Below are 144,179 nucleotides of genomic sequence, written 5' to 3'. Positions count from 1 at the left end.
ACCAAAAATGTTGACCGAAGTCAACTCAACTGATGTTTTAAGGCAAAAATTCTTATTTTTATCAGTTTTTAACATATAAACCTTCTGGGCCAATACCCGGACTGTGCATGTAAATCGAGGAAAGAAAATGAGATTTTTAAGAGTGCAGTATCGAGTTCAAAAATATAAGATGACCTTTTGGGTCATCACAAGTAGTAATAAAGTTAGGAGTCGTTTGGTATGAGGTATAAGAAGGTATAATGCTGGTATAAAAATTTAATACCACCTTAATACTTTGTTTGGTTAGCAAACCTGGCATAAGTTATTCCGGAATTAAAATTAGTACTGAGATAACTTATACCTTCTTCTTAGAAATTATGCAATTGTCATTTTTAATATAACATACCAAACAGTGGATAAAAAATAATACCAGGATAACTAATCCCAGCATAACTAATCCTAGCATAACTTATCCCAACATAACTTATCCCGGCATAAACCGTATTCAAACCAAACAACCCCTAAGAGTGTCCAATTTTTATCCCTCTAGTATGTTCCAAATGATTAAAAACAGGAACTTTAATCTTATTTATTTTCTACTTTGTTATAAATTTAATGAAACTTACCTTTTATTTTTATGTATTTTTAATTTATTATAAAGAAGAAATAGTAAAATAGCAGTTACCAATGAAAAAAATTAGAAAGAAACAATTATTGCATGGAATTGGTGATATTTGAAACCAACAAAACAGGAAAAAGAAAAACTTAAAAGAAAGGGGAGGTAAATATATTTTAAAAAATAGTGAGGAGGTAAGTGTAATTGCATAAAGTTAGAGTGAAACAACAAGTAAGGAAAAGTTTGTAACTAACTAGTATTGTAGATTACCTTAATCTTCTTCTTTTAAATTTGTTGCGAAAGATTTCCTTAATTTTATTTTAAAAAGAATGAAAATTCAAAATAATATTTTCAATTAATGTCACTTAACCACTTACTAATATTCTATTCCTTGATGCTAATTGCTTTATCAATAAGATCTGAAATTTTGAATGGGCAAATCTTTCATCTGCAACAAATAATGCAGATTTTTCTATCTTATTTCTGATCATGTAATATTTATTATATTTTATGGGAAAAGGTTCAAATATATTCCTAACGTTTTAAATTTGTTTTATATATGCACTTCATTTACCTCCGGCTCGTAGGAGCTCCCACTAACGATTTTACACCATCAAAAAAATTAATCTATGTAGAATATATTTGGACCCTTTTAATTATTCAAAGATATATTTTGACCTTCCCAATTGTTCTGGGGCATGTTTCAAATTATAGTAGAAGTGTCATGACCCTAAATTCTCACCTTCGGGACCGTGATGGCGCCTAATATTTCACTTGCTAGGCAAGCCAATATTAGAATAATTTAACCATTTTTAACAATTCATCTTAATTAAATAATAATGAAATCAATAACTGGAATAATATCCGAATTTAGGTGAACAAACCAAAATAAATACGATGTCTAAATATCATCCCATAACTAGAGTCACAAGTGCACGAGTTTTTAGAATAATACAAACAAGGGTTTGAATAAAAATAAAGTAGTTTGAAAAAAGCACGCAGCTAGGATAAAGTAGAAGGGGACTTTAGAGCTACGAACGATGTGCAGCTATACCTCAAGTATCCTTTGATAGCTGAATCCGAGCAAATCTACAGTACGTCGATGGGACCAACTCCGGTATCTGCACAAGAAGTGTAGAGTGTAGTATGAGTACAACCGATCCCATGTACTCTGTAAGTGCCGAGCCTAACATCGACGAAGTAATGACGAGGCTAAGGCAGGTCGCTTACAATAATAATAATAATAATAATAACAATAATAATAATAATAATAATAATAATAATAATAATAATAATAATAATAATAATAATAATAATAATAATAATAATAATAATAATAATAATAATAATAATAATAATAATAATAATAATAATAGAAGTAAGACAAGTAAATAATATCAATGATTGAAGTCAATTCAGCAGTCATAAACCTTCAATTAATTTTCGTTGCGGCGTGCAACCCGCTCCAACAATATAAACTTAGAATAAAATTTGTTGCGGCGTACAACCCGTTCCAACAATAAAATCTTTCAATTTAATTCCGTTGCGGCGTGCAACCCGCTCGAACAATATAAACTTTTAATAAATTCTGTTGCGGCGTGCAACCCAATCCAACTATATAAACTTAAAATAAATCCATTGCGGTGTGCAACCCGTTCCACCAATATAATTAAACAACTCTTAAATATAAAAATACTCCAATAAATACCACATTTAATAAGAAATTATTAGGCAACAAAGCATACAATAATTATGATTTATTTAGGAAACAAGTAATGACAAGTAGCAATTAATTGCGGAAATCAAGGAGAAAATAGGCAATTTAATATTTAATATGTTAAATGTCAAATAACAGTTAAGATACATAATTCAAATAAACATGTAGCAATTATATCATGAATCCAAGACATAATATTAGACGAGGAATATGATAAAAATAATTAATATAATAATTAATTCATGATTTAAAATAATTTATGATTTTCAGATAAATATGCAAACAATCAATTTGACGACGTATGGGTACTTGTCACCTCGCCTATACGTCATTACACATGAAATTCACTTAACAAATAACTCAAGGGTTCTATTCCCTCAAGTCAAGGTTAACCACGACACTTACCTTGCTTCGCAACCAAATTCAAGATTCCAATAAATATTTGCTTAACGAATTGGTGTCCGAAAACTTTAAATCTAGTCACAAACAATCCAATATACTCAACATGAATCGTAGGAATTAATTTCATATGAAATTATAAATTTTTCGAATTAAAATCCAAAATTCATCTAAAAAATCAACAGTGGATCCCACGTTTCGAATCTCGGAAAAACTCACAAAATTCGAACACCCGTTCCGAGGCGAATCCAAGCATACAAAAATAATCAAATTCCGATGTCAAATGGAAATCATAAATTTTTATTTTTGGAAAGTTTTACAAAAATTATAATTTCTTCCATCTAAATCCGAAATAAACGATGAATATAAATATGGATTTATGAAATATAATCACTTTCGGGTATAGAACACTTACCCAAGTCGAACTCGTGAAAACCCCCTTTGGAATCGCCCAAATTCGAGACTCAAAACTCAAAAATGAATAAATATGGCTAACACCCAATTTTTAAGCATTCTGTTCAGCATTTTTGCATCTGCGGACAAATTTCCACATTTGCGGACTCGAATTGTCTCGCACTTGCGGAACAAGGCATCCAAGAAGAGGACCGCATCTGCGGACCTTCACGTCGCAGAAGCGACTGTGTAGAAGCGCAAAGGAAGCCGCAGAAGCGAGGACGATCGCATCTGCGATCATGGCAACGCAAAAGCAGGCGCGCACCTGCATCCCAAGCTTCGCATCTCCCCTAGACTCAAAGTCACAGAAGCGACACTGCCTCTACAGAAGCGATCATGCAGGTGCAAAACACTAGAACTAAACCTATAAGTTGTAACCAAAATAGTTTGAAACACGTCCGAAACTCACCCAAGCTACTCGGGACCTCGTTCAAATATTTCAACAAGTCCCGTAACATAATACGGACTTAATCGGGGTCTCAAATCATGTCAAATAACGTCGAAATTAAAATTCATACCTCGATTCAGACTTATGAGTTTCAAACTTTTCACTTTACAAAACCCGTGCCGAAACGTATTAAATGAATCCAGAATGAATTCAAATTTGGCGCACAAGTCATAAATGACATAACGGAGCTATTCCAACTCTCAGAATCTCATTCCGAGTCCAATATCGATAAAAGTCAATTTGTGGTCAAACTTTGAAATCTTTAACCTTTCAAACTTCTAATTTTCAATAATTGGCTATAACTCGAACTAGGGACCTCCAAATTAAATTTCGGACATACGCCCAAGTCCCAAATCAAGATCTTATTCCACCATATATATATATATTATGTGTGTGTGTCTGTGTGTGTCTGTGTATGTATTGCGGCGCGCAACCCGATCCCACCATATAATAAGAATCAATATCAAAATTCACCCTTATTTCACCGTATCAATCCACCCTTATTTCACATGTTGTGGCGTGCAACCCGATCCCACCATATCAGTGCAAATTCACCCTTATTTCACCATATCAATCTACCCTTATTTCACCTGTTGCGGTGTGCAACCCGATCCCACCATATCATTATCAATAAATCAATGAGTACAATTAAATTAACAACTCGAATTACAAGAACCTCTACGATTAACGAATATGAAGCTAAATCAGAAAGGAAAACCCGTACCAAATTGAGGATTCACCATATTTACTATTAAACGGTAAGACAAGTCCAGTAAATAGCAATTAAATGGTGCAAGTAAGTCAACTAAAGGTCTAACATTTTTAACACGAGAATAATGATTAACAAGTAGCAAATAAAGGTATGGGAGGCATTTAAAGCACATAATAGTTAAGGCATGGAAGGAAATAAATAAGGAAATGTGAAAAATCAGAGAAACAAGCAATTCGGCGGCGTATAAGCACTCATCACCTCGAATATACGCCGCAACACATGAATTTTACATATCACATAGACCGAGGGTTCCTAATTCCCTCAAATAAAGATTAAACCCAACACTTATCTCACTCTGCAATCAATTCAAAATTCAACCACGGCCTTTTCTTTCGAACAAGCCTCCAAACCAACCAAATCTAATAAATTGCTAACCAAACGATTCAAAATAAGCTTTAGAAACTATTCACAAATGAAAAAGATTCAATTTAGGTGATTATTGAAAAAGTCAACAAAAGTCAATCTCGCGGGCCCGCTTGGTCAAATCCCCAAAATTCGGACCAAAACTTGATTACCCATTCACCCCCGAGCCCGGTTATATAATTTATTTTGAAATTCGACCTCAATTTGAGGTCTAAATTCCAATTTTACAAAAATCCCTAATTCTACCCAAATCCTCAATTTCTACTTTGGAAATCCTAGATTTAATGATGAAAACTTAGGAAATGTAATGGGCAATTGAAAGAAAGTAGATTAAGGTCACTTACCAAATAATTTAAGAAGAAGAGCTCTTGGAAAAATCGCCTCTAAGGTGTTTAGGGTTGAGAATTTGAAAGACTGGGCTAAAATCCCGTCTAACTCAACTTTTGACCAGGCGCAGATGTGATCCCTTGCTGCCCAGATATTCTTCGCAAATGTGAGGAAGTGGTTCGCAAATGCGAACCTGGCGGGAATTTTAACAGTTCACAAATGCAAACATGAACCTCGCAAATGCGAGCTCAGAGGCTGCACCAGAACCAGATCCTCACCAGCTATTTTCTTAAGTCCAAACCATTCTGAAGCATATCTTAAACTCACCCGAGCCCTCGGGGCTCCAAACCAAATATGCACACAAGTTCAAAAATATCATACGAACTCGTTCGCGCGATCAAAATACCAAAATAATACCTAGAACTACGAATCGGATACCAAATCGTATGAAACTTTCAATAAAGCTTAAGAACTTATATTTTAACAACCGGATATCAGAATCACATCAATTCAACTACGTTTTGCACTCAATTTTGCAAATAAGTCATAAATACAGTAATGAATATATACCGAGTTTTGCAATCAAAATCTGGACCCGATAGCAATAAAGTCAAACATCAGTCAAATTTAAAAATTCTTTAAACTTCAAATTTTTAATAAATTGCGATAACTCAAGCTAGGGACCTCCGAATTCGATTACGGACATACACCCAACTCCCAAATCACGATACGGACCCACCGGGACCGTCAAAATATGGATCCGGGTTTGATTGCTCATAATATTGACCAAAGTCGACTCAAATAAATTTTTAAGGCACGAATTCACATTTTAATCAATTTTTCACATAAGAGCCTTCCGGAAAAAGACACTGACTACGCACGCAAATCGAAAAATACTAAAAGGAGCTATTTGAGATTTTGAAATACAGAATTAAGGGTTAAAGCTCTAGATGACCTATCGGGTTATCACAGTAAAAAATAAGTTTTTAAAATAAAATATGAATAATGATATCCTATCCTCGCATATTTTCTAACAAATCTTGTAGGAAGAAAAAATTATGAAAAGAAGGAAAGAGGATAAAAGACAAGAGAATAAATACATAGAACCTACATTTGCAAGTCTAACTCATGAAGTCAAGAATGGAAGCAAAAGAATTATAGATGCACGTGTGGAATCTATATTTGCAAAGGTCACATTCGCATACATGGAACCTACATTTGCAAGACTAACTCATGAAGTTAAGAGTGAAGTACAAGTGACATAGTTGCATATATGGAATCTACGTACACAAAGGTTACTTCGCATACATGGATTTCACATTCGTAAAAGTGGAACATGATAAAATCTACTCATCTTTTCCTATAAATAGCAAGCTCTCTTTGTATAAGGACATCCAATCTTTGTAAGACAAGAACTAGTCTTGGTCTTCTTTTCTTGTAGTAAAAATATTTCCTTAGTCTTTTAAATATTTCTAATCTTCTAAATATCTTTTTTAGCTTTTCTTACTCCATAACGGAGTAGTCTCTTTTCGTTCGGATAGTTGATGAAGCTTGACATATTTTATAATACTATCTCAGTTTTTATATATTCTTGGCTTGAAACGTTTTATTTATATTTCATACTGTGTTGAAATGATAGTTTTTAATTACTTTATTATCACGTCAATATATATTTTATCTCTAAGTTACTCATATATTAATTTTGTAATTCTCGCGGGGCAAAATTAAAATAAAATAACTAATGAATAAAATAGTAGAGTGAAAGTAATTTTTTAGTAAACTATTATTTCAAGTCAGTAATCTTGCTTGCCTAGGTTTTAATTCTCATAAAGGAATTGTTGTAGGCAAGATTATTGATCCTCAGTAAAAATATCCTCACGAAGTTTTTACTTTCTTTTAGCATAATTCAAGCAAGAAAAATATTTCTATTTAAACGTCACTAGTCTTAAGTTGATTAATTAACATAATTCTCATAGAGTGTTATTAATTGGTTATTTCTTAGTGAGCAAAATATAATTGTATTAGAAATAAGTATTTATTATTTAAAGAAATAAATATATAAATTGAGATTTTATTATAGTAGTATTATCAAGTGAATTCAAAGATTCCCAACTCTTTTTTAAAATTATAAGTCATTCAAAAGTTATTTGTTTTGTTTAAGTAATTAACAAGTTTTAAACCTCACTCACTTTTCATCAATTTGATTCTCTCAAATAGTAGCTAAATATTACAAGTCTGTAGCATAGATTATCCAGTCTATATGGGACAATATCTTAAACTATACTAGAATTTGATAGAGTACGAGCAGAAAATTTCAATACATATTGGCCCTGTCAAGGCCGATCTTTAAAACTAAGGTAGCATGTTTTACTATTTTCTCGTTAAAAATCTTGCTGAAAAACCCACTTCGGACAAAATCGATTCAAGGAAAAAAGAGTACAACACGTGCTTTCAGACCTAATAGTCATATTCGTCCCTAGCCGACTATTTACATACGTTAGTCCGTAATGTAACTAAATAAAAAGAGAATTAAGTTTGTACCTTAGCAGTAGTACCGCTTTAAGTGTGCCATGTTCAGTTGTTCGGTAGTTGTACACTATTTCCCGATTCGAGTTGATACGAGCCTTTGTCGGCTATTCCGACGACTCGATACGGTCCTTCCCAATTCGGGCCCAGTTTTCTTTTGTTTTAGCTCTTGGTGTGTAGTATTACCTTTCTCAATACCAAGTCCCCTACTTGAAAATATTGGAGGTTGGCACTTCGGTTATAGTACCTCCCCACTCGTTGCTTTTGGGCGTCCAACCGGACCAGGGCGGCTTCCCACCCTTCGTCCAATAATTCCATGCTCGAGGTCATGGCCTCGCTGTTTCAGCTTCGTAGACTATAGAGAATGGGGTCGCCCCGGTACTTTACTTCGAAGTCGTACGGTATGCCCACAAGACTTCGGACAAGATTTCCTTCCACTTTCTTTTAGAACCGGTCAACCTCTTTTTCAGGTTTCGGAATATAATTTTGTTCGTCGACTCCGCTTGCCCGTTCCCACTATGGTGGTAAGGACTTGATAATAACTTACTTACCTTGCTCTCGACGAATTATTTTTCGTTATCGCAAATGATCTCGGCTGGTATACCAAATCGACATATTATGTGATCCCAGATGAAGTCGATGACTTCTTTCTCTCGGACCTTCTCGAACTCCTGAGCCTCGACCCATTTGGAAATATAATCGGTCATGAATAATATGAATTGAATCTTAAAGGGTGCCCATGGCAGGGGACCGACGATGTCCATTCCCACCTTTATAAACAGCCATAGTGACAGGACCGGGTGGAGCATTGCTTACCTTGCTCTCGACGAATTATTTTCCGTTATCGCAAATGATCTCGGCTGGTATACCAAATCGACATATTATGTGATCCCAGATGAAGTCGATGACTTCTTTCTCTCGGACCTTCTCGAACTCCTGAGCCTCGACCCATTTGGAAATATAATCGGTCATGAATAATATGAATTGAATCTTAACGGGTGCCCATGGCAGGGGACCGACGATGTCCATTCCCACCTTTATAAACAGCCATAGTGACAGGACCGGGTGGAGCATTGCTCCCGGCTGATGAATCATCGAGGCGTGTCAGTGGAACTCGGCGCATTTTCACACGAAGTCTTTCGCATCCTTCTCCATTTCATTCTAGTAGTAGTCGGCTCTGATCATCTTCCGAACTAAGGATTCTCTCCCCGAATGGTTCTCGCAAGTGCCCTTGTGAACTTCTCTCATGGAATATTCGGTCTCTCCCGACCCTAAGCATCTGACTAGTGGACCGAAGAAGGATCTCCTGAACAATGCCCTTCGACTAAGCAAAATCTAGCATCCTTGGTGCGTAGGGCTCTCGATTCCTTGGGATCCGAAGGCAATTTTCCTGTCTTCAGGTAGTCTATGTATTTGTTTCTCCAATCACAAGTCAAACTTGTCGAGTTTACTTTGGCGTGACCTTCTTCTACCACTAAGTTCATCAGTTGTACCACTGCCCCCGAGCTGAATTCATCGGAGTCTAAGGACGATCCCTTGTTGACTAGTGCATCAGCCTAACTATTTTGATCCTAGGGTACATGCTGCAGATTCCATTCCTTGAATTGATGTAGGCTCAACTGTAATTTGTCCAAGTACCTCCGCATCCGTTGTTCTTTTACTTCGAATATTCCGTTGACTTGATTTACTACAAGGAGGGAGTCGTATTTGGCTTCGATTACTTCGGCCCTAAGGTTCTTAGCTAGTTCTAGACCTGCAATCATGCCCTCATACTCGGCTTCATTGTTAGTCAATTTTACAGTTCTAATAGACTGCCTAATTAAACTTCCTACATATGGTTTTAACACGATACCGAGCCTGGACCCCTTCGCGTTGGAGGCACCTTCCGTGAATAGGGTCCAAATTCCCAAGTTAGGCCCCTAGGTGACCATTAATTCTTTTTTGACTTCAGGTATTAAGCCCAGCGTAAAGTCGGTCATGAAATCTGCCAAAATTTGAGATTTTATGGTCGTTTGGGGTCGGTACTTGATATCGTACCCGCTAATCTCCACGACCCATTTGGCTAACTGGCCCGAGAGCTCGGGCTAGTGCATGATACTCCTCAGCGGGTAGGATGTTACAACACATATGGGGTAGCATTGAAAGTATGGTTTTAGCTTCCTGGAAGCGCTTAGCAAGACGAGCGCTAACTTTTCTAGGTGATGATACCTTTATTCGGCATCGCCTAGTGTTCTACTAACACAGTAAATAGGAAATTGCATACAGGTACAACTGTTCGCCTAGCTTCGGAGTGTACAGTAGAGGGGGCTCGATAGGTATCGTTCGAGTTCTTCCAAATCTTGCTGGCATTCTAGAGTCTAAGAAAAATTACTCTTCTTTTTCAATAGTGAGAATAACCGATGGCCCTTGTCCGAAGACCTCGAGATGAACCAGCCAATGCAGTTATACGCCCGGTCAGTCTTTGAACCTCTTTGACATTGTACACTACGGTGATGTCCTCTATGGCCTTTATTTTGTCGGGGTTGATCTATATCACCCGATTAGATACCATGAACCCGAGGAATTTGCCAGAATCGACCCCAAATGCACACTTCTCCGGGTTTAGCTTCATGTTGTATTTCCTTAGTATGTCAAAGGTTTCCTACAAATATTTCAAATGGTCCTTTGCTCGCAAGGACTTGAACAACATATCGTTAATATAAGCTTCCATTGATTTCCCTATTTGTTCTTCAAATATCAGGTTTACTAGGCGTTGGTAGGTGGCATCGACGTTCTTTAATCCAAACACCATTACGTTATAGCAGTAGGTGTCGAATTTAGTTATGAAAGAAGTTTTTTCTTGATTGTCCAGGTCCAACCGAACTTGGTTGTACCTAGAGTAAGCATCGAGAAAACTGAGTATCTCGTTCCCGGTCATCACGTCGATCATTCGATTGATGTTAGGTAAAGGGAAATAATCGTTTGGGCATGCTTTGTTTAAGTCTTTATAATCCACACACATCCTTAGTTTATTTTCTTTTTTAGGTACTACCACTACGTTAGCTAACCAATCCGTGCATTTAACCTCCCGGATGGATCCTATTTTTAGAAGTTTGGATATCTCATCCTTGATGAACGCATGTTTGATCTCGCACTGCGAACTCCTCTTCTACTTAACCAGATGAAACTTCGGGTCCAAACTCAGCATGTGAGTGGTTACCTCCAGTAGGATCCTTGTCATGTCAAGATGGGACCAAGCAAAATAATCAGTGTTAGCTTTAAGAAAATCAATAAGGTTTTTTCTAAGCTCGAGGGTTAACCCCGTGCCCAGGTATACCTTTCGATCCGGTAAATGCTCGATTAATATGACTTGCTCCAACTTTCAACCGTTGATTTGGTGGCGTTGGTATCATCGGGGCCTTTGAATGATCTCGAGACGTCGTAATTATCCTCGTCGTATATTCCACTTTCATTCTATTTCTCTGGTTCGACTAAGGCAGGTATCAGTAATTGCTATTTAATCTCTCCCCTTTTGGTCGGTTCCATGTTCCTTGATGTTGAAACCACGTGCACCGGGATCACTTCGTCGACGACAAACATTTCCCTTGCAGTCGACTGTTATCCGTACACCGTTTTGACTCCCCCCCAGTGTGGGAAGTTTTAGCGCCTGGTGCAAGGTCGAGTGTACCGCCCTTATGTTGTGGAACCATGGCCTTCCAAATAGGGCGTTGTACCTCATGTCCCCTTCGATCACGTAAAATTTTGTTTCTTGGGTTGTCCTGGCGGTGTTTACCTACAAAGTTATCTCTCCTTTTGTGGTTTCATATGCCATGTTGAATCCATTCAATACCAAGACTGACAGTACGATTTGATCCTGTAACCCCAATTGTTCTACGACCTTTGATCTGATGATGTTGGTCGAGGTACCTGGATCAACCAACACACGTTTAACTCGATATTTATTGATAAGTACAGATATTACTAGTACATCCTTGTGAGGTTGTATGATGCCCTCGGCATTTTTGTCGCTGAATGAAATGCCTCCCTCAGGAACGTAATCCCAGGTGCGTTTTTCCCTCGTAATAGACACCTTAGTGCGTTTTATCATTGGCCCTTGGGGGACTTCGACTCCCCCTATGATCATGTTGATCACATGTTGAGGCTCCTCTTGTTCGACCTATTTGTTGGTGTCTCTATTTCTGAAGTGATTTTTGGTTCGTTCACTTAGGAAGTCTCGGAGGTGCCCATTGTTGAATAGTCGAGCAACCTCTTCTCTTAGCTGTCGGAAATCCTCGGTCCTATGACTGTGAGTGTCATGATATTTACACATCAAGTTAGGATCTCTCTGGGCTGGATCGGACTGCAACGGTCGTGGCCACTTGATCTCTTTGATGTGCCCTATGGATGACATGATGCTTGCAGCGTCTAAGTGGAAGTTATATTCCGATAACCTCGGTGCCTCCCTACTCCCGAGTGACCTATCGAATCAATTCTTGCTCGTCAGACCTCAGCCACTAGGACCTCGATTTCTTCTATTCTCGTTCCTTGTAGGGTGATGCCCGAATCCATTTCCCCTTCAGTCTGCGCTGTATAGTTGACACCGATCTCAGGCCGGTCTTGGCTCTTGACCAATGGCTCTCTTAAATCTATCATCGGCCCTGATGGGGTAAAAAGATCCAAAAGAGGCCCCGAGTTGGTCGTCCTCGACCCTGATCTTCGACTGGTACTGGTTGTGGACGTTCGCCCAGGTTACCGCCTAGTACTCCACCAAATTTTGTTTGAGCTGCTAAGAGGCCAGGGAAATTTGGGGGTTGAGCCCCTGAGTGAATGCTTGAACGACCCAATCATCTGCAGCCGGTGGTAGGTCTATCTGTTTCATCTAGAATATCGACACGAACTCCCTGAGCATATCATTATCCCTTTATGAAAGCACGGGCCTTTACGAAAGCATCTACAAGCATAGAAAACGAGTCAATGGAATTTGGGGGCAAGTTGTCCCTTGGACAAAGTCTCCCCAAACCTTTTCAGTAACACTGACTCGATCTCATCGTCTTCCAGATTGTTCCTCTTGATTGCGCATGTATAAGAGGTCACATGCTCATTCGGATTCATGGTCCCGTTATATTTGAGGATTTCGGGCATACGTGGCTTCTTTAGGATCGGCTTTGGTGTCGCGCTCGGAGGAAAGAGCTTCTGGATAAATTTTTTAGAGCTCGATCCCTTCAATATCGGAGGTGCTCCCGGGATCTAATCGACCCTGGAGTTGTATGTTTTCACCTTTTTGTCATTAGCCTCAATCTTTTTCTCGCCTGACTCTACCCGTTTTGTCAATGCTTCGAGCATCTTCATTACCTCGGAGTTTACCCTGGGCTCGGCTTCACCCTGTTTTTCGGTAATTTGTTCGTCTCTTCGAGTGCCTTCCCGGGATTCTTCGGGCTCAACCCTGTTAGGGGCGTGGCTTTGATTTTGCAGATATGTTATTGCCGCTTGTTGAACCTGTAGCATTTCGAAAATCAGTCGTTGTCTCGCCCCATCACCTTCACCTTCGAGTGCTTCTCGGGATGTTGGTCGGGATACTCCATGAACACTGTTTTCGGGATCAGTTGGCAAATTATGTTGATGGCCACATGCGAGTTAGCATCGACCGGATCGGCGGCTGGGACACTGTTGAGATTGGCAGGAAGCACATCATTGCTGGGCACCACATTATAATTTTCGTTGCGGTGGCCTGATTCAGCGTCAACGTTCAAGTGAGCCGACTAACAGTTTGACATTTTTAGGTTGACCTGGAATTAAGATTTCAAAGAACAACCGTAAAATAGGGGTGTGTTATGGAGATTCGTGTCAAATCGCCACTATTATCCTTAGTCCAACGGCGAGCGCCAAACTGTTTATCCCAATTAGATAACAATTAAATTTATACGTGGTTTAAGATATGTGGTTTAATTCAATATAAATAATTAAGAATAATAAATAAATGAATTAATAATGATATAAAGGATCAAACCAATCGCAATGTTAAGACCAAGACTGATCTTAGATTGAATAACGAGCTCGTCCTCGGTTGGATCCTCGATTCAAGCCTAGTCGCGAATAAAAGACATGACAAGTGAATAATGCCTTTAACAATAACTTGAAGACAAAAGTAAATCTTTATTGCTTTGAATTATGTAATACAATGTGTGAGACTAAAGAGAAACTTCCCCTTTATATAGTATGAGAGTTTGAGTCCTAGTATAAGTTTAAAAAAGATAAAAATCTTCTTTTTCCGGTAATTGTTAATCCATAATCGACATCGAGCGAGATTCGTGCCGTGATATCCGGTTGAGGGCGAGTATTACGGCCCTCTATCCGTCATGCATAACCGTTCACCGTGTCTTCCGAGGTCTAGAACTTATACTCGGCCCGGGCGCGTCGCTTTATCATGTTCGATGTTGGATATACCGTTCACTCTTCATGAATCTCGATACGAAGGGTCTCTGACCTCAATTACAATCTCGTAAATCTGTGCTTTCCCTTCGTTCTCTCATTGAAAAATCGGGATAGATATTACTTCTGATTTTACCCGTACACATATTTCATTAATTATTAAAAGTAAATACTACACGACTCATGATTTCCATGAAGTTGTAATATTAATAATTTTATAAAAACAAAATTCTGCATATGGCGCCCTTGGATCGATAAGAATTGGACCATAGTAGGAAATGACGTATTATAATAGTCACATCAACTGCTAGATTCTTATCACAATACAATAAAATACAGTAAAAAGATGGTAGATATAGTACACTAACTTCCGACAGACATGGAAAAATACAATATATTCTTGGAAGTAATAGTTGAGCATCTCAAAGCAATTGACATTTTTTTGGTTTCCATTCGATTTTTTTATCGAATAAATTTGAATTAATGTCGAAAAATCCTATATTGGCGGTAAAGTATTCTAACAAAGGTAGTTTTATATCCAAGACTCGAATTTAAAATTTTTGATTAAGGATGAATGATTATTTATCATTTCTGATTTACATAAAAAAAATATATATAATTCTACCCTTAAAATAGGAATCCATTATTTATTAATCTTGTCAATATGATTTATGAAGTTGAGACTTTGTCGGTAGATCGAATCCACATATATGTGTGGAAGAAAAAATTCCACATATATCTAAGGGGCCGTTTGGTTGCGTTTTAGAAAATTTAATCCTCACACAGTAAACCATAAAGTGAAAATGTTCATATAAACAAGAAAAATGGGAGTATTAAGCAAAGTCGCAAGCAAGTACCTTTTAAATAATGTGATCGTCCCATGCATGCATATAGAGAACCTAACTTCCTTTATTAATTCGGTCATTTGGGTATTGGACCATTATTAGTGGAGAACCGTATCCGCTTTGATTTAAACTTTATAATTGTATACGGTCGAAATAGATGTCGGTCTTCTTATGTTCGATCGAGTTCGAGTGTTAAGAAGTCGGAATAAGATTTTGGGAGTGAGCTCTGAGGTCGGTACTAACGAACCTCGAGCCCGAAGGTCGCTCGAGGAGGCGGCTCGATAATCCTATCGAACCCGTGACCGAATCGATCCGCAAGGCACTGCTTCGAGGTCGGAAATGTGCGACGCCCATTTCGAAGGTCGAACTCGATCCAAGACCGAAGGGCCCGACCCAGTAACGAGTTCAAGCTAGTATCGAGCTCACAGACAAGAGCCGTTGCAACCATACCAAGAAGAGAATCTTGGCGGGAATCAAGGAAGAGACAAGTCATCATGGGTCTTCTACTATATATTTTATTTTATTGTTTTTTGGTAATGACCCTCTTCTATAAAAGGGGGAATCCGTGTAAGCTAGAGAGGGCTGAACATAAAAAAGATCACTTCTTATATTGATAGTAATCCCCTTGTGCTTGTTTTACTTATTCATTCTTTTTTGCTTATTATTTTCGTTCTTACAGTCAACAATATACATATTTCCATTTCTCTATGCGATTTATATCAAATTGTATCGCATATCCTTAGAACCATCCACAAATCTAACGTTATCCGATTTTTTCGGTAAACAATAATTGTATTAAAAATTCATTAAAAATATAAACTTTGTTGTTTTAGAATTCAGTAACTTAAAAGAATTATAATGCCGAACCTTCAAAATTGAAATACTGCAGGCAGTGATGTATCTAATTATTTATATTTTGACACCTCGATGAAAATTCTGGCTCCGCGCATGCTCCACCTCTTACCATTTATAAAAGCAGCTAAATGTACCTTGAACCAATATAATAAACTCCATTTTATTCTTTCCTAAGTTTGATCACAATAATGGCGATTTATTCTTCTCTTTTCGACTTAGTTTCATTGCTTCTCTTCTTCTCCTCCTTGTTTGTTCTAGTTAGACTATGGAGAATATCAAAAACCAGAAACCAAAACAAAAGATTACCTCCAGGTCCATGGCGACTTCCCTTTATTGGAAGTTTACATCACTTAATTGGAGGAGAACTTCCACATCGCACTCTTAAAAATTTAGCACAGAAATATGGACCTCTTATGTATTTGCAACTAGGGCAAGTTCCTACAATAATCATATCATCACCTAGAATTGCAAAAGAAGTTCTTAAAACTCACGATCTTGCTTTTGCTAATAGGCCACAACTTACATCCTCAACCATCATTTTTTACAATAATATAGATATGGTATTTAGCCAATATGGTGACTACTGGAGGCAAATGCGTAAAATTTGTATTGTAGAACTTCTTAGCTCAAAGATGGTAAAGTCGTTTAGTGGAATTCGAGAAAAAGAGCTTTCGAGTCTCATTTCATCAATTCGATCTATGACTGAAGTTAATATAACAGAAAAAATCTTTATGTTTACCAACTCTGTTACTTGTAGATCAGCCTTTGGAAAAATATGCAAAGATCGAGGCGAGTTTAGGACACTTTTGAAAGAAGTACTCTTATTAGCAGGAGGATTTTTTGTAGCTGATTTGTTCCCTTGTTGGAAATTACTTCACAATTTGAGTGGTATGGAATCTAGATTGGTGAATGCACATCGAAAAGTTGATGAAATTATGGAAAATATAATCAATGAGCATATTGCAAATAGAGCAGCTGGGAACAAGAGAAATGGTGAGTTTGGAGATGAAGATTTGGTTGATGTTTTCCTAAGAATTAAGGAGAAGGACCAACTTCATTTCCCAATCACAAATGGCCATATAAAAGCTATGCTTTTTGTAAGTTTGCTTTCTTATTGTTGTTACTATTTCTTTTGCATGGCTTATGCTTTCCTTCTTCCATTTATTTTTTCTCCGGTCCTTACATTGTTGATATCATTTTTTCTGGCTTTGTTGTTGTTATTTCTATTTTTACTTTCGAGTCAAGAGTCTTTCAGAAATAGCCTCTCTATCCTTCAGGGTAGGGGTAAGGTCTGCGTAGATATAACCCTTCCCGGATTCCACTTGTGGGATCCCACTGAGTTGTTGTTGTTGTTGTATGCTTATGCTTTCCTTGAGTTGAGTGTTTATTGAAAACACTGTCCCTACCTCCAAAAGATAAGGGTAAGGTCTGCATATACACTACTCTCCCTATACCCAATTACGTGAAATTGCACTTGGTATGTTATTGATGTTTTATACTCCTTCCTAAAATAAAACACGGTTGTTAATCTCTTTTAATCTTGACCAGCTCCTAATAAATAACTCAGACACTGACACACACACAAAAAAAGTAGTTGCAGCAAAAATTACTTATTGTGTGAGCAAAATATAAACTTGTGAAAATCCACTAGATATGTTGTTATCATTTACCTCAGGTAAGAATCGATCTCTATTAACTTTAGTTATATGTTTGTTGATGTAGGATATCTTTCTAGGTGGAACTGAAACTTCATCTACAGTTTTAATTTGGGCATTGGCAGAATTGATGAAGAACCCAAATGTTATGGCCAAGGCCCAAAGTGAAGTGAGACAAGTCTTTAAAGGAAAGAAAATATATGATGAAGAAGATAATATTGTTGAAAAGTTATCATATTTAAAGTTAGTGATTATGGAAACATTAAGGCTACATACTCCAGCTCCACTTATGGGACCTAGGGAATGTAGGGAGGAAACTAATATTGCAGGATATAATATACCTAATAAGACCAAAGTATTGGTCAATGCATGGGCACTTGCAAGAGATGTTGAAAGTTGGAATGATCCCGAAAGTTTTATACCAGAGAGATTTTACAACTCTTCAATTGATTTTATGGGAAATTACTTTGAGTATATTCCGTTTGGTACAGGAAGAAGGATTTGTCCAGGAATACAATTTGGTTTAGCTAATATTGGAGTCCCTCTAGCTCAATTGCTCTACAACTTTGAATGGAAACTCCCATATGGAATTAATCCACAAGATTTGGATATGACTGAAACACATGGATTAACTGGAGCGAAACAGAATGATCTGTATTTAGTTGCTACGTATCGTGAAATTTTTTGACGTTTCGCTTGAAATGGCAATGGTCAAATGTCAGCACAACCCTAAGCAATTCTCCATCTCCTTTAATTTCGCTTTATTTATGTATGTGTTTTTATTTCCATCTTTAGCTGTTTTGGTTGTGTTTCACCATTTTTTTTTTTTTTTTTATGTATTTCACATTTTGACCTTTCTATTTATTTATTGGTTTTTATGATGTTGATTCTATTTTTCAGGTTTTTGTTGTTGTTATGGGTCTATTATTTTTTAGCCGATAATCTCTCGGAAACAACCTCTTTATCTCTTCGGGGTAGGGATAAGGTCTGCATACATTCTACCCTCACTAACCTCACTTGTAGGATCCTACTGGGTTGTTGTTGTTGTGTTTATATTACCATCTTTGAAGAACACCCTTAAAATGCCCAAAGAATAATATGTTCCTCCATTTACTGAAATTTGTAATCTATATATGTAATTGAGTAAATAATATTCGTATTTTGTATCTATAGGAAAAAATTCCTTTTACCATTCTATGACCTATTAAGTAATTGTCATTTGTTTGAGTACTGGACATTACAGGGGTATATCTAGGTGGAGTAGTGTAGTTTTACTGTGCGCATCAATGTACCTTTTCCTAAATCATGTAAAAGAGTCCAATGGTGTAATGTTATCGGATATACATTTGCGGTAAATTCGGGATAATAAATCATGTTAAAAAGTCGTATAGTGTAATGTTATCGGATATAGAGAGAGAGTTCATTCCTCAAATGGTCATTCAACTATCCCATATTATCTGATAAAGTCATTTTTCTTTCGTTTGTAACAACAAAATCATTTAACTATGCATATAGCACTTATAAGGTTACTCAACTAGATTTTCCAAAAATTTAATTGTCAAATACCTATTTTACCCTTTAAATTATCATTTTTTTAACTTTTTAAATATTATAAGTTTTTTCTCTTTTTAATCTACATTGTAGACTTACCTATAGAAAAATATATTTTATTTATAAAATAAAAATAAAAAATTAGTTTTCAGCTCATATAATGACGGAATAATAATATACTTGAGCATAATTTTCAAGAATATATAATGTATATTATAAAAATACCTTTATTTAAATAATTATTTTTATGTTACGTGCATGGAATATATATTTTACAACCTTTATTTTCTTTCATTCTTAATTGTGTAAATAAATTTTTTATTTTTTGTTGTTAATACTAAAATTATTACGAACAAATTATTCTAATTAATTTTTTTACTATGCTCATTATTTTGTTATTCCAGCATTATATATGCTTAAATACTTTTTATTTTTTTAATTTATAAATATTTTTTATTTATTATATAGGTAAGTCCATAATATAAATTAAAAGGGAAAAATCATAATATTAAAAAGTTAAAAAAAATAAAAAGAAGATAAATGTTTATAATTTAGAGGGTAAAATAGGTATTTGACAATCCAAAATTTGAAAAATCTAGTTGAGCGACCTTTTGAGTGGTATAGGCATAGTTAAGTGACTTTGTTGTTACAAAAGAAAGAAAAATAACTTTAGCAGATAATTTGGGATAGTTGACTGACAATTCAGTAGATTAAACTCTCTCTCTCTCTCTCTCTCTCTCTATATATATATATATATATATATATATATATATATATATATATCTTATGAAAGAAAAATTTTCATTTTCTTTCTCTCCTTTTGTGTTTGGTTTATATTTTAAAATTCTTAAGTCTGTTCTGTAATCGTAAAATTTTATATAATTAAAATAAGTGTATATTAAAAATAAAATAAAAAAACCGCGATGGAAAATATAATATATAGTCATTGGGCTCAACTCATCAAATGTAAATTCTGATCCATCTCGTCGTAAGAATGCACCTATCTTCTTAAAATCTCGAATACGCCTCTACTGGACAACCGATGCTGGTAGTACATCGGTGTAAGTTAGTTAGCTAACTTGCAAACGGAATATCTAAACGAGCTCTCCAACAATAGTTAATAAACAACCAAATAGAATCTAAACTTCAACTGTTATGATATATGTATAACAATCATTCAGTTTATCAGCCAAAAAATATCCAGACAAACATCATTACATAGAAATCTAATCTTACATCACAATCATTCCTCCTTTTTTGCTTTATCAAACAAATTGTCACATAAGTTTGTTAAAGAATTTCTCGAACAGCTGCATAAAAAAAAATAAAAAAAAAAAGTCGCTACTTCAAATCATTGATATGGCTGATTATTTTGAAAGGATGCAGATCACAAAATACTAAAGCACATTAATTAAATATGGAAAAACTAACACGGAATATTTTATGCACCGTGCCCTATGAAGGCTGATTAATATCTAATTTGTTTCAATATGTGTGGCCACCAAAACGTCTTTGTCTTTGTTGAAAGGAAAGTATGGCCTCCTTCAGATTATTTTCTCCAAAGTCAGGGAATAAAGTCTTTGTAAAATACAATTCAGAATAAGCCAACTGCCACAATAAAAAGATACTAATTCTTTGTTCTCCACCAGTTCTTATAAGTAAATCAGGTTTAGCAAACTTGATACACTTCGTAACGAGTTCTCGTTCGAATAAATCGTTGTTAATATCCTCCAACTGCAGAAGACCGTCTTTTACTTTACTAGCAATGCTTTTGGTTGCTTGTAATATGTCATAATACCCTCCATAGTTTAGTGCAATCACAACATGAAGTCCTGTGTTGGCTTTTGTGGCCTCTTCTGTCAACTCTATGCGTTTTTGTAAAAGTGTGGGAAGTTTCGATCTATCTCCAATAATAGAAATTCGCATCTCGAGCCTGTAGCGACAATATTTGATTTGACACAAAGTTTAATGTTTTTCGTTTTTGAATTTTGTATTCTAAAACAAGATATACATATTTGGACTATCGTGAAATTCGCTAAAGAAGTTGATTACCTCATAAATTCTTCAAAGAACTCTTCGAACAGTTGCATCAAGAAATCAACCTCCTCCTACTCAAAATCAAATATATATTTTGTTATTCAGCCTCAACAACGAAAACAGATTTGTTTTCAAAATTAATCATATGGAGCTAAAGAATTAAATTTTCTATATCATGATTCAAGTGACTATGAAAAAAAATACAATAACAACAACAAACTCATTATAATCCCACAAAGTGGGGTCCGGAAAGGGTAATATGTACATAGACACTTGGCTCAAGAAAAGATAAAAAGGAACGAGTAACAACAAGCAGTTGCAACAGGAAGATAAGATGATAAGAAAACGAAGCGAAAGAAATAACATATAGTAATAGTATTCTGGAATAAGAAAATAAGAGACTAATATTAATACTACCGACATGAAAAAGAGACACGCTGGACTACCTACTAAGCTTTTACCATAATTCTTGACCTTCACATCGGCACACCCTCCTATTATTATATAAACTGAAGTTGTGTCATGTCTTGCATAATCACGTCTCTACAATACTTCTTAGGCCTACCTCTACCTCTACCTCTGATCCTCAGACTACGAAAAAGAATGTTGACGCTAAAACCAGATACGTCGTTACTAACATCAGAAAATAATCGAATCAAATAGAAGATCGATCTATATATGCACTAGACGATTTAACTTCAATAGACAATGAAAACGAATGATAACGCTAAAACCAGAAGACGATGCACTAAGCATTATTCACGCATCCTAGGGGTGTAACCCTAATGGAAGCATTAATGGCTACTTCCACGGCTCGAACCCGTGACTTATAGGTCACATGGAGTCAACTTTACCGTACTAACATCAGAAAATAATTATATGTAGGATGCGTACCTACCTTGGAGCGAGTCCAGTTTTCAGTAGAGAAAGCAAAAGCAGTGAGAACTTGTATTCCCAGTTTAGAAGAAACGTTACAGATCTGTTTTAAATTAGGAGCAAGATATTTGTGACCTTCTTGCACTGGTAAGCCTCTAGCCTTAGCCCATCTCCTGTTTCCGTCCATTATTATAGCAACATGTTTAGGGATAAGCTGATCATTAATATTATCAAAATTACAGTTCAGTGAGTTTGAAATCTTCCCTAAACCACGCGCAGATAGTACTAATGATGTATTATTCTGCCGTAGACATGATATTTTCTTGGATGGGAGGGGCTGCCATAGGAACAAAGAGGTCATTATTTTGCGGGGGTGCCGGGGGTGTGTGGGGGGTAAGCAGCGCAGGTACTTATCTCAGTGATATAAAGAAACTAATCTAGTTGTTTAAATAGACATGAGTCGAGAGGCGGAATCAGGATATGAAGTTTATAGGTTCTGAATTGCCACGGAACACATGACTCTTTTAGTAAGTGGGTTCATAGTATACATATTTAATAGACTTTTAATATAAATACAAAGTTGATACCTTCTTCCGGGCATTTATATTTTTTCATTTGCTAAGTATTGTTTGTAATAGCACATAGTGTATCATAAACTCCGTGATGATCATAGAATACCTCGTTTTCACTAGATCTTATTTTCTTCATACCTCATTAGGTTTTGTAAAGTAATTCTTTGCACTCCTTACTTACCCCTACCCCGACCTCGAACCTTGAACACTAATCCCGACCCCAAGCTCGAACCCCTAATCGATCTGGACTTTGATTTATAGCCCCGAACCCCGACCTTAGTTAGGTTTATAATTTTAATGATGATCAAAAAGAGTTAATCGTACATTACTAATGCGGTGCTCCATGTGCAGGACAGTTAAAATAGGATGAAGGAGAACAATGTGGGAAGCCAAATCACTGCTGGATAACGGTTGAAGAGATAACATCAATCAAGACGGCGTGGTGGCGTTGGTCGAGGTGGTTTGGATAAGGTTGGGGTGCAAGCTGGTAGGTCAGGGATCTGGGGGGCGGGGTGGCGAAGGTGTAGATTGGGGGTGAGCAGGGGCGGCCAGAGGGTGAAGTCACTAAAGCGGAGGCTTTAGACCCCAGAATTTTAAGGGCCTTAATTTTTGTTTTTCAATTCCTATTTGATGTCCGGTATTTAATTTGGGGCATTGAATAATTCGAATTTGTACCGTGTAAAGTTCATTAGAGTGGGAATTGTCCCTTAGAAGGGATTGTTTTCATTCTAAATATTCGAACCGAATACTTCCGGTTAAAGAAGGAGAGATGCTATCCATCCATCTCACCACAACTCTTAGGCCCCAAATCTTTTTAAGAAAATATTAAGTATTTCAAAGTAGAAAAGTAAAATATTTTATATAAAAAAAGATTACATTAATCATTAGAAAATATGTAATGCACTTTTAAACTCTATTTTTTCCTCATGTTTTTATCATTGCCATAACTGCAACAAGTATATTGAAATATCAAAAAATTCTTTTAATATAAAGTTATCAACTTCTAGAATCATGTTCTATTACTTAATATCAATACTGTCACATGAGATATTAAATGGTTTATCAAAAAATTATTAAAAATTTTATTTTCAAAAAGCTAGAAAAATCTTCTACTAAAAATATGTAGGATTTTTTTTAAAAGGCCTCCCATTAAAGTTTGGCTTTACCAAACTTATTGAGCCGCCCCTAGGAATGAGGGTGGGATAGGAAAGATTGAAAGTGAGTTTTGAAAAATAATTTTTCCTCTTGATAGAGAAGTCATTTTCTTCCGATTGGAGGAAGACATATTTATGAGGAAACTATTTTTCGAAACATTTATGCCAAACAAGATATATAAAAAAAACTAGAAAATATTCCTTCATACCAAACAGGCAAACTCACCCTAAATGTTAGTAGAATTTGTAGCACTCGGTTTGTGATTTTTTAAATGATTTTCAATACAGATTTCAAATTTTGGAGTCTGCTGCTAACGTTTATGATAATGACAATAAAAAGTGCTTATTTTTTGTATGAATCTTATGCATTATACCAATACATATTTTTCTTATATATATATATATATATATATATATATATATATATGTTAGGAAACAAGGGGCACATGCACCCATCCTCTTGCCAAGTAAAAGCAGATTTTTTGTATAAATTTTTAATCGTTTAGCCATATAGAGTAGATGGTACCATGCTCAAATTTTGGCTTGGTGCCTCCGGTCGAGGCCCTATGGACACACATTAATATAATACCACGTATTTAGTTTGTATTTCGGAGTTCGTTTTTTGTTTTAATTCTATTTTTATTCCCTTCTTATCATTTTTCTTTTTTTTTTTAATCTCCTTCTCCAATTTTTCATGGTAAACAATAACTTAAGGAGTCAGAAATTAAACTACTGATTACTTCCATTGAGATTTGTCTTTATCTTGAACCACTATATATTAGTTTTATTATAAATAATTTATATGACAATAAGATCTAAGTTCATGATGAGACTTGCTTAAATATTTTTATCCCAAATTATAGTTTATCTCTTTGAATAATGTGCAAAATTATTAATATGTCATAAAACACTAAAAGAATTACATCTCTTGATATTATGACAAGTATCGTGGTGCACCCATAATCTTAAATCCTGGATCCGCCTATATATATATATACTGCTACATGTGACATGTGATGTTACAGATAAATTTGTCGTGCCTGCCTGCCATTGTTTATTTATTCTCACTCTTTATTTTATTTAAACTTATGGTTTAAACCTTTAATAGTATGCTTTTTCAACTACCATAACTCCATTCTATGAAGTCACTAACAGTTGGTCGATGTAGGCTACAGGTATTGTTTTTGGTTTCTCACTCAGTATCCGCTATAATATTGGGGCCCGATTAAATACGGATTCATGCCGGAAAGTCCCACATTGAAGGGTAAAGCGTTCCCTAACAAAAATGACTCCATACCCAGGGACTCGAACCCGAAATCTCTGATTAAAGATGAAGGAGTACTAATTACCACTCCACCACAACCCTTATTAGTCAGGTTACAGGCTTGTGGCTCAAGGAAGACTTTTTATCTCTGTTAATTAGTTATGTACTTTGGATTTTACCCAATATTATGACTTACTCTCACCTATTGTTTATACAAAATGGAACTAATTTACCGTGGTTAAATTATAAATCGAACTAAGTTATGTAGTCATTTGGTTTAGTCTAAACACCGGATACAAAAATATTTTGCCATAAAACTAAATGAATGAACTGAAGGGAAAAAATAAAAAATATGTAAAGAAAATTAATGATCATGGCAGAATCTCTGGCAGTGAGGATAAATGTGAAAATGTTCACCCCATTAAAATCTAACTCCTCATTAACCATAGTTAGAATAAAAATAATATCAAGTCTGGTCATTTCGCCAAAACTTGTGAATAAATTAAACAATACAAACAACTCTTGTCAATCCATTGAAACTTGTGAATAACTTAATAAGATTGGTAAAATGAAGATAGCTGCAAGTCTTGTCGGTCCAACAATAAACTTATGACCAATTAAACAACATATATAGGCATATCTTGCCAATCAGTCAAGAAGACTTATGAAGCTATAGCTTTGCAATTATATAATTTATAAACTTACGGAGTATACATAAAAATGTGCGTAATATTTAATTAGGAAACAACAGAATCTTATCTCCTTTCCATTTTTGGATACAGAAGAGCTAGACAACAAAATGTGTATTATAGAGGACATATAACATGGAATATAAGAAATATATAATGTCACGATCATGTCAGGTCATGTGTCTTAAAAACATAATTCATTGCGGGCAAGGGTGGAGGCAGAGAAGTCGAGCTACGGGTATTGAGTGTCGGTCTAATAAAAAAAAGTAAAATCTAGTTGCTTCTCTTGTCGGATCCGAAACTGATATTTTTTTTTTATGGTGTAAGGGTCGGCAACAACTCCCTTTGAAAGGAATCGATCGTCAACGTCTTTGGTTCCATCCACCCGCCGCCTTCGGTCAACTCAAACAATAGGTCAGGAAGGACATTATTGAAGGCTCACTGAGTGCTTCTAGGTTAAAGGAAGCACTAGACTCACTCCACGGGAACTAGCTTTTCGATTTGCTTCAGATTTGGCATTCATTCTCCCATAATTCTTGGATGTTCGGCCGAACACAGTAACTTTTACTCAAACAATATAATTATGTTAAGAAATTATTAATAAGTATTAACTAACTTAATTAGAATCTAATTATTACTAACACTTAAAATCGTTTCTAAAATTCAAAACCCATAAATTAAAATTCTTGCTCCGTCTGTGATTGCGAGGTGTTACTTTTAAAAGAAATCTCGACAGCACGTAGGGTGTGTTTGGTATGACGGAAAATATTTTCCAATTTTCCCATATTTTGTTGGCTTAAATGTTTTGAAACATTTTCCTCATGAACTCTTTTTTCTCCAATTGTAGGAAAATATTTTCCCTATCAATAGAAGGGAAAACATTTTCCAAAACTCCTTCTCAACCTTCCCCACCCTATTCCTCATCCCACCAACCCACCCCCACAAGGTATTTCTACTCTCTAACCAAATACTAGAAAATATTTTTCGAAATAAGTTTTGCACTCACCAACCAAATAAGGAAAAACTTATTTTTCATGAAAACATTTTCAAGGAAAACATTTTCCTTTCCCAGACACACCCGTAATTAGAAATGAACGCATCCCATCTTTAATTGCATATGGTTTCTTATCATAATCGTCCATTATTGCATATGTTTGTTATTACTATTAAATTAAATAATTTGAATAGATAAAGGGCATGGTATAAATATAACTCAAAATAACAATATTGAACAAAAAAAAACAAGTTAAGAGATATAGAGAGAAAGAGAGGAAGAGAGATTCTTATTTCTTCTTCAATTGTGTCTTTTTTTTTTATCTATTACAAGGCCTTTATATAGGCATGAAAAGTGAATAAAAATATGTCATTGAATATGTCATTAAGCATAGAAATATGTCAATGAATATGTCATTAAGCATTTGAGAAGATCATGCAGGAAGAGTAGACATCCAACATAATTTGATTTCTCTTATAACACTCCCCCTTGGATGTCCATAGATAATGTGCCTCGCTAAAATCTTATTAGAAAAAAATCTTATGGAAAACAAAATCATAGTGAAGGAAAAAGAGTACACATATTTAAAAATACGCCTTTTGGTTGCCTCGTTAAAAATCTTGCAAGGAAAACCCAGTGGGACAAAACTTTGTAAGGGAAAAAGAGTATAACGCGTATTAATTCCCCCCGATGAGAGCATCAATTCACATCCTTGAGCTTTCGCACCCCAATCTTGTACACTAGTTTCTTGAAGGTTGACGTCGGTAGAGATTTGGTGAACAAATCAGCCATATTATCATTTGAATGGATCTGTTGCACATTGATATCACCATTCTTTTGAAGATCATGTGTGAAAAATAACTTTGGTGAAATGTGCTTTGTCCTATCCCCTTTTATGAATCCTCCTTTCAATTGGGCTATGCATGATGCATTGTCTTCATACAAAATTGTGGGTAATTTATCACACTTCAAACCACATTTGTCTCGAATAAGGTATATTATAGACCTCAACCATATACATTCTCGACTTGCTTCATGAATAGCAATTATCTCAGCATGATTAGATAAAGTAGCCACTATTGATTGCTTAGTCGATCGCCAAGATATGGCAGTGCCTCCATATGTAAACACATAGCCTGTTTGAGATCGAGCCTTGTGTGGGTTAGATAAATACCCAGCATCGGCATAACCAACAAGATGGGGACTGCAATCATTGCCATAAAATAATCCCATATCGATAGTCCCTTTTAGATACCGCAATATGTGTTTGATTCCATTCCAATGTCTCATTGTAGGAGCAGAGCTATATCTTGCTAAGACATTAACCGAAAAAGTTATGTCAGACCTTGTAGTGTTAGCAAGATACATAAGTGCACCAATTGCACTAAGATATGGTACTTCAGGACCAAGAAGTTCTTCATTCTTTTCTTGAGGTCGGAACGGGTCCTTATTCACATCGAGTGATCGAACAATCATCGGAGTACTTAATGGATGTGCTCCATCCATGTAAAACCATTTCAATACCTTTTCTATGTAGGCAGATTGATGAACAAAAGTCTCGTTTGCCAAATGTTTAATTTGCAAACCAAGACATAATTTTATTTTTTCGAGATCTTTCATCTCAAATTCCTTCTTTAAATAATCAATTGCCTTTTGGAGTTGAGTAGGAGTTCCAATAAGGTTTATGTCATCAACATATACAGCAAGTACAACAAACTCTGATGTTGTTTTCTTTATAAAAATACATGGACAAATGGTATCATTTATATAACCTTCCTTTAATAAATACTCATTAAGGCGGTTATACCACATTCTATCTGATTGCTTTAGACCATATAAAGATTTTTGCAATTTGATTAAAAATATTTTTCGGGACTTCAAATTATGTGCGTCAGGCATTTTAAATCCCTGGGGAATTTTCATGTATATCTCATTATCAAGTGAGTCGTAAAGGTAGGCTGTAACCACATCCATTAAATGCATGTCAAGCTTTTCATGGACAGCAAAACTAATGAGATAACCGAACATTATAGCATCCATAACAGGAGAATACGTCTCTTCATAATCGATACCAGGCCTTTGTGAAAATTCTTGTGCAACAAAGCGTGCCTTATATATTTGTACCTCATTTTTCTCATTCCTTTTACGTACAAAAACCCATTTATAGCCAACAGGCTTAACACCATTTGGTGTTTGGACTACAGATCCAAAAATTTCACGTTTCGCAAGTGAAGTTAATTCTGCCTGGATAGCATCTTCCCATTTTGGCCAATCATTTCTTTATCTACATTCATCAACAGATTTTGGTTCAAGATCCTCATCTTGTTGCATTATTTCAATAGCGACATTATAAGCAAAAATATTATCGATAACAATATTATTCCAGTTCCATCTTTTTCCCGTTAAGACATAACTTATTGAGATCTCTCCATTCTTATCATTTTCAGGTACCTGAACCTCCCTCGAGGTTTTATCATTTGTTATGTGAGTCACTACCTCCGTATTATGATCACTTTGATCATTTGCTCCTTTTCTTTTTCGAGGATTTTTATCCTTGAACCGACAGGTCTACCACGTTTCAAACGTGATTTAAACTCATTTGCTTTAATTAATTATCCTACCGGGATATCCACTCGAATTGGAGTATTAGTAGCTGGAATATGTGACTTAGTCACCCTTGGTAGGTCAGTGAATGCATCTGGCAGTTGATTTGCAATATTTTGCAAATGAATTATCTTTTGAACCTCTTGTTCACATTGATTTGTTCGAAAATCTAAATGAGATAGTGATAATACATTCCAATCTATCTCCTTTCTCAACTGCTTATTTTCTCCCCCTAATATTGGGTATACCGATTCATCAAAATGACAATCAGAAAATCTTACTGTAAATAAATCTCCAGTCGTAGGCTCCAGATATTTTATAATAGAAGGAGATTCATACCCAACATATACTCCCAACCTTCTTTGGGGACCCATCTTTGTGCGTTGTGGTGGAGCAATTGGAACATATATCGCACAACCAAAGATTCTAAGATGAGAAATATTTGGCTCCTGACCAAAAGTCAATTGCAATGGGGAGACTTTATGATTACTTGTGGGCCTTATCCGCACAAGTACTGCTGCATGTAAAATAGGATGACCCCATATTAAAATGGGAAGTTTTGTTCTCATAAGCATTGGTCTAGCAATTAATTGGAGGCGTTTGATCAATGATTCCGCTAGACCATTTTGTGTATGAACATGAGCAACCGGATGCTCAATTGTTATCCCAGTTGATATACAATAATCATTTAAGGCTTGGGATGTAAACTCACCAACATTATCAAGATGAATTGTCTTAATTGCATAATCTGAAAATTGTGCTCTTAGCTTTATTATTTGAGCCAACAATCTCGCAAGTGCCATATTGCGAGTTGATAGTAAGCACACATGTGACCATCTTGTAGATGCATCTATCAAAATCATATAATATCTGAATTGTCCACATGGAGGGTGAATGGGCCCACATATATCACCCTGTATACGTTCCAGAAATGTAGGGAATTCCATCCTAACATTAATAGCTGATGGTCTAATAATTAATTTGCCTTGAGAACATGCAGCACAAGAAAATTCTTTAAATTGAAGAATCTTATGGTTCTTCATTGAATGTCCATGTGAATTCTCAATTATTTTACTCATCATAGTAGAACCAGGATGACCCAATCGGTCATGCCAAATAATAAAATTATCTTGATTAGTAAACTTTTCATTTACTATGGCATGCGTTTCAATCCTGCTAATACTTGTGTAGTATAAGCCGGAGGAAAGAGCAGGTAACATTTCAAGCACATATTTCTTACCAGACATTATTGTAGTAATATAAAGATATTCAATCTTTTCATCATTTGTAGTCTCAATATGGTAGCCAATTTGGCGAATATCTTTGAAACTTAATGAGTTTCTTTGAGATTTACTACAATATAGTGCTTCATCAATAGCCAAATTTGTTCCTCCTGGTAGTAATAAATTGGCTCTTCCAGAACCTTCAATTAATTTTGTACTACCGGATATTGCATTAACATTGGCTTCTTTCATTACCAAATAAGATAAATATCTCTTATCTCTTAAAATAGTGTGTGTTGTAGCACTATCCAGAAGAAATATATTATATTTATTAATCTTGAGTCCAACTGAAGACCGGAAAATTTTTATATTCTTCATAAAAAAAAATCAAAAAGTACATTATAAAAAATATGAAAGACAAACAAAATATATATTAAGAAATACATTAGGAATGTAGAAACTAGCAACACATGATACATTGGGAAAATACACTTAAGAAAAATAAATTAGTTGCAAACATAATAAAATGACAACTTTATTATAGCTTTATTCCCAGTAAGATGATTAGTTCTTCAGTCTATATCCTCAAAGAAGTCTCCAACTTCTAAATGAGTAATATTTGCTAGGCCTCCAAAATCATCATCTTTATATGCAAGATGTGTCTCAGAATCATATTTGTTTGAGGGACCTGTTTCATCATCATTATTTTGAAAGGTCAAGTGTGCCTCCACATTATTTTCTTTCTTTCTAAGGGAGGCTTGATAAAGTTTGACAAAATAATCTGGCGTACGACAAATGCGTGCCCAATGACCTTTCATACCACATCGGTGACACATACTAATTTTACCTTTTGAAGGATTAATTTGAGAACCCTTATTGTTCTCCTGTTTATTTCTACCATAATGACGATAATTATTTTGTCCCCTGCCACGTCCGCGTCTACGACTATGTTCACGACCACGGTAATTATTTTGTTTTCTTTCAGACTTATCATATGCTGCTACAGCATTCACTTTCGGGAATGGTGCTGACCTAGTGGGACGGTTTTCATGATTTTTCATTAATAGAGTATTATTCTGCTCTGCCACAAGTAGGCATGTGATTAACTCAGAATATTTCTTAAAACCCTTTTCACGGTATTGCTGTTGTAGCACCACATTTGAAGCGTGAAAAGTAGAAAATATTTTTTCTATTAAGTCCTCATCTGTGATAGTGTCTTCACATAATTTTAATAGAGAACTTACTTTAAAGATAGCCGAATTATACTCACTTACGATTTTAAAGCCTTGCAACCTTAAAAGTATCCATTCATACCGAGCTTTCGGTAATACCGTAAGTTTTAGGTGCTCATATCGACCCTTCAAATTAATCCACAACTCAAGTGGATCTTTTACAGTTAAATATTCAGTTTTTAACCCTTCATGTAGATGATGACGAAGGAAAATCATGGCCTTCGCTTTATCCTGATTTGATGCTTCATTTTCTTGTATAATAGTATTTCCAAGACCTTTAGCGTCAAGGTGAATTTCAGCATCAAGGACCCATGATAAATAATTCTTCCCGGTAATGTCTAGTGCCACGAATTCAAGCTTTGACAAGTTTGAAATATTGAAACTGAAGGAGAATCGAACACAACTAGGATGTGATTGTAAAAATGAAGGTGACAATCGTGCTGATAACGCGTTATAAATATAACTCAAAATAACAATATCGAATAAAGAAAAACAAGCTAAGAGATATAGAGAGGAAGAAAGATTCTTATTTTTTCTTCAATTGTGTCTTTTTTCTATCTATTACAAGGCCTTTATATAGGCATGAAAAATGAATAAAAATATATCATTGAATATGTTATTAAGCATTTGAAAAAATCATAAAGAAAGAGTAGACATCCAATATAATTTGATTTCTCTTATAATAGGCCTATATTACTTATGAAGCATCATCATAAAAAGACACTGCGTGAAGTTAATAAAATAAAATAAACACTTAGATTTCGTGATCTGGAAACATCTTTGATTCTTTGGGAATTGGGACGTCTTCTGGAAATGCTCAGGAGCGCCTAAAGTGGAAAGTCCTAGTGTCGTTTCTATATATTTTAAAGGGAAACAGACAAATTTTGCCCGTAAATGATTGGAAATAGGATAACAAGGTTATTGTTTGGAATAAGTGATAGAAAACTGAGACACGTATGTCAGTTTCCTAACCTTTTCTGCTAAATTGAGACATAATAGGACCTACAACTATATTCTAAATAACAAATAAGATCTTGGTTAATATTTCTAATGTTTAATATCTAAGCTTTATTACGATCCAATTTATTAATGATACTTAACCCAAATGAAATAAAAAATAATAATAAATGAGATACAAGGCAATATGCAATAATAATAAAGTCGGACGGAATAGCATATATGGGCACATAAAATCATAGTCTCTCCATCAAACTAAGAATTTTTATGTACATATTTTGTAGAATTGGTCTAACATTATTTATTGATCACTATATTCCGAAAAGGCTAAGTGGTGCACTTGGTTGAATGTTAAGTTATTTACCTAGAGGAAAAATGATCAATTTTTACGGACTAACTTATGCAGGTACTCAGCCAAGGGAAAATGTGACTATTAGGTCTGAAAGCATGTGTTGTACTCTTTTTTCCTTGAACTAATTTTGTCCTAAAGTGGGTTTTTCGGCAAGGTTTTTAACGAAGCAACAGTAAAACGTGCTACCTTAGTTTTGAAGACCGGCCTTAAACCGGAATTGTTGATCATTTGCACTAAACCAACAGCATCCTAGCCCTCACAAGTTCGACCTCAAATACCGGAAGCCATTACCCTTAGGATAAGATCTTTAAAAAGGGCATATTTTGTATGTCAAAAGCCAAGACTTGGTGGTTAGGATTCATCGTAAGGGTCAAACGGTCAAATGTGGTTTCATATGCCATGTTGAATCCATTCAATACCAAGACTGACAGTACGATTTGATCCTGTAACTTTGTTTTCTTTGCTTTCTTCATACTTTATTACTACACATTTCGCTTTGTCGATGCTTCTTAATGGATCCCAGATCCTAAAGCTCACAAGCTACCCCGACTCGGGGACTTTCGTCTGATAAAACAATTAGACGGGCCAGACTATCGAATCTCGGAGGCACCAAGCCCATTAGGCAGTGCCCGAATATGAAAGGCTACGACCACCCTAAAATGACTCGGAGACATCCGAAATCCGTACTCAGAAAGTAAGACCCTTACGTATAATCAAAACCTATTAAAGGGTTACCCTCGGCAAAAATATCGTCATATATGACTAAAACACTTAAGCATCTTAAAGGCCTTCGATTTTATCGAAATTTTAAAGCCACGAGTAATCCAGAGTTGCCATCGAAATCGGGCCCCATTGGGATCTCCAAAGAACGGATGCTCAAGATTACGTTCGATTCTATGCTAAGGAATTAGGGATGATATGCAAATAAAACAAAAAATGGCAAACGAATATTGAAAAGTAAAAACACGATGTTGCCAAAGGGAAACTTTTATATACATATCTCAAAAAATATTTACATAGGCATGATAAAATAGTCTCAAAATCAACAAGAAAGAAAATGTACAAAAGGGAAATAAAAAAGAACTAAAGCATCTATGCCTGATCTTCACCGGAGCTCGACTCGGCACTGAAACCTTCGGAGCCTTTGAGAACTTCGGGCTCATAAAGTTCTTTTGCCCTAGCCTCGAGCCTTTTGGCTTCTTCAATCTTGGCCGACAGATCAAATCCTCGGGCGTGAATTTCCTCGAGGGTCTCCCTCTAGGACAACCTCTTTACATACTCGATCTTCGTCCTTAAACGGGCCTCGGCTACCTCCACATCAGCCTTATACTAGGCCAGCATTTCCTCGACTTCGGAGGAATCAATCGAAATATCCTCCAATTTGGACTTCAACGCAGTATATTCCTGGCCAAGGGCATCCCGTTCCGAGGCAACTGAATTTTATTGTGCCCAGAGTTCATCATTTAGCCGTAACCACTTGTCGGCCTTGTCCTTCTCCACCCGGAGCTGGTCCTTGACCGATGCCAGCTCCTCTTTTGTAGCCTCTTTTTCGAAGCCAGCAGGTCCATCCTGCCCCTCAGCCCCTCGGTCGTGGTCTTGACCTCATCCATCTCGGCCCGAAGCTGGTCAGTCAAGTTTATCTTCTCTTGGACCTGCGAAGTTGCGTCGTTAGTCATCACGAGTAGCCTCTCATTTTTAGCCTCAAAGCTCATTACCATCTTGACCAGATCAGCATGCTTCCGTTTCATGGACGAGGCCTTCTTTTGTGCCTTCTCCAACTCGGCTCAGAGAGTTGGGAGGTCCTTGAAAGCCTCGTCTTGTTGTTCACTAAGAGACCTGTACATGTCCTTATTCCGGACCTGCTCCTTGAGCTCAAACTCGAGCTGGATGATTTACATTTGGGACCGAAGGAAGCTTTCATGGTGGAGCACCGAAGCCTGAAAAACAAAACGATAAGGTCGTTAGAACATGCTGAAACTAAGTAAGATTCGCAAAGGGTACAAGGAGTAGACATCTTACCCGGTTCAGTACATGATGTGCCTCATTGAAGATGCTCGATGTGCCTACTTCGTTTATCTTCACCTGGTCCTCCTCGATCACCAAGCAACGAAGATAGTTGGCCACAGCCACCGGAGCAGACAGTACTCGGGCATCTGCCGAGATAGTAAAAATGACCATTCTTTTACAATCGATCCACACTCGGGTAGGGAACTGCCTCACTAGCTTCGGGCTCAAGCTAGGCTTGCCTGATCCTGATGGCACATCCTTTGTTGGGACCTCCAGGTGACCAAGCCTGGAGTAGTCCTCTAATGCGCTCATGTCCATGCCGTCGAAGAACATGTTGCGGGCATCATCTGTGTCTGTTGCCGTCTCATTTGATTTCTCTTTATTGGCTTGAGGCTCTTCTAACATAGATTCTGTGTGGGGCGGCATCTCCGCGATGTCGATGACATAGGCTACTTCTTTCAGGGCAGGAGCAACTTTTCAGGAAACTGTGGCCTCCGATTCTCCTTCTGGTTCCCGAACTAGAAGGGGATCGGACTCTCAGCCACCTTCTCCGGTTGCCGCCTGATCTCCTTCGCCGACCGTCGACCCATGGGCGACAAACTCTAGATCATCATCCTATGGGTAATCTCTGAGCCGGAATAGGGAATCGGGGTCTGATACCCTGGCTTTGGTACTCTTTTTATTGCTTTTTCGGACCCGGACAGCTACCCTCTTCTTCTTCACCTCCGCATCCAGGGAGCCAGATGATTTCCTCTTTTTCTTCTTGTTTTCCTCCTTCGCGGTAACTCCGGGCTGTCCCGAAGCGGAGGGTTCAAAATGCGAGGATGGGGCCTCGTCCTCATCCAATGGCCGAAGCTCGGTGGTCTTTGGAAAACCTATGAAAGGGAAAAAGACTTAGCAAAAGTAAAAACGTTATGCAAATGTAATTATTCGGGAGGAAAACTCACCATGGGAACGGGCCTCCCACTTGCCCTTCTAGAACTTGCGCCATTCGCGCTCGAAGTAAGATATTTGTTTGCAAATCTCCTCGATCCACTCCTTAAAGAGGGGGACTGCATTGGGAACTTGAGCGACCGCTGCACAACGGTAGACACATGCAATTAGAAAAAGAATAAAAAGAAGTACCAAGTACTTCTTTCTTCTACTAAACTTAATAAGTTTTATATTTCTTTGTATGATTTGTTGTTTGGCTACCATATCTATGTGGAGCTAAACTTCACATTCTAGGGTTGTGGTTCTTTCATGACTATTGTTATTTGGATATTGATTTTGATTTATTTATTTATTCAATCTTGCGCTTAATTATTTGATTGCTTGATCGCCAATTAAATACTATCCACGAATCTAGAGTTTAACTCGAAAGTGGAAATTCTAGATTGCACATAGGATTGGGTATAGCATGTTCTTGAACCCCGAGCATCGGGGAATGGATTCGCGCTTAGGATAGACATATGCTAATTGTCTTGCTTGGTTACTATACGGGAATTACGAATGTGTTCTTGTTGATTCTAACTCTATATACATATATGTGTTGGTTTAGCTTGAATAGGCGAGTAAGAGATCGACAAATTCTTATGATCAATATTTACTCTGTCAACCAATAAACCAGATAAATTAATTAGTCAATTTAATTTAAGAATACAATAGGATTGTTAGATAGCCCATGAACCTAGATCGTTTTCATCATATTGATTAACATAAAAATATACTCTTCTTTTGTTCAAAGTTCACTACTTATTTACTTCTTAATTAATTAGATTAAAGTCATATACTTCTAGGTTTAATTCTTACTTATATAATTAGGATAGTCTAATTTAGTTTATAGTTAATCACAAGTCCTCGTGGGTTCTAAATCCAACTTTTAGTCACTTTATTACTTGATGACCGCGTATACCTGTGTGTGCGTGTGATGACCTAAAATGTCATCTTTAAATTTAATAATTAATTATATGTCTCGACTTACGTGTGCAGTCCGTAAAAAAAATCGGAAAGTTTTCAGGTGAAAAATGAATTTAAATGTGAATTAGAGCTTTAAAACTCAACTGAGTTGACTTTGGTCAACATTTTGAGCAAACAGACTCGGATCAGTGTTTTGACAATTTTGGTAGGTCTGTATCGTGATTTGGGACTTAGGTGTATGCCCGAAATCAAATTCCGAGGTACCTAGCCAGAGATATGGAATTTTGATGAAAAATTAAAAGTTTAAGTTCAAATAGTGACCGGATGTCAAATTATGTGCAAACGACCCCGGAATAGAATTATGATGATTCCAACAGCTCCATATGGTGATTATGGACTTATGAGCGTGATTGAAATTTTATTTGGAAGTCCGTAGTAGAATTAGGCTTGAAATACCGAAAGTTGTATTTTTGGGAAGTTTGACCGAGGGGTTGACTTTTTGATATCGGGGTCGAAATCCGATTCTGAATTTTTTTATAAATCCATTATGTCATTTATGACTTGTGTGCAAAATTTGAGGTCAATCGGAATTGATTTGATATGTTTCGGCGCAAAATATAGAAGTTGGAAGATATGAAAACTCATAATTCGATTCGATGCGCGATTCGTAATTTCGGCGTTGTTTGGCATGGTTTGAAGCCTCAACTAAGTTCATATTGTATTTTGGGACATGTTGGTATATTTGGTTAAGGTACCGAGGGCCTCGGGTGGATTTCGGAAGGTTAACGGAATGAATTTCGGACAAAAAGGAGTTGCTGGAATTTTTTTGCTGCAGAAGCTGTTTTGGACAGCAACCGGTGCAATCGCAGAGCTAATTTTTGGAAGCTTATATCTCGAAATCTATAAGGAATTTGAACATTTTCAAAACATGAAAGTTGTAGCCTTTGATTCTAGTTTCCAGAATGATAAACCATTTATCATTCAGACATTTATACAAAATGTTATGATCGATTGACTGAAGCAGCTACTGTAGATTTTTGCTACAGCAGTGTGCATCGCCAGAAATTTCTGCTGCACGGGGCTGACTTTAGGAGCTTATATCTCGCAATCTATAAGGAGTTGGGCGATGAGCAAAACATGAAATTGTAGTACTCTGTATCTAGTTTGCAGAACTTTAAACCGTTTGGCAGTTGGAGTTGAGTACAAGAAGTTATGATTGATATACTACAGGCTGTCGAGGAAGAGTTTGATGTTTTCAACATAAGCATGTAATGATCCAAAAGTTCATTTTTAGTTCTAGACATCGAAATTCGATTTCGAGACTTTTGATATTTTGATAATGAATTATAGGAGTGATCTAGAAAGTTTGGTCTAATTTCATCAAGTCGCGATTGAGTTTTAAGCGCGAAATATGAGTTAATTATTTAACGAGCGAAATTGGTATCACATTGAGCAAATGAGCTCCGAATTGAGTTTCGATTGAACGAATGGGTTCGTATTTTTATTTGTGACTCATAGGAACAAGAATCGTTGAATTCTGAGTTCGTATGATGGAGTTAGAACTTTTTTAGTGAAATAAAACTGTTGGTGTAAATAGTCCTGGTGTGCACCTTTAGCGACCAGATGTGACACTTTTAGCGACGGGATTGGACTTTTAGCGACCGGAATAGTATTTTTGGGGCAGAAACTTAAGGACCAAAAATGGTCATTTCCTTCATTTCGTTTTGGAGTTTTGGAGCACGGTTCTTGGGCGATTTTGAGGATTTCTTCAAGACTTCAACTTGGGTAAGTGTCCTATATCCAAATGTGATTATATTTCATAAATCCATGGTCATATTCATCATTTATTTCGGATTTAAATGGAAGAAATCAAGATTTTTGCAAAATCTTCCAAAAATAAAAATTTAAGATTTGGAGGTCGAGTTGTTATCGGATTTTGGTAAAATTGGTATGGGTGGACTCGTAATTGAATGGGTTATCGGATTTTGAAAGTTTTGCCGGATTCCGAGATGTGGGCCCCACGGGCAAATTTTGAGCTAATTTCGAATTTTAATGAAAATATAATATTTTCTTATGAAACTGATTACTATAATTTTTGTTGACTGTATCGAATTAATTATGACTAGATACGAGTCGATCGGAGTCGAAAATTCGAGGAAAAAGCATAATACTTGGTTAAATTGAAGCAAGTCGAGGTAAGTGACTTGTCTAACCTTGTGTGGGGGAAATTTCCCCTAGGATTAGTATTGATGTAATTATTGAAATGTGTTGAAAGTCATGTGCACGAGGTGATGAGTGTGTACACGGGCTAAATTGCGAAAGATTATATTTTTAAATTATGTAGATCACGGTTGCGCATTTATTAAATTATTTTATCTTGTTATATTCTTCATCATTGATTTGAGATATATACTTCAAATTTGTTTGATCTTTTCTTACTAATTATTTTACCTGTTTAGTTGAAACTTGGTTTCTTTTATTCTGTACATTATTTGAAGGTTGATTTTCTTTAAATTAAATATTATTAATATGAAGTATTTGACATTTTTAAACTTGATATTGAAGCAACGTAGTAAAGATTTTGAAATATTATTTTCCTAAATTATTTACTCCTGAATATTTTTATACTCATTGTGAGGGAGCCGTGAGCTCTTTATTGTGGAAAACTATTATTGATGATTTATTTTGGCATGAGCCGTGAGCTCTTTATTGTAGAAAAATATTGTTGTTGAATTATTTTGGCAAGTTAAATTATTTGAGCACTTGAGGTGCAAATTGTGATATATTGTGATATTGATACGCATGCGGTGGTATAAGGTCTGGGTGTTGAAACGCATGCGGTGAGATAAGGGTGGCTTGATACGCGTGGCTAGTAGGGGAACTACTAGAAGTCATGCGGTGTGATAAGGGTGGCTAAAACGCGGGATGCTATTTCGGGAAAAATATTTTCTTTAAATAAATTGTGAAGGCTCCCGCGGTGATATAAGAAAATGAGATATTGTGAATTTATTTATGATTTGGGACTACGAGGCGGTACCTCGGGAGTGCCCTTGTTGATATTGATTTATGGCCGTAGTTACCTTTGATTATTATTGTGATTTTCATAAAGTTGAAGGAAATTCTGTTTTGATTTCCACGAGATATTATTTGCAATTATTTTGTGTCATTAAATATGACATACTATTTGATTCATTTTCAATGTCATTTTATTTTACTACATTGATAAACATTTTACCATGCCATTATTATATTCCAGTAGGGCCTTACTTGACCTCGTCACTATTCTACCGAGGTTAGGCTTGGCACTTACTGGGTACCGCTGTGGTATACTCATACTACGCTTCTGCACATCTTTTTGTGCAGATCCAGGTACATTTTACCAGCCTAGACGTCATTGAGTTACCTGCGCACGGAGAGTTCGAAGTATATCTGTCAGCGTCCGCATACTCCGGAGTCCCCTTCTATCATTTTATGTTGCTTCCTTATATTTTATCTAGACCTTGACATATAGAGACATTGAGAATAAATTCTTAGAAGCTTGTGACTTATTTCTACCGGGTTTTGGGAGTTGAAATTGTTTTAATTGTAGTTTATTTATTTCAGATATTTATTATTATTCCGCATTAATAGGCTTACCTAGTCTTAGAGACTAGGTGCCATCACGATATCCTACGGAGGGAATTTGGGGTCGTGACAAGTTGGTATCAGAGCACTAGGTTTATAGGTGTTATGAGTCACAAGCAAGTTTAGTAGAGTCTTGCGGATCGGTACGGAGACGTCTGTACTTATCTTCGAGAGGCTATGGAACTGTTACGAATTATTCACTTCTTTGGTTCCTTATCGTGCGCCGTTGTTGATTTCAAAGTTCTTAACAATTGTCTTTCTATTCTCTCACAGATAGTGAGGACACGCACAACTGGATCTGATGATCAGACACCCGCGCCCCCTGTTGGAGCCACAAGAGGCCAGGGTCGGGGCAGAGGCCGAGCCAGAGGCCGAGGAATACCACGTGGTGCAGCCAGAGCATCTGCACGAACTGCTGCACCAGAGCCACCAGTAGCTCCAGTTGGAGAGCAGGCACCTGAGACGCCTGTTACTACTCCTGCACTTCAGGAGACTCTTGCCCAGTTTTTGAGCATGTTTGGTACTTTAGCTCAGGCAGGATTAATTCCACTTGCTCCTGCCACATCTCAGGCTGGGGGAGGAGCACATACTCCTGCCGCCCATACTCCAGAGCCATGTGCCCAAGTTGACCATGCCCTAGAGGTTATACCAGTGCAGCCAGTTGTCCCAGTTCGGCGTGAGATTAGGACAACAGTTTCAGAGGGAGAGCAGCTCAGGCTCGAGAGGTATAAAAAGTACCACTCTCTCACTTTCAGCGGTCTAGCTTCAGAGGATGCTCAGGGTTTCCTGGAGGAATGTCACCATATCCTTCTTACTATAGGTATTGTGGATTCCAGTGGAGTTTCTTTCACGGCATTCCAGTTTAGAGGAGCAGCCTACCAGTGGTGGCGGGCATATGAGTTGGATAGTCCGGCTGAGGCAGCTTCACTTACTTGGACTCAATTTTCAGATATGTTCTTGAGGGAGTATGTTCCTCAGAGTCTTAGGGATGCTTGGCGCGCAGAGTTTGAGCAGCTGCGCCAGGGTTCTATGACCGTGTCAGAATATACGGTCCGATTCAGTGATTTGGCTAGGCATGCACCAGCCTTAGTTACTACTGTTCGAGAGCGGGTTCGTAGGTTTATTGAGGGTCTTCACCCTAGTATCAGATATAGTATGGCCCGAGAGCTAGAGATGGACATCACATACCAATAGGTGGTGTCAATTGCTAGAAGATTGGAAGGTATGCGGACTCGGGAGAGGGAAGAGAGGGAAGCTAAGAGATTCTGGCACATATAATAATTCTCGTGCCCCAGTTGCAGCCCGACATGGTAGAGGTTATGTGGGTCGTCCTATTCATTCAGCACTTCCAGCTTCCAGTGGTATTCCTACTACTCCCAGACCTCAGGTTCCATATTATGCACCACCAGTGTCTTCTGTACCTCCTGTACGGGGTGCTTTCAGCGGACAGTCTAGTCGATCAGGCCCGAGCCAGTCCCAGCAGCCACGTCCTCCGAGAGCTTGTTTTGAATGTGGTGACACTCGCCATATTATGAGAGATTGCCCCAGATTTAGGAGGGGTGAACCTCCACAGATTTCTCAAGCCCCACCTATTCCACAAGGTCCTCCGGCTTCTCAGGCCATGATTTCTGCACCAGTTTCCACTCCACCCGCACAGCCAGCTATAGGTGGAGGTCGGACAGGTAGAGGTTGCCCTAGAGGGGGAGGTCAGGCCAGATATTATGCCTTTCCTGCTATGACAGATGTTGTTGCATCCGATTCTGTTATCACGGGTATTATTCCGGTCTGTCATAGAGATGCATCAGTCTTATTTGATCCAAGCTCCACTTATTCTTATGTATCATCTTATTTTGCCTCATATTTGGGCATACCACGTGATTACTTGAGTTCTTCTATTTATGTATCTACACCCGTGGGTGACTCTATTATTGTGGATCGTGTGTATCGGTCATGTTTAATTATTATCACTGGTTTTGAGACCAGAGCCGATTTATTATTGCTCAGTATGGTGGATTTCGATATTATTTTGGGCATGGACTGGTTGTCGCCCTATCACGCTATTCTTGATTGTTACGCCAAGACGGTGACGTTGGCTATGCCAGGTCTACCGCGGCGAGAGTGCAGAGGTACCTCAGATCATGTTCCTAGCAGGGTTGTTTCATTTCTTAAAGCTCAACGGATGCTTGAGAAGGGGTGTGATGTGTATCTGGCCTATGTGAGAGATGTTAGTATTGATACTCCTAATATGGAGTCAGTTCCTGTAGTAATGGATTTTCCTGATGTATTTCCAGCGGATCTTCCGGGTATGCCGCCCGACAGGGATGTTGATTTTGGCATTGATTTGTTACCAGGCACTCAGCCCATTTCTATTCCACCATATCGTATGGCCCCAGCAGAGTTGAAAGAATTAAAAGAACAGTTACAGGAGTTGCTTGATAAGGGTTTCATTCGGCCCAGTGTACCGCCTTGGGGTGCTCCTGTCTTATTTGTAAAGAATAAGGATGGTTCTATGCGGAAGTGTATTAATTATCGCCAGTTGAACAAGGTTACAGTGAAGAACAGGTATCCATTGCCACGTATTGATGACTTATTTGATCAGCTTCAGGGTGCCAGGGTATTCTCAAAAATTGACTTGTGTTTAGGCTATCATCAGTTGAAGATTCGGGAGCCAGATATTCCGAAGACTGCTTTCAGGACTCGGTACGGTCATTACGAGTTCCTTGTGATGTCTTTTGGGCTGACCAACGCCCCAGCAGCATTTATGCACTTAATGAATAGTGTATTTCAACCCTATCTTGATTCCTTCGTCATTGTATTTATTGATGACATTCTGGTGTACTCCCGAAGTCAGGAAGATCATGAACAACACCTGAGGACTGTGCTTCAGATTTTGAGAGAAGAGAAGTTATATGCAAAATTTTCAAAGTGTGAATTCTGGCTTGATTCAGTGGGATTTTTGGGTCATATAGTTTCGTGCGAGGGGATCAAGGTAGATCCAAAGAAGATTGAAGCAGTGCAGAGTTGGTCCAGACCGTCCTCAGTTACGGAAATCCGGAGTTTCCTTGGTTTGGCTGGGTATTATCGCCGATTTGTAAAGGGTTTCTCTTCTATTGCTGCATCTATGACCAAATTGACCCAGAAGGGTGCTCCGTTCAGGTGGACCGAGGAATGTGAGGAAAGCTTCCAAGAGCTCAAGACAGCTTTGACTACAGCCCCAGTATTGGTATTACCTACAGGTACAGGATCTTATACTGTGTATTGTGACGCGTCGCGTATTGGTCTCGGCACAATATTGATGCAAGACGGTAGGGTGATTGCTTACGCGTCCAGACAGTTAAAGGTGCATGAAAAGAATTATCATGTATATGACCTGGAGTTAGCAGCTATTGTTCATGCCTTAAAAATTTGGCGGCATTATTTATACGGTGTCCATTGTGAAATCTACACCGATCACCGGAGTCTACAGTATTTGTTTAAACAGAAGGATCTTAATTTACGGCAGCGGAGATGGTTGGAGTTGCTTAAGGATTATGATATCACCATTCTCTATTATCCGGGGAAGGCCAATGTGGTGGCCGATGCCTTGAGTCGTAAGGCGGAGAGTTTGGGCAGCTTAGCATATTTACCGATAGCAGAGAGGCCTTTAGCCATGGATGTTCAGGCCTTGGCCAACCAGTTTGTTATATTGGATATTTCCGAGCCAAGTCGGATTACTTCAGAAGTTAGAGATTCCAGAATGGAAATGGGAGCGGATCACTATGGATTTCGTTGTTGGGCTCCCACGGACTCAGCGAAAGTTGGACGCAGTTTGGGTGATTGTGGATAGGCTGACCAAATCAGCTCATTTCATCCCTGTGATTACTACTTACTCCTCAGAGCAGCTGGCTCAAGTATATATTCGCGAGATTGTCAGACTTCACGGTGTACCAGTATCTATCATCTCTGACCGGGGTACACAGTTTACCTCACAGTTTTGGAGGGCAGTTCAATGTGAGTTGGGTACTCGGGTAGAGTTGAGTACAGCATTTCACCCTCAGACGGACGGGCAGTCCGAACGCACTATTCAGATATTGGAGGATATGCTTCGTGCGTGTGTGATAGATTTTGGGGGTGCTTGGGATCAGTTCTTACCACTTGCGGAGTTTGCTTACAACAACAGTTACCAGTCAAGCATCCAGATGGCTCCGTTTGAGGCCTTGTATGGTAGGCGGTGCCGGTCTCCAGTGGGTTGGTTCGAACCAGGCGAGGCTAGACTTTTGGGTACAGACTTGGTTCACGATGCCTTGGAAAAGGTTAATTTGATTCAGGATCGATTTCGTACAGCCCAATCTAGACAGAAGAGTTATGCGGATCGGAAGGTTCGTGATATTGCATTCATGGTTGGTGAGCGGGTATTGCTACGGGTTTCGCCTATGAAGGGTGTGATGAGGTTCGGAAAGAATGGCAAGTTGAGCCCTAGGTATATTGGGCCTTTTGAGATTCTTGAGAGAGTTGGATAGGTGGCTTACAGACTTGCACTACCACCTAGTCTTTCTGCGGTTCATTCGGTATTCCATGTTTCTATGCTTCGGAAATATCACGGCGATCCGTCTCATGTGTTAGACTTCAGTTCGGTTCAGTTGGACAAGGATCTATCTTATGTTGAGGAACCAGTGGCTATTTTAGATAGGCAGGTTCGAAAGCTGAGGTCAAAGAACATTGCTTCCATAAAGGTTCAGTGGAGGGGTCATCCAGTCGAGGAGGCGACTTGGGAGGTCAAGAATGATTTACGCAGCTGTTATCCACACTTATTCACCAGCTCAGGTACTTTTTCTAACTCCGTTCGAGGACAAACGTTTGTTTTAGAGGTGGAGAATGTGATGACCCAAAATGTCATCTTTAAATTTAATGATTAATTATATGATTTAAGCACTATTTACCATTACTCGACTTGCGTGTGCAGTCCGCAAAAAAAAATCGAAAAGTTTTCAGGTGAAAAATGAATTTAAATGTGAATTAGAGCTTTAAAACTCAACTGAGTTGACTTTGGTCAATATTTTGAGCAAATAGACTCGGATCAGTATTTTGACAATTTTGGTAGGTTTGTATCGTGATTTGGGACTTAGGTGTATACCCGGAATCAAATTCCGAGGTCCCTAGCCAGAGATATGGAATTTGATGAAAAATTAAAAGTTTAAGTTCAAATAGTGACTGGATGTCAAATTATGTGCAAACGACCCCGGAATAGAATTTTGATGATTCCAACAGCTCCGTATGGTAATTTTGGACTTAAGAGCATGATCGAAATTTTATTTGGAAGTCCGTAGTAGAATTAGGCTTGAAATGCCGAAAGTTGAATTTTTGGAAAGTTTGACCGAGGAGTTGACTTTTGATATCGGGGTCGAAATCCGATTCTGAAATTTTTTATTAATCCATTATGTTATTTATAACTTGTGTGCAAAATTTAAGGTCAATCGGAATTGATTTGATATGTTTCGGCGCAAAATATAGAAGTTGGAAGATTTGAAAACTCATAATTCGATTCGATGCGCGATTCGTAATTTCGGCGTTGTTTGGCATGGTTTGAAGCCACAACTAAGTTCATATTGTATTTTGGGACATGTTGGTATATTTAGTTAAGGTACCGAGGGCCTCGGGTGAATTTCGGAAGGTTAACGGAATGAATTTCGGACAAAAAGGAGCTGCTGGAATTTTTTTGCTGCAGAAGCTGTTTTTGGACAGCAACTGATGCAATCGCAGAGCTGACTTTGGAAGCTTATATCTCGAAATCTATAAGGAATTTGAACATTTTCAAAACATGAAAGTTGTAGCTCTTTGATTCTAGTTTCCAGAATAATAAACCATTTATCATTCAGATATTTATACAAAATGTTATGATCGATTGACTGAAGCTGCTACTGCAGATTTTTGCTATAGCAGTGTGCATCGCCAGAAATTTCTGCTGCACAGGGCTGACTTTGGAAGCTTATATCTCGCAATCTATAAGGAGTTGGGCAATGAGCAAAACATGAAAGTTGTAGTACTTTGTATCTAGTTTGCAGAACTTTAAACCGTTTGGCAGTTAGAGTTGAGTACAAGAAGTTATGATTGATACACTACAGGCTGTCGAGGAAGAGTTTGATGTTTTCAACATAAGCATGTAATGATCCAAAAGTCCATTTTTAGTTCTAGAGATCGAAATTCAATTTTGAGACTTTCGACATTTTGATAATGAATTATAGGAGTGATCTGGAAAGTTTGGTCTAATTTCATCAAGTCGCGTTGAGTTTTAAGCGCGAAATATGAGTTAATTGTTTAACGAGCAAAATTGGTATCACATTGAGCAAATGAGCTGCGAATTGAGTTTCGATTGAACGAATGGGTTCGTAGTTTTATTTGTGACTCATAGGAATAAGAATCATCGAATTCCGAGTTCGTATGATGGAGTTAGAGCTTTTTTAGTGAAATAAAACTGTTGGTGTAAATAGTCCTGGTGTGCACCTTTAGCGACCAGATGTGACACTTTTAGCGACGGGATTGGACTTTTAGCGACCAGAATAATATTTTTGGGGCAGAAACTTAAGGACCAAAAATGGTCATTTCCTTCATTTCGTTTTGGAGTTTTGGAGCACGGTTCTTGGGCAATTTTGAGGATTTCTTCAAGACTTCAACTTGGGTAAGTGTCCTATATCCAAATGTGATTATATTTCATAAATCCATGGTCATATTCATCATTTATTTCGAATTTAAATGGAAGAAATCAAGATTTTTGCAAAATCTTCCAAAAACGAAAATTTAAGATTTGGAGGTCGAGTTGTTATCGGATTTTGGTAAAATTGGTATGGGTGGACTCGTAATTGAATGGGTTGTCGGATTTTGTAAGTTTTGCCGGATTCCGAGATGTGGGCCCCACGGGCAAATTTTGAGCTAATCTCGGATTTTAATGAAAATGTAATATTTTCTTATGAAACTGATTACTATAATTTTTGTTGACTGTATCGAATTAATTATGACTAGATACGAGTCGATCGGAGTCGAAAATTCGAGAAAAAAGCATAATACTTGGTTAAATTGAAGTAAGTCGAGGTAAGTGACTTGTCTAACCTTGTGTGGAGGAAATTTTCCCTAGGATTGGTATTGATGTAATTATTGAAATGTGTTGAAAGTCGTGTGCACGAGGTGACGAGTGTGTACACGGGCTAAATTGCGAAAGATTATATTTTTAAATTGTGTAGATCACTGTTGCGCATTTATTAAATTATTTTATTTTGTTATATTCTTCATCATTGATCTGAGATATATACTTCAAATTTGTTTGATCTTTTCTTACTAATTATTTTACCTGTTTAGTTGAAACTTGGTTTCTTTTATTCTGTGCATTATTTGAAGGTTGATTTTCTTTAAATTAAATATTATTAATATGAAGTATTTGACATTTTTAAACTTGATATTGAAGTAATGTAGTAAAGATTTTGAAATATTATTTTCCTAAATTATTTACTCCTGAATATTTTTATACTCATTGTGAGGGAGCCGTGAGCTCTTTATTGTGGAAAACTATTATTGATGATTTATTTTGGCATGAGCCGTGAGCTCTTTATTGTAGAAAAATATTGTTGTTGAATTATTTTGGCAAGTTAAATTATTTGAGCACTTGAGGTGCAAATTGTGATATATTGTGATATTGATACGCATGCGGTGGTATAAGGTCTGGGTGTTGAAATGCATGCGGTGAGATAAGGGTGGCTTGATACGCGTGGCTAGTAGGGGAACTACTAGAAGTCATGCGGTGTGATAAGGGTGGCTAAAACGCGGGATGCTATTTCGGAAAAAATATTTTCTTTAAATAAATTGTGAAGGCTCCCGCGGTGATATAAGGAAATGAGATATTGTGAATTTATTTATGATTTGGGACTACGAGGCGGTACCTCGGGAGTGCCCTTGTTGATATTGATTTATGGCCGTAGTTGCCTTTGATTATTATTGTGATTTTCATAAAGTTGAAGGAAATTCTGTTTTGATTTCCACGAGATATTATTTGCAATTATTTTGTGTCATTAAATGTGACATACTATTTGATTCATTTTCAATGTCATTTTATTTTACTACATTGATAAACATTTTACCATGCCATTATTATATTCCAGTAGGGCCTCACCTGACCTCGTCACTACTCTACCGAGGTTAGGCTTGGCACTTACTGGGTACCGCTGTGGTGTACTCATACTACGCTTCTGCACATCTTTTTGTGCAGATCCAGGTATATTTTACTAGCCTAGACGTTATTGAGTTACCTGCGCACGGAGACTTCAAGGTATATCTGCCAGCGTCCGCAGACTCTGGAGTCCCCTTCTATCATTTAATGTTGCTTCCTTATATTTTATCTAGACCTTGACATATAGAGGCATTGAAAATAAATTCTTAGAAGCTTGTGACTTATTTTTACCGGGTTTTGGGAGTTGAAATTGTTTGAATTGTAGTTTATTTATTTCAGATATTTATTATTATTCTGCATTGATAGGCTTACCTAGTCTTAGAGACTAGGTGCCATCATGACATCCTACGGAGGAAATTTGGGGTCGTGACAGTTCATTTGGACCCAACAAGTTTTTGGCGCTATTGTCGGAGATTTAGAAATTAGCTACTTGTCTAAAATAAGCTTTTAGTTGTTTTTGTTCGATATTTAATTTGTTTTGTTGTTTCTGACTCCACAGTTGTTCACATTGAATGTTAAGACGAAGTAACAGTTTGGACGATCTTTCGCCTTTTAATCCTGAACTCGAAAGACTCGTCCATAGTTCAAGGAGGGAGTCGGAAGCAAGAGAAAGAGCAAGAATTGTAGAGTTGGGCATCGTAGTCCAACCACAACCAATCGAGATGGCGAAAAAGGAAGAGCGATGGGTGATTGAGGTAGCGAAGCCTAGTCTCGTGAACATGACTCAGGCAATTGTGAAACCTGACATCACGGGACACTTTGAGCTCAAACAGATGGTGCATTTGATTTAGTCCACAGGGCAATATGTGGGTCTATCTCATGAAGATCCGCAGAGGAACATATAGAATATTTTGGAGATTACGGATACATACATTCGAACATCCCCATGGACTATGTCAGATTGGCCTTGTTTCCTTTTTCTCTGTTAGGGGAAGCAAAGGAGTGGTTGAACAAAGAGCTAGCAAACTCAATCCGAGCATGGGATGATCTAGCACGGAAATTCCTTATCAAATTCTTTCCCATAAATAAAACAAAGTCACTGAGAAGCCAAATTCTGGGGTTTCAACAAAAATATGGTGAGACTCTACGTCAAGCCTGGGAGAGATATAAAAAGCTACTCAGAGGTTCCCCACATCATTGTCAGACTGATGAAGTCCTGGGCCAAACTTTTGTTGATGGGTTAGACAAAGCATCTAGGATAAATCTTGATTTAGCATGTGGAGTAGTTGCATGGCTAGGTTGTACACTGAAATCCAAATCCTTCTTAATAATTTCACGGCTAACAATAACATTTGGCAAGGAGACGGGTAACCATGGAGAGCACTTAAACAGAAGGCAGCAGGTATTATTGAGCTTGATGATTTCTCATCCATGAGAACAGATATAGAAAAGTTAGCCAATCATGTAAATAAGATGACGATGCAACAAGTGAAGCAAATGCATCAGGGGCAACAAATGTCTACATGTTGTGAGATATGTGGAGAAAGCCACATGAGTAACCATTGTCCATTGAATCCTGAATCCGTTTATTATGTGGGGCAACACAACAAGGTTTCGATGAACCAGAATACTCAGTATGGGAACACTTACAATTAAAACTGGAGAAAACATCCCAACTTCGCTTGGGGTAGAAATCAGGATAGTCAAAATCAATATAAACCCCAAGGAAACTACAATCAGCCCGAAAGGCCACCATAACAAGTAAAATAAAGCACTAATGATTTGTTGAAAAAACCATTACTTGATAATCAACAACTTCAAACAGATAATCAGCAATTGAGGAGTGAATTTTAAAATATAGAGAGGCAGATTGGCAAGTTGGCTACACAACAAAATACTCGACCTACAGGGGCCCTTCCTAGTGATACCGATAAGAATCCTCAGGTAAATGCTGTAACTTTGAGGAATGGCAAAGAATTAGAAGAAGTCCCAAAAAGAAAGAAAGAAAAAGTGAGTCCTAAGGGTGACTGATCCCCAAAACTGCGGGAGAAGCTGAGAAAGAAATTGAAGAAAGTGAAAAGACTCCAATTGCAAGACCACCACCTACCCTCCCACAAAGATTAAATATGAAAAGTGATGACAGGATGTTCAACAAATTTCTTGATATGCTGAGCCAAATTCAATTGAATCTTCCATTGGTTGATGTGCTACGTGAAATCCAAAAATATACTAAGTACATCAAAGATATTGTGGCTAACAAAAGGAGGTTGACAGAGTTTGAGACAGTGGCACTTACTGAGGAGTGCAATGTTAGGGTATAGAGTAAGCTCCCGTTTAAGTTGAAGGATCCCGGTTGTTTTACAATCCCCTTGGAGATTGGAAAACACGAGGTTGGTAGATCCTTATGCGATCTGGGAGCGAGCATTAATTTAATGGCATTATCAGTGTTCAGGAAGCTCGATCTTGGAGCCCCCAGACCTACTACACTAGCAAATCGGTCATTAGTAGTGCCTGAAGGAATTATTGAAGATGTGCTGGTGCGAGTAGGGAAGTTCGTCTTTCCCGCAGAGTTTATTATTCTTGACTACATGGCCGATGAGGAAGTTACAATTATTTTGGGGCGACCATTCTTGGAGACCAGAGGGGCACTTATTCATGTAAGGGAGTGCAAGCTAAAGATGAGAGTGTGTGATGAAGAAATCACATTTAATGTGTACAAGGCGCTCAACCTTCCTAAGTATTATGAGGATTTATGCATAATCTCCATGGTAGAATCAAAGTTGATAGAGCAAGGTTCTTATATGGAGCCTACTGGCATGAAAAATAAAATCGAGTTAGAAGAGGTGGTGTTGCGAGCTGAATGTGTAAAGGTAAAAGAGAAAGGGGCTAGAGAGGAAAGAGGAGATCCTCCTAGAGCGCGCAAGGAGGCAAAACTCTATGGAAAGAGGAGGAGGCAAAAGCGCCCATCCTGAGTAGAGTAGCAGAGTCATACCACGACTATAAATAAGGCGCTTGTTGGGAGGCAACCCAACATATATATATATATATATATATTTTTTTTATGTGTTGTATTTTTTTATTTTTTTTTATTTTGCAGATTAAGGGAAGTTTGAGTACCCGAAGTTGAAGCTGAGGAGCATGTTGCGCCTAAGTGTGGGGTCGACCCGACCCTTAATATTGAGGATCATGTGCTAGCTAGGCCCTAGAGGGTCTCAGGGGTATTTTTATCCTTATTTTAATATTTTTTTCTATGTGATCATACATCGAGGACTATGCATATCATAAGTTTAGGGGTGAGGAAACTACTTTCTGACTTATAATTGTATACAACTATTTTTTCATTAGTTTTATTTTAGAACCCATAGTTAGAAATAGTCTATTTTACAGTAGTAGACTTTAAAAAACAAAAATAAAATTAAAAAAAAATATAAAAGCTCGGACTTTTTCCAATGACGGATCTTTTGGACAGTTTTCTTGAGGGATTAACGTCCGATTAAAAATACCAAAAATAATTTATTTTATTCTTTTAAATATCTAGGTAGTATCCCTTAGTTTTTCTTTGGGCGTCGGTTCTTTTCCAAGGGTGTAGCTTGAATCAGGTTTTTTTAAGGAGTAAGATAGGAAGAAAACTGAGTTGCTCTGAGATACCTGTTGACATGTTTGGTGCTGGTATATTAGGCTATGGAATGCGCTCTGTCTTTCTGTTGTATTTGATTTGAATTGTGATGCCTAAGTAAAATAAAAAGCCTACTCTGTGATGCATTTTTCTCAGTTGTTTGACTTGTATGTCACTTAATGCATTATTGCTTAAAATTTTTCAATTATATGTGCTTACTTGACTTGAAAGTTGAACAGAACTATTTTGATTGAGTCATGTGCAATGTGTGTATGTGAGAATTTGTGTTATTTTGTGCTATCCTATGTAGTCTCAAACTTGCCATGTGTGTTAAATCGCAGCGAAATCATTAAGTTGTGTTAGTGTAGGATATGATGTAGGCGTTTTTTGCTTGATCACATATGTGCTTGTCACTTACAAATAAAATTTTCCTGTTACTAGCCCCTTTGAGCCTATAGATCTTTTCTTTGGCACCCACACACAATCCGTATCCCTATTTTGTTCTTAATTTGAGCTTGTTAAACCTTTACCGCCGAAGGAACTTAGGCGCTAAAAGAAGTAAGGTGAGAGATTTGGGAAGTAGCTTTTGAGTGAAACCATGAAAGGGCCCATATGGTGCACTAAAGTTGTGAAAAATACCACAAGCCAATGAACCTTAATGTATGGAGTGTGTGTAGAAAACAAAAAGAGAAAAAAAAATTGCAAAAAAAAAAAAATAGACAATTAATGTTGATAGTCAAAAGGAAGAAAAACACACATCTCCTAATCTTACTAATTCGTGCTAGTGGGGATGTAGAAGTGCTTAATCGAAGAAAGGGCTATGTTTTGTATGATTTGTGGCGAGTGAATTGATTGAGAAGAATATGTATTCAATTCTTGAATGTCGTGTATTAAAGTGTTTATGAGGGTTAGTCACTCTTCTTAAATGTGTCCTACCTATCCCTTAGCCTACATTACAACCCATAAAGTCCTAATTGATCCTAGACTTGGCTAGCTTAAATTAGTAGAGATATACACTACGGGAAAGCTTATGGTACAGCCACGGGAAGCACGCAGATTTTTTTGTGAGAGTGAATGACTTTTGTTCAATTGCGTGATCTCCTTAATTTATGTTCAAAGTCATATTTGAATGTGTGGACAATCTATGTATTCACTCTCTTATTTGTTGGTGAGGGAACATGATCTCATGACGGATTGATAATGTTGTGAACTTCTCTTGTTGGGTGAGTGCGCGAGTTGAAGGTGCTTAGTGGTAACGAGTCGGCTCTTGAGGTAGGGTGGTTGTGGATAGGTTATTTGAATTGGTTAAATTGCATTGTGTATACTTGGGCATGTTTAAAACGGGAAGAATGTGAATTTCTTATGTCCATGTTTGATTGCCGGTATCGATTATAGTCAAAGGTAGAGTATATGATTGAAAATTGAATTGCTCCTCCCTAGTTGAGATGTACGTTGTTGGGGTGTAGTTTGTAGTTCCATTGCTCGAGGGCGAGTAAGAGCTTAAGTGCGGGATGTTGATATTATATTTATGTGCATATAACCTCATAGTTTACTCATGTTTCGTAGATTTCGGATGTGTAATGTAATAATTTGTGCTAATTCGTGGTGTTTTTATGTATAGGAATCATCCGGAGGCAATGTGGGACAAAGATGCATGATTTGAAGCAAAAAGTGAATAAAATAGAAAATTGGCACATTGTAGCACCCATGTTAGCGTGGGGCGCTACATGTGGCCCAAATTCAAGCAGCTCAAAATTCCTAGCTCCCCACGCTACCTTGGGCGTTGGTGACGGGAACTTGTCCTATTTCGCCTAGGACTTAGTTATTTCGACCCAAGGCGGCCCCAACTCATATAAAAGGGGTCCTAAACCTATTTTGGGAGGAGAGGATGTTTTTTAGAGTAACTTTTGACGAGGAGAGAGCACGGAGTCGCCGTGGAGGCTGGAATTCATCAGATTCCATCTTTCTTCCACCAAACTTAGTAATTTTATATTTCTTTGTATGATTTATTGTTTGGCTACCATGTCTATGTGGAGCTAAACTCACGTTCTAGGATTGTGGTTCTTTCATGACTATTGTTATTTGAAAATTAATTTTGATTTCTTGAATTATCATATTGGTTTATTTATTCAATGTTGAGCTTAATTATTTAATTATTTGATCACCAATTAAATACTATCCAAGAATCTAGAGTTTAACTCGAAAGTGGGAATTCTAGATTGCATATAGGATAGGGTAGAGCATGTTCTTGAACTCGGGTATGGGGGAATAGATTCGCGCTTAGGATAGACATATGCTAATTGTCTTGCTTGATTACTATACGGGAATTACGAATACGTTTTTGTTGATTCTAACTCTATATACATATAGGTGTTGGGTTAGCTTGAATAGGTGAGTAAGAGATCGACAGATTCTTATGATCAATATTAACTCCGTCAACCGATAAATCAGATAAATTAATTAGTCGATTTAATTGAAGAATACAATAGGATTGTTAGATAGCCCATGACCCTAGATCATTTTCATCATATTGATTAACATAAAAATATACTCTTCTTTTGTTCAAAGTTCACTACTTATTTACTTCTTAATTTAATTCCATTAGAGTCATATACTTCTATGTTTAATTCTTGCTTAGATAATAGGATAGTCTAATTTAGTTAATAGTTAATCACAAGTCCTCGTGGGTTCGACAACCGAATTTTAGTCACTTTATTACTTGATGACCGCATATACTTGCGTGTGCGTTTGGCCGCAATACCATTTTTTAGGGAACAGTAGAAATTTGGGGGGAATGAGGTCTTCAGTTTTCACCCGAACAAACCTCCCCTGCCAACCTCGATCTAGATCTCCATGGATGCTCGAGAATGGAGATTTACTTGCTAAACGAACGAGCTTGATCAACCCCCCTCGAAAGATTCAGGGATTGTAAAGATGAAGCAGGTGGCCTAGGGTGAACCGAGGTGCTTCAATATTGTTTACGAAGTGGCGGAGGAGGATTACGATCCCCCAAAAGGATGGGTGAATCTGCACAAGGTAAACCTCGTACCTTTTGCAGAAGCCGAGTATTATAGGGTCCATCGGGGCGAGCGTGAAGGGGTAAGTGTAAACACTTAGATACCCCTCCACATGAGTGGTGATGTCTTCGTTGGGCCCGGGAACGACCACCTCCTTGCCCTCCCAGTTGCAGTTCACCTGGACTGTTGGGAGTGTGTCCTCAGTAACGGAGCATATGTACCTCCATACTCCCTAGCCTCGGTCTTGTTGACTGTAGGCCTTCTCGACTTTGAAGTCGTTTTCAATAGAACATTCCCCGTGAACGAAACTCTTCAAATGAGGCTTAGAGACCACCTCAGGAGCGGTCACCTGTGCATCTGTGGCCGGGTTGGAAGTTGAAGGGGCGGTTTGTTGAGGCATGAATTTGGAAGTTTTTGCCATCAGATTCTAGAAAATATGAAGGTTTGAAGATGAGGATAAAGATTTGAAGATGGGGATGAAGGTATGGAGGTCTAATTTGAAGATTTGAATATGAAATATGAAAATTTAAAGATGAAGATGAAGATATGAAGATCTAGAAAGCAATGTATGAAGATTTGAAGGGGTTAGAGTTAGGTGGAGAATTCGAGGGTAACTCAAAGAGCTCTAGAGTCGGAAAGTAAAAATATGGAAAAGGGGTCGGAGCTTTTATAGAGAAAGGATAATCAATGCATGATATTTCGCATTCGAGGACAGTCAACCGGCGGCTGACACGTGTCCGAAGTCAGAACGACACGACTAACAAGATATTTCGCTGACCCATCAACTCGGTTGTAACGTACGAAAAAAGGAACCGGGGTTAATTTATCGCTTCCCGTCGCTTCGATAAATCTATTCTCCAAAAAATAAGAGGATTATCTGTGTACGGGTAAAATCGGGGGTAAAGTTTTCTCCGATTTCCCGATGAGAGAGCGAATGGGAAGCACGACCCGGCGCGATTATAATCGAGGCCAGGAACCCTCGTGTCGAGACCCATGAAGAATGAACGATGTATCTGAGATCAGACATGGTAAAGCGACGTACCCCGGATTAAGGATAGCTTCTGGACCTCGGGAGTCGCAGTGAACAGTTATGCATGACGGATATGGGGCCGTAATATTCGCCCTCAAAGCGGATATTACGGCACGATTCCCGTTCGGTATTAGTTATAGATCAACAATTACCGGGAGAAGAAGATTTTTATCCTTTTTTAGACATGTACTAGAACTGAAATTCTCCTACTATATAAAGGGAAAGTTTTTATTTAGTCTGACACATTGTAACACATAATTCAAAGCAATAAAAATTATTTTTGTCTTCTAGCCATTGTTCAAGGCATTACTCATTTGTTCTTTTCTTCACTCGCGACCGAGTTTGTACCGAGGGTCCAATCAAGAACGAGTTCCACTTTTCAATCTAAAATCAGGCTTGGTCATCACATTGCGATTGGTTTGATCGTTTATTTTGTCTTTAGTTCATTTATCTGTTATTCTTAATTATTCGTATTGAATTAAATTATGTATCCATTAAATCGTGTACAAATTTAATTGTTACTATTTTTGTGGTAAACAATAAAGAAACTTCATTCCTCTTCCAATATGCACGTAACTTTCACATCTACCAAATGTTAAAATTGGAAATAATTGGCTAAAGGTAATTACGTGTAGCTTGTGACAAAAGGCCTATTTCAGCTTTGTGAATGAAATGAAGATCATTACAGTGATTGGGCTCATTAGTTTATGAACAAGGTTTTAAAAGGCAAAAACGTGAAACGAGACATTCTACCTAAGCGATAACTAAATATAAATATTTATGAGTTTTTACACAATCCTTTTTTAATTATTATTTTAAAAAATATCATCATTTATTGTTTATTCCATAAAGAACACTTTTTTTTTCATTATTAGTATATTACAACCCTTTCCAACATTCATCTTTTTCACTCTATTTTTGAAAATTCGATACATATGTGAATGCCACCTAAATTCAAGATGTATTGATTTATACGTCTTTTATACTTTGTATATCAAGTATCACTTTAATTCAAAATGTATTTTTATGTATATAATTTTTGTATATTTATTTTTGAAGTGCCATCTTATTTTAAGATGTATTTTTAATGTATATTTCAAATATATTTTATATGTCAAGTGACATTTTAATTCAGGATGTATTTTTTATATATATATTTTTTGTATATTTATATGCCATCTTAATTAAATTTAAGATATACATTTTATGTATATTTCACATATCTAAGTGTCATCTTAATTGAAGATGTATTTTTTATGTATATGTTTTGTATATTTTATATGTGTTAATTCAATATATATATTTTTTATATATGTTTTGTATATATTAACGTATATTATTATCAAAGTAATATATTTATGTTAAGAAAGAAAGAAAGAAAGAAAGGAAGAAAGAAGGAAGAGAAAAACTTAAGAAAGATAATTAAAAAGAAACGAATGGAACAAATTTAGAAAATATATTGGTTTCGGCAGAAAATAAAATTAAGAAGATGAAGAAAAGGAAGGAAAGCTAATAGATAAAGAGAAAAAAAAGCATGATTTTTGTGCCAAGAATTATTGACTTTCCATTCAAATTGTTTATGTTTAGAGATTAATAATTAATATTCCTATTTTAATGGAACTATGTGCTACAAATATAAATATTTTCCTGCCACAACTGTAATATTGGATTTCATGCTACGAATTTATTATATTTCTTTTAAATTGTGACAGTTATGTAAAGTTATTGATATTTCTATTACAGGCTTCATTAATTATTAAAAGTAAATACTACACGACTCATGATTTCCATGAAGTTGTAATATTAACAATTTTATAAAAACAAAATTCTGCATATGGCGCCCTTGAATAGTTGAATTGATAAGAATTGGACCATAGTGAGAAATGACGTTTTATAATATCACATCAACTGCAAGACTCTTATCCCAATACACCTAATACAATAAAAAGATGGTATATAATACACTAACTTTCGACAGACATGGAAAAATACAATATATTCTTGGAAGCATTAGTTGATCTCAAAGCAAGTGACATTTTTTTTTTAGTTTCCACTCTATTTTCGGTATCCGAATAAATTTGGATAGATAATTGAGACGCGTGAACCCATGGTCATGTGTATCCGAATTTACCGCATAAAATATAAGACACGTGCTCTCCGTTAAACTAAAAAATTTATCTACATATTTTATAAAATTGATCTAATATGATTTGTTGTTTCCCAGTTCTAAAAAGGCTGAATGATACACTTGGTTGAATGCAAAATTATTTACCTAGAGGAATAAAGATCATTTATGTAGTAATAAACCCATATTATAGGAATCCTAAATCGGCATCTGTCTCTGAGCAAGTTGCTAAGCTCCCTCATGAATGTCGTTCGTACTAGGGTAAATCTGCACAAAATATGTAAATATATAACAGAGAAAATGTTCCTTGAGCCGATGGTCTATCGGAAACATCCCCTCAATATCTATGAGGTAGGGTTAGTCTGCGTATATACTACTCTCCCCAAACCTCATTTATGTGATCAAATAGGGTTTTTTGTTGTTGTTGTTGTTGTTGTTGTATATAACAGAGTCAAAATACAAAATAACATAATAGAATATGCAGAGTCTTGATAATGGTTAATTAACAGGTTAAGGTGAAAGTGTTGAGATAGTTTAAGTTCATAAAAGTTCGAGTTTGTATTTCAATATATTTTAACATCCGATCTCTCCTTATTAGCGTATATTAAATGTTTTATTTAACTTTATACTATGTGAATATCATAGTATATCTTTTTTTAATTGACAATAGAATTAATTAAGAATTTGAATTAATTTGTGTGACGATTTTTTAATCAAGAACAACATTGGCTCGATATTCACTACTCAATCGCAAAGAAATGAAAAGAATTGTTAGGGATGATTTATAATCTTATAAAAAATGACTATATGCTCGATTTCATTTGGTTTCAAATATTTGGGGATGATATGAAACTGAACTGTAGGGAGAGGAGAAAAAAATGAGCCTGCAAATATTTCTTCTATTTTATTTTTAAGTTTCTTTTTGTGTATCTCTTGGACGCACTAAAATAAAACTAGAAAAATAATTGCTCACCAACCAATTGACCCCTCATTCTAGTTCTAAGACGCCATCCTCTTGTGCAAATCTCAGTTCAATTATCTAAACTGCATTTTATGAGTATTATGTCACGTCCTTAGTCGTTAACTAAGTACACGTGTGGCATTGGTAACTCACTCACGACCTTGTACAACTTGCTCACGTTCTTGCTATGCCAAGTCAGCCTTACTACATTCAAGATCGTTAAGGGAATGTTAGAAAGAACACAAGAGAATTGCTAAAAGAAGCTTTGTATTAGAGAGAACTTGAATTGTTTTGCTTGATGAGTTACAAACGAATATCCTCCTTTATATACTAGTCTCATAGGGGCCAGTGAGTAAATAATTATTATTATACAACGCCCTTATTATTTACAAGTAAGTTCGTTCTCTAGAGTTTTCTACATTGCTAGAATCTTCTAAGGACTTTCCTAGCAATTACATAGGGTTCTAAGGTCTTACATGAGAAATCTCCATATTTCTCTATAACCTTCCTACATGTGTTAGTCTATTTCATAAGTAAGCTTTCCATATGGCAAAAATATATACCAAGCGGCACCTATGTGGCATGATGATGTGGCGGACCATGACACTTTCCCCAAACCTAATTTTTTGCCGCCCTCGGCACAAAGCATCGACACGTACGCGTGCATCTCGCCTTGGCGTTGTCAGATATCTTTGTCCATTAGCTATGATGCCGTATGGAGTGGTTCATCATCCCATGTCACAAGGTACTTGTCACATTTTTTCTTGCCCTTGTACTTTAGACAGCAAGCAATGATGGTTTTGATCCTCTGCCCATCAGATGCCTCTCCTTGATCTTGGACTGAATCTCCCGATGACTCAACCAAGTCTAGCAGCTTCTAAAGCATTGAGTCCATGCTTCAACTCCCTATTTGGCTGCCCTTCATGGTCCCAACCCTGCAAGCAAACTTGACTCCTCTACTTGGTGCATCGTCTAAGTCCGATAGCATGCCATCACTTGTAACTCACCAACCTCTTCAACTATGTCCGCCCAACTTTTCTTGTTGCCACCATGTTTCATTTGCATGCCGCCAAGATAGGCTTTGGAATCCTCTACTTTCGGCTTAGATTCCAAGAGCATTCCCCCAATGCAGGCGGTCCTTCCTGTGTCACCCTTGTGTGCCTGAGAAAAGTTCCTGATCATTGCTGCAAGCTTCCCCAACTCTGGACATTCACTTGTCCAATGTGATCCTTTACAGAAGTAGCACCCTCCCTTAGGCACGTACTCGCTACTGTTTTTTGGCCCCTTGCCGTTTATCTTGGACCTTTGTCTGTTAGGGGATGTCCCCTTGCCATTGCCCTCGTATACCACGACTATGCCTTCCCCCCTGTCATTTTCATGATCTCCCCCACCCTTCTCTGCTTTGCCTTCTTTGGACTTGGAAAGCTCCATCTTGAAGTCAATGAGCGACTTGGCCGCAACTATGACCTCTTCCATGTTAGCTACTTGTTGTCTTTTTAACTCCTGCTTTGCCCAATTTTGCAACCCTCAATGAAGTAGAAGAGGGAATCTTTCTCGGACAACGATGAGATTTTTAATATTAAGGTAGTATACTCGGATACATACTTCCTTCGTTTGGCACAACCTATGGAGGTACCTCATGGCTCTTATTGATGGCATTCCTTTTTTTCTTACGGTCGTTCTTGCCAACAACATCCTAGATGATATTGGCTTGGGTGTTGGCAGCATTAATTTCTCTGTCGTTCGTCATTCCCTTAATTGCAACCTTTGCTCTGATACCACGTTGTAACGTCCTTAGTCGTTAACTAAGTACACATGTGGCACTTGTCAACTCGCTCACGATGTTGCACAACTTGCTCATGTTCTTGCTATGCCAAGTCATCCTAAATACACTCAAGATCGCTAAGGGAATGTTAGAAAGAACACAAGAGAATTGCTAAAAGAAGCTTTGTATTGGAGAGAACTTGAATTGTTTTACTTGATGGATTACAAATGAATAGCCCACTTTATATACTAGTCTCCTAGGGGCTAGTGAGTAAATAATTATTATTATACAAGACCCTTATTATTTACAAGTAAATCTCTTCTCTAGAATTTTCTAAATAGATAGAATCTTCTAAGGATTTTCCTAGCAATTCCATAGGGTTCTAAGGTCTTTCACGAGAAATCTCCATATTTCTCTAGAACCTTCCCACATGTGTTAGTGTTACGACCCGAAATTCCTACCTTTGGGACTGTGATGGCGCCTAATATTTCACTTACTAGGCAAGCCAACGTTAAAATAATCTTAGCCATTTTTTTTAAACAAATCAAATTAAACGGAAGTCAACTACTGAAATAAAATACGGAAGACCATAACAACTGAATCATCAAATACATCCCCAAATCTGGTGTCACAAGTGCACGAGCTACTAGAATAATACAAATAAAGGTCTGAATAAAATTCAAGTTATTTGAAAGATAATACACAGCTAAGATAAAGTAGAAGGGGACTTCAGAACTACAGATATTGTGCAGTTATACCTCAAGTCTCCTCTGGGTAGCTAAATCTGAGCAAGTCTATGGTACACCGCTGGGACCAACTCCAAAATCTGCACAAGAAGTGCAGAGTGTAGTATGAGTACAACCGACCCCATGTACTCCGTAAGTGTCGAGCCTAACCTCGACGAAGTAGTGACGAGGCTATAACAAGACACATACGTAAACAACCTGTGCAAGTATATACATATACGAAGCAATATTGAACACAATAATTAACAAATTTTACAAATTTGGGAGGGAACATGTGAAGGAAAATGGTATAAAATTTTCAGCCAGGAAAGTGTCACGTAGCAGCCAAATAATGCACCAACAAGAAAATAGGTAGCCGAAATATAAAAACAATGGCACGACACGGCACCACCCTTCGTGCTTTTACTCTCATTCTTCCCATGAAATGGTAAATAAATAATATGAATGGCACGAAATCACCCTTCATGCTTTAACTCTTTTTCTTGCCACAGTATGATGAATAGACAATTTAAATGGTACGGCATCACCCTTCGTGCTTTGACTCTCTTTCTCACTTTATAAATCAATAAATAATAAATGTGAAAATGGCACGACATCACCCTTTGTTCTTTTACACTCTTTCTCACCATGAAAATAATAATATAAATAGTATAAATGGTACGTCATCACCCTTCGTGCTTTTACACTCTTCCTTACCATGAAATGATAATATAAATTCGGAAGAGTATTTAAATGCGGGGGTCTATACTTATCAATCAATTCAATACCACAATACCGACCTCACCTTCCAAAATATTCAACAATAATTAAATTAGCAACAATTTCATGGAAATGATCAAATAAACAAATAATAAACTTAAGCCGGAAAATCTTAGTTAAATAGGCAATTATTCACAATAAACAAACTCCACCCGCATGCTTTGACTCAACCACAATGCATAAGTACTTGTCACCTCACATATACATTATACCCGTACATTAATCACGTTGCAAATAGACAAACAAGTCATACTCCCTCAAGTCAAGGTTAACCACGACACTTATCTCGCGTTGCAACCAACTCAAGATTCCAATAAACCTTTGCCTTGCGAATTGGTGTTTGAATGCCTCGAATCTAGTCACAAACAATTCAATATACTCAACACGAATTATAGAAACCAATTCTATATGAAAATACTAAATTTTCCAATAAAATTTCGAAATTCAATTCAAAAATTAACAATGGGGCCCATATTTCGAAACTCGACAAAAGTTACAAAATGTGAACGCCCATTTCAACCACGAGTCTAACCATATAAATTTTATCAAATTCCGACATCAACTCGGCCTTCAAATCCCCAAATCTTACTTTCAAATCCTTATGCCCAAATTTTTAAATTTCACCTCAAAAACACGTAATCTTGTAGGAATAATCGATGATAATTCAATATTATTGACTAACAATGATCACAAGTGAATTAACTCAAGTTTTTTTATGAATTATCGCTCAAATATCGCCTCAACCCGTGTTGAAAATGTCCAAAATGACAAAAAATGTCGGAACCCTCTATTTTTATAATTTGTCCAGTGCTTTCGCACCTGCGGACACTTAACCGCATCTGCGATTTCGTTTTTGCGGAGAATCCACCGCATCTGCGGTTCCTGCCAAGACTGGCCTTTCTCCGCTTCTGCGGTTGCCTTCCCGCTTCTGCGGTCACACGCGCATCTGCGATCGACAAACCGCTTTTGCGGGTTCGCGGATGTGGTCAAGGCTCCGCACCTGCACACACTGTCTTGCCCCTTCCCACTTCGCTTCTGCGAGCTCGCACCTGCGAGAAAAGTTCTGCAGGTGCGATTGCATCACTAGGCAGCAACTTCCAGCTTTGTTCTAAGTCCAAATTTTGATCCGTTAACCATTCAGACTCCACCCGTGACCCCCGGGACCTCAACTAAATACACCAACAAGTCCTAAAATATCATACGAATATAGTCGAGGCCTCAAATCACATCAAACAATGTCAAACTGCAATTCGCACCTCGATTCAAACTTAATGAATTAATGAAATTTCAAATTCTAAAACTAGCGCCGAAACATGTCATAACAGTTTGGAATGACCTAGATTTTTGCATGTAAGTCCTAAACAACATAACAGAGTTATTCCAACTTTTGGAATCGAAATCCGAGTCCGATATCAATAAAAGTTAATTTGTGGTCAAACTTTAAAATCTTTAAGCTTTCAAACTTCTAATTTTCTTTAATTGGCGATAACTCAAGCTAGGGACTTCCAAATTAAATTATGAGCATACACCCAAGTCCCAAATTACAATACGGATCTACTGGGATAGTTAAAATACTGATCCGGATCCGTTTGCTTAAAATATTGACCAAAATCAACTTAAGTGAGTTTTAAGGCATTATTTCTCATTTGTTTTTAATTTTTCACATAAAAGCTTTCCGAAAAAAATATACGGACTGCGCACCTAAGTCGAAGAATGCTAAGTGGTACTATTCAAGGTGTCACTAAAAAAAATAAATTAGAATTAGCTACGAACGACGTCGCTAATCTGTCGCTAAAACGCTCGTAGCTAGCAAAATTTCTTGATAATTCATTGCTAATTCGTCGCTAAATGAGATTAGCGACGGATTATTATGTTTAGCTACAGAATTTGTCCGTTGCTAAAACCTGATTTTTTAGTTGTGTGTCTGAACACATAAATAAATATTAAATTTAAATATGACCTTTCGGGTCATCATAGTTAGTATATTTCATATGTAAGATTTCCATATGGAAATATATATGCCAAGTGGCATGATGATGTGGCGGGCCATGACAATTAACTACAAAACTCGGGATGCTTTATGCGGTGTTTCTCGGATCCTGCTTGACCACGGGATATTTTGTATGTAAGATTATTAATTAGCAACCATAGTAAAGACTAAAACACCATCCACAATTAATTTCAAGTTAGAGTCTAAGGAAGCGTACCGTTCAACTCCATTGACACATGTACAACCCGAAGAACTGGACTGATAGGATGTCTATCGTTATCACGTATTCAAGAGGCAAAGGTTTTCTAATAGCTAGGGAAAGGGAGGGTTGACCTCTATTTATAAAGAGTGTATTCCCATCACATGCCAATTATTATTCGGCCTCACTTATCCTTACACATAGTATTTAATATTAGGCCTTATATTTATCCACCACTTGAGCTACTTTCTATAACCAATTAAAGTAAGTCCAAATTCTAACATTGTATGCTATGCTGCCCTTATTTTTGGCTACAAAACTCGAAAGCAAAGGAACTAGAAAACTCGTCTGGCGAGAGAAAGAGAGATGAGTCAATCAATTTCTCCAATCTTTCCTCGCTTTGCAAAATTTCAGTCGAATATTTGGAGATGCAGTACTTTTGAACTCAGAGTTATACACTCATCATATGCCTCTATTGGAGGGAGGAGAAAAGAGAGAGAAAGAAGAATGAAGCGAGCAATGAATCCTTCTTCAAGCTCGCGTCATTTGGCAGATTTTCACTCAACCATTTGGGGTGACCATTTTCTCTCCTACAATTCTGAAATAACAGTAAGTCACATACATATGTAATCACATGCTTATATTCTATTTGAATTTGTTATCTAAATGTTTAAAGGAATAAAGATGTTATAATTTTATTAGAGACAGGATCAAGCATTTAAACTTGGAAGGTTTAACCTTTAAGATTGGTCTTTATCGTACTTTTGAAATTATGAGTTTGAAATTTAATACTCCATCCGTCTCAATAAAGAATGAATATTTTACTATCTAGGGAGTCAAACAAGATTTTCTCTAACCTTTTTTTTGCAAATGTATTTTAAAAATTTTGAATTTTTAATTGTTGTGACTTACAATACCTTTTATGTAGTTTCTAAATGTGTAAATTTTATTTCAAAAAATTTAAAGAATATATATTCGTCACATTAAAAAATATTTAATTTGACCCTCATACTCCGAAAAGGTTCAAATAAATTGAAACGAATGGAATAGTACTATTTTGTAAAAACTTATGTAGATTTTCACTATATATCTAATAATGTATTCAAAACTAATAAATAATGATCAACATATGCGGATCTAAGATTTAAATTTTATGGGTTCAACCTTTAAGGATTTGTTGTAATTTTATTAGAATTTTACACATAAGTTTATACTTCGCGTGAAAGTATTGAGTTAAGATGAACCCGACATTATAACTGCGGATACGCCCTGATGCTCAATTTCTGCCTTGCAGGAAATTACTAGCCTAGAGAAAAATGAACATGAAGAGTTAAAAGAAATAGGTAGGAAAATGTTGGTAGAAACTCCAGATAATAGTACACAAAAACTTGTCTTGATTGACACAATTCAAAGATTGGGATTAGCATATCATTTCAATGATGAGATTGAAAACTCCATTCAAAACATCTTTTATTTGTCCCAAAATAGTGAAGAAGACGATGAACACAACCTTTATGTTGTTGCTCTTCGTTTTCGACTTGCGAGGCAACAAGGAAATTACATGTCTTCAGGTACCTTATATTTCTGCCCTTTCCCGCACAGCTTCATTTTTTTCGTTGTTAAAAGGGGTCCGGTGTATAAAATATCTCGTGTATACGCAGGGTCAGGAAGGGCCGCACCCAAGGGGTGTAATGCAGGCAACTTATCCTAATACAAGTATTAATAACTGATTTTATGGCTCGAACACGTAAATTGTAGATTACAAAGTGATAACTTTACCGTTGCTCCAAAGCTCGCCTTCCTTTTGTTATTGCATCTTATTTGTGCAGAGAATAGCGAGTTTCGAGATCTGCTTCTATATAGAAGACTTCTGTATTATACATTTTGATTTTGTCCTTATACTTAAAAATCTTAAAAAACTAAATGTGGAAATTGTAAATTTCTTAACTAGCTGTGAAATCAAATAGTTATTATAGGAATATTATTTAAGTTCTTTTGGTAGATATGTACTACTAGTAATTTTTTCAATAATAACTTGGGGTTTACTTCTTTTTCTGTGGCTTCTCCGCAACTATATTTCTTTTAACACTGTTGTGACTATGCTTTTCTTGAGTCGAGTGTCTATTGATAACAAGCCATCTACCTTTACAAGGTAGAGTTAAGGTCTGCATACACACTATACTCCGCAGACCCCACTTGTAGGATTTCAGTGGATTGTTTTTTGGTTGTTGTTGTAATAACTTAGGGTTTAATTTCTTGAAGCTAACGAAATTCATTTCTTTCAAAATATAAACATGGTGTTCAACCAGATGTGTTCAAGCAATTCACTAACCATGACGGAAAATTCAAGGAAAATCATACTAATGATGTTCGAGGATTACTGAGTTTGTATGAAGCAGCACATATGAGCGTGCACGACGAGGAAATTCTAGAAGAATCTCTTATCTTTACCACCACTCATCTCGAGTCCATGATCCCGAATTTGAGTAACTCGCTTAAGGTACAAGTTACTGAAGCCTTAAGCCAGCCTATTCGCAAAACTATACCAAGGGTGGGAGCAAGGAAATACATATACATTTATGAAAATATTGAAGCACATAATGATTTGCTTTTGAAATTTGCAAAGTTGGACTTTAACATGTTACAAAAGCTTCACCGGAAAGAGCTTAACGAGCTAACAAGGTATATCTACCATTCTTATCATCTTCATAATTATAGAATAGTCAGACATTTCTATAAAAACTATCATTTATAACAACACTTCACTATAACGGCCTAGTTTTCTTCGGATCCAATCTTTTATGTTAGATTATAATACATGTTCTATATAACAACACTTTATTATAACAGCCAAAAATTTTCGAAACAAACGAGGCTATTATAAAAATGTTTGACTGTAACTCGCGCTAATTAATAACACCTAAAGTTTAAGTATGTTAATATTGTTGTGATATCTATAGCTGGTGGAAAGATTTGGATTTTGCAAACAAATTTCCATATGCAAAGGACAGATTGGTAGAAGCTTACTTTTGGATGGTGGGAATATATTTTGAACCTCAGTATAGTCGTTCAAGAAGAATGATAACAAAAGTAGTCAAAACTAACTCCATCATTGATGACACTTATGATGCTTATGCAACTTTTGATGAGCTTGTGCTTTTCACGGATGCTATCCAAAGGTAAAATTATATATATTAAATTTTTTTTATAACAGCGCCATTTGTTCTGACATTTTTAAACTACTATAGTAAAATGTTGTTATAGAGAAATATATTATGACAGCTTAGACTTTGCAGATGGGACATAGGTGCCATGGATTCATTACCGACATATCTGAGACCTATTTATCAAGGCCTTCTCGACGTTTTCAATGAAATGGAAGAAGTATTGGCCAAAGAAGGTAAAGCAGATCGCATCTACTATGCGAAAAAAGAGGTAACCCATTAAGTTACATTAATTATTACTCAATAAGTTAATTAATTAAACCAAGTTGTAAGGAAGAATCACAATTTTGAATTATTAGTACTTTTTATGTTACCTTTTTAGATGAAAAAGTTGGTGGCAACCTATTTTAAGGAAGCTGAATGGTTGAATGCTAACTACATTCCAAAATGTGAGGAGTATATGAAAAATGGACTTGTAAGCTGTACGGGTATGATGTATGGAACAATTTCTTTGGTTGTTATGGAAGAATTTATAACAAAAGAGACTTTTGAATGGTTGGCAAATGAACCTTTGATTCTTCGAGCTTCATCAACAATTTGCAGATTAATGGACGATATTGCCGATCACGAAGTAAGTATAACAATATAATTTTCATTTTATATAATATCCAGAATCAACAATTAGTCATCCTAATTCGCGAATTTTGTCCCTAAATACAATACAAAAACAACAACTAGGTGGAGGTAGAAAAACAGTTTCCGATAGACTCTCGACCCAAAAAAAAAAAAATATTTCTCACTCCGATTTCCAGTCTAGGTGGCACTTTTGCATGATATAATAAATAGACATGCTTGATAAATTACAACTTCAATGAGCACATTTACTTAAAGTGATTTATGAAACTTTAGAAAAGACTGATTAAAATGGTAAAATATTGTATAATATTAATGAAGATATTGAAGTATATTATGTTGTAGGTTGAACAACAAAGAGGACATGTTGCTTCATTTGTGGAGTGCTACATGAAAGAATATGGAGTTTCAAAGCAAGAAGCATATGTTGAGATGTGGAAAAACATTACAAATGCGTGGAAATGCATAAATAAGGAACTCCTTCGCCCTACTGCAGTACCAATGTTTGTCCTTGAACGAACTTTAAATTATACAAGATTGGTTGATACATTTTTCAAAGATGATGATGGATACACAAATCCCAAATCCAAAGTTAAAGACCTAATTACTTTGTTGTTTGTCGAATCTATCGACATATAACAAATGCAGGGGCACCTTGGGATAATATATTCTAATTACACTACACTTTGCTAGAGTCTCTGGCAGAAATGCAGGGCAAGACTGCGTACAATAAACCCTTGTAGTCCGGCCCTTTCCCGGACCCCGCACATAGCGGGAGCTTAGTGCACCGGACTGTCCTTTACACTACACTTTACAAGCATCAGTTGATCAATTTTACAATACCCCCACTACTCACAATGCTAATGACAGATAATCTGAAAAAACCTACTTCTCCCTAAAATATTACAAATGGATTGGGTGTTTTTTTGAAGTGCTGACTTTGTTCAAGGTATGATATCAACAAGAACACCAATAAGGGTGAAATGGTAGCTAATGACACACAATTTGGAAAAACACACTTCTCCCAAAAATGTTACAAATGGTGAAATGGATTGGGTGCTTTCTTAAGTGCTGGCTTTGTTCAAGGTATGACAGCATGCCTTGGTTGATAAAACTCAGAAAGTTGATAAAGTCAAACCAAACCGATTAAAAAATCCGACTTGATTTGGTATTGAGTAAAAAAAATTCGAACCAATCCGACATATAAATATATAATTTTTATATATACTTTTAAGATTTTATATAGAATTTTCTTTAAAAAATATCTAGAAATATTTGGGATTCTCTTGCGGGATATAAATTTTAATAGAATATGAAGTGCTCCATATTTATTGACCTTAAATAATGGGTTATTATCACTTTCTTATTAAGTGTTACTGAAATGCGTCTATCTCTTTGTTCTTCCATATTCATATCATATGTTAAGATCTATTAAATTCATATATCTTTTTCGAATGTGAAATGATTATTAATATTTATGTATCATATTGATCTTTATGTTTAATTACTAAATTCGGTTTAACCTGAAAGTGTATATCAACGAAAAATTATTGTTAGACGACTAAAAAAATAACTATTATGTGTTACTAATAGAATTCTCCCATAATTTTAATCGATAATATGTTTGTCAATTTTTTATGTTTTTACTAAATATATATTTACTTATCAAATATTTAACAAAGTAAGATTGAAATAATATTTAAGTAACAAAAAACCCGAAAAACCCGACAAAATCAAACCAATCCAAACCGATATAGTAGTTGGTTTGGTTCGGTTTTTATCAAAACCGAACCAACCCGATCTATGTACACCCCTACGGCCAATGGTTGAGGTAAAAGCAAAAATTGTGGCATCTGACTTTGATTGCATTTGCCATGGATTTTAGAGTGTAATACAAGAGATTATAGGTACAGATATAAAGGAGGGTGGGCAGCAAAGCCATTAGGAGTTCGCGATGGCACGTTCAATAAGTAAGGAGTCTACGTGGGGCTGCTGGTTCTGGCTTGACCACTGATTGATCATCCGTTAGCTGATTAGGATAGATAAGTGCGGCAAGTGAAATGGGCATGGTGCAGAGTGATTTGGATTGAAGGTATTGCATGCCTTCTCCAACATCTTCCTCCATCAGCTTTGCTACTTCTTGTTCTGTTTCTGTTGTAAACTAAGAGTCCACCAAACTGTATAGAGAAACTAGTTACTCTCAGCTCACGGGATTAAAAACTACAACCTACACTATTTTAGCTTCACTACACCGAGCAAACTTCAGATTACAACCTATTGTAACCTAGGAATTAAACTCTTAATCCTCCCTTACTTGCAATAATTATATTGCAAGCCTCTCTGTAATAACTCTATTACAAAAGACACCACTTTGACTAACTCTAGTCAAAACACAAACACACGGTTTATGATTTACAAAGATATCCTACGAGATGCTTCTAATTAACTAAGCTAAGTAGTAGTTACAAATGAATGACATTAACAAAGATACAACAATACTAAGAACACATGATGTACTCAATGCTGGGATATGGTCTGTTGGTCTGTTGCTTCTTTGTTCTTCAATGACTTATAGAGAATCAGGGCGGTTGCACACTTGAGAGAGAATTGATATTTTAGGGTTTTTGCAAGTGTATTTGATCTCTTGCCTCATGTTGGTAATATATAAGTGAGGTCATTGGAATGATGTAAGCAAGTATCCGATACACAACATGCTTCAAAAAGTGACTGTTGCACTGTTGCGTGTATCGTGCAGCAACAGCTTTAACAGCTGTAAGGAGTTGACTTGTACTGTGACCGGAGGAACTGATAGCCATCTGTTCCCTCTATTGTTCCTTTAACTGATATTATTGGAACTTGTGCCAGACATGTGACTTGTTGTTCCGAGCACTTTGAGACTTGATATCAGGTTCCCTATCTGGTTCTCATAAAAAGTTTGTTAAATCATTAAAACGCGAAAGCACATAACCTATCAGTTTCGGCATTGGACCACTTGTCCCAGACATGCTGATTGGATCGACTTTCACCACTGTCCCCCTAAGAAATTGATGAAATAATTAAGTCTTGAAGCAAATGAAACAATCTTACAGTTGAGCTATGAGAGACTGTATAAAGGTATTTTCAATGATGAAAGTAATTTAGAAGTAAGAAAAAGTGTCTCTGTTCATTACCTCAACAGATTGCAATGGAATGTCAGTAACAAGTTGTGCCACCGCGCTAGCTCCTCCCAGCCTACTCATGCTCAGTACCTTTAGGCAGATTTAAGGCAAATCATTTATTGGACTAGCAAAATTAGGAAAACCAGGGAATCTAAAAGAACTAATAAGGGGGTTATCAATGTATTCAATTTGTTCAGTCTTTACTACGGCCAAAACTCCCTTGACTACAATAAGGACCAGAAAAAAGTGGTAAAAGATTAAGAGCTTTAAGCAGGACTACAATGATAACCATTGTCATTCAATCAAAGGTTTCAGTCAGTAAATTCATTACATAGTATTGCCACCAGAGAAGACTTTAAGATTGCCACCATCCATCCTCAGCGAGGTTATTTGTTTAATGGGAGGAAAAAGTGGAAGAGAAATTTCAATTATGGCAAGAAACAAGTTGAACCAGCTTTGAACGAGATCCATTCTTCCTTTCCGATTATTTTCACACACTTTTAGAAAGATTGATGCAAGGATAACCTGCAATTTGACTTATCAAGCAAAGATTAAAACTATGAAGAGTATAGTTGCTCATTAGGATTCCGCAAGGCGAAATCAACTTGCAAGGCAGCCAAATAAATTAATGGAACTACAGTGCTTAATCCTCCGCACAGTAAGGGGTTAAGGTGATATTAAGTCAATAACCTTCTGCAAAATCATTTACATCCCAACTCACAGAATGGATGTCCATCGAAGAAACTATTCAATTGATCAATCGATCGACTAAACACAATCCCAAGGTAGTTGGGTTGGCAAAGCTATACTCAAAGAAAGAATTATTAAACACCACCACTGAGATTCTCATACAGATTGTAAACTAAATAGAATGGCTTAAACTGTTTTTTTAATTTTATTGTTTTGTGGGGGTGGGGGGTGGCTTATTATGTTTCCATGCCAATACGCCGGTTATTATGTTCCCATTATCCAAAACCAGGATGGTAGCATATGGGAAACGAAAAGTAAGAAGAACCAGCGTCATTGCAGATAACTCCAAATTGCAAGATTTGAAACTGTTTATCATGGAATATATTGGCTAGAGTCATCAGCTAAGCCAGTAGATACCATCTGTAGCAGCCCAGTCCGCTAGTGATATTGTCCGCTCTGGCCTGGGCCCTCACGGTTTAAAACGTGTCACTAGGGTCTAAGGCTTGTTTCCCAGCATCCCTATTATGTTTTGCCGATGTGGGACTCTGTCTTTAAGTCTGGGGTGTTACATACACCCCCTCTCATGGACTCAGCGTCCTCGCTGAGGTTTGCCCCACCGCATGGGATTCGCCTACATTCAGCACAGAGGTTTGCCCTGCCTAATCGGGATTTGCCTAAACTCAGTTGAACTCTGACCCACCATCGGCAAGACTGACACAAGAGTAGCTCTGATACCATCTGTAACAGCTCAGCCCGCTAGTGATATTGTCCGCTCTGGGCCTGGGTCCTCACGGGTTTAAAATGCGTCACTAGGGTCTAAGGCTTGTTTCCCAGCATCCCTCTTGTGTTTTGTCGATGTAGGACTCTGTCTTAAGTCTGGGGTGTTACATTTTAAAAACTACTTAAAGTTTAGCCAGTTTTGGTAACTTTAGACGGCTCTTGTTGCTGCTGCTACTTCTTCTTCTTCTTCTTTAGACCTTCAGGTCAACTTCAGAAGATCGAGTGCCAGAGCCTAAGCTAGCGTTTGGCCATAAATTCCCAAATTTGTTTTGAAAATTCTGATTTGGGTGAAGTTTGATTTGAAGATAAAAATGTGTTTGGACATGATTTTTCAAAACATATTTCACTTTTTATTTGAAAAAACATAAAACATGACTTATACCCACAAGTTCCAAAAACTATCACAAATACCCAATAGTACCAAACAAACAAACTTGCTATCTTGTATATACATAACCTTCATTACTCAGATTACACATAGGAAGTCATTACTCATATTACACATAGGAAGTCACTACTCAGATTACAATCATGCATACACCACAACGTACAACTAAAATAATTAGCATCAGCGTTTCATGCATTAGAGTACAACATAACAAAATGAAAATAACAGTTAGCTCAATTTTTCTTTAAGTCGTTAAACCATTCGACTTGATTTTTTCCGGTCATATGAACGAATATCTTGCGAAAGCTGGGGTTAAGCAAGAAAGGCACTGCTGGTGAAAATTTTTCGTCAGCTAAACTATATTTTTGCAAGACAAATTACAAGTGGGTAGTCACAGCTTCCTCAAAATAGATATCAATCTCAGTTTCTTTCGAGAGCAGATACAAAGAAAGATGCAGGAACAAGCAGAAATTGAGGTGATTATTTAAATGTGGGCTCTTTTACAAACTACAAAAGTTTGGGATAATATTTAAAAATTTTAAAAAATAAAATGGTCATGTTTTGGCCCAAAATCAGCAATTGAGGTGATTTTGGGATTTGGGATCTTGCCAAAATATGGGCAAAATCTATGGCCAAACATGTGTTTGCCAAATAAATCCCAAATTTATTTTGGCAAAACTCATGGCCAAACGGGTCCTAAATTTATAGCCCGTTTGGCCAAGCTACAAAATTCAGTTTATTTTGAGAAGTATTTTTTCTCAAAAGTACTTTTCTTAGTTTGTGCTTGGTTAATTAATTTGAAAAACACTTCTGACCAGCAATTAGTGTTTGGCCAAGCTTTAAAAAACTATTTTTAAGTTTATTTTTCTCGAAAGTACTTTTCAAAAATATATTTTTGGAGAGAAGCTATTCCAAAATTGCTTCTGCTTCTACTCAAAAAATACTTTTTTCCTTTCAAAAGCTTGGCCAAACACCTTAATTTTAGAAAAAAATATTTTTGCCTCAAAATAAGAAGCTTGGCCAAATAGGCTATTAGACCGAAACTATATTCAAACTTCCGACCTGACCTCTGATTTTAGGCTTTGGGTGAGCGCGATTTGCAAATTTAGACCGTCGAGTCTGAAGTTGATTATGAGGAAGCTAAACTTTAAATAATTTATATATCTAGGCTATTCTTTATAATAAGGTTCTAAAAACAGATATTTGTACATATCACCAGATCTCAGGTCTGAAGTTAAGTTTTAGGTAGGTTCCTAAAATCAGCTAAGTACACTTGCCTTACGGATCAGGACGGAAGAAGCATAAATTCTGAGCTTCCATTAACAAACTAGTACTTACTACACTTACGTGCTTCACTGCAAAAGCTCCGGAGCTGCTGACGTCATCACCGCCATTATCTAAGCTTAACCCCAACGGAAACAACGGCTGCGGCGGCTGCTGGAGCTGAGAGACACCAGATACTGAATTGGACGACGTCGTTTCCGATGAAGCACAGGCACCAATATCAGTTACCGGGAGGCTAGAGTAAGAAGGAATAGCCAGAATTTGCTCGAGAAAATCGTCGCCGGCGGCGTAGCCCTCCGGTGGATTGCTAGCCTTGCCGGAGATTTTCAGAGGAAACGAAAATAATGGAATTTATGTCTGTTATTGTCTTTCTTGCTTTTTGGCTCTTTGCTTTTTTTTAAAAGTGATGCTTTTTAGATGAATTTATTTTTCTTCTTTTGCCCCACTAAAGTTTATTGTAATGTTGTATTGTACTCCATATGTTGTAATTGGTATATTTACCCCCCTAGTCCTAGACTTGTACTTCTTATAAAATCTCGTTTCCTCATTTTACAACAAGAAAAATGGCAACCCGGTGTCAGTGGCGGAGCCAGAATTTTCGTTAAGGGGTGTAAAAATATATAAATGTAAACATATCAGAAAATTAAGGGGAATCAATACATAGTGTATATACATATAATTTATTTTTTTACCTACCTACACTGTGTATTTTTCCAGCGAAGGGTGTCATTTGACACCCCTCCTTATAAGGTGGCTCCGCCACTGCCCGGTGCACTAAGTTCCTCACTATAGATGGTGTCTGAAAAAGAGCCGGACCACAAGGTTGGGGTCTGAGGAAGAGGCAGACCACAAGGATCTATTGTACGCAGTCTTACACTGCATTTCTACAAGAGACCGTTTTCACGGATTGAACTCATGACCTCCTAATCACATGACAATAGCTTTACCGGTTACGCCAAGGCTTTCCTTCCTCATTTTACAACAACAACAAAACACTCAGTGTTCTCCTCATTTTTCAAAGAAAAAAAGTTTTAAATTTAATCGTATTCATTGTCCTCTACTGATGTTCTAATAGTATTTTCGACACATAAATATATTCTCATTAACACTTTATCTCTTAATTAGTATGTTTTTACTTAGAAAAACCTACTAATTGTGGTTTATTTTTTGGCAAACTACAGTCGGAATATCAAGTAAAAGAGTATTCTACTTGGCACAACTATCAGAAAAATATGTTTGATTGGTCAACTTTAGGCTTATTATAGTTGTTCAATTCGAACAAGAGCTATTTAAGGTGTCTAAATGAAAAATTATAACACTTAAGGTGTTTAATTATATATTCAGACAAAACATATGTACCAGAGTCTCATTAAAAGAGGACAATCTGAAATAATTTAACTTAAAAAAAGGGAGCCAATCTGATTGAATAGTAAAAATCATATTCTATGACGAATAATATATTTCTTCCCTTAGCTGCAAAACACACCTACTTCATCGGCTCAGTGCTACTACGCCCTTTCTCCTCTGTTGAAAATCGCCTTCTCAAGCAGCCCAAGTCTCTTTCATACAGACCCATTTGGCTAAACTCGTAAAATTCTCTTTCACTATCTCTCTTGATTTTGTAAATTTATTCTTATAACTTTGTATAGTACTGTAAATTACATTCAGATAGCACTTATTGTGGCCTAATTAAGTTTTTTGCAACTTTTCATTTTGCAGAAATGTGTTATCTTAAATTTGTGCATATTTTGTTTCATATGGTACAAAGATTGGATAAATACTCTGATAAGTATTACTCCCTCGGTCTGAATTTATGTGGCGCTGTTTGACCGGCCACCAAATTAGAAATAAGACTTTTGAAACTTGTGATCTAAAATAAGTCATAAAGATGTGTGTGGCTAGAAATAATATCATTTAGGGTAATTTGAGAAGTTTAAAGTTAAATTATTTTAAATATATAATTGGATCATTCTTTTCTGGGACAAAGTAGATAAGAAAGTATGTCACATTTTGTACAGTACTGTAAATTACATTCAGATAGCACTTATTGAGGCCTAATTAAGTTTTTTTTTGCAAGTTTTCATTTTGCAGAAATGTGTTATCTTGATTTTGTGCATATTTGTTTCATATGGTACAAAGATTGGATTTATACTCTGATAAGTATTACTCCCTCGATCTGAATTTATGTGGCGATGTTTGACTGGGTATGGAGTTAATGAGAGAAATATGAGTTTTGAAATTTTTGATCTAAAAACATTTATAGACGTGTGGCTATACATTTTCTCATTAAAGGTAAATTGAAAAGGTTAAAGTTAGATTGAATTCAAAATATATAATTGGGTCTTTTTTTTTTGGGGACAAACTAGGAAAGAAAGTATGTCACATTTTATGTGAGGGAGTAAAAAAGATAAAAACTTTATCTGTTTAATTAAAAAAGATAAAAACTTAATCTGTTCTATTAAAAAAACACTTTATCTGTTCTAGTATGACATTTACAATTGACCATTTTACTTATATGACTTAATTAAGAAGTTTATATTGATGCTTGTCGGTAAGGATACATATAGCTGAACACAACTTGTTTGGAACTAAAGCGTAGTTGTTATATATTGATGTTGGTCTTTCGAAATCAAATACAACTATTCATTGACCTTAGCATATTGTAGGTGTTTGTTTTTAAGAATTTTTTCTTTTCAAAATATGCATGGGCGAGTATACTGGGTATGTTGTTGTTGTTGTTGTTGTTGTAATATGCATGGCGAGTATTTGCTAAATGTCCCATCCAAGAAGGAAATTACAACAATGAAATTTCGAGCAAGTGTTGATTCTTGTGAACTGCTTCTGAAGGTCTTAGTTTAACTTGAAGCAAGTTGTACATTAGCCTAAAAAGGATACAAAAAAAGAGAGTGAAAAAGGAAGTTCCATTTATCCAATGCATAGTGGGAAAAGAAGATTCACTTCATGTGGTATTTAGTTATTTGTTTGACTTTCTTTTGACACCAATGGCCAGTGGCAGAGTCGGGAATTTTACCAAGTGGATATTCAAAAAATTCTAACTTGCGACCTAAGGCAATTTTTGAACTACATTCTTGTATGTCAAGGGGATTCAAAAATTTATGTATATATGTATATGTATAAATGAACAAATTGTTTTTACCCTATTTGCATAGTACAAATTATCAATGTTGAACCCCTTTCTTGGCTGTGGCTCTGCCACTGTCGATGACGGGTCTCAAAACTTGCCCCGTTTTTTGGTCATTTGAACTTTCATTAATCCAACTTCAGATACTTGTTTGTTTGTTTCATAGTCAGTTACCCAAACTTTTTCATGACTATATGTAAACTTTTAGGATGAGAAAATGTACACTCTCTTCTTCTTTATGTATCAACGGTGGGGATGAGTGAAGAGCGGGTCTATTCTTTCATATTTGTTTTCTTGATTGGAAACTAAATGTTCCTTGATTAGTGAAATTTCTGTATTGAATGGTCCCTTTTTTATGTTAATTTCTAGACGAAGTTTCTCAGTTTTCTCCACAATGAATAATGTAAGAGCCGGCTCCTCGAAAGAATTTCCTCTGGGGTTGGACGCAAGAACTGAGGAAGAATACTCTTCTCAATCTAGTTTGCTCCAAGATTTCACTAGCATCCCCACCATTGATAAGGCATGGACTTTCACATCTGATGGTGGTATGATTTCTTTAATTCTTCATTCGCTTAATTTGGTAGATAAAAAACAGGTGTAGTTCTAGTTAAATTCTTGCATTCCCACTTAATATATTGCTTTATTCTTTAACTGCTGCTAGATCGTAACCATTTTTTTTTTGTTACTTTTCGCTGCACCAGAAGGTTCCCAGGGTATGTTCTCGATAAGCCAACCGAATCTCCTAGCCAACAAAAAGAGAAGATACATATTATCTTGTCATATTTCAAAAGAAAGTACAGATGGTGTGGACTTTCTATGGGCTGCATTTCCTATTGAGATGTCCAATGTTTCTCTGATGATCCCATCACCTTCAGGTTCAAAGCTTCTTGTAGTTCGAAATCCTGAAAATGATTCTCCGACCAAGTTTGAAATTTGGGGTCAATCTCTGGTGGAAAAGGAGTTTTTGGTTCCTACCTCTGTCCATGGCTCCGTATATTCAGATGGATGGTAAGTTATTATATGAACACTTAACTTTACTTACTTCACTTCCGGATTCACATACTCAGTGTGCATTAATATTTGATAATGCAGGTTTGAGGGAATATCGTGGAACAACGATGAAACTCTTATTGCTTATGTCGCTGAGGAACCGGCTCCCTCGAAGCCTACATTTACTACTTTTGGTTATAAGAAAGAGAATTCTACAGATAAAGAATGTGGTAAGTGGAAAGGTCAAGGGGACTGGGAAGAGGAGTGGGGGGAAACCTATGCTGGAAAAAGACAACCTGCTCTTTTCATCATCAATGTCAACAGGTCTGTATATTGCTCATATATAAGGGCAGCCGGTGCACTAGCTCCCGCTATGCGCAGGGTCAGGTGAAGGGTCAGACCACATTGGGTCTTATCGTACACAGCCTTACCTTGTATTTCTGCAAGAGGCTGTTTCCGCGGCTTGAACCAATGACCTCTTGGTCACACGGCGACAACTTTTTCTGTTGCCCCAAACCTTCCCTTCAGTTTTGATGTTTTTAGATAGCAATTCTAATTATGAATTTGTGCAGTGGAGAAGTACGTCCTGTTGAAGGAATTGGGAAGTCACTGAGTGTCGGACAAGTTGTATGGGCTCCATCCACTGAAGGATTGCAACAATATCTGGTTTTTGTTGGGTGGCCTTCAGATACTAGAAAGTTGGGCATAAAATATTGCTATAACAGGCCTTGTGCCTTATATGCTGTTAGAGCTCCATTTTCAAAGTCAGACATCCATCAATCTGGGTAATTACTTGTTAGTTGCTAGAAAAGAAAATGTTATGGATTAACATCTTCTATATGAATGTATAAAGGGGACTTAGCTAGTGGAGAATTCCTTTATATTTGGTATATGCTATTTTACTAATTTCGATTGACATTTTCTCACTTTCAGAACTCATGCAGCTGACAATGTATCTCCAACTAAGCTGACACAAAGCTTAAGTAGTGCTTACTTTCCTCGTTTCAGGTTTGTCTTGAATTACTGGCCTGGCCAACCCCCTCCCCCCTCCCCACACTCCCCAGAATAAAAAGGAGAAAAATAAGCACCCCAAGGGCATGGTCTAGTTGTTAATGACGTGGGATGGGAACCATGAGGCCGTAGGTTCAACTCCCAGCCGAGGCAAAAACACTAGGTAATTTCTCCATTATGTCCAAGTATTGGTAGACAAAGTTATCCGATACCTATGCTGGTGGGAGGTAGCACATACCCCGGGGAATTAGTCGAGGTGCGCGCAAGTTGGTCCAAACACCACGGGTAATAAAAGAAAAAGAAAAAAATATAATGTTGAAAAACAGGAAGAGCAGATGTGTAGATGAATTTCTGAAATTGGTGGAGACATGTCCTTGTGCCCTTGATTTTCTCCTTTAGATAACAATTGTTAAAACATCAGTAGGTTCCATGTAAGGAGTCTTGCAGCTTCCTCAGGTTATTTAACAGCTGCAGGTATTTTGCTTGATAAAATGGAACTAATTAATCTTTCAATAAAATTTCCAGTCCAGATGGAAAATTGCTTCTGTTTTTGTCCGCTAGAAGTTCAGTAGATTCTTGGGCACATTCTGCAACTGGTTCACTTCATAGGATTGATTGGTCATTCAATGGAAAGCCAACTCCAGATGCTAAAATTATTGATGTGGTACACTCACTTTTTGTGATTCTGATTACTTGCATCAGCACTTTGAAGCCAGTCATTGTTAGCCATTTTAAGTAGTATTATTATATTTGATTCCGGCTTTATCCTACTGCAGGTTCCTGTTGTGATGTGTCCTGAAGATGGCTGCTTCCCTGGCCTTTACTGCTATAGTGTTCCTAGTAGACCTTGGATTTCTGATGGATCTACTATGATCTTATCTTCTATCTGGGGCAGCGCACAAGTAATAATTTCAGTAAATGTGATAAGGTAACCTAATATTTTGTTATTCAATGTGAATGGCATCACGACATGCTTTGAATTCTTTTTCTGTATCAACAAGTTTATAGTAGTGAAATGCGTCTTTGTCAAAAATGATAGTGGAAATGTATCACGCATTAGCCTTGGAGACTCTAGCTTCTCTTGGAATGTGCTCGCACTAGATGGTGACAACATCATAGCTGGTAAGAGTCGGTGTTTATACTTCAATTTATACTGGTTCCTGTAATAGTAGTCCCATTAATCAAAGAGTCTATCATTTTTTTGGGGTTAAAGTCTGTAGTAGTCCCGTTGATGTTCCTGCAATCAAGTACGGGTCCTTTGTCCGTAAGGCATCCGCAGAGGCCTCATGGAGTTGGTTAGATGTTTCAAGCCCCATATCTAGATGCTCTGAAAAGGTCAGTCTGTTTCTCTTTATTTTTTTTTCTTTATTTATTTATTGTTTCATCTAGTCTGTTCTGTTAGGTATGTACTAGTTAGGAAGGCTTTTCTGAAATTAAAATGTCCCCAATAATTCTCACAGGTAACATCTCTGCTGTCTTCACGCCAATTTAGTATTATGAGGATTCCTGTCAGGGATATCTCCGAGAACCTTACTAAAGGTAATATAACTCATCGTAGTCTTCACTAAAGACTTGCTTACACGTGGACGTGTGATATTTTAAGTATTTAGGATGGGTTTATGTATAATGATATGGAGACCAACTTCTTGATGGGTTTATGTATAACCTTATGCTGCGCTGTTTCTCTGAAATAGATTGAGTACTTTAAGTTATATGCTCCTGGTGATGATTTGATATTCAGAAATTCAAACTCCGATAGTGGAGTGTGTCTCAAAAAATCAAGAATATATTTGTTTCCTGGCATAGTGTGTAAAAATATTTTTTTAGTGTTTGCACAGATAGCTTCTAGCTCACCTTTTGAGGAACTTGTCAGCGTAAAGTTTTGATTAATTTAATTTATTCCTGCAACCGTTTAATTAATATTCCAGCGTCCATGTAGTTGATAATTTGTTTTCTATGATAATGATCTGAAAATAGGACATAGTTATTGCATAATGTGCTACGGAAGCGGATCTATTGTTCAAAGACATGTTTCCTGCATTAATAACATTACACTTAATAGTATATGGGCTACAGCTCCCTTGTCTGCTTTCTCTACAACACAATTCCTTTTATCTACCAAAAAGAAAAAAGAAATCTTAGACCTGATTACTATTTGAACCTACGTAATATGAACTATGGTTATATTAATCAAATTCTTGCACTGAAGCACAGGAACTCCTAGTTGATGGTTAAACCAGCATAATATTGCTTTAAACACAGATATAGAAGCTCCAGGAAAAGAAGAGACAGTGTACTATGCAGACGAGGTTTTAATTGTTATTCCAATTGCACTAAAATCAAAACATCATATGCGTAGTACAATTATTCTTGTAATTCCCTTAATTCTCTTTTAATTCCAATTTCATTTTGTTTTTTTCTGTTTGTGTAGTTTATTATTATACAAATATATTACCTTCTGAAAAAAGAAAAAAAATCAAAATACCGTATGCATAGTACAATTACACTATAAGATATGTCAATAAACTAATATTATGGCCAGCATCTAGTATAACAAAATGAAAGGAGATAGAAGCTTAGAGTCATGACCTGGGGCTACATAGCATGATGCCTGCTATGCTTTAATTTCCTAGTTTTAATTGTCAGAATCAGCAGATGAGTTCTAGAATAAAAACAAGATTGAATTTTTGGTGAAAATTTGGGCATGAAAGCTATTAAAAAATCTATCAAAATAAGTTTTGGATATTCTAATTTATGGAGTGAGTTGTAATTTAAAATCGTGGCTCAAGGCTGAATAACTGTGCTATTTCTACTTTAATCTTCAATGAGTTTTATTCATGTAGGTGCCGGCAAACCGTATGAGGCTATCTTTGTATCCTCTAAGTCTCAGAGCCGCAATGTGTGTGATCCGCTGATTGTAGTCCTTCACGGGGGTCCTCATTCTGTTTCATTGTCAAGCTTCTCAACGTCCTTAGCTTTCCTTTCCTCGCTTGGTTATAGCTTGTTGATTGTAAATTACAGGTAAGCAACATAACTGACTTCTTTCTTCATGCTTCTGTTAATTCAAATGGTTGCTGAAATTTGTGATCACTCCGACTGTGAAATACTAGTAACGTATATGAGATGCTAGACTAGTATTATAGGTCGCGAGATATCCCTTCCTTTTGCAATTTTTTTATTTGGACATCCGTGTATTTATTCTTTTAGATGTATGGTGACATGCAAAATGTAACGTGTGTGAGATGCTAGACTAATTGTATAGGGCGTGAAACTTTTGATGATATCCCCTTTGCAACTTTTTATTAAGACATCTGTGTATTTAATTCTTTTAGATTTAAGGTGACATGCAAATAAAATACATAAACAAACAGCTCTTACTCACACCCCTTACCCCATGGAAATTTGTGCAAATGCCAAAATTTCCTGCAGATGGGGGAAAGTGAATATCATTTTGACTATATTGAAAAAATGATATTCAATATAAATTTCAGCTTGAAAAAAAAATTATTCTCTTTCCCAACTTATATATTAGCTAGCTTCAACCTACTTTCTTGGTTTTATTCAATGTCAATGAATTTAATCAAGAGATGCTGGAAATTTAAAATTCACATTTTAGTTAGCTACCAGTAAATAACTGATCAAAGAAATTTCTGCTGGTAAAGAATCAAGTGGAATGATGAAAATGGCAATCTCAAAATTTGTTTGGTTGAGATTGACACAGTATAATATAAAAGAGATCTAAACTTGAGGCCATATTTAAATTGGTGATTCTGGTCTAAACAAATTTCAATCTTAGCAACATTCTAAAATGAAGAAGAAAGTTTAATGGATTTTTTTTAAATTGTAAATAAGGGATATATAATCTATGGAGATACCAAGTGATTAGGAAATGATATCCCAAAAAACTAATTCTCTTTTACATAATTTATATTGTTTGAAGAGCTCACAGATTAGCCAGTAAATGATGAACTTACAACGACCTTGCAGAATCCTCTCATTTGCCTCTGTTCCCGGGAACAAAACACTAGTAGAAGAATATATTTACAATTATAAATAGAACTCATGGAATTTTTTAAATGGAGATTGTTTATCAATACACTAGATATCAACAAATTATCTATCAGTGCTTCTTTCATCTTTTCTTTAGCTGCGAGTTTATCGGAAACAACCTCTCTACCCGTCCAGGGTAGAGGTAAGGATGCGTACATCCTACCCTCCCCAGACCCCACTTGTGGGAATACATTGGGTTGTTGTTGTAGTAGACTGATGCCAAGCCAGATTCTTAGATTAATCAGAATCAAAATGAATGAAGTGAACCCAAAATCTAGGTTGAGTTGGCTCCTAGATGGTCACTTGACATTAGGGACAATTGCTCCCCTTTTGCAGTTTTGGGGGCATGTAAACAACAGCAACAACAACCCAGTGTAATCATACAAGTGGGGTATGGGGAGGATAGTGAGTACGCAAATCTTATCCCTATCCCGAGGGGGTAGAGGCTGTTTCCGAAAGACCCTCGCTCAAGAAGACGAATAGAGACAATAAATCAGTACCATCAACAGAAATCACAGAAATAATAGTAGCAACATAAGGACCAGAAAATAAATGAAAAGCAATAACAATAACAAGTAGATAAGGCCCGGTACTAGAAAAAAATGGAAGAATAGTATGAACACATCATTAACTACTAGCAGTCTAAGACAAAACCTTATCTGACTAGTCTCTCACCCGGAACGATGCAGAAAAATGGTCAACTGCCTCCTAATCTACAACCCTAATGCTCGACCTCCACACCTTGCTATCAAGGGCCATGTCCTCGAAAATCTGAAGCCACGCCATGTTCTGCCTGATCACCTCTCCCCAATACTTCTTAGGCCACCCTCTACCTCTTCTCGTACCAGCCATAGCCAACCGCTCACACCTCCTTACCGGGGCTTATGAGATTTTCCTCCGCACGTGCCCGAACCATTTGAGCCTCGCTTCCCGCATCTTGTCATCCATAGGAGTTACCCCTACCTTCTCCCGAATATTTTCATTCCTAATCTTATCCATCCTATTGTGCCCTCACATCCACCTCAACATCCTCAGTTCTGCTTTCCTCAGTTTTGCTACTTTCATCTTCTGGATATGTGAGTTCTTAACTGGCCAACACTTTGCCCCATGCAACATGGTTGGTCTAACCACCGCTCTATAAAACTTACCTTTGAGCATCGGTGGCATTTTCTTGTCGTACATGACTCCAGATGCTAACCTCCATTTCATCCACCCCACCCTTATACGGTGTGCAACATACTCGCCGATCTCCCCATCCCCCTGGATAACCAACCCAAGGTACTTGAAACTGTCTGTCTTGGGGATGGCCTGTGATCCAAGCCTCACGTCCATGCCCGCTTCACTCGACTCGGCGCTGAACTTGCACTCCAGGTATTTTGTCTTCGTGCTGCTCAACTTGAAACCCTTAGATTCATGGGTCTCTCCAAACTTGCATCCTCTCGTTAACGCCGCCCCGCGTCTCATCAATCAGAACTATGTCATCAGCGTATAACATACACCATGGCACCTCCCCTTGAATATGGTGTGTCAGTGCATCCATCACCAGGGCAAATAAGAAGGGCTTAGCGCAGATCCTTGGTGCAATCCCATAACAACCGGAAAATGCTCAGAGCCACCTCCCACAGTCCTAACCCGAGTTTTAGCTCCATCATACATGTCTTTAATCGCCCTGATGTAAGCGACTGGCACACCTTTTGCCTCCAGGCATCTCCAAAGGACTTCCCTGGGCACCTTGTCCAAAAGGCATGTCATGTTCATTGAAGTCCGCATGTACTCCAGATAAGTCCTTTTTTTCTTTCCCCAAAAGGGATACCTTTTGTCTAAATTCATTGTCCATTCCAATGTTTGTTTTCTTTGAATCCTTTTCGGTCTAACTCTGTTCCGAAGCTAAGACAAAGAAGGGATGGTAAGACTGATTTACAGGGTTCTCGTTTGATACAAGCTAATATGCAAAAAAGGCACCCAGCCTAGGCAGGGGCATCAAGTCGACCCCGACTGGCCATGGCGGCCGATGCTTCGAAATCAAAAACTCTTGGAAGGAGGAAATCAAATTGAAAGCGCCTACAAAAGCAAAATGAAGTTGAAAAAGTAAAGTCCCAAGTGGCTAACCGTCTTGGCAAAGTTTGAAAAGCCAAAGGTTCCCTAATGCTCTGAAGTTAAAATTGGAAGAAAGAAGTCAAAGGCCTACAAAGTCAAAATAAAGTTGGAAAAGGTTAAGTCCCACGTGATCGACTATCATGGCAAAGTTTGTAAAAGCCAAAGGTTCTCCGAGGCCAGAAATGCAATCAGTATTTAGGAAACTAGCAGTTGCAGGTGAAATTATCATCAAAGAAGCCGGGCAAGATCAAGCCACTGAAACACTCAAGGCCGCAAAACCAACCACCGTTTCAAACTAACAATTGTTCTTTGTATGAAAAACAGGAAACAGGTGCAACCCAAAAGCAACCTTGCAAGAAGCAGGTGCAACCATAAAAAAAAGAAGAAAAAAAAGAAGGAAAAAATAGAGGGGAGGGATTTGAGAGAAATGTTTTTGCTTCTTCTACGCTAAGGGAATTTCTATTCGTGTCATTCTTTCTTCGTCTTTCTTTCGAAAAAACCAGCAGCTTCACCACCCAAAAACTACCAGCCCTTGACCACTTTTGAGCCATCATTAACCCCCCCAAAACCGTCCCGAACAGCAGTGAAAACGCAGCTGAAACAGGCCCAAAAAAAACAGCTGCGAAAATCACCTAAAACCAGTCCTCTTCTCGCACAAAAAAAAAAAAAAGCTCCAAAAATTGAGTTTGTCGGGGTCGAGGTCGCCGACTTGGCTTTCGGTTTGAGGCGCATTTTAGTCCATATCTTGTCATCAGTTTTCTCGTGTTTTTGCTCCTTTCAAATCATCACTGTATAAAGCTTTGGGATAAAAAGTGTTGGATTATAATGAAGAAAGCTTCTCGCTATAAGGTTGAGTTTTCTTTTCTCTCCACTGTTGTATATTTTGTTTGCTTGTTTTTCTGTGTTGCTCAATGATTAAACACATGATATTTTGCTCGGTTAATGTCCTTTTACTGTATTTTGATCTCCATTAGTGTTCATCTATAGTTGACTCTTTGTAGTTTTGGTTGTTCGTTAGTTTGGATTAAGAGAACATTCAAGTAAGCTTTAAATCATGTTTAATGGATGTTGATTTTGAAACTTGATTTCATTTTAACAATATTTTGTAAATCATGCCTTAGCATTTTTCCATGTTTTGTACGTCCTTATTTGGTTCTTTTATTATTTACATTATTTAGGTATTTTGTAAAATGGAATGCTAGTAATTTATTAAGTTATTATGACTTTTAATAAGCTCTAAAGAATAAATGTTCTCTTAATGATAATAATAGTTGTATCATACTATTTCTTCCACAAAATCTCCTATCCATAATTCACAATCTTGCAATAATCTCAAATTTAGGAGTTGAACAACTCACTCGCTAATATGCTTTTAGGCGCGATTAATAATAAATCATCGTGACTATGGGTACGGTTCCTGCGTCATGGTTACGATACATAAATCCCTACTCAGGTGCGCGTTTCACGCAACTTGACCTCATTTCAAACAATAATAAAATCAATATGTTGTAGATCGCGGGTGCGTTTCACGTGACGCGATTCGCAATATGTACAAAAAACAACGAGTGCGCGACATCGTAACTTATTCAAATAAATTCCATAAATACTAAAAGTGGTTAAATAAATAATTAAAAGCGGTTAGAAAGTAAAAATGCACAATTGATTTTGAACATGTAATAAATCATATAATTATGTCAATTTTTAATAGTTGAGCGACCGTGCTAAAATCACAGAACTCGGGAGTGCCTCACACCTTCTCCCGGGTTAACAAAATTCCTTACCCGGTCTTCTGTGTTCGCGGACCATAAATAAGAGTTAATTTTCTCGATTTGGGATTTTAAAATAAACCGGTGACTTGGGACACCATAACAATTATTCCAAGTGGCGACTCTGATTAATTAAATAATCCCATTTCGATTAATGTCACTTTAATTGGAAAAACTCCCTATCCCCTCGGAAAAAAGGAAGTGTGACACCCTTATAGTTATTGCAACTCTGGATATCACCTTTGTTCTTGTGCAACGGTACCACCGTACTCCATCTCCACTCGTTCGGCATCCTCTTCGTCCTGAAAATAACATTAAACAACACAGTCAGCCATCTCTACCCACACACTTCCAAAATTCTACCGGAATTTTGTTTGGCCCGGTTGCTCTGCCCTTTCTCATCTTACGCATAGCCCCCCACGACCTCCTCAAAAGAAGATTTTGGGGCATGTAAACATCGAAAGAAAACCTTGAGGGGGCATTGTTTAAGGCAAAATAACACTTCAATTGCTTTGTAGAGTGGCCTTTCCTTTGTTAATTTCTGGTTTAAACTGTAGTATCAATTGCTCATCATAGTCAAACTATCTAGAATTATTAGTAAAGCTCTTTTTTCTTGTGGATTGCTTCTCTCTTTATATATATATATATATATATATATATATATATATATATATATATATATATATATATATATATATATATATATATATATATTTCCCTATTCTCTCTTCTTTTCACCCTCATCATTTTAACTTCTGAGGGTAGCAATGGAGCGGTAATTGCTGGTCTCTTGCTTAAGGCATTTCAAGCAGAAAAGTTCATATTTTTTTGTTCTCTGAATATCTTTTTTTTTTTTTTTTTGGGTAAGCGGCAATAAATGCCTTAATTAAGCACTTTTTGTTTTGTCACTCCTCTCAGAGGCTCCTTGGGGTTTGGCGAGGAAGCAGTACAATCTCTTCCTGGTAAAATTGGATCACAGGTACTTGTTTGCCATCTATTCATTCTCTTAACTTAAAGGTTTCATGGAATAGAATTGCTCCTTTTTCATAATAATTCTATTAAGGATTTGGAACCTAAGACTTTCTTCCTCTTTTTTCCTTTATCTTCAGGATGTTAATGATGTACTTGCTGCTATAGATCATGTCATTGAAAAGGGACTTGCAGATCCGTCTAAAATAGCCGTGCTGGGCGGTTCTCACGGTGGATTTTTGACAACTCACTTGATTGGCCAGGTCTATCAATTTCCTAAGATGCCATTGTCTTTATGTTTTCTTATGTACCCATTTTTCTGAACTTATGATCCTCGTTAGCTTTGTTCAACAAACATTTGTGGCTCTTTATAAAGGGAAGCTGGACAAGCTTGTCTTTTTTAAATTTAAAGAAGAATTAACCTAAATAGCCGCCCACCCAACCGCGTAAACCAAAAATAGCCGTGGATGTATAATATATGTATAATCCATGTATAATGTGTATAACCTTGTATAATCAGTGTATAATCTATGTATACCGGCTAGGAAAAGTAAACTGTGAATCCGGCCGGCTATTTGTGTAAAAATCCCAAAATGACTATTTCTTGACTGTTCTGCTACTATTTCTGCAGGCACCAGATAAGTTTGCAGCAGCAGTTGCGAGGAACCCTGTTTGCAACCTTGCTTTGATGGTTGGTACATCTGATATACCTGATTGGTGCTATGCCGAGACATTTGGATATAAGGGAAAATCAAGCTTTACAGAGGCTACTTCAGTTGAACACCTTGAAGCCTTTTACAGAAAATCACCAATTTCACACGTCTCCAAGGTGTGATCTGTTACATCTGGGTTCGACAGTCTTCGGTGTTAAACTATTTGTGTTTCTATCAGTTCTCTAGAAAGTATTTTATCGGAATGCATTTCCAACATCGATGTGCTTACAAATTTGTAGGTCAGAACTCCTACACTTGTCCTGTTAGGTGCAAAGGACCTCCGTGTACCAATGTCTACTGGGTTGCAAGTGAGCTTTCTTATCATCTTTCAAGTTACTTGTTTATTCATTGAACATAAGTTTTCATTGATATGAGCAAGGTTGTAGTTATGAAAGTCCATCGTATTCTATATCATCTTTCCTAGTTGCACCTTTTCTTGGTGGCATATCTTGGTTCATTTTTAACATGACATCTAGGGTATGGGAACATTTGTATTTATGTATGTCCATCATCTATTTCATTTTCCTTTTGATTCTCTTTGAACAACTATGAACCGATCCATAATATGATCAAATCTTTGTGGAATCTAGTTGCTGGCTTTATTTTTAAGGCAAGCTACAAACTTCTTATTGATAAAATGTCGTAAAAGGATATCCGTTAAGTGCCTATCATCTGTGGACCAAAAATTTCATACTGCCGATACCCAATCAGCAATATGACTCAGTGAACCACGTAAATCTGTGAGATGAAAGCGAGTTACTTTGTTGTTTATAAGCTAGTTAAGCTATTGTGGTCTAATGGCTGTAATGTTTGTTGCAGCAGAATGACCAATGTCGTTTTAAGTTTTGGTTTTATTTCCATACAATGTATAACTCAAGAAAGTGTATGCTTTTTTCGCTCTTATTACGTGCAGTATGCACGAGCGTTGAAGGAGAAAGGAGTGGAGGTTAAAGTCATTGTGTTCCCTGAGGACACTCATGCAATTGATAGGTAAAGTGGTCTTATGTCCATCAAATTGCAGTATCTGGTACTTGAGTTTCATATTTCACTTTCATATTTTGAACTTGCGTTTACATCTCTTTTGCAGACCACAATCTGACTTTGAAAGCTTTTTAAACATTGGAGTCTGGTTTAAGAAGTACTGCAAATAGATGGATTCTATTCATGTCTTAACTGAGACTTTCGACATACCTTCCTGCTGATATTGTCATAAGAGCAGAGGGGCATGGTATTTAAGTGGGGAGAAGAGCAGAAGGGGCGAGCCCATTATTCATCAAGTTTTGAACTACGCCTTTTCTAAGATTTCTCGGGTATCATAAAAGGAAAATTTTGAATCGTTCATTGGAAAATGGATGAGATGTTTTTAGAAAATCAAAAACTTGCTCTTTTTTATTTAATGACAATGGAAATACATATATTATACACTTCGGCTAGCGAATGCAATTTGTTTCAGCAGACCGGATAATTTTGTATTTTACCCTAAAGAGAATGAGTAATAATTTGTTTCCTCCACTTCTGTAACCCCTTGCACCAATTGCCATTTTTTTTAGACTGAGTTCATAATGATGTCATGATTGGCTTTGTCACTCGGGAGAAGCAAATCTTGATTAAAGCTTCTTAGAAATTTTCGTTGTAATATTTACTGGTTTACTGTATAAATTATAAAAGTGAATGGGTGCTTAGTAAAGAAAAAATATACTATTTGTGTTTAAATTCAAAACATCGTTATGACAATGTCTTCCATGCCAAATTAACTTTATTATAAAACTCAGACAAGAATAAAAACACTTTATTTTGTTAAAAACATATTCCGAAAAGTTATTTCTGGACTGACCAATACTTGACGTTGGACCAATAATTTCTAGTCTGACTTAGGCTTGAATGGATTTGGACCAATAAAAACAAAAATAGCCGTCTGTGGGGATCGAACCCACGACCACGTGGTTAAAAGCCACGCGCTCTACCACTGAGCTAAGAAGGCCTACGATGTGATTGAATTCTTTGGGTTTAAATATTACAGAGTCGGATATACAATGTGGTTCCGCTAATTCAATAATTTTTGCCCAAACTCGGTATGGGCATGACGAAATTTTCTGAATATCTATAAATATTTAATTGAGCCGATGGTCTTTCTTGAGCAGAGAGTCTATTGGTAAATACACATATTCGTCTTTGGATGTTTTAGCTTTTCACCAAGAACATATTGCTACTCTCACTTTGACAGTTCATCATCTTTTGAAGAAATTAAATTGAACTTTCTACTGGAAGTGTTACGAATTGCTCATGAGTCTTCTATTGACTCACTGAAAAATTTACTTTTTAATGAGTTTGTTCTTGAATTTGGACAAGTAAAAATGATAATTCTTTCTCATCGTTGAGGGTGATATCATATGTTCAACTAGTAAGTATATCGTAATGTAGGAAAATTTACGCGACACAACAAACATATACATTGTATTTACCATTCTTAGTTATACTCTTAGGAAATTACCATTCAAAACTATATTTGAATTTTATAGCAAATCCACCTGAAAGTACTGAAACAAGATATCAAATGTTTTGAACTGAAACAAGAGAGCAACAAGTTCTTGTATCTCTATTGGTTAGACCACCTGCTTTAGTAAGGTGGATGTCTTTAGTTTGATTCTCAATGAAAGCATTCTATTTTTTTGTATTTCTGTATTTTGTCTTGGTTGTATTCGTTGTGGTACAAGCTATGAATAATAATTATGCAAACTATTATTACATATAATAATTAGGATCTAAACTGTAGTGTTTTATGAAAATACCTCACAAATATATATACGAATATGAACAAGAACTAGTGAATCACTTGTGCAACTAAAATTCAAGAAGAGAAGTTTTCATTTACAAAATCATATTCAAAGACTAAAATGAATATTTTTAACTCCCAAGCAGAACAAAGTTCCTATTACTAGCAATGTGCCTATACATTTAAAAGTACTAGAGATAGCTACCAATGTACAACTCCGCCGCCGGCATCCGCCGCAACGGAATTAAATCTCCGCCGTGTAATCAGTAAAATTCATCCAACAACCATCTTCAAACAGGGTCGAACTCAAAGAATGAAGAAATTCCTGATATGGATCGCTTTCTCGTCAAGTGAACCCTATACTATCTCTATGGGATGTTAATTTAGATTAATCGAGCTAGTCAATTTCGAATATTAGATGTATAACGTAGAAAAATAATTTCTTTCAAGATCCATTAGTGTACCATGAAACTACTATATCCTTCAACCCACCTTTCAATTCCTCCCATTGAAAATCCTCAAATTCCAATCCACCATTAACAACCTTAATCTCCACCAACAACAGCTCCATTGCCACCTCCAAAATTTCCACCATTAAAACAACTCTGCCTTTAACCAATCCAATTCCCCTACCTTTCCCTCTTTCCACTTTATACCCTCCTTCTTTTCCAATTTTCATCACTTTCTCTTCAACTTCCCCAATTTTCGCTCTTGTCGTAAACCTCATCTCTTTCTTACTCATTCCAATTTCAAATAACCCAGATAAATCCAACCCAGATGACATTGATATTATATCAAACGCATTTATCCTGCCCAAGTTTTTACACTCTTTTTCATACACACATTCATCGAATTTCTGCTGACGATTAGATTCTCCTTGTTTCAGCCCGGATTTCTTGAACCACGAAAGATTCATTAATTCCTCAATGCTTAACCTGGTACTCGGGTTAGGATCAAGTAGTCGCTTTATTATATTCCGAGCTGGTTTTGAAACCCAATCAGGAAACTTAAATAGGCGACGGTGTATTGCATGGTACATGCTTGATATATTGCTATCATCAAATGGAAGGAACCCAGAAAGAAATGCAAATAATATAACTCCACAAGACCACGAATCCGCCTTTGCGCCATCGTATCCTTTTCTATAAGCTACCTCTGGTGCAGTATAAGCTGGAGTTCCACAAGCAGTATGAAGGAGACCGTTGTTTAGTTGTTCAGGTAAGGCGGAGAGCCCAAAATCAGAGATTTTGAGGTTGTTGTTCTGGTCGAGGAGAAGGTTTTGAAGCTTGATGTCGCGGTGAGTCACCCCATTTTGATGGCAAAAGTGGAGGGCTGAGACCAACTGGTGAAAATAAAACCGCGCTGTCGAGTCAGAGAACCGACCGCGACGGTTCAGCTTAGCGTAGAGATCGCCACCCGTGGCGATCTCCATGATTAAGTAGATTTTGGTTTTCGTCGCCAACACTTCGTCGAGTTTGATGATGTTGGGATGATCATTGACACGTGTCATAACGGAGACTTCGCGAATGATCCGAGGCTCCATTGAAGGATCCGAGATAGAGGTTTTGTCAATAACTTTTATGGCGATGTTAGTATTATTGTTTAAACAGCGGCCGTCGTAGACTTTAGCGAAGCTACCACGGCCTAAAAGACGGCCAAGTTGATACTTGCCGAGAATGATGGTTCCGGTTCCACTACCGTCGGCACTGGTTGTTCTTCGGAGTTTCAAGGCGGAGGAGGGTGGTTGGGTGCATTTTACGTCCATGCCTGCGGCGGCGCGTGGTTGGAGGAGAAAGAGAAAAGTTGGGGTGGCAGAGGAGGAGGTATTTGCGTTGGTTTTATAGGAGAAAGGAGTATCAGTTTTGACTTTTGAGTGAGGCTTCACTGGATATAAGCTGTTTTTTTTTAACCGCGTTTCTTCAACTTGCTTTTGCCAAAAAATATAAATAAATAAAAAAAATATTTATGTGAAAACTTTTAAAGTCCTAAATAAATAAAATATTTAATCTTTCAAAAAATAAAATGACTTGTTTCTACAAAAATAACTCAAACAGACTGATTTTTATTAAAAAAAAAAACTCAACTTTTTAAAGAAGAAAAATACTGCATGCTTGTTATTTTATATTTTTATTACAATGTCTAACTGGATACAGAGTTATTTAAATAAATATTTTCGTAACATAAGCTTGCGTATAATATGCTTCAATAAACTTATACTCTTAAATATGTCAGTTATTTTTATAAGACGTTATTAATGGCAAAATGTGAATAATAGAACCAAGGAATTTCAATCTTAAAATGTATCGATCTATTTGGAATTGATTAATAATCATTTAAAATGGAATTGAGAAAGAATTTAAATAGTGTAACGAAATTATCCAATTTAAAATTTTTATAATAGTAATTTCTTGTGAAAGCCGTCTAGCCCGTGAATTATAATAACAAATCCTTGAGTTATGATGAGATATATTGGCAATGAAAAGTTTTGTTAAGTTGTATTGTTTCTTACTATTTCTAGATTACTAAATTAAAATAAAAGGACAGAATTATCGACGTCTAATTCCACTCACAAATAAATTAATTTGACCTTTAAAAAGCAAAAAAATGACAGGATAAATAGTGCGAAGTTTTAATTTCCACTCTTTGACGTTATTTGAACGTAGCTTTTGAATAGAAAAATATTGCACAACAAGGCATAATAAGATCAAGGAAGTAACAGTAAAAAGTTGTGGTGGAGTAGTAAATATTCTTTTATCTATAACCAAAGATCTTCGTTCGATACCTGGGTATAAAGTCACCTTCCGTAACTATGTTTTATTTCAAAACAGAGTTTTTCGGCTCAAATATAGTCGGGCCCTAAAATGGGTACTGAACACATATGAAAAAAATAAAAATAGATAAGGTCAAGGATGTAAAAAAATTCTATCTTGTAAAAGCTTAGTGAATAAATAATTATAGGTGTAAATCCGTATTGGAGCAAATTGTCATTTCTAATGTCCAAATTATGTTGTCTATACATATCTGACCAAAAAAAATGTTGTCTTTACAAAAGATGAACGTTTTTAAATAAAAAGATTGGACTATTTCTTAATAACAAATAGAGCACATGATGTTTTCCAATTATCTCTTGATTACTTTAACTTGAATCTGATATCTTCTTACATAATATGCACTTATTTTTTAATAAATCTTCTCCACTTCCACAATAAGTTAATCATCAAAGTTCTAATTGGTAGATATTTTTCTCTGAATATATTCTTTAAAACCCGTCATTTTCACTTTTTTTAATAACGTATGTCACCAGCTTCATTTACTTTTAAAAGTTCAAGTATAAACAATTTGCTACTGAAAGTTGGTGACAGATAAGAATATGCAAAGTAGATAGTGAAATTAAAAATCTCTTTTTTTATTTATGTTATAAGCATATGGTAAGCGATAATTATTGACTCGACTAATCCACTTAGAGCTCATTAAAAGGGCGTGAAGTGCTTCCTACAAAGATTTTTTTACTTAAACTCGAGACACTACTAAAAAAAAATTAAAATTAGTTACGAATTCCATTGCTAATTAGTCGCTAAATCACTTCTAGCTAATATATACTTTGATAATATATCGCTAATTTATCATTAAGTAAAATTAATGACATATTTTGTTGTTTAACTACAGAATTATTTAGCCGGCACTAATTCTTACTTTTTAATAGTGAGTTCTAATTTAGAATAGAGGGATCAAATTTATTCCACTATATTGCTCGGTGGTACCTTTGACCCTTTATCAAGTCGTGACAAATAGACATGCAACACCTTTACGTGACTTTATGAGATATTTATAGCAACTTTAATTAGCACTATGGAAGGTTTCGTATTAGTTTTCATTGTTCTACTTGCTTTTCAGTAATGGTCAAAGTCATATGAGAATATGTTGCTTTTAATTTGAAGAGTAGTTGTGGGACTTCGGTGCCAAAGTTGCTCTGGTTGTGAGCATTCTCAAATTTCAATCAAAAAGTTCTGAGTTCGAGTCATCCCAAGAGCAAGGTGGGGAGTTCTTGAAAGGAGGGAGGCGAGGGTCTATCGGAAACAACCTCTCTACCCAGGGTAGGGGTAAGGTCTACACACTACCCTCCCCAGACTTCACTAGTGAAATTATACTGGGTTATTGTTGTTGTTGTTGTGGGACTTCCTTGCCTATTTCCTTATGTTCCTTTATCAGAGTCACTAGATGCACGCTGCTCATTTTGATGCCCTTTACGGCTATGCACAGGCAACTGCATGCACTGCTAATTAAAAAAAGCAATCCCGTGCACTAAGTCTCCGTTACGTGCGGAGTTCGTAAAAGAGTCGGACTACAAAGGTTTTCTGTATTTCTGCAAGAGATTGTTTCCACTGCTTGAACTTGTGACTTCCTGGTCACATACATTGCTAATTGCAGCTTATTATTTCAGATGCTTAGTTGGAGTAATCAAAGACAGAGTCATGATTTAAATTTTATGAATTTTAGATTTTAAAACGCGGTCAAAAGTACTAATAATTGAATTCTAAATTTAATTTTTATACATATTTAATGATTTTTTTTTAACACAAAAATGTTTGGATCGAAACTACGACATTCTGCGGAACCGACATGTTATATACTATCCCCGCACTGTGGTCGACTAAAATGGAGGAGGCTACGTGGTTTCAAGGAATACAATTAATTCGCGTTGTACTAAAGGAACAGATTCACTCACCTTATTTTCAAAGATAGATAGAAAAGGTTAGGCAGTTCCAATTGTTGAGATGGTATAGTAATATGTGTCTGTCTTTCTGTATGTATAATTGTTGAATCTCCTTATAACATGAGAAACTTTTAATTCAGTGCTAAAACTAATTCAAAATTTGCTTTAGATGGTTGGCTTAAATCCAAATGACCTATGGGAAATTCAAATTACAAAGGCTTCTAAGGTAGTAGCAAACCAAGGGCATTATATAATCATTTTCTAATTTGACGTGGTTGAATTAGAGCATGCAAACTGTTACTATTATAAATTAATATGCAGATTTTTAATAGTAATTGTTAAATGTTAACTGCCCCTTTGTTCTCTCTACTATTTTGATTAAGTAAACGTTTGATAATAGCTATTGCTGTTAACGCTTACTATATCCATATGTAACTTCTTCTTCTTATCAACTTTCAATAATAGACTTTGTTCACGAGCCCAACATAGGTGTAAAATATAAAAAATGATACAACTTATTGTTATAACGATTTATTTATTTGTTCACTTTTTAAAATTTTGATATCGCTTAGGAAAATTCTTGCATACCCCAATTAGAACTAAATTAACATACTCCAAATGGTCCAGACTTTACTAGTAAAAATTACTTTATGTGGAGCCAAAAAAAGATTCTTTATAGCTAGCAAATCTAATTTTTACTTGGCATACAGATAGAGCATCTTTTGGTACCTCTCAAGAGTCACCAATATGTAAATTATTAAAATTTAATTATGGTCTTTTCCTTTGTCTCCATTAAAGTTGTTATAATCGAATCTAATACAACTTTTTTCAAAGGACATATTCTTGACATTGGCAAGAAAATCTAATTTCGTTTGTTTATTGGCCCAAATGGTCACTCCCCTTCCATTGAATAACCTTAATTATATTTTAGTGTTTAAAGAAGAAATCATCAAATCTTGTTTTGTGCTTATCACTGAGGCCGTAACTACTTAAAGCTTCACTATTAATCAGTGTCCACTGTGGAATAGAACCTTAAAATATATTAGATCAACGACAAGAGAACCTAAATAATTTTTGTGCTGGCTTCATATATAGTACCAAATTAATTGCTTTGTTTTAGTCACACTTTACCTATTAGAGAAATCATTTCTTAAGAAATACTTCATTGACTTAGTTGGATTGACATGATAAAATGTTTGAAATTGGCTCATTCCTTAATTAGTCTTCTCAAATTTTTCTGCATCAAGCTGTCAGCGACGGACCCAGAATTTTGTATAAGCGGGTCCTGACGGAGACTAAGTCATCGATATCATCTGACAGTAAAAGTGACATTGGGCATAACAAACTAGTTTTGCCCTCCGCCCTTTATTTTGGTTCATAACCTCAAAGGGGTTATTTCGCTACTCTTTATTTTGTTTTGAGGTCGCTTTCTTAAAAAAATAAAAATAACAATAGCTCTATTACTTTCAAAAGTTTGACAATTTATTAACTTCACAACTTTTTGAAGTTTTACTTAAAAAAATCAATTCAATAAAAAACTGAAAACTCACGGTAAAATTGAGACTAAGGCACTAGTAAAAAGGCAAGGCAGAGATTCAAACTCAAAACCTCTTATTCATATTGAACCCACATGAACCATCACGCCAGAATTCCATTTTCTGTCAAGTGGGTTCAATTTTATTTATTTATTTGAAAATTTGTTTCTTAGAAAAATAAATTCCACTTAAAGATAATTTAATTTTTTAATAAAGCGAGTTCAACTTAACATGTTTGAACCAACATGAGTCTGCCCTGCCAGCGGCTCATAGCGGACAACTTGGCCTTTATTGAGCCAAGTGCTACATTGTTCCAATGGCTAGGACGACAGAAACATCCTAAATAGAGATTTTGTAATTTTGTGGTTTATTACTAATATTTCTTTTTATTATATGATCATTTAAAAGGAACATAGTAATTAATAACGTATGAGATTGGTAAATAAAATACATAAAAAAATTATTGGGTCATTTTTTTTAATTTAAATAATAACTAATTATAGGAAATTATTTCCTAAAGTGAGAATACTGTTGGAGACAAGAGGGAGGAAACATGAAATTGAATAATTGAGGGACACAGATTTCTGCTCTGTTTCATATGTAGTTGCGTTAAGTTTTTTGAGTTTTCCTGTGAAGGTACCTCTAATGTTAACACCTGGAATATGCTTGGTTTGTTGACATATAATCAATTAATTTGGCCCTTGGCGCAATGGTAGCGCGTCTGACTCCAGACCAGAAGGTTTGTGTTCGATTTATCCTCGCAAAGTAAAGTAGGAGTAAGATCTCCGTACATACTACCCTCTTCAAATCTCACGATATATTATTGTTGTATTGGATAATATTTGATATGTTGTTGTTGTCATCTTAAAAAAAAAATATTATCGCGAAAATAAATTTATATTTTACAGCAGGTCGCCATCTTTATAAGCGACGCACCCGGGCCTAAGTTTTTGACGGGGACAGAAATCACTATTAGGCAACTGCCCATTTCTTTTTCTTGGTTTTCTACCAATTGTTCAATCATTCACGTTTGGACCGACTAAAAAAAAGTTCCACGTTAGGACTCGATAACCATGGCTTGAACTCGGAGTCCGACGTCTAGAATTCTTGTTTTATAACTCTAAAATATCGAAAAACAAGAAACAGTTCAGACGAAACAACGACTAATGTTCATTATCAATAAGATTTTTTTCCTTATTCTCTCTCTTACTTTCCATATTTTCTTACTCTTTTATAATAGAAAAAGTGGAGTAAAATTGGTAGAAACTCGAATTATTCTTTTATTTTTTTATTTTCTTTGACCACAATAACTATTTTTTGGTTAAACAAAAATAATGAGTATTGTTCATTAGGTTGTTTTGATGGCCCAAAAAGGTTTAGGCGATTCGGAGCCCGTCGCTTGAATTCATAAAGATGGCGTGGACATTAGCACAAGAAAAAATCAAAAATCGTCCTGAATTCCTATTTTATGGTCCTAAAACGCCAAAAACGTGGAACGATCATAAAAAAAGCAATGAGTATTGTTTATTAGGTCGTCTCTGATGGGCCCACAAAATTTTAGGCGATACAGAGTCCGACACCCGAATTCATGAAGATGGCGTGGACTCGTCATGAATTTTTGTTTTATAACCCTAAAACACCAAAAAATGAAGAATAGTCATGGCGAAGCATAGACTATTGTTGATTAGGTCGTTTCTGGTTGGCCCAAATAATTTTAGGTAATTTGGAGCCAGTTGCCCAAATTCATAAAGATGGTGCGGACATTAGCACACGAAAAATTAAAAATCGTCATGAATTCCTATTTTATGGCCCTAAAATTTCTAAAAATAAGGAACTATCATGACCAAGCTATGACTATTGTTCATTAGGTCATTTCTGCTTGTCCCACAAAATTTTAGGCGATTCGGTGCCCGTCGCCTGAATTCATAAAGATGGCGTGGACCTTAGCACTCGAAAAATCAGAAATCATCATAAATTCCTATTTTATGACCCTGAAAAATCAAAAAAATGATGAACGCTCATGAAGAATTAATGATTATTGTTCATTAGGTCATTTTGGATGGGTCCACATAATTTTAGGCAATTCAGAGCATGTTGCCTGAATTCAAGAAGATAGCGTGGACATTATCACATGAATAATAAAAAATCGGTTTGAATTCCTGTTTTATGATCCTAAAATGCCAAAAACTGAGGAACGGTCATGGCAAATCTATGACTACTGTTCATTAGGTCGTTTCTGATGGGCTCAAAATATTTGGACGATTTGGAGCCCGTCGCCCAAATTCATGAAGATGACGTGGATATTAGTACACGAAAAATAGGAAATCATTCTAAATTCCTGTTTTATGGCCCTAAAATACTAAATATCGAGGAACTATCATGGAGAAGTGACTATTATTCATTAGGTCATTTCTGATCGGCTCACAAAATTTTAGATGATTCGGAGCCCGTTGCCCGAATTCATGAAGATGGCGTGGACATTCGCTCACGAAATTTTTTAAAATCATCCTGAATCATAGCGAGCGATGACTATTATTTATTTAGTCATTTCTAATGGACCCATAAAATTTTAAGTAATTCGTAGCTCGTTGCCCAAGTTCATAAAGATGGTGTGTATATTAGCATACAAAAATTTAGAAACTATCCTGAATTACTGTTTTACGGCTCTAAAATGCCAAAAAAGAGGAACATGTATGGAGAAGCTATGACTATTGTTGATTAGGTTATTTCTGTTAGGCCCACAAAATTTCAGGAGATTTGGAGCCCGTCTCCTGAATTCATGACGATAGTGTGGACAATAGCACACGAAAAATTTGAAATCATTATGAATTACGTTTTTTGGCCCTAAAATTTCAAAAAATAAGGTACGATCATGGAGAAGTAATTACTATTGTGCATTAAGTTATTTACGATGAGCCCTCATAATTTGAGGTGATTTCGAGCCTGTCGCTCAATTCATGAACATGATGTGGACTAATAGCGGTGGGCATAATACCGACCGAACCGAAAAAATCAGCCGAACCAAAAATTTCGGTTTTTTCTATTTCGGTTTTTCAATTTATTCGGTCGGTTTGCGATTTATATTTTTAAAAAGTTCGGTATTCGGTTCGGTGATCGGTTTTAATGGTTCGATTTTCGGTTAAACCGAAAAACCGATTTTTTTAGCCTAAGCCCAAAACCGAATTATTTATAAACCGAATTATTTATAACCGAATTAAGAACAATATAAAATACAACAGAAATTTTGACCCCAACGGATATAGCGGAATTGATGTAATCCTTCTTCGTATTTGAATTTTAGTAACAGGTGAATGAGATCTACAGAAAAATAAACAAAGCCTCATTCGCACAATTCATTCTTCTGTATCATCTGAATTCGCATGCTAATCATTCACTTATTTCATTGGTTGGATATATATAGAATTTCATTATATTATACAACCATCAATGCAGTCTAACAAAAATAAATGGAGAATATTTATAAGCACTCAATATATTTTTGGTTACCCTTTTAGGCTATTCTCTCAACAAGTAATCTATTTTCGTTGTTTCGTACTATTTTTGCCATGGCTTGAAACCAAAAAACCGAACCGATTAAACCGAATAAAACATGAATAAACCGAACCGAAGTTATTATGATTCGGTTTTGGTTATTAAAATCACAAACCGAAAATCGAATAAACCGAACCGAACTTCTACAAAACCGAACTGAACCGACCGATGCCCACCCCTATAGACTAATGCATATGAGAAATTAAAAATCGTCCCAAATACGTATTTTATGGCCATAAAATGCCAAAAAAAAGGAGTGATCCGGATGAATCTATGACTATTGTTTAGTGCTTTGTTTCTAATAGGAACATAGAATTTAGGCGATTCGGAGCCCATCGCCTGAATTTATAAAGATGGTGTGGACATTAATACACGAAAAATTGAAAATCATCTTGTATTCTTATTATAGACCTAAAATGCTAAAAATCGAGGAACATCCATGAAGAAGCGATGACTATTATTTGATGGGCCAGCAAAACTTTAGGCATTTCAGATCCGGTCGCTTGAGTTCATGCAGATGGCGTGGAATATAGCACAAGAAAAATCGAAAATCATATTGAACTCCTGTTTTATGGCCCTAAAACGTTAAAAAATGAGGAACGATCATGACAAAGCGATAACTACTATTCATTAGGTTGTTTTTGATGGGCCCACAATCTGTCTCTTTGGCATACGACAATCTGACTCTGAAAGCTTTCTAAACATTGGAGTTTTGTTTAAGAAATACTGCAAATAGATGGATTCCATTTATGTCTTAACCAAGAGTTTCCACATTTCTTCCTGTTGATATTGCCAGTAGAGCAGAGGGGCATGATATTACCGTTCATTAGGTAATGGCTTAAATACTCATTGGTTAGCCATGACTTTCGGATTCATTTTATAGTATTTCGGGTCATGCAACATGAATTTATAATTATACCCATTAATTTTTCGTGTGTATTAGTATATTCTGATTTTATAGAATTTTTTTAACGTACTCTGATTGGTCTGAGATTTTGTAGGTCCGTAATAAATAGCCTAATATCAATACTCATGTATTTATCATGACTTTCGATTCATTTTATGGCGTTTCGGGTATCATGCAATATGAAATTATGATTATATTCACTTTTCGTGTCCATTAGTACACGCTGATTTTGTAAAAACAAATTGATGGAACATGATTAACCTGAAATTTTGTAGGTCCATAGGAAACGCCCTAGTGACCAATACTCATTGGTTCGACATGACTTTCGGGTTTAATGTTTTGGTGTTTTAGGATTATGCAACACGAATTTGTGATTATATCCACTTTTTCGTGTGTATCAGTACATGCAAATTTTGTAGAATTATTTTCACGGACCCTGATTGGCCTTAAGTTTTGTAGGTCTGTAGGAAACTGTCTAGTGACCAATCACATTATTTTGCCATGACTTTCTGGTTCATTTGATGGCGTTTCGGGTCATGCAATACGAATTTGTAATTATATCCACTTTTTCGTATGTATTAGTATATGCTGATTTTGTAAAAAAAAAAAAAGACTCCGATTGACCTGTAATTTTAGGTCTGTAGAAAACGGACTAAGTGACCAATATTCATTTTTTCGCCATGACTTTCGAGTTCAATTTATCGCATTACGGGATCATGCAATGCACATTTATGATTATATGTATTTTTCATATATATTAATAACTGATGATTTTATAAAAATAAATTTGATGGACTTTGATTGACCTGGAATTTTGTAGGTCTATTAGAAACGAGCTAGTGATCAATATACTAAAATTGCAACAAATATTATTGTATTAGGTAAAATATGTTATGGCACGTGGCCACCCAATAAGGGGACACGTGGAACCTAAGCCGGGAGGACAAAAAATCAGATGCAATTATTTTGTGTGTCACCGCAAATGATAACGTTCATGAAGACATTGAATACTCTGCGCCCGGTAGCAATCAATGAGGAATATTCCACAATATTAAAGAGCAACGGCCCGTTACAGAGAATTTGGCATATATGTTCACCGTTACATCTTCATCAATGCTTCTCATAATTGACATTAAAGAAGGGCATGACACTAGTACCTTTTTCATAGCTATAAATAATAAGTTCAATGATCATTGTAAGGGACATAAATTTTCAGGCTAACTTATACTACATTCTATACAAAATTTTTATACCATTTTACTTTCTCGTTTTTTGATCTCATCATTATGGTGCCTAAAAATCTTGTTCCCGGACTCGTCAATTCTGTCATTTCATCTACATTCTAAGGCTAAGTATTTTATATTTCATCAGTTATTTCGTTACTTTTTGGATCAAACTAATTCATTTGTCTAGAAACTACGAACAAATTCAACTATACCGTTTTATGAGTAAATAGTTTGGCGCCCTCCGTGGGGCCTAGACAGCCGTGCAATTAAATTAATCCTTGCCTTCTTTACTAGCAAGCTTTGATTGTTTTGTCTTAGAAAATATCATAAAAGAAAGATGACAGACAATACTGAAAACAACACTCGCAATCCTGAAATTCGAGGGGATCAAATTCATTTCGAGGATTCAATCAGTGACACCCACAATGAGGGGAATGACGTCACGCCGGTGCATGACATATAATATCCTCGATGTGTTCAAGAAACAACGCCCGATGATGCTCCTTAAGAGCATGTCGTCGATGATGTAAGGGTCTTACAAGAGCAACAAGCGATTATTCTACGCCATCTCACGTTGCATGATAAGGTTATGAAGGAGCTGAAATAGGCGCTGTCGGGGCCTTGAATAATGCAAACACGAGAGATCCAATTCCTCCCGGTGTCCCCGCGATCCAGACAATGTAGAGAGTCGACAACAATACTCCCAAGGGTGAAGTCGATTCTGACGGGGCTGGGGGAAGCGGATCCGGTCTCAACAGCGAGAACGACCCATTCAATAACGAACTTTTACGGTGCATGAAGGAAGTAAACGCCCGCATGGACCAAATCCCGAGAGCGCCACCAGTACTGAAAGGCCTGGATTCAAAGAGGTATACCCAATTACCGTATAAACCGAGCGCAACCCCGAAATTAATCCCGAAGCGGTTAAAAATGCCCGAAGTGTCGAAGTATGACGAAACTTCAAATTCACATGAGCACATTACCACCTATACAACAGCGGTGAAAGGAAATAATTTGGCTCCTCACGAAATTGAATCTATGTTGCTAAAGAAATTTGGTGAGACTCTCACGAGGGGTTCTTTAACGTGGTATTTATTATTGCCCGAGCATTCCATAGATTCCTTTGAAATGCTCGCAGATTCTTTCATCAAGGCTTATGCCGGTGCCAGAAAGGTACAAGCCCGAAAGGCCGACATATTCAGGATCATGTAGGGAGAATTCGCATTATTATGAGAGTTCGTTACCTGGTTCCAGAAGGAAATGATGTTAATACCGGCTGTCCCGGATGAATGGACAGCTGAAGCGTTCACCAAAAGTTTAAATCCAAGAAGTTCGGACGCTTCCTAGAAGTTGAAGGAAAGTCTGCTCGAGTTTTAAGCGACGACTTAGGAGGATGTCCACAACCGGTACGAGTCAAAAATAAGGATCGAAGATGATCAGGTTGGCTTTTCATCATCGACCAAAGGATGGGAGAAGAACAGAGAAAAATGAAAGATGATATTGACACGGATGGACGAACTTCGAGGGGCCGATTTTTTCCCTAAGAATGGACAAAAGGTCATGGCAGGAGCTTCCGCACAGCAGACAAGTTCACCGTTGATAGAAGGACCGATCGTGGCCAGAACAACAGATCGTTGTAGGATAAAGAAATCTTAGGGTCGAGAGATTCTTCTTACCCAAAGTTCTGAGAGTATAACTTCAATGTCAGTGTAGTGGAGTTGGTGTCATCTATGAGAAATATCAAAGAGGCACGATCCCTGAGACCTATGAAATCTGATCACAGCCAGAGGGATCCCAATTTATGGTGTGAATATCATGGCACTAACGGCCACCGGACTGGGGATTGCTGACACCTCCGGGAAGAAGTGGCAACATTGTTAAAGAATGGTCACCTCTGAGAATTCTTGAGTGACCGAGCTAAAAACAATTATGGTTGGAATAGGGGCGACGCGGAACCCTAAAAAATATGAGAAGAACCCCCACGCCAAACGATCAACATGATCTTCGGAGGGAATGAGACTAATGGGGCCACCTTTTCGGCAGCAAAGAAGACAAAAGTATCGATAACTCATAGTAAAAGGCTCCGGGAAGAGGATATCATATTTACAGACGAAGATGTAGACGGATTACTGCTACCGCACAATGACGCACTGGTAATTTCTTGAAATGTGTTAGATTTTAAAATAAAACGTGTTTTAGTGGATCCAGGAAGTTCAGCTAATATCATACAATGAAGAGTACTGGAGCAAGCTAAACTCACTGGAAGCATTATCCCGGCAACGAAACTCCTCGCTGGTTTCAACCTCGTAAGCGTGACAACCGGGGGAGAAATTTTGCTGCTCACGAACGCTGAGGGAGTAATGAAGACAACTCTCTTCGAAGTGGTAGATGGAGACATGGGATATAATATCATCTTAGGAAGACCATGGCTGCACGAGATGAAAGTTGTGCCTTCGACATATCACCAATTGTTAAAGTTTCTGACACCTGAGGGGATCAAATAGATAAGAGGTGATCAACCGGTAGCAAGAGAGATGAATGCAATTTTGGTCTCCAGTAGCAAAGAAAAGGAACTTATGGCATAGCAATTACTGGAACTGACACCTGCTCCCGAATCAGAGGAAGTTAGCCCGGGGACAGAAGAGTCGGAACTATATCATGTACTGAGGTATTTTCAAGTACTAGAAGAGATGAACGTGGCGAAGTCCACGACATAAGAACTAGAGCAAGTTGCTTTGTTCGAAGAATTCCTAGAAAGGAAATTCCATTTGGGAACAAGACTGCACCCAGAGCTCAGGTCTGCTTTTATTGAATTCCTTAAAATTAACGCCGATTGTTTTGCATGGTTGCATGAGGATATGACAGGAATCCCGACGGAGATAGCCGTACACAAGTTAAGCTTGGATCCCAACATACCTCCGGTAAGGCAAAAGAAGCGCCCTATTGCTGAAGCAAGGAATAAATTCGTCAAAGAAGAGGTAACCCTTTTACTTAATATTAGATCAATCCGAGAGATAAGATATCCATACTGATTAGCCAATGTAATAGTAGTTCCTAAGAAAAATAATAAATTTCGCATGTGTGTAGATTATAAGGATCTTAATAAGGCGTGCCCTTAAGACTCATTCCCATTGACAAATATTGATCAGATACATGAGTTAATGAGTTTCCTCAATGCTTATTCTGGGTACAATTAAATCAAGATAAACCCAGATGACCAGGAAAAGACTTCGTTTATAACGAATTTTGGTACATATTGTTACAATGTAATGCCCTTCGAGTTAAAAAAATGCCGGAGCCACTTATCAACGGATCGTGAATAAGATTTTCGAAAAATAAATATGAAAGACTATGGAAGTATATATAGACGATATGCTCATTAAGTCTTTGAATGTAGGTGACCACCTGAAGCATTTGCAAGAAACATTTGACATCCTAAGGGAGCATAATATGAAGCTTAACCCCGAGCAGTGTACGTCTAGGGTAAGTTCAGGTAAGTTCTTAGGATTCCTAGTCTCACAAAATGGAATTGAGGTAAATCCCGATAAAATTAAGGCCATAGAGGACATCCTGGATCAATTGCCTAACGTAAAGGAAGTCTAGAGGCTCACAAGGAGATTGGTAGTTTTTGAGCAGGTTCATTTCCCGATCATCGGAAAAATGTCAGCATTTCTTCGCACTACTCAAAAAGAAAAACAATTTCGAATGGACATCGGAGTGTCAACAAGCCTTGAAGGAGTTGAAGAAATATTTGCCAAGCCCTCCGTTGCTCTCAAAACCAAAAGAAGGTGAAACATTACTAGTCTACCTCGCGGTTTCAGAAGTTGCGGTAAGTGGAGTTTTAGTCCGAGAGGATGAAGGTACACAATCTCCCACTTATTACGTTAGCAAAATTTTAACGGGAGCAAAAACTAGCTACCCACATCTGGAAAAGCTGGCCTTAGCTCTCGTAGTTGCCGCTCAGAAGCTGAGGCCTTACTTACAATGCCACCTGATAGCTGTGGTGACTACTTTCCCTTTGAGAAACATCCTCCATAACCCCGAGCTCTCGGGTAGATTGGCCAAATGGGCCGTCGAAATGAGCGAATTCGATATAGAGTATAAAACGAGGACTACAATTAAGTCACAAGTCTTGGGTGACTTTGTGGCCGATATCAGCCCGGGGCTATTGCCTCTGGAAGCCAAGGAGGCAATAATGGTGTCAGAATCGACATCGGGAGTTTGGACCTTATTTACGGATAGAGCTTCAAACGTAAAAGGGTCCGGGCTGGGAATAGTCTTGATCACGCCTTCGGGCGAAACCTTAAGGAAAGCCATCAGAATGATTCCTTTAACTAACAATGAAGCATAATACGAAGCTTTGATTGCAGGGCTCGAATTGGCCTGGGGGCTTAACTCCGAAGTCATCGAAATCAAGTGTGATTCGTAGTTAGTGGTAAATCAGGTCTACGAAATTTTTGACACCAAAGAGGAACATATGCAACAATACGTGGTAAAGGTTCAGGCTTTATTTGTAAGATTCTGAGAGTGGTCAATTACTCATATCCTGATGGAAGATAATGTGGAAGCAGATGCATTAGCAAATTTGGGCTCATCGACTGAAATCCAGGGATCGGAATCAGGGACGGTAGTACAACTAATGAACTCAGTCTTAGACACAGATGGTTACTTTGAGGTGAATTCGACTAGTTTGGTTTGGGACTGGAGATACGAAATAATCGATTATCTCGAGCATGGAAAGTTGCCCGAAGACCCTAAAGCATCAAGAGCGTTACGCGCCAAAGCTGCACGATATAGCTTCAACAAAAGCCAATTGTATAGAAAATCCTTTCAAGGCCCGTTGGCCCGGTGCTTAAGAGTATCAGAATCTAACTATGTCATGAGAGAAGTCCATGAAGGGATATGCGACAATCATTTGGGTGCAGATTCTTTGGTGCTGAAATTAGTTCGGGCAGGATATTACTGGCCCTGTATGGGACAAGATGCCAAAGACTTCGTACAGAAGTGTGATAAGTGCCAACGCTACGCACCGCTAGTACATCAACCGGTAGAACCCCTACATTTGGCTCTGTCCCCGTGGCCGTTCATGAAATGGGGGATGGACATATTCAGACCGCTACCACCGGCTCCTGGAAAGGTAAGGTTTCTTTTAATTTTGACTGACTATTTTTCTAAATGGGTGAAAGCAGGTCCTTATCAGAAGATCAGAGAATGCGAAGTTCGTCGACTTCCTATGGGAAAATATAATTTACAGGTTTGGAATACCAAAGGAGATTGCATGCGACAACGGGTCGCAGTTTATCGGCGCAAAAGTTACAAAGTTCCTTGAAGATTTGAAGATAAAGAGCATCGCTTCTTTACCTTATCATCCAAGCGCAAATGGTCAAGCGGAGTCAACAAACAAAGTGATTATACAAAATCTAAAGAAAAGGTTGGAAGTAGCAAAAGGCAACTGGCTCGAATAATTACCTAGGGTTCTATGGGCTTACCGAACAACGGCCAAGTCAAGCACAGGAGAAACCCCTTTTTCCCTTGTGTACGGCGCATAAGCTTTGATACCGGTAGAAGTAGGGGAACCAACCTTAAGGTATTTCTAGGAGGACAAAGAATCGAACAATGAAGCAGTGCTAATCAACTTGGAGTTGCTCGAGGAACACAGGAACTTGGCGCATGTCAGAATGGCGGCTCAAAAGCAGAGAATAGAGCAATATTATAATCGAAGATCCAACCTCCATTATTTCAAATTAGGAGACTTGGTCTTGAGGAAGGTAACTCAAAACATCCGGGAACTCAACGCGGGCAAGTTAGGCTCAACATGGGAAGGCCCTTACCGGGTTTCAGCTATCACTGGGAAAGGATCATACGAGTTGGAGAACCAGAACGGAGATAAGTTGCCCAACAATTGGAACATGAATCACCTCAAAAGATTTTACTGCTGACGAACAACAGTTAAACGGAAAGTATGTGCTTCACTCTTTTTCCCTTCGTTCAGTTTGTGTCCCAATTGGGTTTTTCTAGTAAGGTTTTTAACAAGGCAGAGACGGAAAGCATACTACGAAGACAGAAGTGATAATACCTTTGATAACAAGGCAAACAAACAAGTTTCTACTCGGGGACGATTAGATAATCTTTACTTCGATAGCAAATTCCCACCGGAAAGTTAAGTTTGCTACCGAACAGAGGTTATCCAACCGTTCACGAGCACAAACCACTAGAGGACTGTTAGGTATTATTTTACTCGATAGCATGGATTCCTAAGGAGAAGCAAAGTATGTTGCCAAGTGAAGGATTACCTAACAATTCATTGGTGGAGCCTTCGAGGGTACAAGACTTCCAGTGTTCCAATTCGCACTCTCCACCTTCGAACACTAGGGGGAATAATATGAGGATACATCAACAATAATTGTCACATCAACCGGGAACAAAAATTCGGAAACAAAATGCTTCGTCGGGACCCGGGACTGCACAGTCATCCCCGCAAAAATAAGTTGTACAAGATAGCCACATGTAATGGAAATTTCTTTTTGCATAGCAAGATGCTTATGTATTTTTTGAAATAAAAGGAATAAAATGAAATCCTTTTTCTTTTATCTTGTTTCTTGTCTGAACGATGAACTAACTTTTCATTTGAAAGCTAAACAAGTACTTCAAATGTTAGTGTCGTAATGAACATGAGACGTCCTCTTCAAGAGTACCGTAAACATAAGAGGGTTGTTTCTTGTCTTAACATGAGCACCATAAAGAAGGGCCCTCTCTTATAAAAAACCCTCACGTTAATGGGTAGGTTCCAGAAGAATTTATGCCTGGAATCAAAAATGCTATCGGGGAAAAATACACTCGAAGCCGCATATGAAAAGGACGCAAAAAGTAAATGTGATGACTCAAAATGTCATCTTTAAATTTAATAAGTAATTCTGTATTCTAAAACCTTGAAAAGCACCATTTATCATTTCTCGACTTGCGGGCGCAGTCAGTACAATTTTCCGAAAAGTTTTTATGTGAAAAATGGATTAAAATGGGAAATAGAGCTTTAAAACTCAACTAAGTTGACTTTGGTCAACATTTTGAGCAAATGGACCCGGATCAGTGTTTTAAAAATTTCGGTAGGTCCGTATCATGATTTGGGACTTGGGCGTATACCCGAAATCGATTTCTGAGGTCCCTAGCCCGAGTTATGGAATTTTGATGAAAAATTAAAAGCTTGAAAGCTTAATGATTTCTAAGAAATTACTGATGTTGGATTTATTGATCTCGAGTCCGTATTTTTGTTTCGGAGCCTGGTATAGGTCCAGTATAATATTTATGACTTGTCTGCCGAATTTGGTGAGAATCGGAGTTGATTTGATGTGATTCGGACGTCCGATTGTAAAAATATAAGTTTTAAAGTTTTTTTGAAAACTTCCTTTGATTTGGTATCCGATTCGTAGTTCTAAGTGTTGTTTTGGCATTTTGATCGCGTGAGAAAGTTTGTATGATATTTTAAGACTTGTGTACATGTTTGGTTTGGAGCCCCGAGGGCTCGGGTGAGTTTCAGATAGGCTACGGGATGGTTTGGACTTTGAAAATCTCGTATTTTGTTGCAGCAAGTATTTTGGCATGTCCTTCTTCGCGTTCACGAAGGTACTCTCGCGAACGCGAAGAGTAAACTGGGCAGTTGAAGTTTTATTCTTCGCGAATGCGAAGGCTTGATCGCGAACGCGAAGCGATGGGGGCATTACCCTTTCGCGAACGCGACCAGCTCCTCGCGAACGCGTAGTATTAGGCACACCTGGGGGAGGGTTGATCATTCCTTCATCGCGAACGCGAGCAATGCCTCGCGAAGACCGAGGGGAAAGCCTTCGCGAACGCGAAGGAGGACTCGCGAATGCGAAAGCCATGGGCTGCTACTCATCGTGAACGCGACAGGATCTTCGCGAACGCGAAGAAGGCCTGACCCGTGTGACTTAAAACAGAACCAAAACGAGATTTTTCCCATTTGTTTTTCACAAACCCTCAATTATAACTCGGCTTATGGGCGATTTCAAAGGCGTTTTTCACGATTTCGGACTGGGTAAGTATTCTTTATCATATAGTAATTGTATTTCATAAATCTAAGCCTATATTCATCATTTATTTCGGATTTAGATGGAAGAAATTGAAATTTTTGTAAAACTTTCCAAAAACAAAAAATTAAGATTTGAAGGTCCATTTGATATCGGAATTGGACAAATTTTGTATGGTTAAACTCGTATCGGAACGGGTGTTCGGATTTCGCAAGTTTTTTCAGGATATGAGATGTGGGTCCCACTGCCGAATATTTTAAATAATTTTGGATTTTTATTTGAAAAATTTATAAATTCATACGGAATTAATTCCTATGATTCGTATTGAATATATATCGTATTGTTTGTGAATAGATTTGAAACTTTTGGAGGTAAATTTAAAAGGAAAAGCTATGGTTGAATAATTGATTGGAATTTGCAAAGCGAGGTAAGTGTCGTGGTTAACCTTGACTTGAGGGAATAGAACCCTTAATTTATTTGTTATGTGAATTACATGTGAACGATATATAGGCGAGGTGACGAGTGTCTATACGTCGTCAAATTAATTGTTTGCGTGCCTACTTGAAAAATCATAAATTATTTTTAATCATAAATTAATTATTATAATAATTATTTCTCTCTTATTCTTTGTCAAATATTAATTCTTGAATTCCTGCATTAATTGTTACATGCTATTTGAATTATGTGATTTAATTGTTATTTGACATTTAGCATATTAAATATTAAACTGCCTATTTTCTCCCTGATTTCTATAATAATTTGCTATTTGTCATTGTTTGTTTCATAATTAAATCATAATTGTTGTATACTTGTTGTCTTATAATTTTATATTAATTGTTGCATTTATTGGGGAAATATTTTCTATAAGAATTGATTGAAATGGATACATTGGAGGATCGGGTTGCACGCCGCAACATACTTATTAAAAGTTAATATTGGAGGATCGGGTTGCACGCCGCAACAGACTTATGAAAAGTTAATATTGGAGGATCGGGTTGCACGCCGCAATAGACTTATTAAAAAGTATATATATATATATATATATATATATATATATATATATATATATATATATATATATATATATATATATATATATATAATATTGGAGGATCGGGTTACACGCCGCAACAGACTTATGAAAAGTTAATGTGTGTGTGTGTGTGTGTGTGTGTGTGTGTGTGTGTGTGTGTGTGTATATATATATATATATATATATATATATATATATATATATATATATATATATATATATATATATATATATATATATATAATATTGGAGGATCGGGTTGCACGCCGCAACAGACTTATGAAAAGTTAATATTGGAGGATCGGGTTGCACGCCGCAATAGACTTATTAAAAAGTATATATATATATATATACTTGATTGAAATAAATATATAACAGACTTGATTAAAATAAATATATTGGAGGAGTGGGTTGTACGCCGCAACAGAACCGAATGTGAATAGGTTGTGAGAGCGGGTTGCACGCTGCAACAGAATTGAATGTGTATATATGGTAAGAGCGGATTGTACGCTGCAACAGAATCGATGGAAATGATAATTGGTTATGACTGCTGAGTTGTCTTCAATTATTATAAATGAATTAGCTGATTTATTTCTATTATTGTTGTTGTTGCTAATATTGCGTACATGTTAATGTAAGTGAACCGCCTTAGCCTAGTCACTACTTCGTCGAGGTTAGGCTCAGCACTTACCAGTACATGGGGTCGGTTGTACTAATACTATACTTTGCACTTCTTGTGCAGATTTCGAAGTTGGTCCCAGCGGCGTACCATAGACTTGCTTGGATTTCAGCTACCAGAGGAGACTTGAGGGATAACTGCATGGCGTCCGTAGTTCTGAAGTCCCGGTCTATTTTACTTTAGCTGTGTGTTTATTCCCAGACAGCTTTATTTTATTCAGACCTTATTTGTATTTATTCTAGAAGCTCATGCACTTGTGACACCAATTCTGAGATGGTATTTAGACACCGTTTTTTTTATGGATTATTCACTATATTTCAAACTTTGCTTCCGCTTTTGTTTTCTTGATTATTAATAATTTAATTTTTTTTTAAAAAATTGGTTATCTCAACTTTGTATTATCTTTCAAACAGCTTGAATTTTATTCAGACCTTTATTTGTATTAATCTAGTAGCTCGTGCACTTATGACTCCAGATTCAGGGATGTATTTCGATGATTCGGTTGTTATGGTCTTCCGCACTTTATTTCAGTAATTGACTTCCATTTAATTTTGATTTGTTTAAAAATGGTTAAGATTATTCAAACGTAGACTTGCCTAGTAAGTGAAATGTTAGGCGCCATCACGGTCCGAAGGAGGGAATTTCAGGTCGTGACAGTTGGTATCAGAGCACTAGGTTACATAGGTCTCATGAGTCACGATCAAGCTTAGTAGAGTCTGAAGGATCGGTACGGAGACGTCTGTACTTATCTCTCAGAGGCTATGAAGTTTAGGAACAATATCACTTCTTTCTTATTCTGTCGTGCGATTCTATTCCATCATCGATGATTGAACCATTTTACTCTTATTCTCTCGCAGATGGTGAGAACACGTAATATCTCTACTAATGGACAGGGACCAGAACCCCCGATGGCAACTATGGCCAGGGGTAGAGGTCGAGGCCAAGGTCGTGCTAGAGGCCGAGGCAGAGGTCGAGGTAGAGCTCAGTCCAGAGCTCGAGCAACTGCACCTATTGTAGAACCTCAGGTGGACCTTCAGGAGAAGGTTCCAGTTCAAAATGTACCAGTTGGACCAGTTCAAGTCCTGGAAGGATTCATAGCCACTCCAGTACTTCAGGATGCTCTAGTCCGTTTGGTAAGTCTTATGGAGGGCGTGGCCCAGAATGGTACATTTCCAGTAGCACCAGCCGTCTCACAGGCTGGGGGAGGAGCACAAACTCCCACTACTCCCGCTCCGGAGCAGATGGCTCCCCAGAATCAGGCTCCAGCAGCCCCGCCAGTTGGGGTAGTTCAGCCAGTTATTGCAGCACAAATCGGTGATAGGCCCGCCATGTCTTTTGAGGCCTTATTGAGACTGGATAAGTTTACCAAGCTCTTTCCAATTCACTTCAGTAGTACACCTTCTAAGGACCCACAGGATTATCTTGAACGCTACCATAAGGTGCTGCAGAACATGGGTATAGTTGAGACCAATGGGGTTGATTTTGCTGTATTCCAGATGACTGGTTCCGCCAAGAGGTGGTGGAGAGATTTCACATTGACCCGACCAGTCGGATCGCCTGCACTTACATGGGAGCAGTTCTCTCAGTTATTTTTGGAAAAGTTCCCCCCTATCACACTGAGAGAGGAATTCCGCAAGCAATTTGAGCATCTACAGCAGGGCGGTATGACTGTTACTCAGTATGAGTCCCTTTTTGTGGATTTGGCCCGTCATGCTCTCCTTTTACTACCTATGGAGGGAGAGAGAGTGAGGAGGTTTATTGAGGGACTCACTCACCCTATCAGACTTCAGATGGCCAAGGAGACCGGAAGTGAGATTTCTTTCCAGGCGGCTGCTAATGTCGCAAGGAGGATCGAGATGGTTCTTGCATAGGAAATAGGGTAGAGGTCCGATAAGAGGCCTCGTTAGTTCGGTGGTTACAGTGGTGCCTCGTCTGGTGGTAGGGGTAATTTTGGTAGGGGTCATCCTCCCAAACCGTTTCATTCAGCACTTCATATATCTCCCAGTGCTTCAGGGAGTTACGGTCCTATTATGCCTTACTCTGGGCAGCCAGTATTCAATGCACATTCAACTCCTATCAGTGCACCACCACTCTAGAGTTACTATAGTGGTTATCCGGCCCATCTAGGTCAGCTTCAGCTTCAGCAGCCACGGCATCAGGATGGGTGTTATGAGTGTGGGAACATTGGTCACATCATGAGGTATTGCCCTAGATTGGCGAGTAATAGATCTCGGCAAGATTCTCGTGCCATCATACCGGCACCAGTTGCTTCACCGCCTGCTCAGCCAGCTAGAGGTATGGGTCAAGTAGCTAGAGGTGGAGGTCAAGCCATTAGAGGTGGAGGTCAGGCCATTAGAGGTAGAGGTCAGACTGTTAGAGGTAGAGGCCAGCCAGTTAGAGGTCATCCCAGAGATGCAGTTCAGAGTGGTGGGGCCCAGCCTCGATTTTATGCTTTTCCAGCTAGGCCTGAGGCCGAGTCATCTGATGCTGTGATTACATGTATTATTCCAGTTTGCCATAGGGATGCTTCAGTTCTATTTGATCCAGGATCTACTTATTCCTTTGTGTCCTCCTATTTTGCTTCATATTTGGTTGTGCCTTGTGATTCTCTGAGTGCTTCTGTGTGTGTATCTACACTGGTGGGAGACTCTGTGGTAGTAAATCATGTCTACCATTCGTGTGTGGTTACTATTGGTAATCTTGAAACTAGTGTGGATCTTCTACTTCTTGATATGGTAGATTTTGATGTCATCTTGGGTATGGATTGGCTGTCTCCTTATCATGCTATATTGGACTGTCATGCCAAGACAGTGACCCTAGCTATGCCGGGGTTACCTCGATTAGAGTGGAAAGGAACTCCTGGCCATTCTGCCAGCAGGGTTATTTCTTATATGAAAGCTCGGCGTATGGTAGAGAAAGGGTGTCTAGCCTATTTGGCAGTTGTTCGTGAATTTCCAAAAGTATTTCCTGCAGATTTGCCGGGGATGCCACCCGACAGAGATATTGACTTCTGTATTGATTTGGCTCCGGGCACTCAGCTCATTTCTATTCCATCATACCGTATGGCCCCGCCAGAGTTGAAAGAATTGAAAGAGTAGTTACAAGACTTGCTTGATCATGGATTCATTAGACCCAGTGTCTCGCCCTAGGGTGTACCAGTATTATTTTGTAAAGAAGAAATATGGTTCGATGCGGATGTGTATAGACTATCGGCAGTTGAACAAGGTCACTATCAAAAACAAATATTCACTGCCAAGCAGAGGCGGATCCAGGATTTAAAGTTTATGGGTTCCTGTAGCGACCTTAAATAAATATACAATAAGTAAATGGGTTTACAATCAAATATTTATGGATATTTAGTGGATTTTGTAATATATATACAGGGTATATCCAAAAGCTACTGGGTTCCCGGGAACCCACATGTAATAGGTTGGATCCGCCCCTGTTGCCAAGAATTGATGACTTATTTGATCAGCTTCAGGGTGCCAAGGTATTTTCGAAAATTGATTTGAGATCTGGTTACCATCAGTTGAAGATTAGGGCATCTGATGTCCCTAAGACAGCTTTTCGGACTCCGTATGGGCATTACGAGTTCCTAGTGATGTCATTTGGGTTGACGAATGCTCCAGCAATATTTATGGATTTGATGAATCGAGTGTTCAAGTCTTATTTGGATTCTTTTGTGGTTGTATTCATTAATGATATCTTGATTTACTCCAGCAGTCGAGAAGAGCATGAGCACCATTTTCGAAGTATGCTTCACACCTTGAAGAATAATTAGTTATATGCCAAATTTTCAAAATGCGAGTTTTGGTTAGACTCAGTTGCCTTTTTGGGGCATGTTGTATCCGCAGAAGGCATAAAGGTGGATCCTAAGAAGATTGAGGTTGTTCAGAATTGGCCTAGACCTACTTCAGTTACAGAGATCCGGAGTTTCCTGGGTTCGACAGGTTATTATCATCGGTTCGTGGAAGGGTTTTCATCTATAGCAAGCACATTGACCAGACTAACCCAGAAGGGTGTTCCATTCAGATGGTCAGACGAGTGTGAGTTGAGCTTTCAGAAGCTCAAGACCGCTTTGACTACGGTGCCAGTATTGGTATTACCCACAGGTTCAGGATTGTATACGGTATATTGTGATGCATCTCACATTGGGCTTGGTGCAGTATTAATGCAAAATGGCAAGGTAATTGCATATGTGTCACTGCAGTTGAATGTTCACGAGAAGAATTATTCTGTTCATGACTTAGAATTGGCAGCCATTGTTCATGTGCTGAAGATTTGGAGGCATTACCTCTATGTCTCGTGTGAGGTATTTACTTATCATCGCAGCCTTCAGTATCTGTTCAAACAAAAAGATCTTAATTTGAGGTAGAGAAGATGGTTGGAGTTGTTGAAAGACTACGATATCACCATTTTGTATCACCCCGGAAAGCCAATGTGGTAGCCGATGCCTTGAGTAGAAAGGCTGTGAGTATGGGCAGTCTTGCATATATTCCTGTTGGAGAGAGTCCATCAACTGCAGATGTTCAGACTTTGGCTAACCAGTTCGTGAGGTTAGATATTTCAGAAACCAGTAGGGTTCTAGCTTGCACAGTCACTCGGTCTTCTTTATATGAGCGCATCAGAGAGAGGCAGTATGATGATCCTCACTTACTTGTCCTTAAGGACACGGTATGGCACGATGATGCCAAATAGGTTGCTGTGGGGGAAGATGGGGTTCTGCGAATGCAGGGTCGTATTTGTGTGCCTAATGTGGATGGGCTTCGTGAGTTAATTCTTGAAAAAGCACACAGTTCCAGGTATTTTATTCATCCAGGTACCGCCAAAATGTATCAAGATTTGCGGCAACATTATTGGTGGAGGAGAATGAAAAAGGATATAGTTGCATATGTAGCACGGTGTCTGAATTGTCAGCAAGTTAAGTACGAGCATCAGAGACTTGGTGGTTTGCTTCAGAAGTTAGAAATTCCTAAGTGGAAGTGGGAGCGTATCACTATGGATTTTGTTGTTGGACTCCCACGGACTCAGAGAAAATTTGACGCAGTTTGGGTCATTGTGGACAGGTTGACCAAGTCAGCACATTTCATTCTAGTGGCAGTTACCTATTCTTCAGAGAGGTTAGCTGAAATTTACATTCGTGAGATTGTCCGCCTTCACGGTGTGCCCGTGTCTATTATTTCAGATCGAGGTACGCAGTTTACCTCACATTTCTGGAGGGCTGTACAATGTGAGTTAGGCACGCGGGTGGAGTTGAGTATAACATTTCATCCACAGACATACGAATAGTCAGAGCGCACTATTCAGATATAGGAAGATATGCTCCGCGCTTGTGTTATAGACTTTGGAGGTTCTTGGGATCATTTCTTGCCACTTGCGGAGTTTGCTTATAATAATAGCTACCAGTCGAGTATTCAGATGGCTCCATATGAGGCATTATACGGAAGACGATGCCGATCGCCAGTTGGTTGGTTTGAACCGGGAGACGCTCGGTTGTTGGGTACCGATTTGGTACAGGATGCCTTGGATAAGGTCAAGATTATTCAGGATCGACTTCGCACAACTCAGTCTAAGCAAAAGAGTTATGCCGACCGCAAAGTTCGTGATATTGCATTCATGGTTGGAGAACGAATATTGCTCCAGTTTTCACCTATGAAAGGTGTAATGTGGTTCAGAAAGAAGGGCAAGTTGAGCCCTAGGTATATTCGGACCCTTTGAAATTCTTGAAAGGGTGGGTGAAGTAGCCTACAGGCTTGCATTACTACCTAGTTTATCAGCGGTTCATCCGGTGTTCCATGTGTCTATACTTCGAAAATATCATGGTGATCCGTCCCATGTGTTAGATTTCAGCTCAGTCCAATTGGACAAAGATTTGACTTACGAGGAAGAGCCGGTGGCTATTCTAGCCCGGCAGGTCCGACAGTTGAGGTCTAAGAGTTATCCTTCAGTTCGGGTGCAATGGAGAGGTCAGCCAGTAGAGGCATCTACCTGAGAGTCCGAGCCGGACATGCGGAGTAGATATCCACACCTTTTCTCCAGCTCAGGTACTTTTTCTAACTCTGTTCGAGGACGAACGTTTGTTTTAGAGATGGAGAATGTGATGACCCAAAATATCATCTTTACATTTAATAAGTAATTCTGTGTTCTAAGACCTCAAAAAGTACCATTTATCATTCCTCGACTTGCATGCGCAGTCCGTATAATTTTTCGGTAAGTTTTTATGTGAAAAATGGATTAAAATGGGAAATAGAGCTTTAAAACTTAACTAAGTTGACTTTGGTCAACATTTTGAGCAAACAGACCCGGATCGGTATTTTGAAAATTCTGGTAGATCCGTATCATGATTTGTGACTTGGACGTATGTCCGGAATCGAATTCCGAGGTCCCTAGCCCGAGTTATGGAATTTTGATGAAAAATTAAAAGCTTGAAAGCTTAATGATTTCTAAGAAATTACTGATGTTGGATTTATTGACCTCGGGTCCGTATTTTGGTTTTGGAGCCCGGTATAGGTCCACTATAATATTTATGACTTGTCTGCCAAATTTGGTGAGAATCGGAGTTGATTTGGCGTGATTCGGACGTCGATGGAAGGCCAATCTTAGCGGCTAACTCAAGCTCGCGTGCCTTAGCAATTTCAGCATCAATATTAATGACACCAGCTTTGGCTTCTTCCAAGTTTTTTCTCCTCATGTTGTACATGGCGCAAGTTTTTTCAACAACGAGGAAAGACTCTCGGTGTTTGAGTTCTTCTTTGAGTTGGGTTATCTCGATAGAAAGATTTTCCCGGGCGGACCTAACAGATTTAAGGTTGATGTCAAGCTCGCGAACAGTTGAACTAAAGAACATGTTATGCTCGATAGTTTTCCTATACTTATCTTCTAGCTGGGCATGTTTCTCCGCCGCGGCAGCAAGTTTTTTGACTTTGGAGTTCAAGTCTGCTTCCAAGTTAGTTACCTTTTCAGCAGCAACAGCCTCGCACTCAGTTGCAGCAAGAATGGCATCCTTGATATCATCCCATTTAGCCTTGGCTTCATCAAATCTAACCCTCAGCGGGCCAACTTCTTGGCTAAGGGTTATCACTTCTTGCTCGCTTTGCTGCAAACGATCTTCCAAAATGTCGGCCTTGGTGGCTCTGGTTTCCATTTCTCAGAAACGGATAATGGTTTGGTCTCATTCCACCAAAAGCTGATCCCATTCAAAAGTAAGTCCTTCCTTCTCACGAATCAACCTTTGAAGGCCCTCCGAAGCAAGAAAGTTGGCCTGCAAAACAAGAAGAGGTAAAACTTAAAATACACTCATTCAAAAGTAAGAGAAATAATAGAGGAACAAAGAAACGTACCGCTACGGCGTTATGGATAGCATTGTTCAACAAACACTCTCCCGAAAGTGTCTGAATCTTTTCCCAATCCTTCTCTGAAGCCAAAGGCTTCATATAGTTAGCAAGCTCCACCGGCCGTGAAAGAAGATGCACCCAGTAGAGACCGAAAGAGTAACATTCCTCCTCCTCTGAGGATCTTCAGAAGGGACAACATAATTTTGCCCCAAATTCCCATGAACTGGGGATTGTGGAAAAGGAACGCCTTCTTCATGGTCAGGTGCGGCAGCTAGAGATGATGTTGTTAGTGTAAAGGTGGATGAAGATGGAAGTGATGTAGCAGTTGCTGGTGTTGGAGAAGGTGGTGATGAAGCTGATGGGGTAGAAAAATGAGAAACAAAGTGTCAAAAGCAGCAATGGATGTTGGGTGCTCGCCAACCGAAGACGTCAAGGACCCGGTACTCTGCCTCACAGTACCGGGCACAACAATTGGGGCCCGAGAACAGGAGTTGGCATTATCTACCAAATCAAATTCTCCCCAAAGTGCCTAGATATCATCCTCGGTTGGTATGACTGTCTCAACAAGTTGAGCATCCTATTGAGATTGTTACACCCCATGTTTTTGTACGTGAAAGTACGTCGTAAGTCAATTGATGTAAGCTTGAAAATGAGATCCTCTTTGAAAGTTTATAAAGTGATTTAATGCTGTTACGCCCCATTTTCGCAAGCCTTTAAGAGTTATCATTCGGGGACAAATATTTCTAAGGGGGCATGTTGTTACACCCCGTACTTCAGACGTCACTGTCATTATAAGATTATCTGATGTAAGCTAAAAAGGACGAAATCCTTCTACAAGGATAAGAAAGGTTTACCGAAGTCTTAAGTAAGTTGAGATAAATATGAGACTTGTTAATCATGATTTAAATGAGTTTAAAGTAATTATATGACTATATATGATGTTTGGAAATGATATATAGAGTTTGGGAAAAGTTGGATTTAAGTTACGGAAATATTGAGCTAAGATTTGCTTTGTAACGAGCCATTTTGAGAAATTAATTCGTAAGCTTTATGATGTAATTTTGGGACATATATTATATCAAAATGAAGGTATTTGAACCTGGTTTGCAACAGTCCAAACCATTTATTCATACGATATCGGGGTAGAGAAATATGAATTTTTAAAGTAGGGTCGCCAAGTCACGTCGCCGCACTTCGGAGAAACTGACAGATTTATAGGCCATGCTGCGAGGCCATTTTCTCCCAATATATTGAGATTTATAGGTAGATATTTATATGGAACTAAGGACCCATGTGTCTAGTTGCTAACGCTTCAAACCATTCATCAATACGACATCAGTGTAGAGAGATATTTGCGTTTTTGCGAGACTGCGCAGGAGGCCCCTATGGGACCCACTTGGCCGGGGCCCGACATTCACTTATTCTTATCTCGTTTTTGGGATGAGCTTTGCTCATTTTTCGTCTTCCTTCCAGACTCACACTCTCCAAACCCTCCCAAACAGTTCCCCAAAGGATCCAATCAAATTCCAAAGAAATACACCATAATCAAACATCAAATGTTAGCCTAAGTAAAGAAGAGAGTCTCTATGGTGTCGTGATGTGATTAAGGGTGGTTGTAATATAAGGGAAGCTTTGGTTCAAGTTTTTTTAGATTCTTTAAGGTATGTATAACACCCTATTTCTTAGAATTAATATTATCTATGTGTTGGTTAAGTTATTAGATGAAGATTACAAGATAACATTTGAAAGGGGAAGAGTTATTGTTATCTTTTGTTGGGTCGTTATTAAGGTGTATGTGTGTGTGTGTGTGTGTATATATATATATATATATATATATATATAGAGAGAGAGAGAGAGATACTTCATATGGTGTGTAAATCATGTTCTTGGTTGTGCTTAAGGTTAATCATATGTTGTTTGAGTTGTTTGAGTTAAAATCTTCAAGATAGTAATTGACATGGCATAAAAAATCGTTATCTTTTTTTTTGTGGGTTGTGTTGAGGCTATATATATGGTTGGTTATGGCTGGAAATTGTTATAAATGGTTTGATTATGTTGTGGCTATTGTTATTAAGCTTATCTATGTGCTAATTCAGTGGATTGAAGAAGATAATATAAAAAATAAGAGGTTGACGATAAAGGTTAAGGTGCTAGGCGTGTGAACTATTTTTAAGGATTATTCTTATGATGTTTTGGGATGAAAATGATATGGTAAGCATAAGTATGATGTTATACAAGTTGTAGGCAGATTCATGGAAAATGAATTGGATTAAATTATATTTTTTGTTAATTCTAAATCGAGCTTGCCGCTCAAAATGATTTTTGAAGTAATCAAAGAGCTTATTGTGAATTATATTGTTATTGTTTGGGCTGTTTGGTGACTTTTAGTTACTTAAGGGATGTAGTAAAACCAGGGGAGATGCTGTCCAATTTCTTGTAGAATATTGATTTTGAAATATGAGAGTTACAATGCTTATATGATGACGACGAAGTCGGGTTACTCATTGTAGACGTAAGAAGATCATATTGAGCTGGGTTGACAATTGGAGAGAAGATTGCAAAGGTATGTTAAGGCTATCCCTTCTTTCCTTTTGGCACGATCCATATGATGCAACAAAACAAGCATACACGCAACTTTCATAAATGATTCTATTCTTAGAAGTACTACGGGTGCCTATGTTCTTGATTCCCCATGTATCCTATTATTCTATCGTCTGTTCATGGGTCTCAGAAAATACGTAAGTTGATAAAGTTTATTACATGATATTAACCGAAGGAATATTGATCTTATGACATTCCGAGAGATCTTACCGACTTACTTCATTATGCATTGCATTCATTTATACATGTACATTGACTCATGACCAGATGAAATTATATACGCGTATATTATATGTATATGGGATATGAAAAAAGGTTATGGCGTTATATACGCACCACCACCTGATCAGCTGGTATACGTTGATGATTTCACCCATAGTGGCTGAGATGATATGATGGGATGCCCTCAGAGGCTTGATGATGTTATGTACGCATATACCTATGCATGGTATGACATTTATATGCTCATGCATGACATTATAAATATTTCATGATTCATAGAGCTATTCAGAGTTACAGGATGAGTTCTTTACTCCATGTTTCTTTCATGTCTTTTATATACTACTGTCATGCCTTACATACTCGGTACTTTTTCTGTTTTGACGTCCCTTTTGTCTGGGGATGTTGTGTTTCATGCCTGTAGGTCCCGATAGACGGGTTGAGAGTTATCCTAGTAGGCTATCAGCTCAACGGAAGGTGTTTGTGCACTCCACTTGCTCCGGAGTTGCCTATTTGGTCAGTATGATTTAGACGTGTATTGATTAGTATGGCGGGGCCCTGTCCCGGGCTTTATGACATTTATGTACTCTTAGAGGTTTGTAGACAGATGTCATGTATATGGATACTTGTATGGCCTTGGCGGCCTATGTTTTGAGTATACAAATGATCATGTCGGCCTTATAGGCCCGTATCTCATGGGTATAAGTTTGTATTTTATGTTGGGTCATCTTATGTCGAGTATTTCCTTTTGTTTTATTCTGGTTATCTCATGACGCCCCTTCTGGCCCATTTATCCATGATTGTATGATAAGAAAGATATGTTATATTGGTACTCGGTTGAGTATGGCACCGGGTGCCTGTCTCGGCCCTCTGGTTTGGTTGTGACAAAAGTGATGTCAGAGCAGTTCTGTCCTAGGGAGTCTACAAGCCGTGTCTTGTAGAGTCTTATTTATTAGTGTGTTGTGCACCATACTTATAAGCAGGAGGCTACATGATATTTAGGACTGTCACTTTTTCTTCTTACTCTAGATTATGTGGTAGAGCTCAATTATAAGAATTCAAACTCCTAAATTTTATTTTATTTGTAATACAACGATACTTGCATTCAGAAAGACAGTTGGTAAGAGATTGAATGTGGCTGTGGAAGAGTTGAGTCAGAGAAACTCGATTTTGTATCATACTTATGATGAGTAAATGTGAGTTCTTCAGCTGATCATGTGTATACTAAGATGTGTAAGCTTCTTGATAAGGAGACCTAAGGCAAGAATATCTATCCACCTATATGGTAAAAAGAAATAAGGGAATCAGAAGGTAGATACAAGTTTCGGCAAGTAAAATAAGCAAGATGAAGAAGGGCACGAGGTACTTAGTTAATGAAGATTATCAGTATTTGCAATTCAGACAACGAAATACAAGCATTATGAGTTACTTTCAACAGTAATAGAGTTATATACAACGGGCCACGCTCATCTTAATTATGCCCTATGGGAGCCAGCAAATATAGTTTAAGAGAAGGATATGATATCAGGATCCAACTGGGTTAGAGTAACCCAATAATGGTGGATGGATTGTTATCATTAGCTTACCTTTCCAAGGATAGTGCAAATGTGGTAACATATCCCCTTGTGAGACACCTAGATGGTGAACTCTAGAATAGTACAGTCAGATATGAATACTTGAATTTTTAGACATTTCAGAAGATAGCCAGTGGAATCCTAGAAGGGATAAATATTTACCTTTGTATGACTCCAGCCTCGAGTAAAAAAAAAGGCGAATGTTAGGCATTCCGAAGAGCCAGTGAGGTGAAGCAAGGGGAGCTAAAAGTGAAAGAACATTTTGTTGAAGTTTTTAGAATAAAGTGGTAGACAAAAATATTATCCGGAGAATAAGAAGAGAGTAAATGAAGCATCATGAGTAAGATGTGATATATGGGTGATAATGGTAAATCAAAATATGACACGATGATGGAGTCTATAGTCAAGTAAAGGAAAAGATAAGAGGAGACATGCCTTGAAACAATAAAAGAGTATAAGCCATAAAGTCATATCCCCATTTCGGGAAACGAGTTGGTGACTCCAACGTGTGATTACCAGAAGGAAAAGTTAGACCCCCAGAGTAATAGAAATCAGTATGGGCTGGTGAACAGGATAAACTGAACATGAATAAGGGACTGAAGGATGTTATAATAGTCGGCATCGTGAGGTCACGTTCATTCAGGAAGACACTAATAGAATGGACAACAGAAGAATAACCTTTAAAGTTCATTTAGGAAGACGCTTCTCTAAAGCATGCACCGTTAGCAGAGTTAAGCTTAAGGGACTAAGTGTGCCAGTTACGCTAAGTGTCACCCTCGTGCCTAAGAACTTTAGTTATCCTTGGTACAGAAGGGTTACCGCAAGGCGGGTAAGATGTCAATAAATATGTGAAAAGACGCTAAAGATGAAAAGATAACTATGGAATAGTAAAGAAAAAATGTGGTAAAAAAGTGAAAGGAATGAGATTGCATTTATTCAGATCCTACAGATATAATACGAATCTAGAACATTATGGAAGCATGACGCCGGGGAGAGGCAGTAAGGGTTCCGCACTAGATGATACTGATAAATAAGTGGAAATGAACACTCGATACATAAGGAGCCAGTACGAGAGCTAAGTTAAGACAAAGGATATAACCCAAAAGGGGTTACACAAAATATAGATATGAGAATGGACCAACGAGTAGTCTGTAGTGGATTCAAGAAGAGTCTAGTTATGGCTAGAAAAGAGGATACAAATAAATCAATAGATTGTGCAAGATAAACATAGTGAACCCCAACATAGGGAATCCAGTCTCGTACATACGAGATCGCAATTGTTGAAAAATATTTCAGATTGGAGTTGGGGTAGTTAAAGGTATAATATAAGTGTTTTAGAAATAAAAAAGAGTGCCACTAGGGAGACATTCAAAATTTCAGTTCGGAAGCAACCCTACGAGCACAAGGGCGCAGAGGTATGTAACTAAGGATAATTATAGGCGAGTAAGAACATCAAAGATTCCTTCGGGTATGCAATGTAATAAGCTTGTAGCTTTACAGGAGTCAGAGGGTCTCTACTATGTACTACCCCGAAAGACTAGCTGAAGAAATAAGGAAGAAGGCTTCAACCTAAGCATAGTGACATAAAGAAGAAATGGTTTTGTAACAATAGTCTCACTACAATATAGTATACACTCCATAAGAAAGTGGCACCATCGTGGCTAATGAACGGGAAGTAAAAATCAAAAGTGATATTTGAGATCATATGAGTTACAAGAAATTCCAGTATTCGTGAGCAACAAAATAAGCCAAGTATTCATGTAATAAGTGGCAGAACAACCAGGAAAAGTAATTGCTTACATTTAAAGACAACTGAGAAGGCACGAAAGGAAATCTATGGTGCTAGCAATTTAAAATAAGATTGTGAGTAGTATAAATAGATATGTGTAGGTCGCAAGCTAAAGTATGATAGAGTGACAAGGTTTTAGGTAGACAAGAGTAAGGTTGTGAAAAGGTAATTGAGAAAATGACGAGAACAGGTAAGGCCTCGAGATTAAGCCTATCAAAACAAGAGGGTTGATGGTTTCCATAAGTTATAGAAAGCTCGGTATAGTTTAAAGGAACTCAGAGGAGTCTTAGAATATAAGCAATTAGAAGAGGTGAAATACTGCCCTGGTAGTAGAATAAGTGTGTAATGGTGATAGATAAGAGGATGACGTTTAGGCGTTTGAATGAGTAATGATTTTAAGAAAAGGGATTTCATGAATTACATGGGATTAGAATACCCATATAAGATGAATCACGCCGGGATGCTATGAAATACGGTTATTGAAGTATAGTATCACCCCTAGGTGGATCAGGAAAATCACTTCAGATGTTCCCCGATGAGACGTGAGCCCTAGTGACAATGTATTACGTAAGAGGTCTCAAGTTATCAGTGGTAGATATAGATCAACATTAAGGTGAATCAACAATAGATGGATAAAAATTTTGAAGTATAAGAGGAAGTTATGATGTTATTCTTTAGATGAACAATAATAAGGGAGCATTAAAGGACTTAGATTTATACATATGGGATAAGCACTGGGAGAGTAACCTGGAGTTGGGTAGCAGACATCGGTAATAATTAACCGAAGTAAGTGTTATAGTACGATATGACCTACCTAGATGTACTAAAGCCATAAGAACAGATAACCAAGGCTAGGAAACAAAATATAATAATAGTGGTACATTCAATAAAGTACCAAGCGAAGAACTTCAGTATACCTATAGATGCCCAGAAGGACAGCTTGTCGTAGTCCTATGTATGTTCATAAAGTGAGGCGTAGAGATTGGATAAAATCTGGAGGAAAATGAGAGAAGAGTCGCATAGGCACACATACAAGGACAAATCGTACAGACTGCATGATAGAAGGTAGCAATAGTTACGAGATTGGAAGAATTCTGACCAAGAGTCGTGGCGTGAAAAAGAGGCCTAAAGGTGGGAATCTTTGGCCTTTGGATTTATTCATAGAACAGTTGCCTAGATGGCAAAGGACAATATTAAGTATTCATAAGAGCCATAGTTTATGGGAATAATAAGTGCATCAGTCAACATTCGAGGACGAATGTTCCAAAGAGGGAATGATGTTACACCCCATATTTTTGTACGTGAAAGTACGTCGTAAGTCAATTGATGTAAGCTTGAAAATGAGATCCTCTTTGAAAGTTTATAAAGTGATTTAATGATGTTATGCCTCATTTTCACAAGCCTTTAAGAGTTATCATTCGGGAAAAAATATTTCTAAGGGGACATGTTGTTACACCCTGTACTTCAGACGTCACTGTCATTATAGGATTATCTAAAGTAATTAAATAAGTATCCACATAATCTGATAACCATTACGAACAACTAATATCTCGAAATATAATACTTAAACTCTAGCCCAAATCCCACACTAGACCATGGAGCATCTAAGAGAATTGCAAAAGACATCATATGAATAAATAATGAAGACTCTTTTGGAAGCCTCCACGAACAATGCGGCGGCTCACCTCAATAACTGAATCAACTCTAGCGAACTCGTCAGTTACTAGCTCTGTCTTCGCCAATAGTATCTGCATAGATATGCAGGTAAGGAGTGAGTTATACGTAAATATAACCCAGTAAGATCCTTGACCTGCCACTTTAAATACCCTTGGAACAAGTGTTAGAAAATACAAACACACAACGAGCACAGAAATAATGTGCATAGAAATGCTTTCGCCATATAATTATTCTATAAGGCCCAAATAATTATTCAACAATAACACTATATATATCTCAACGCAATCTACACTAAGGACTTTTCATTACACAATGTCCCAAATCTATCACGACAGCATACACAATGCCCCAAATCTATCACGGCGGCATACACAATGCCCCAAATATATTACGGCAGCATACACAATGCCCCAAATCTATCACGGCGGCATACACAATGTCCCAAATATATGACGGCGACATACACAATGCCCCAAATATATTACGGCGGCATACACAATCCCCAAATCTATCACGGCGGCATACACAATGCCCCAAATGTATTACGGCAATGAAGAAATAATTTCTAACACCCCAACGCCATAGCATGAGGCTGCGCCACATCACACTACACCACAAATCACTTATTAAATAATTTCAGTTTTTTACAAAATAATATATATTTGCGGCTGGTCAAAAATCACCGATTCTGCCAAGCGCACTCTCGTCCCAACACATGAACCAGGCAGACAAAATATTTTTCAAAACGAGTTTTGAAAAAGCAAACATCAAAGCTTAAAGTCTTACTTACCTCGATATCGGGAAGTTTTTTAACCTTGTAACGTCTAGTACACCAACCAAACGGCTTCCAATGGCCTCAATCTATCCAGAATATTGAATAACACGTCCTAATTAGTCTAGATGAATAATTTTCATAATCTTAGAACGAGTCAAAATTAAAATCAACCCTCAGTCTAATTAATAAAAATTTATATATACAAATAAATACCAAACTAGGTACTGCAACGCTGCAATGTAACGTCTTAGAAGAACTTCACCTGCTTATACCATTCCTTTCTAACATGGAAAATTCTACAACTTTCATATAATAGTAAAATTCCTAACCATTATTCTCATTATTTCTTAGCTTATTCATTACTAAACTCATGACATAATGATTGTTCCTATATTCTAATGTACTAACTGATACAAATTCGTTACGGAAGCAAATCAGTATAAAAATCTTGTTTTCAAATTCCTAAATCTTATATCTCATATTTAAAAGTCACTCCTCATTATAATTATTTCTTTTCATCACTGTCTTAAATCATTATCAAAATATACATTGATAACTTTATTACTCCTATTTAATTTAATATGCTACTAAAGGATAGGAATAGAGATAAATTTACCTGATCACTTAGGTTTCTTCACAAGCTTCTCACGTAGAAGTTAGTCAACTTAAACAACAATACTTTGTCTCTTCCAATTACTGTGCATCACATCATTGTTTCATAGCCTCTTTATATTATTTTATCTACTATATGCTCTCCAATTGGTTACGGCTGATGGTGCTCTTTAGAGTTAATGTTTTTACTATTGTCCAATATAAGCCCTAATATATTTATAACCTCTTAAATCTCAAGTCGGGATGGACTTGGCCCACTTGCTTATTATTACACAAAAAGTCAAAGTCCCCTATTTCCAAATTCTTTAATTAGCCCACTAGTTATTTATTTAATACATTATCTTATATACTATAATACATTATCTTCCACTATATATATATATATAATTAATTTTTCAAACTCATAATTAACAAGTATATCAAAATACTTCGGGTTATTACAGTAATAGCCAACTGTCTTATTGGAAAGAGAGACGTAATAATGCGAATATTTATACAACAACAACCTATAACGTCTCGAAATTTAAAATTTCTCACATGGGTCTCAAGCGCTATTTTATTAACAAGTAATTAGTGAACATTTCAACGTTTAATCTCCTATAAAGCTCAGTTGATCAGATGGGGAAACAATACCTAGAAAAGAAAGAAAGATGGCTAATTTCATTGCGGATACGAAGAACAAGATTCAAGATCTGTTCGTATACCTCGTTTCATGTGGAAAATCTTCTAAAGGTAAGAGTTGAAAACTATATTTTCTGGAAAACTTTGCCTTTTTATTTCTTCTTAATATTCATGTTAGAACCTCCTTTTTTTGGGGGGTGGGGGAGGGTATGAGAAGTGATTTGGGGTAGATGTTAAATGGATTTTAAGTTCAGTGTAATAATATTTTCACACTATTAGTAAACTTTTATATATGATAACATGTTAGCTTCCATTATTTTGACCAAATTATCAATTGGAGTAATAGTTAGCAAGAGTTTTACGTGTAATTACTCAATGATTTAAGTTATATGCACTAACAATATAATAAATTTTTGCACAACCAATGTGATTTAATCTGTTATATATAGTAGGTAATTTATCATTTGTTCCAAGTTATAAATCAAATGCTTCTTATTAAATGGAATTATGTGTAATTAACTTTTAAGAAACCTTTCTTTTTACATCGTTAATGTATATAGAACTTAAATTCTTACTTAATTAACAAGTGACTTAGTCGGCATTTTCACATAAGAATTGTGAAATTTCAGAAAAAAGTGAAAAACAAATTTCAAGTGAAAATGATATTTGAAAATTAGAGTTGTGTTTGAGAATGAATATAATTTGGAGTTGTTTTTGAATTTTTGTAAGTGATTTAAAATAAAAATTTTGAAAAATAGCTTATTGAAGTTTTTTAAATTTTTGAAAAATTTCGAAATTCAACTTCGAGTGAATTCGAAAAAAGTAAAAAAAAAAATTTATGGCCAAGCGGGCCCTTAATCATTGTATAAATATTTTTACACACCATCGGTATATAGAACATAAACTCGTGTTCATTTTGTTAGACCAAGGGCCAGCAAAAGATGTAGCAGAAAACTTCCAGGAAATTGGTGGACTGGTAATTATAGATGAACCAGGAAATGCACCAACAGCACCAATTACAGGTGAACAAGGAAATAATGCAGAGGAAGAGCAGCAAGATTTTGCAATATTCCCACCTGGAGATCCAAGAAACAATATAATATATGATCAACCAGAAAATAATAATGATGAAATTCCATCGGCAGGAAATGAACAATATTATGTGCCGCTTGTTCCTCAAGGTAAAGCAAATGTTCCTAGAGCTCCACCCAAACGAGTGCCTCCTAAGGGTGAAACTGGTTGAAATAATACAATCATACCTCTATATAACAACATCTCTGTATAACAGTCATTTATTATAAAAGTCTAGTTTTCTCGGAACTGATCTTTTATGTTATGTTGTAATATATGTTCTCTATAACAACACTTTACTATAGCATCCAAAAAATATTAAAACAAACGCGGATGTTATAGAGAGGGTTTGACTGTGCTCTGTCCTAATTGATATGATATTCTTTTCAATTTATGTGAATCCTGAGCATCCTCTGAAGCTAAACCGCTGAAAGTGGGAGGGTGGTACTTTTTGTACCTCTCGAGCCTGAGCTGCTCCCCCTCTAAAACTGTTGCCCTAGCCTCGGGCCGAACTGGGACAACTGGCTGCACTGGTATAACCTCTGGTGCATGGTCAACCTGGGCCCGTGGCTCTGGGGTACGGGCAGCGGGAGTCTGTGCTCCTCCCCCGGCCTGAGATGTGACAGGAGCAAGTAGAATCAACCTTGCCTGAGCTAGAGTGCCAAACATACTCAAAAACTGGGCAAGGGTCTCCTGAAGTGCAGGAGTAGTAACAAGCGTCCCAGATGCCTGTTCTCCAATTGGAGCTACTGGTGGCTCTGCTACAACAGCTCGTGCAGGTGCTCTAGCCGCACCACATGGTCTTCCTCAGCCTCTGGCACGACCTCTGCCCCGGCCCCAGCCTCTTGAGGCTCCAACTGGGGGCACGGGTGTCTGATCATCGGATCTAGTTGTGTGTGTCATCATCTGTGAGAGAATAGAAAGACAATAGTTTAGAACTTTGAAGTCAATAGTACGCACGATAAGGAATCAAAGAAGCGAATATTTTTCTAATAGTTCCATAGCCTCCCGAAGATAAGTACAGACGTCTCTGTACCGATCCGCAAGACTCTACTAAACCTGCTTGTGACTCATAATACCTATGAACCTAGAGCTCTGATACCAACTTGTCACGACCTCAAATTCCGTCCGTAGAATGTCGTGATGGCACCTAGTCTCTAAGACTAGGTAAGCCTATAAATGCGGAATAACAATAGAATCTGAAATAAAAAAAATCTTCAAATTCACATAATTTCAACTCCCAAAACCCGGTAGGAATAAGTCACAAACTTCTAAGAATTTATTCTCAAGGTGTATCTATATATATCAGGGTCTAAGAAAAATAAGGAAGCAACATAATAATGATAGAAGGGAACTCCGGAGTCTGCGGATGCTGGCAGATATACCTCGAAGTCTCCGTACACAGGTAGCTCACTAATGTCTGGACTGATAGGATGTACCTGGATCTACACAAAAAGATATACAGAAGCATAGTATGAGTATACCACAGCGGTACCCAGTAAGTGCCAAGCCTAACCTCGGTAGAGTAGTGACGAGGTCAGGTCAAACCCTACTGAAATAATAAAAGACAAGGTAAAATATTTAACAATATAACAAAAATAAAATGACAATGAAAATGAATCAAGTAAGTAGTATGTCACCAACTAACTACGCAAAATAATGACAAATAATACCTCGTGGAAACAAAACAGAATTCTTTTCAACTTCAAGAAAATCACAACAATAATTAAAAGGCAACTGCGGCCATAAATTAATATCAACAAGAGCACTCCCGAGATATCGCCTCGTAGTCCCAAATAATAAATAAATTCACAATATCTCATTTATTTATATCACCGCGGGAGCCTTCACATTTAATTTTAAAGAAAAATATTTTTCCCGAAATAGCATCTTACGTTTTTTAGCCACCCTTATCACACCGCATGACTTCTAGTAGTTCCTCCTACTAGCCACGCGTATCAAGCCACCCTTATCTCACCGCATGCATTTCAACACGCAGACCTTATACCACCGCATGCATATTAATCTCACAATATATCACAATTTGCACCTCAAGTGCCCAAATAATTTAATTTGCCAAAACAAATAACATCAACAATATTTTCCACAACATGGAGCTCACGGCTCAATCAGAATGAGTACAAAATCTCACAAATATTCGGGAATAAATAATTCAGCAAAAATAATATTTAAAAAATTTTAATACGTTGCCTCAGTTCCAAATTTAAAATATCAAATATTTCATATTAAATATATTTAAATTAAAGAAATTTCACCTTCAAATAATGCACAGAATAAAAGAAATCAAGTTTCAGCTAAACAGGTAAAAATAATTAGCAGGAGAAAGTCAAGCAATTTAAAGTATATAAATCAAATCAATGATGGAGAATATAACAAGATTTAATAATTTAATTAATATGCAACAGTGATCTACATAATTTTATTTTATTTTAAAAAAATATAATCTTTCACATTTAGCCTGTGTACACACTTGTCACCTCGTGTACACGACTTTTATCACATTACAATTATCACATCATTACCAATCCTAGGGGAAATTTCCCTCAGACAAGGTTAGACAAGTCACTTACCTCAACTTGCTCCAATTTAATCCACTAGAAGGCCTTTTTCTCGATTATCCAACTCTAAATGGATCGAATCTAGCCAAAATAATTCGATGCAGTCAACAAAAATTATAGGAATCAATTTCATAAGAAAATACTATATTTTTCAATAAGATTCGAAATTAGCTCAAAAATCGCTCGTGTGGCCCACATCTCGGAATCTGGCAAAAGTTATGAAATCTGACAACCCATTCAATTACGAGTCCAACCATAACAGTTTTAATCAAATCCGACTCCGAATCGACACCGAAATCTCAAAAATTCATTTCTATGAGATTTCTAAAATTTTCCCATATTTCCATCTCAATACACTAATTAAATGGTAAAAACAATGATATATTCGTGTATATTTACCAAATCCAAGTTAGAATCACTTACCCAAATATTTTCCCTTGAAAATCTGTCAAAATTCGCTTATGCTCAAGCTCAAATTCGTCAAAAATGGCAAATGGGACGAAATCCCCAGTTTTATAAAACTGCCGAGGCAGCCATTGATCCTGGGCATCGATCATGGCTTCGATATTTATGGCCCTCGATCCTGGCCTCGGTCATAGCCCTCGATCCCGGGCTTCGATTCTGGGCCTCGATCCTGGGCCTCGATCCTACCTTCGATCATGGCCCTCGAGCCTTGCCTTCTATCATGGCCCTCGAGCCTGCCTTCGATCATCAGCTCAATTTTTGGGCTCGATTTCCAGCAGAAGAAGATTTGCAGTAGCTTTTTAAGTCCAACTTTTGATCCGTTAACCATTCGAAACATACCCGAGGCCCTCGGTATTACACCCCATATTTTTGTACGTGAAAGTACATCGTAAGTCAATTGATATAAGCTTGAAAATGAGATCCTCTTTGAAAGTATATAGTGATTTATTGATGTTACGTCTCATTTTTGCAAGCCTTTAAGAGTTATCATTTGGGTACAAATGTTTCTAAGGGGACATGTTGTTACACCCCGTACTTCAGACGTCACTGTCATTATAGGATTATCTAAAGTAAGCTCAAAAAGGATGAAATCTTTCTACAATGATAAGAAAGGTTACCAAAATTTTAAGTAAGTTAAGATGAATATGAGAATTTCTAATCATTATTTAAATGAGTTTAAAGTCATGATATGACTATATATGATGTTTGGATATGGAATATAAATTTTGGGAAAAATCAGATTTAAGTTGCGGAAAAGTCATGTTAAGATTTACCTTGTAACGAGCCATTTTGAGAAATTAATTCGTAAGTTTTATGATGTCATTTTGGGACATATATCATACCAAAATGAAGGTATATGAAACTAGTTTCCAACGGTCCAAACCATTTATTCATATGATATCGGAGTAAACAAATATGGATTTTTAAAATAGGGTCGCCAAGTCACGTCACTGCACTTCGAAGAAACTGGTAGGTTTATAGGCCAAGTTGCGAGGCAGTTTTCTCCCAATATATTAATATTTACAGGTAGATCTTTATATTTTATTAAAGCCCCATGTGTCTAGTTTCTAACTCTGCAAACCGTTCATCAATACGATATCAGTGTAGAGAGATATTTGCGTATTCGCGAGACTGCGCAGGAGGCCCCCTATGGGATCCACTTGGTCGGGGCCCGATCTTCACTTATTCTTATCTCGTTTTTGGGATGAGATTTGCTCATTTTTCGTTTTCCTTCCAGATTCACACACTCCAAACCCTCCCAAACAGCTCCCTAAAGGCTCCAACCAAATTCCAAAGGAATAGACCATAATCAAACATCAAAAGTTAGCCTACGTGAAGAAGAGAATCTCTATGGTGTCGTGATGTGATTAAGTGTGGTTGTATGATAAGGGAAGCTTTGGTTCAAGTTTTTACAGATTCTTTAAGGTATGTATAACATCCTATTTCTTGGGATTAATCTTATCTATGTGTTGGTTAAGTTATTGGATGAAGATTACAAGATAACACTTGAAAGGGGAAGAGTTGTTATCTTTTGTTGGGTTATTTTAAGGATATAAATATATATGTTGTTATGGCTGAAATTTCAAGTTGTATCTACTGCCTAAGGTATGTAAATCATATTCTTGGTTGTGCTTAAGGTTAATCATATGTTGTTTGAGTTAAAATCTTCAAGATAGTAATTGACATGGCATAAGGAATCTTTATCTTTTTTGTGGGCTGTGTTGAGGCTATATATATGGTTGGTTATGGCTGAAAATTGTTATAAATTGTTTGATTATGTTGTGGCTGCTGTTGTTAAGCTTATCTATGTACTAATTCAGTGGATTGAAGAAGGTAACATGAAAAACAAGAGGTTGACGATAAAGGTTAAGGTATTAGGCGTGTGGACTATTTTTGAAGATTATTCTTAGATGTTTTGGGATGAAAATGATATGGTAAGCATAAGCATGATGTTATACAAGTTGTAGGCAGATTCATGGAAAAAGGATTGGATTAATTTATATTTTGTTAAGTGTAAATCGAGCTTGCCACTCAAAATGGTTGTTGAAGTAATCAGAGAGTTTGTTGTGTATTATATTGTTGTTGTTTGGGCTGTTTGGTGACTTTTAATAATTTATGGGATGTAGTAAAAACAGGGAAGGTGTTGTCTGTTTTTTTGTTAGAATATTGGTTTTCAAATATGAGAGTTACAATGTTTATATGATGACGACGAAGTCGGGTTACTCATTATAGATGTAAGAAGATCATATTGAGCTTGGTTGACGATTGGAGAGAAGATTGCAAAGGTATGCTAAGGCTAAACATTTCCTTCATTTTGGCATGATCCCGTAACTACATATGTTTGATAATGAGACATAAAGAGAAGTTCATATTCTTGAATTTATTCACATTATACTAGTTTTAGAAGTTACTGTATTCTCCCTTATTGAGACTTTATTTTCAGTTAAGTATTATTTTCTTCCACTCAAGAGAACAAAGGGTCTATATATATATATATATATACACACAATATTACAGTATTTTCACCACCATCGAGTTATAATCGATGGGCAGGCCCCTATTGGGCAACCTCTGATCAGATGGTAAGTTATATACCGAGCCTACTGTGGCCGAGCGCCTATGAACGAGCCCAGTTGGCCGAGATACAGAGCCTAGTATGGTCGAGCGCCTATGAGCGAGCCTACTACGGCAGAGCAGTTACACATACAGAGCCTTATAGGGTCGGGCAACTATTTTACTTACTATATTGAGAGAGATGAGTCAGTATCAGCAGGTAAGCATATTTTCAAATTATATTTGACTCCCCGGGTACTTTAAATTATTATATTATCAGTTTAGTTTCGGATTTCAGTTATCTTGTTTCCTTACATACTCGGTACATTATTTCGTACTGACGTCCCTTTTGTTGGGGACACTGCATTTCATGCCTGCAGGTACTAATAGACAGCTAGATAGACCTTCCTAGAAGACAAAGTCAAGCATCAGTTTGGTTGGTAAGCTCCACTTCCCCGGAGTTACCAGGTCGATATCCTGGAGTCCATTTTATATATACAGGTTTGATGAGTAGGTCGAGGCCCTGTCCCGACCATGATACAATTTAGTTATTCCTAGAGGCTTGTAGACGAGTCCCGTACATTTTTATATCAGTATTGTCGCCTTACCATCCCTATGTAGATGTTTAGTTTGTTATTACTGGTTGTAGACGTTATTTTTAGATGATTCAGAATATGGCCTCATCGGCCTAAGTTGAGGGTTACCCTCCAGAGTTCACAGTTACAGAGTGGTACGCTCGGGTCGAGTATGGCACTGGGTGCCGTCCACGCCTCTTCAGCTTTGGGGCATGACAAACTTGGTATCAGAGCAGTTCTATCCTAGGGAGTCTACAAGTCGTGTCTAGTAGAGTCTTGTTTATGGGTGTGTTGTGCACCACACTTATAAGCAGGAAGCTACAGGGCATTTAGGACTTTCACTTTTTCTTCTTACTCTAGATCGTGTGGTAGAGCTTAGTTGTAAGATTCAAACTCCTAACTTTTATTTTATTCGTAATACAACGATACCTACATTTAGAAAGACAGTTGGTAAGAGATTGAATGTGGTTGTGGAAGAGTTGAGTCAGAGGAACTCGATTTTGCATCAGGCTTATGATGAGTAAATGTAAGGCCTTCATCAGATCATGTGTGTATTAAGACGTGTAAGCTCCTTTATAAAGAGCCCTAAGGCAAGAATATCTATCCACCCATAAGGTAAAAAGAAATAAGAGAATTAGAAGGTAGATACAAGTTTTAACATGTAAAAGAAGCAAGGTGAAGAAGGATACGAGGTACCCAGTTAGTGAAGATTATCAGTATTTACAATTCAGGCAGATAAATATAAGCATTCTGAGTTACTTTCAACAGTAACAGAGATATATACAATTGACCACACCTATCTCAATTATGCCCTATGAGAGCTAACAGATATAGTTTAAGAGAAGGATGGGATATCATGATCCAGTTGGGGTTAGAGTAACCCAAAATTGCAGATGGATTGTTATCATTAGCTAACATTTCTGAAGGATAGTGCAAAATATGGTAATAGTTCTCCTTGCAAAACATCCATATGGTGCACTCTAGAATTATATAGTCAGATATGAATATCCGAATGTTCAGAAATTTCAGAAGATAGGCAGTGGAATCCTAGAAGGGATAAATATTTACCTTAGTATGACTCCCGTCTCTAAAAAAAAGGGAGAATGTTAGGCATCCCGAAGAGCGAGTGAGATGAAGCAAGAAGAGCTATAAGTGAACGAACGTTTTGTTGAAGTTTTCAGGATAGAGTGATAGACATAAGTATTAGCAGGAGAATAAGAAGAGAGTATATGAAGCATTATGAGTAAGATATGATTAATGAGTGATAACAGTAAATCAAAATATGACAGGATGATAGAGTGTATAGTCAAGTGAAGGAAAAGACAAGAGGTGACAGGCCATGAGGCAATAAAAGAGTATAAGCCATAAAGTCATATCCCCATTTCGAGAAATGAGTTGGTGACTCCAACGTGATTACCAGAAAGAAATGTTAGACCCCAGAGTAATAGAAATCAATATGGGCTGGTGAACAAGATAAACTGAACATGAATTAGGGACCGAAGGATTTGATAATATTAGACATCGTGAGAATTTCAGCGATCGTATTCCGGCGATAATAGAATAGACAATAGAAGAATAACCTCTAAAGGTCATTTAGGAAGACGCATCCTAAAGCAAGCACTGTGAGCAGAGTTAAGCTTAAAGGACTAAGTGTACCAGTTACACTAGGTGTCACCCTCGTGCGTAAAATTCAGTTACCCTTGGTACAAAAGGGTTACCGCAAAATGAGTAAGATGTCAGTAAAAATGTGAAAAGATGCTAAAGATGATGAGTTGAAAGGAATGAGATTGCATTTATTCAGATCCTACAGATATGATATAACCCAGAACATTATGCAAGCATGACGTTGGGGAGAACCAGTAAGGGTTCCGCACCCGATGTTATTGATAAAAAATTGTGAGAAACACTTAATACACAAGGAGCCAATGTGAGAGGTAAGTTAAAACAAAGGACATAACCCAAGTGGGGTTACACAGAATATAGATATGAGAATGGACCAACGAATAGTCTGTAGTTGATTCAGGAAGATCCTAGTTATGGCTAGACAAGAGGTCAGGGATAAATAAATAGATCATGCAAGATAGACATAGTGAACCCTAACATAGTGAATTCAGTCTGGCAGATATGACGTTGTAACCCTTGAGAAATATTCAGTTAGGAGTTGGAGTAATTAAAGTTACCGTATAAGTGTTACAGAAATAAGAGAGAGTGCCACTAAGGAGACAATCAAAATTTGAGTTCAGAAGTAACCCTACGAGCACAAGGGAATGGAGGTATATAACTAAGGATATTTGTAGGCGAGTAAGAACATCGAAAATTCCTTCGGGTATACAATATAGCAAGCTCGTAACTTTACAAGAGATAGAAGGTCTCCCTAAATACTACAAAGAAAGACCAGCTGGGGAAATAATGAAGAAGGCTTCCACCTAAGCATAGTGACATAAAGAAGAAATGGTCTTGTAACAATAGTCTCACTACAATATTGTATACACTCCATAAGAAAGTGGCACCATCATGGCTAATGAACGGGAAGTAAAAATCAAAGGTGATATTTGAGATCATATGAGTTACAAGAAATTTCAGTATTCGTGAGCAACAAGATAAGCCAAGTATTCATGCAACAAGTGGCAAAACGACCAGGAAAAGTAATTGCTTACATTTAAAGACAACTGAGAAGGCACGAAAGAAAATCTATGGTGCTAGCAATTTAAAGTAAGATTGCGAGTAGTATAAATAGATATGTGTAGGTCACAAGCTAAAGTATGATAGAGCGACAAGGTTTTAGGTAGACAAGAGTAAGGTTATGAAAAGATGAGTGAGAAGGTGACGAGAACAAATAAGGCCTCGAGATTAAGCCTATCAAAACAAGAGAGCTGATGGTTTCCATAAGTTATAGAAAGCCCGGTACAGTCTAAAGGAACTCAGAGGAGTCTAAGAATATGAGCAATTAGAATAGGTGAAATGCTTCCCTCGTAGTAGAATAAGGGTGCAATAGTGATAGATAAGAGGATGACGTTTACGCTTTTGAATGAGTAATGATTTTAAGAAAATGGATTTCATGAATTGCATGGGATTAGAATAACCATATAAGATGAATCACGCCGGGATGCTATGAAATACGATTATTGAGGTATAGTATCACCCCTAGGTGGATCAGGAAAATCACTTCAGATGTTCCCCGATAAGACGTGAGCCTTAGTGACAATGTATTATGTAAGAAGTTTCAAGTTATCAGTAGTAGATTATGGATCAACGTTAAGGTGAATCAACAATTGATGGATAAAAGTTACAAAATATGAGATTAAATTAAGTCGTCATTCTTAAGATGAACAATAATGAGGAAGAACTAAAAGACTTAGATTTATACATATAGGATAAGCAGTGAGAGAATAATCTAGAGTTGGGTAGTAGACCTAGGTAGTAATAAATTGAAGTAAGTGTTATGGTATAACATGACCTACCTAGTTGTAGTAAAGCCATAAGGACAGATAACCAAGGGTGGGAAACAAAATATAGCAATAGTGGTACATTCAACAAAGTACCAAGCGAAGAACTTCAGTATACCTATAGATGCCCAGAGGGACAGCTTGTCGTAGTCCTGTATATGTTCACAAAGTGAGGCCTAGAGATTGGCTAAAAGCTGGAGTAAAATAAGAGTTACAAGTAGATATTTATATTGAATTAAAACCCCATGTGTCTAGTTTCTAACTCTGCAAACCGTTCATCAATACGACATCGTTGTATAGCGATATTCACGTTTTTGCGAGACTGCGCAGGAGGCCCCTATGGGACCCACTTGGCGGGGCCCGACCTTCACTTATTCTTATCTCGCTTTTGGGATGAGCTTTACACATTTTTCATCTTCCTTCCAGACTCACACTCTCCAAACCCTCCCAAACAGTTCCCCAAAGGCTCCAAACAAATTTCAAAGGAATACACCATAATCAAACATCAAAAGTTAGCCTAAGTGAAGAAGATAGTCTCTATGGTGTCGTGATATGATTAAGGGTGGTTGTAAGATAAAGGAAGCTTTGGTTCGAGTTTTTTCAGATTCTTTAAGGTATGTATAACACCCTATTTCTTGGGATTAATATTATCTATATGTTGGTTAAGTTATTGAATGAAGATTACATGATAACACTTGAAAACACACACACACACACACACACACACACACACACACACACACACACACACACACACACACACACACACACACACACACACACACACACACACACACATATATATATATATATATATATATATATATATATATATATATATATATATATATATATATATATATATAGTTGTTATGGCTGAAATTTCAAGTTGTATCTACTGCCTAAGGTGTGTAAATTATGTTCTTGGTTGTGCTTAAGGTTAATCATGTGATGTTTGAGCTAAAATCTTCAAGATAGTAATTGACATGGCATAAGGAATCATTATCTTTTTTTTGTGGGCTGTGTTGAGGCTATATATATGGTTAGTTGTGGCTGAAAATTGTTATAAATAGTGTGATTATGTTGTGGCTACTGTTGTTAAGCTTATCTATGTGCTAATTCAATGGATTGAAGAAGATAACATGAAAAACAAGAGGTTGACGATAAAGGTTAAGGTGCTAGGCATATGGACTATTTTTAAAGATTATTCTTATGATGATTTAGGATGAAAATGATATGGTAAGCATAAGTATGATGTTATACAAGTTGTAGGTAGATTCATGGAAAATGAATCGGATTAAATTATATTTTTTGTTAATTCAAAATCGAGCTTACCGCTCAAAATAGTTATTGAAGTAATCAGAGAGCTTATTGTGAACTATATTGTTGTTGTTTGTGCTGTTTGGTGACTTTTAGTAACTTATGGGATGTAGTAAACACAGGGGAGGTGCTGTCTGTTTTCTTGTAGAATATTGGTTTTGAAATATGAGAGTTACAATGCTTATATGATGACGACGAAGTAGGGTTACTCATTGTAGACGTAAGAAGATCATATTGAGATGGGTTGACGATTGGAGAGAAGATTGCAAAGGTATGTTAAGGCTATCCCTTCTTTCCTTTTGGCATGATCCATATGATGCAACGAAACAAGCAAACACGTAACTTTCATAAATGATTCTATTCTTAGAAGTACTAGGGGTGTCTATGTTCTTGATTCCCCATGTGTCCTATTATTCTATCGTCTGTTCATGGGTCTCAGAAAATACGTAAGTTGATAAAGTTTATTACATGATATTAACCGAAGGAATATTGATCTTATGACATTCCGAGAGATCTTACCGACTTACTTCATTATGCATTGTATTTATTTATACATGTACATTGACCCATGACTAGATGACGTTATATACGCGTATATTATATGTATATCGGATATGGAAAAAAGTTATGGCGTTATATACGCACCACCACCTGATCAGCCGGTATACATTGATGATTTCGCCCATAGTGGCTGAGATGATATGATGGGATACCCTCAAAGGCTTGATGATGTTATGTACGCATATACCTATGCATGGTATGACATTTATATGCTCATGCATGACATTATAAATATTTCATGATTCATAGAGCTATTTGGAGTTACAGGATGAGTTCTTTACTCCATGTTTCTTTCATGTCTTTTATATACTACTGCCATGCCTTACATACTCGGTACCTTATTTGTACTGACATCCCTTTTTACTGGGGAC

The 144,179-nt window shown here is 37.2% G+C and overlaps 6 protein-coding genes, 1 long non-coding RNA gene and 2 other non-coding genes across 11 annotated transcripts; 4 read left to right on the top strand and 5 right to left on the bottom strand.

The window, feature by feature from the left end:
- The first annotated feature begins 15,878 nt into the window (after positions 1-15,878).
- Positions 15,879-18,134, top strand: LOC107780934 (premnaspirodiene oxygenase-like). Its single transcript, XM_016601560.2, has 2 exons — positions 15,879-16,805; positions 17,431-18,134. Exons 1-2 carry the CDS (start codon positions 15,897-15,899, stop codon positions 18,049-18,051), a joined length of 1,530 nt encoding a protein of 509 aa, XP_016457046.1. The 5' UTR covers positions 15,879-15,896; the 3' UTR covers positions 18,052-18,134.
- Positions 18,135-20,103: 1,969 nt separating this feature from the next.
- On the bottom strand, positions 20,104-22,220 carry LOC107780944 ((2Z,6Z)-farnesyl diphosphate synthase CPT6, chloroplastic-like). The gene is made up of 2 exons (XM_075230309.1): positions 21,850-22,220; positions 20,104-20,858 (listed from the first exon to the last, which is right to left on the bottom strand). The coding sequence occupies exons 1-2, from the start codon at positions 22,186-22,188 to the stop codon at positions 20,400-20,402; spliced, it is 798 nt and encodes a 265-aa protein (XP_075086410.1). The 5' UTR covers positions 22,189-22,220; the 3' UTR covers positions 20,104-20,399.
- Positions 22,221-49,628: 27,408 nt separating this feature from the next.
- LOC142169327 (small nucleolar RNA R71) lies at positions 49,629-49,735 on the bottom strand. The gene has a single exon (XR_012699035.1). It is a non-coding gene; the product is annotated as a small nucleolar RNA R71 (small nucleolar RNA).
- A 15,364-nt stretch (positions 49,736-65,099) lies between these two features.
- On the top strand, positions 65,100-69,187 carry LOC107782504 (sesquiterpene synthase 12-like). The gene is made up of 7 exons (XM_016603386.2): positions 65,100-65,349; positions 66,035-66,311; positions 67,050-67,422; positions 67,701-67,919; positions 68,037-68,175; positions 68,287-68,535; positions 68,883-69,187. The coding sequence occupies exons 1-7, from the start codon at positions 65,107-65,109 to the stop codon at positions 69,174-69,176; spliced, it is 1,794 nt and encodes a 597-aa protein (XP_016458872.1). The 5' UTR covers positions 65,100-65,106; the 3' UTR covers positions 69,177-69,187.
- Positions 69,188-70,750: 1,563 nt separating this feature from the next.
- On the bottom strand, positions 70,751-76,231 carry LOC107782508 (uncharacterized). Its single transcript, XR_001647246.2, has 3 exons — positions 74,901-76,231; positions 71,708-71,785; positions 70,751-71,573 (listed from the first exon to the last, which is right to left on the bottom strand). It is a non-coding gene; the product is annotated as an uncharacterized LOC107782508 (long non-coding RNA).
- A 25-nt stretch (positions 76,232-76,256) lies between these two features.
- Positions 76,257-91,087, top strand: LOC107782506 (acylamino-acid-releasing enzyme). 3 transcript variants are annotated; one of them, XM_075229906.1, is made up of 18 exons: positions 76,258-76,425; positions 78,349-78,524; positions 78,684-78,987; positions 79,072-79,293; positions 79,542-79,754; positions 79,903-79,977; positions 80,506-80,644; positions 80,757-80,908; positions 81,020-81,102; positions 81,194-81,315; positions 81,441-81,519; positions 82,824-83,001; positions 88,812-88,872; positions 89,003-89,125; positions 89,494-89,691; positions 89,815-89,883; positions 90,489-90,565; positions 90,663-91,087. In XM_075229906.1, exons 1-18 carry the CDS (start codon positions 76,283-76,285, stop codon positions 90,724-90,726), a joined length of 2,478 nt encoding a protein of 825 aa, XP_075086007.1. In that variant the 5' UTR covers positions 76,258-76,282; the 3' UTR covers positions 90,727-91,087. The 3 variants fall into 3 exon arrangements, with proteins under 3 accessions (XP_075086008.1, XP_075086007.1, XP_075086006.1); XM_075229905.1 differs by having other exon boundaries at positions 78,681-78,987; XM_075229907.1 differs by lacking the exons at positions 88,812-88,872; positions 89,003-89,125; positions 89,494-89,691; ... (1 more) ...; positions 90,489-90,565; positions 90,663-91,087 and adding an exon at positions 86,452-86,713 and having other exon boundaries at positions 76,257-76,425; positions 78,681-78,987.
- Positions 91,088-91,484: 397 nt separating this feature from the next.
- TRNAK-UUU (transfer RNA lysine (anticodon UUU)) lies at positions 91,485-91,556 on the bottom strand. The gene has a single exon. It is a non-coding gene; the product is annotated as a tRNA-Lys (tRNA).
- A 900-nt stretch (positions 91,557-92,456) lies between these two features.
- LOC107782505 (CBL-interacting serine/threonine-protein kinase 7-like) lies at positions 92,457-94,196 on the bottom strand. Its single transcript, XM_016603387.2, has one exon. It carries the CDS (start codon positions 94,111-94,113, stop codon positions 92,794-92,796), a length of 1,320 nt encoding a protein of 439 aa, XP_016458873.1. The 5' UTR covers positions 94,114-94,196; the 3' UTR covers positions 92,457-92,793.
- A 36,961-nt stretch (positions 94,197-131,157) lies between these two features.
- LOC107782503 (uncharacterized) lies at positions 131,158-132,663 on the top strand. Its single transcript, XM_016603385.2, has 2 exons — positions 131,158-131,349; positions 132,162-132,663. The coding sequence occupies exons 1-2, from the start codon at positions 131,268-131,270 to the stop codon at positions 132,479-132,481; spliced, it is 402 nt and encodes a 133-aa protein (XP_016458871.1). The 5' UTR covers positions 131,158-131,267; the 3' UTR covers positions 132,482-132,663.
- Positions 132,664-144,179: the final 11,516 nt, after the last annotated feature.

This window comes from Nicotiana tabacum, chromosome 14 (genome assembly GCF_000715075.1).
Source record: "Nicotiana tabacum cultivar K326 chromosome 14, ASM71507v2, whole genome shotgun sequence".
NCBI lineage: Eukaryota > Viridiplantae > Streptophyta > Magnoliopsida > Solanales > Solanaceae > Nicotiana > Nicotiana tabacum.
The sequence above is the reverse complement of the archived record's forward strand: the minus strand, read 5'-3'. Positions and strand labels throughout refer to the sequence as shown.

Coding starts and splice junctions, on each gene's coding strand:
- LOC107782506 (XM_075229905.1), top strand. CDS start 76,283: ATGACGAATAATATATTTCTTCCCTTAGCTGCAAAACACACCTACTTC. Junction 81,103..81,193: donor TGGTGACAACATCATAGCTG/GTAAGAGTCGGT, acceptor TTGGGGTTAAAG/TCTGTAGTAGTCCCGTTGAT. Junction 88,873..89,002: donor CTGGTAAAATTGGATCACAG/GTACTTGTTTGC, acceptor CTTTATCTTCAG/GATGTTAATGATGTACTTGC.
- LOC107782504 (XM_016603386.2), top strand. CDS start 65,107: ATGAGTCAATCAATTTCTCCAATCTTTCCTCGCTTTGCAAAATTTCAG. Junction 67,423..67,700: donor GAGCTTAACGAGCTAACAAG/GTATATCTACCA, acceptor TGATATCTATAG/CTGGTGGAAAGATTTGGATT. Junction 68,176..68,286: donor TCTACTATGCGAAAAAAGAG/GTAACCCATTAA, acceptor TTACCTTTTTAG/ATGAAAAAGTTGGTGGCAAC.
- LOC107780934 (XM_016601560.2), top strand. CDS start 15,897: ATGGCGATTTATTCTTCTCTTTTCGACTTAGTTTCATTGCTTCTCTTC. Junction 16,806..17,430: donor ATATAAAAGCTATGCTTTTT/GTAAGTTTGCTT, acceptor TTGTTGATGTAG/GATATCTTTCTAGGTGGAAC.
- LOC107782503 (XM_016603385.2), top strand. CDS start 131,268: ATGGCTAATTTCATTGCGGATACGAAGAACAAGATTCAAGATCTGTTC. Junction 131,350..132,161: donor ATGTGGAAAATCTTCTAAAG/GTAAGAGTTGAA, acceptor TCATTTTGTTAG/ACCAAGGGCCAGCAAAAGAT.
- LOC107780944 (XM_075230309.1), bottom strand. CDS start 22,188: ATGACCTCTTTGTTCCTATGGCAGCCCCTCCCATCCAAGAAAATATCA. Junction 20,859..21,849: donor AAAACTGGACTCGCTCCAAG/GTAGGTACGCAT, acceptor CAAATCAAATAT/TGTCGCTACAGGCTCGAGAT.
- LOC107782505 (XM_016603387.2), bottom strand. CDS start 94,113: ATGGACGTAAAATGCACCCAACCACCCTCCTCCGCCTTGAAACTCCGA.